This window comes from Anas acuta, chromosome 13 (assembly GCF_963932015.1).
Source record: "Anas acuta chromosome 13, bAnaAcu1.1, whole genome shotgun sequence".
NCBI classification, from domain to species: Eukaryota; Metazoa; Chordata; class Aves; order Anseriformes; family Anatidae; genus Anas; species Anas acuta.
Window position 1 is genome coordinate 19556460 of NC_088991.1, and position 140883 is coordinate 19697342.

The 140883-nt window shown below is 47.0% G+C and overlaps 6 protein-coding genes and 3 long non-coding RNA genes across 10 annotated transcripts in view; 3 read left to right on the forward strand and 6 right to left on the reverse strand.

The window, feature by feature from the left end:
- Nucleotides 1-4192: 4192 nt before the first annotated feature.
- LOC137863663 (transmembrane protein 182-like) lies at nucleotides 4193-18005 on the reverse strand. Its single transcript, XM_068697012.1, has 5 exons — nucleotides 17728-18005; nucleotides 16022-16139; nucleotides 14486-14584; nucleotides 12192-12329; nucleotides 4193-5499 (listed from the first exon to the last, which is right to left on the reverse strand). Exons 1-5 carry the CDS (start codon nucleotides 17878-17880, stop codon nucleotides 5270-5272), a joined length of 738 nt encoding a protein of 245 aa, XP_068553113.1. The 5' UTR covers nucleotides 17881-18005; the 3' UTR covers nucleotides 4193-5269.
- A 5520-nt stretch (nucleotides 18006-23525) lies between these two features.
- Nucleotides 23526-48524, reverse strand: LOC137863686 (sodium/hydrogen exchanger 2-like). Its single transcript, XM_068697052.1, has 13 exons — nucleotides 48439-48524; nucleotides 47955-48309; nucleotides 46138-46601; nucleotides 45658-45908; nucleotides 41926-42143; nucleotides 38612-38808; nucleotides 35083-35172; nucleotides 33266-33336; nucleotides 32048-32212; nucleotides 31662-31776; nucleotides 30936-31070; nucleotides 27161-27227; nucleotides 23526-25186 (listed from the first exon to the last, which is right to left on the reverse strand). Exons 1-13 carry the CDS (start codon nucleotides 48445-48447, stop codon nucleotides 25050-25052), a joined length of 2274 nt encoding a protein of 757 aa, XP_068553153.1. The 5' UTR covers nucleotides 48448-48524; the 3' UTR covers nucleotides 23526-25049.
- A 7837-nt stretch (nucleotides 48525-56361) lies between these two features.
- On the reverse strand, nucleotides 56362-58332 carry LOC137863688 (uncharacterized). Its single transcript, XR_011101038.1, has 3 exons — nucleotides 58216-58332; nucleotides 57984-58108; nucleotides 56362-57717 (listed from the first exon to the last, which is right to left on the reverse strand). It is a non-coding gene; the product is annotated as an uncharacterized lncRNA (long non-coding RNA).
- A 1918-nt stretch (nucleotides 58333-60250) lies between these two features.
- LOC137863687 (TLR adapter interacting with SLC15A4 on the lysosome-like) lies at nucleotides 60251-63909 on the reverse strand. The gene is made up of 2 exons (XM_068697053.1): nucleotides 63516-63909; nucleotides 60251-61946 (listed from the first exon to the last, which is right to left on the reverse strand). The coding sequence occupies exons 1-2, from the start codon at nucleotides 63646-63648 to the stop codon at nucleotides 60979-60981; spliced, it is 1101 nt and encodes a 366-aa protein (XP_068553154.1). The 5' UTR covers nucleotides 63649-63909; the 3' UTR covers nucleotides 60251-60978.
- LOC137863689 (uncharacterized) lies at nucleotides 61388-62727 on the forward strand. Its single transcript, XR_011101039.1, has 2 exons — nucleotides 61388-61523; nucleotides 61665-62727. It is a non-coding gene; the product is annotated as an uncharacterized lncRNA (long non-coding RNA).
- Nucleotides 63910-66797: 2888 nt separating the features above from the next.
- Nucleotides 66798-90229, reverse strand: SH3BGRL (SH3 domain binding glutamate rich protein like). 2 transcript variants are annotated; one of them, XM_068696673.1, is made up of 4 exons: nucleotides 89949-90229; nucleotides 75490-75675; nucleotides 73156-73236; nucleotides 66798-69635 (listed from the first exon to the last, which is right to left on the reverse strand). In XM_068696673.1, exons 1-4 carry the CDS (start codon nucleotides 89991-89993, stop codon nucleotides 69603-69605), a joined length of 345 nt encoding a protein of 114 aa, XP_068552774.1. In that variant the 5' UTR covers nucleotides 89994-90229; the 3' UTR covers nucleotides 66798-69602. The 2 variants fall into 2 exon arrangements, with proteins under 2 accessions (XP_068552774.1, XP_068552773.1); XM_068696672.1 differs by lacking the exon at nucleotides 89949-90229 and adding an exon at nucleotides 86684-86749.
- Nucleotides 90230-101977: 11748 nt separating this feature from the next.
- HMGN5 (high mobility group nucleosome binding domain 5) lies at nucleotides 101978-109567 on the forward strand. Its single transcript, XM_068697572.1, has 6 exons — nucleotides 101978-102390; nucleotides 103408-103437; nucleotides 103849-103878; nucleotides 104813-104863; nucleotides 107447-107590; nucleotides 108873-109567. The coding sequence occupies exons 1-6, from the start codon at nucleotides 102376-102378 to the stop codon at nucleotides 108918-108920; spliced, it is 318 nt and encodes a 105-aa protein (XP_068553673.1). The 5' UTR covers nucleotides 101978-102375; the 3' UTR covers nucleotides 108921-109567.
- A 9199-nt stretch (nucleotides 109568-118766) lies between these two features.
- Nucleotides 118767-122231, reverse strand: LOC137863940 (uncharacterized). Its single transcript, XR_011101232.1, has 2 exons — nucleotides 121360-122231; nucleotides 118767-121005 (listed from the first exon to the last, which is right to left on the reverse strand). It is a non-coding gene; the product is annotated as an uncharacterized lncRNA (long non-coding RNA).
- Nucleotides 122232-126849: 4618 nt separating this feature from the next.
- BRWD3 (bromodomain and WD repeat domain containing 3) overlaps nucleotides 126850-140883 on the forward strand; it is a 53263-nt gene continuing 39229 nt past the window's right edge. The window contains 6 exon segments of the mRNA XM_068697571.1: nucleotides 126850-127210; nucleotides 127315-127373; nucleotides 127545-127574; nucleotides 127792-127851; nucleotides 135036-135186; nucleotides 137133-137231. Coding sequence (XP_068553672.1) covers nucleotides 127174-127210; nucleotides 127315-127373; nucleotides 127545-127574; nucleotides 127792-127851; nucleotides 135036-135186; nucleotides 137133-137231 — 436 coding nt within the window. The 5' untranslated portion in view covers nucleotides 126850-127173.

The window sequence follows — 140883 nt, forward strand, 5'->3', positions numbered from 1 at the left end:
TGCTACCCGAGCAGCATTTCCAAGTGGTTTCATGAATGACTTCTCCCACAGAGCAGCTTTTAAACCAAAGAAAAATACAAAAGATTTCTAAAAGCATCTGAAATGGAGAAACAATTGCATTCTGTGACTCTGCAAAAATATTTCTGAGGAGACGTAATATATTTTGCCAGGGTAATGGCCTTTTTCAGGGGGTGGTTCTTTTTTCTCAGCATTTGTTGCTTTGTCAGTGCAAGCCACATAGGGAAATGTTGGAAAATGGGTAGGGAAAATATAATTAACCCTGTGTTTTTCACACAGTTGCCCTTTATGCTCTTTTATTTTTATTTTTTCCTTGCTTTTATGAAGCCATCATTAATCTAGTCAGTCAAGGTCAGGCAAGATTTTTTTTCTTCTTTGCAGACCTTAAAGCTTATAAAACTTCAATCTCCTCTCGCGTAACCGAATGTTTAGTACCTACCGTTTGGGTTAATTAGAGTGCATTCTTTACAGCTCTGATAATAATCACTATTACACCGTCAGAGCAGTGGTGGTAGAATATTTTTTCATTTGTAATTTCTTTTTCATAGCAAACATCTATGTACTCATACTGCTTAAACAACTGGTTCTTTTGGGTTCTGTCAAGGGTTCATGCCTGGAAATACCAAGCTCTAGAAGATAAGAACATTGCATACACTCATTAAAACTCCCAAACTAAAAGCAGCACCTTGAAAATACCCCAAAACTAGGTAATTCTTTTGAAGAATTCACAGGAAAGAGATGAGAATAAAGAGAGAAGATCCTCTGAATAGCCAGCATTAAGCAGGGTGAAAAGGAATCTTCTCCAATCTCTTCAGAGCATGGTTATTAGTACTGGTAACAGGGCTCTCTGTCCCAAGAGAAAGAGTGGAGAGTGAATGAGGAAACAAAAACATTTCTGTAAATAAAGGTGTTTTTTTTTTTTTCAATTCAGATGTTTTTCAGGAAGTCAGAAAAAAAAAATCTACTTCTCAAATGTCAAGTACTTGAAAGACTAAAAATAGATCACCAGAATAAATAAATTAACCCAGAAGACAGGACAGATGCTCTGCAGGCACCACGGATTAAATAAATTCACTAAATTCAAAGTGGTATTCCAGATAAGAGCTCTTTGTGCTGCAGCATGTACAGCTTATTGATTATAGGATTGAGGTGCTGTGCACTCTTGTAAAATGTACTGCGGCTGATACGACTTAATCCTGCAGTAATGTACAGCCCAGTGCACAAAGCATGGAGCTAGCTTATATTTTCTTGTTTATTTTAATTTCGTTTCTGCCTTAATTTGCTGCACCTCATCTGTGCCCTCTTCCACCTGCGCCATATCAACGCATCCCCGGGCAGCATGTGCTCAGGGCGAGAGACAAGAGGCCCTCCACACTGTGCTGACTCAGCAGGATGAAGCTGAAAACCTGTCCAGATAAGCTGGATTCTTCTGGATATACAGAAAAGTTTTTTAAGTCCTTCTGGGTGAAAGCAAGCCATCCAAGAGGTTGTACACTTAACTGGAGTTAATTCTGGTTGCCTTTCAGTTAACGGCCTCCATTTCCATCATTACTGCAGAGCAAAGCCAACTCCTGGCCTAAGTTAGTACATACAGGTAGGCCACAGGAATGATGAATGTCCATCCTCAGCCTCCTGCATGGGTGTCAAGGGACTCCGCTGGTCTCATCCTGCATGTGCTCAGCACCAGACGCCTTGCTGTGTCCACAAACCTCATCCTTGGCTGTTGGGCTAAGGCAGGGAGGGGAAGGAAGGAAGGATGCAACATGGCATCATCCATGATCGGCCCTGAGAATCAAAGGTCACCTCACAGCAGCACAGAAGAAAGTTTCTTTTCCTCCTTTGGAAGCTCTCTTCCCTGTGCTGCTAAACCCAGATTTCCTCTGCAGGTTGCTCTAACGATGCTAGCAGATCTAACGATCTAGCAGATGCCTCTAAATGTGGAGTTTTAGCACAAAATTTACCAAGAAAAATTAAATAGCACCAGTCTGCCAGCGCTGTGAGAAAGCAGCAGAGCACAGCAGTGTGCCCATCTCCTCTTCTACACTCTTCGGTGCTGCTGCCCAGCACCCAGCACTGCCCCAGGCCTTAGGGCATTCCAGGTGCTAGTTTGCCAAATCACCAGTAAAAGAGGTGAACAGACCAAGGGAAAAGGTTTTATCATTAATTTTTGCCTCCCTTTGAAGTAATTAATATGAAGGAACATACGAACAAAGAAGCTGCAGGGGCTTGATCCTTGGGTAACCTCCCCAAAGCTCTGTATCTCCCACCTATTTGACAAACCTCCTGATATCTTACTTCACCAAAATCAAGCCTCTTAATCTCAAGACATACAGTGTCTGCTATGTAACGTTGCCTCACGAGCATGATCCACAGGGCCTGTAGTTTAACACCCAAGATTCATTAATATTTCCTGCAGAGCGCTCAGTAAGTAGCAAATAAAGCAGGAAGTGTCCCAGATGTTGGAAAGAAAAAATGGAATTATTCATTGCTTACTAACGTCAAATGCTAATGTGAGAAAAGCATCCTTGAAGAAATCCTTGACTAAAATTCATCAGTGATGTGAAATCACAGTTTTAATTATGCATTTTTGAATGTATTTATTAGTCCCAGTTCTGATCTGACTTACAGATGTTTAACAGTGATAAGAGTCTACTGCAGTCTCTGGAATTACTCATGATTTATAATGACAAAACTTGGATCAGAATTAGGTCCTTGTCACTACTCTATAATATCCTTTCATCAGACTTCTTCACATTCAACAGATGAAAGAGTCCTTGGTTTTCACATTTTTAAACCTTACCACTGAGTCCATCAGCTTATTTTTTAATATTTTCAGAAACAATGATTTTCATACAAAATTTTATCCATGTAAGGTATAACTGCCACAGGAGGCCAAAGGAGTTGGACTCCTTAGTCTACCAACATAACATGTTTGGTTCACACTTGTGCTGACTATAAATGTTGCATTTTAATATAAGTGGTAATTAATTTAATTGTACTAGTCCATAATCGCATTTTCTATATACTTATTGCCATGATTATTAAAGTATGCCCAATGCCAAAGTTTAAAAATATATATATCCGTTCAAGAATGATTCAAAGTCATGTTTTTGAAAAGAATGATAGAGTTTTAAACGATTGCTCGTTCTAGAGCTGATCCAGAAGGAGCAAGTCTCCAGGGATGGTTTACTCCCTAAGGCATGAATGCATGATTAAGCTAAATGTATTCCATAAATGCCTTGATGACATTAAACTAAATTTTTTAAAGAACAGATGGAGAAAGTTAATAAATATTTCATTCTATAATATAAAACTCACTTCTATATTCACAACTTCAGGGATCCTCAGCTTCACAGATATCAATAAGTCTGATGGATTTCTTGCTGCATTCTCATACTTCTGCCCTGGTGTCTCTTATGGGATCATCATTTCTGCATGCTTGGATTGTTTTATGGGATCAGTGAAAGGCAAGTGACTGTAAATCTTGACCTCTTCTGCTCCTGGATTATATACTTTTATTCTTTGTGACCATAAGTGTTCATCTCTACACTGAATAGATAATTAAATGACAAAAATTATTCAAAGTGAATTTATAGTGAGAAATTATCACTTGAAGAACTGATGGGGCACAGGCATAATCCAAAGAGATATAATGGGAAAAAAAAAAAAAAAAAAGTTTAAATTTGCCAAATAAAACAATGCAATACCTGTGTGTTTGTAAATGTCATGAAACAGCTACTCACTGGGGAAAAATAAATAAATAAATAAATAAATAAAATAAAGCATGATTTTTACCTGTACATAGCAATTCTATTCAACCAACATTTCTATTAATGGAAATCAGTGTGAATTTTACTTAAGAACTGTAGACCAAGCCTGTTATTCATATGAAAGAACTGATCTTTACATGTGGGAATTACAATTTCTCACTCTATGTATGCCATGAATCTTGTAAAAGAGTAATTAGAACTTGCTCCATAAAGGAAAGAAATGCCAGACACGAATAGTATTTTAGGAAGAGCATTAACAAACATTTTTATACTGCCAACAATCTTCTCTGCTTTCTAGAAGAGATTTACATTACATTATTAATTAACTATATTGAGTCAATAGTATGACATTAAGCTTGGGAAATGTATGTTTAGCACAAACTATGACATCCATGAGAAAAGCATATATTTCTAGTAAGTTTTATTTACAATTTATGCAAATGAGTTCAGCAAGCAAGGGCCCAACAAACTACTTCAAAGCAGCAAGATCCAGCCTGAAAAACACAGCAAGATCAAATCTTTGACATTCCTTGAGTGTCTCTACAAACCTCCACATACACAGAATAAATGACTTCACCTTCCTTACCTAGATGGTTTTGTATAGAATTAGCATGCATTACTCTTAGTGGGACTACTGTAACCTGTCAGACAACGTACACTTGAGCAATTGCAAGAATTTTAATATATATAAATTGTATATTTGGAACTGACTTGTTCTATGCCGGCTGACAGGTTCTACCATAACAAACAAACAAAAATCATAGTATTATTGTTCCCATTCCCTTTCCCCCAAGTCCATCTTTCAGTTTTTGAATTGTGAATGCCCACAACCCTATGTCCAGGAAAATATTAAATGCACAGTAGCATGGTGCTGTAAAGAAAGACTAATTAATACATTTTGTGATGCCACAGAAATTGCTTTAGTCACTTATTGCAAGTTAGGTTAGGCCCAGTTACATTTGTATCTTCAGAATCAGGGCTTTTAACGAAAAACTTTCTCATGTTTCCTGACATTCCATTAAAACGGTTGTCCTTTGATGTCAATTAGAGCCAGCTAAAAAAAAAAATCGTCCTTAATTGCTTTTTCAGAAATAGACATTAGAGTGTACACCCTCACAGCCAGATTCGATTACCTCTTACAAGAAACAAGGATGCTGGGAACACCGTAAACCTCCGGCTCTGCTGAATACGGATGGGTCGTGGTAGCTGCCTAGCACAGCGAAGGCTGTTCCTCTGACCTAAAAGTGCTGCACAGTCCATGGATATGTCTACATTTCTCCAGAGTGTAATAGTGGTTTAGGACTGAGAGCAGCTGCGTGCTCAGTGCTCCACCCCTGCCTCCACGCACCAGTGACTTTAATCATGCACCTACGCCGACAATTAGAGCTACAAAAACGACCGAGTCCTCAAAACTTGTGTACATTTCATTACAAGGGGTATCACCAGCTTTCTCTGAGGCTTGCCCAGCATCACCCATTTTCTTACTCCAGGGATTTCATAATGTCTCTGCCGACGAGAAAGAAGAGGAGTCCGGAGAGCAGCACCAGGGGCACCCCTGCGGCAGCGAACATGAAGGACCAGCCGTAGTACACGCGCACAGGCGTTTCCTCCAGGCACATTTCACTCCTCTCCAGGAGGATGTACTTCTGAAAATCAGCCACAAACTCCTTCCACATCACGAAGAGGAAAATGAGCAGGAGAAATAAGCCTCCTGGAAAGAGAGACAAAGTTATTCTCTGATTACAACCAGCCTATAAGATACAGAAAAGTGAGGAAAGACTGCAACAGGTTCCCATCTATTCTTGCAGACCCTTTGCATTAAAGGTCCATGGTGCAGAATGCCATTCCTTGTTGAGTTTTTCCTTTAGAGAGGAAAAATCTGCCTTCCAATGTCAGATCCCTTTTCCACAAGAAACACAAAGCCACGGGGACTGGTCCTGCTGGCACTGAACATGCTGCACTCAGTGCTGCTGCCCCGACACGGGGACAAACAGAGCCCCATGGACACCCAGGGGGCTGGCCTGGCTTGCAGGAGTCCCCTTGCACATCCAAGTAGCCATGATAAATCAACCTCAGCTGGACTACTAAATAACAGTATCAAACAGCTCATACTGTGAGGTTGTATAAACTTTTATGGCCCAACACTGGCATGTGAGACCTTATTCGCCCTCCTTAGACCCAGGGTGAAGGACTGAGGACACTTGAGCTGTGACTTCAAAGTCAGCATCCCTCTTGGAGCTCATAAGGGGCCTCCCAGGTCTTGTGAGGTGCCTGTGACCCAACTAGCAGCTGTCCATCAGGCTGAGCATCTCGTGTTTCCGTACTCATCCACACAGAAGGCCTCACGAGGGCAGCCTTCACGGGGAGAGCGTGGCCACGTCTGAAGTGGAGTGCAGGCACCTCCCAGACCCGTGTGGGGTAAAGTGGATTCTTGTGTTGGGTGACCCTATAGGAACCTCCTTCCCCACAACTCAGAGTGGTAGGTCTTTGCACAAAACAGATGACAAAACCTAGGATGGTCCCAGTATTATTTACTGCATCACATTAAAGAATACATACAGTGCATTTAAAAGTCAGCATACATTAACACCAAATAGTGGCAGTGTGATGACAGGTCTGAAACTACTTCAGTAAAATCTGGTCTCGACACTTCACAGCTAGAAGCTTACTACGTTTAAATGGTTCTGTATAGATACAGACACACATGTGAGTACAGCTATGAAGGACATACATCACAGATTATGGTATTTTCGTAGTAGAAGTGAAGCAAACGGTTCAGAATCACTGCAGTTGACAAGTCACCACACAGTTCTGCTGATGCATTCTGGCTTCTGCTGGATTTCATTTCTCCCCTTGCAAATTTTAAACCAAAGGTAGCTTGCAGTATATTTAATTATTCTTCCTGGCAGCTTATGCACTACAAAATCCAGCTTCCATGCTAGGCACAGGCTGCGGGTATGGCTTGACATTGATCTATCTGCTTAGCAATGGAGCTTACCGAGCCCTCGCTCGGAGGACACACAGCAGCGTTGAGCTGTGTTCCTGCTCACAAGGGATATAAGCACATTTGCTGCTTTAAAACCCTGCTCCACGTCTTGTAGCCTAGAATGAGTCTCATGTGTAGGGTCCAAAATGTTTCTCAGTCCTCACTAGGTGTTATAGAGAAGTTGAAGCTACCCATCCCAAGCTGTCATGTTTATTAAACTGCCTTCTGCACCCAGGGACTGGGAATTGAACCTTAATAATGAGAAATGTGTGTAACTGTATGAACACACTCCTCATCACCACGTTGTGCTGCCTCAGACCGTTCTCCCTTCCACAGACGAGTCCGCGTGGTTGCTGGAAAGGCAGGCTAGGAGTTAAACAGCAGCTGCTGTAACATTTGCATGTTCATTGAGATTGTGATACCACTTGAAATTACGTGCACAAATAAATATTTTACACTTAGTATGATAGTTGTATGCTTAAAATACCAATTATTCTTCTATAAGAAAATGATTGAATGTTTAAATAGTCGCATGTTCTTTACAAAATACAATATATTGATAAGAAGGCAATTAAGTCTTTATTACTGATGTAATTTAAAATTAAATTAATTAGATAGCAACTGAACCTTGAAAAGTGCTCTTTTAAAGATCAATTTATATTTCATTAGCTTATAATACCTACCGTAAGAGACACAAATATAAAAGTAGTCCCAGAGGGGCAGAGGACATGGGTACAGTGGTGTTTTTTTCCAGAGCTTTCCTATTTTTCTTTAAATAAAAAGTGTTGTTTTTTTTCCTGTATGTTTGTTTGGGTTTTTTGTTTGTTTGTTTGTTTGTTGTCGAGTTGAATTGTCCCAGGACAATTCAGGTTGCCTGAGGCTCATTTACTGGGGAAAGCAGACCAAAACCTACCTGCCCCTGTGCTGCTCCTGGGGAGCCCGGGAGGAGCAGTGTGATTATCGATGAACAGGTGCTGGAGGTGATGGCACGGCCACAGCCTCCACACCTAAATTAAGAATGCTTTCACACTCCAGTAAAATGACAAGAAAATGCGAAGTAAGCAATTTCTTCCCTAAAATAATTACATTGGGGTGGCAAAGAGTCCCCGGGACACATTTACGCAGCCTCCACGGCGAGAAAAGGAAACCAAAAGCCACCTCCTTCTGGATGCTCTTTGTGCAGCCGTAGCAGAAAGGCATCTTCATATCCCACTGGCCCCAAGTGGCTTTGAATATACAGAGACAGAATTCTTGCAGCTTTGGTCAGCAAGCTGAAAAAAAAAGCTTTTTTCTGTACTGCTCTGCCAAGAAGTGAACCCAGCATCCCTCTTTGGCACTGTTCATTAGGCAGCAACAGAAAAAATTAACCCTGGAACTCAGTCTCCAAGCTGATGAGGTCAATGGCATCTTCTGGGGAGGAGCTAATTGTGGGAAAATTGAAGTGGGGTGTTAAATCTCCTCCATCCAGGGGCTAACCATGAGCACACAAACCCCCGGCACTCCCTGCACCTTAATTGTGGGTAAATTGGAGTCTGCCTTCTACTTTCACTCACTTTTTATCCCAGTGACACCTTTATAGCTGTTAATTGTAGGGACAGGTGAGTGAACTCAATCTTTAACTCTTATTCTGTGGAAGCTCCTGAACTTTCATGCAATCTGCTAATTACAAGAAAAATGAACTTTGACCGTCAGCAACTCGTTTGCCTTTCTTACCGGTCACCTCTTCGGGATGCTCATAATAAGGGAATGGAGGGGTGACCTTCAGCTGCCTTTCCCCAGCTGTCAGCTTCTGCTGTACATGCAGAGCCTGAGACTTGCCAAAATGATGTGGGAGAAGGAATTTTGGCATAAAATCCAACAGAGATGTGTGGAGATGTCCCACAGCCACAGCATCCCTCCAGTACAGGCAGTGATGGTGCCACATGGGTCAGGATATTCAAGAACCAGCATAGGGAGCACAGTGGCTGGAGGAAGTTAGTGCACATTTAACAAGGTATTTGTGCTGCCCAGTGCAAGGATAGCTGGTAATGACTCCTGTTTGTGTTGTTTAACATCATGTAGGATGCAGCAGGACAATTCCTCCCTCCAGAAGAGCCTCCTCAGTCCTGAGCAAGCCAATAGCTTGATCTTGTGTCATTGTCTTCACTTAAACCTGCTGCTATACCAGTCTGAACACCGCACAGCAGCACTGCAGGTTCAGAAGCAGCCCCAGGGCTGGATGAAGTGTTTTCTCACTTCTAAGCTTGGCTGCTAAAATGCCCAAAGGAAATAGAAATGAAGGAGCATGAGCGAAATCATCTCAGGAATTTCAACACAGCTTCCAGAAGGTGCGAGGCAGCCTTCACCCGGCTCGGTGACACCGTGATGATAATTAATCATATTGTCATCCGACTATCGAAACAAGTGGAAATTAGTCAGCAGACAGTGTCTGCCTTCCCCCTGCAAACACTGAGGCTGAGTTTGAGAAGGAAAAAAAAAGGCAGGAAAGCGACACGCTGGCTGCTTGCTCAGGCATCTCAGGCACTCCGGGGAGCAGGCTGGCAGGGACAAAGGCTCACCGAGGTACCAATGAAGGTAGCTGTGAATGTCAGAGGGACCTGGCTGTATTTCCTGATTTGTCCAGCAGAGGAACCCAGGGGGATGGCTCCAGTCTTCTGAACAACCTCTCAGAAACATCACCACCAAGCTGTCAGACTCTCTGGTTTGTCCTCTGAAAGCACAGGAAGCAGAAGGCCTCTTGGAGAGAAGACCCAAAGAACTTAACTGGACAATAAAAATCTTCACCTTAATCCGTTGACATCCTTCTGCCTGGAGGGGCACACTGGAGATGATGGAGAGGTTACCAGAACAGGTTGCAGCAGCTTTCACAGAGTCCCCAAATGGCCGAGGTGGGCAGGAACCTCTGGGTCCAACTCCAGGCCAAGCAGGAGCACCTAGAGCAGGTTGCCCCAGACCACGTCCAGGCAGCTTACAGAACCTTTAGAGCCCTTCAGGGTCCAACACCTCATTGCTTTACAACAATTCATGATGGTTTAAAGGCTGCCTGGGCAGAGGGAGGCTGAGGACAGGGCAGGGCTGGGCCACGGGACATCCCAAGGGGCCAGCACCGCATGGATTTGGTGCTGGTGTGGCTGTCCCAGGGCCAGAGCGTGTTCCTGCTCTGTGCATCACAGATTTTACACCTCCTCGAGGACAGATTGTTTCTGCAGGGGAGGTTAATTAGCACCGACCTGCAGGCCGTGATTAGAAGACAATATGCAATTTCTCCTGCATCATCGCTCGCATCCTGCTACCTGAAGGAAAGGCACGGCAAGGGAGTTGATGCTGTGTTAAATCCGCTGCTCCTACCACTGAGAGCAGTTACACAAAATAGCTTTAGAAGGGATGGCGAGAAAATAACCCCTGAGGGAGGCATCCTGTGTCCATCGGGATGCCAGCATCAAGCAGGATCCAGAAGTTTCAGGATCCAAAAACACAGCGATCAGCTGAAATTGTAAGCGAACTATGCTGAAAATGTTGAAATAATATTTCATTCCTCTTTTGTTTAAATTGAACATGTAACAGTAAGACTCTTTCAGCTGAGCTGGTTCCTTTTAACGACAGCTAATAATGATTGCTATTCAGGTTGAAACTGATACAAACTTCTATTTAAGCCACAGCATCTCTGTCTAACACCAAGAGGTTTAGGTGATAAATAATCAGCTTTTCTAAAAGCACCAAATTCTATGTCCTGGCCTTTTACACCAGGAGGAGTCAAATAAAGTGCAAAAACAATGAAAAAAATGGAATATGGTGATTCAGCTTTACTCAACACCCTTCTCTCCATGACATTACATTTATCTGGCTGTGTCAGAACGTGACCATCCCCCATTTTCCACCAAAAGCTGTGGGTTTTGGCAAACCAGGGCGTTAACTGAGGTAGGCAGTGTCTCCCTCGGAGAGAATTCAGGTGCTTGGCCCCAGTCTCAAGTCTCCAGCACTATGCAGTGGAAGGTGTCGGTACCCAACAGCTGTCTGAGAGCAAGACATCTTGCATTCCCGAATGAAATTCACATGTGCAAAACCACATAAAATTTACCTTTGGAAAAAAAATTAAACCCAACCAAGCATTTATTAAATCATATAAGAGAGAGATAAGCAGATACCCACAGGCTTGCTGGCCTTATTTCAATAACTGAAGTCCTGGAGGCAAATGGAAAATTGGACAAAATGCAGAGCGAATTAGCAGAGGCAGGTAGGGCCACGTTGATTTAGTGCCTTCCAGATTTTTTAGACAAATAGATAGATGTCATCTAGCTCCATTTTAACAAGCAGCTCAGCTGCTGTCACATGGTTAATTATTAGTACATCTGGAGAAGATGAAGATTAGGAAAGGACCTATGAAATGGGTAAGGAGGTAAATAACAGGGAAAAAAGAGCAAAAGGTAATAATAGGAGGGTATGACAAGATTGGGAGGAGTTCGGTTGGAGTTCCTCCAGGGTTAGTTTGGGACCTCTCTTGTTAAATAGTTTCATGAATGTTTTGGGACCCCAAAAGCTTAGGTACACACACTTATACACACAAAATGGAGCACAGACCCTAGCTTATGTTTGATTGATGCAGTGCTTGAGGAAGAAGGACCTAGTGCAGGGTCCATAATTAAGCATAATTAATTTCAGAGAAAGGCCTGACTTCATTATAGAGCTCTTCCCTTGGCATGACTTACCAGAGCTCCAAGCTTTAACTGCTTGCATTGCAAAAAAAAACTCTATTTCCAAGTTTGAGTCATAGTTATAAATCAAGTACTTCTCCTAGTTAAGCTAGTTATTCCCTCTCAAATACAGAAAAGAAAAAAACCCAAGTGATAATTCAGTGGAATAATTAATAATGGGAATAATGAATAAATTACTCTTTTTAATTCATTTTTCTGCTGTGACACTGCTTTATCTTTTCAGATTTTATTAAAGCAAGCCCTCCAGTTTTGTGGCGTGGGGGATGCCTGTCCCTGCGTGGTGGCTTTCCAGTTGTACCAGATGTAGAGCAAAGACAGGAGCCACTCACACTATATGAAGAAAGGCTGACAGGAGCAGAGCAGGGCTAATCAGTGCCCAGGGTTGGTGCAGCTCCAGGCTTTACTAAAACAAAAGGCTCTCTGGATTGCACAGAAGGCCGAAGAAGAAAAACTATGTTGCCCAATTCCCAGACTCCTCCCCAGACTAAGGACCTTCTTTGTAATGCTTGGCTAAGAACAGACGTTTATTTCCACATGAGGAAGGGGAGGACCATTTATTCCAAGTCACTGCTGCTTCCATCAGAGCCCCCATCCCTCCCCAGCACCACCCCACCCCTGGGTGCCTCCCCATCCCCTTGCACACTGTGGGCCACGGCCGCTGCATTCCTGCCCCGTGTATCCGATTCCTGCTGCTTGAGAGCTTACCCGAGGCCAGCAGGAACCCACCGCCGACTTTGTAGGACCTGGCGCTGACGAAGGGAACACCACACACCAGCAGCAGGCCTCCCACCAGGCCGCCAGCCACAGCCAGCATGATGAACGCTGTCCAGAAGCCTCTGTAGACTGCACAGCCAAAAAGAGGAGAGTCAGAGGAGACAGAGGAAAAGGTTTGCAATGAAACCATGTCATAGAGCTTGTGAGAGCATAGGACACAGTCCTTAGATGTACCTGTGGGGATGGAGGGGCTGGGCAAGAAAGGAAAGAAAATAGCAAAATTTGAAGAGATGGAATCTGATTATATCTATGTGCTGTTTTAACTTGCACTTACAGAAGGTACCAGGACCCTGGTTTAAAATAAAGTCAATTGTTATTGACTGCAGAGCAGGACTGCAGTGAAAACAGGAGCTTGTCATTTTCCCACTGTGGCCTTCCTTGACTCCAAGCCAGAGAACAGGGCAAGAGAGCAACTGCCTTTTTGTCCTTAGGATTTGGGGATTTTTGCTGTGACTTCACACAACCACGCCAGCCAGAGGCAAGCAAATTCGCATCCATCATGTCCCTGTCACTTTGGATGGGACAAGTGAGCAGCCAAAGGTGGGGGTCCTCTGGCAGAAACTCTCCAATACCCACTTCCAATTCCCCCAATTTATCTGGTCCTCTCAGACCACTGACTCTCACTGCTTTTTGTTTCTCAGAAGTATGAGTTAGAGAGATTTGAGCTGAGTGTGAACAAATGGGCAATGCTGAAATGACTCACACTTGAAAGAAAAATGATACAGAGAAGATGCGTTTTGCTCATTTTAAACCATTTTGTCAGGAGAGCCACTTAGGGAGAGATAAGTATCTTGAACTCTCCAAAACCACAGAATTCATTTTAATGTTTAACCTCCCGTCACCCGTTTCTCTCAGGGAGCCTAAGAGGATGCAGATAAGGCAAAATTATCTCTGGAGCAGGTAATAGCTGGAGGACCCTCTTCTTGGACGGCCTCCTGTTTTGTCATAATTTGCATCTGAGTGCAGACTGGTTGGAAATAAAATAAAATGTGCACGGCAGAAGTGCCTGCTCCCCTCAGATTTCCAGATGCTTTGCAGTGGGGTTGGTGCAGCTCCAGCTGTCCTAAACATGGGTACTGAGACATCCCCATCTCTGTGTCGCGATACCCCATTTTGTGCTGAGACATCCCCATCTCTATGTCACGATATCCCCATCTCTGTGCCGACACATCCCCGCCTCCCCAGGGATGACAGCACTGAGGCCAATTCGGCAGCGGGGCCACAGCAGCCTCGGCACTGAGCCCATCCCAGGGCCGTCCCCAAAAGGCATTTTGGGAGGCAGCTGCAGAGGGCTGCCGAGTGCAGGCTGACAGGCAGCGACAGATGGCTCAATGGCCCTTTATTTAGTATGGAAAAATCAGTGTGTTTATCATTGAGATCATTCAGAAGCTGGACGTCATACCACTCTCTCCTAAGCAGAAAAAATAAGCCAGCGATAACCTGCGTGCTTGCCATACACAGCCTGCACCGGGCTACTCCTTTCACCACTGCTCGCATCCGTTCTACATCGTGGCTTGCGCCCCGAGGCAGGGATCCGACACAGCACAGCAAAAGAAACTAGCTGCTCTCCTTCACATGCTCCTACTGACAAATATTATTTTTTTTAATTAATTCCTCGTAAAAAAAAAAATAAATAAAAAAATTAAAAAGGTACTGCTAAAGGCTAAGGAAAAGGTCAAGATGTTTGTTTGTGCAGTATGCCTGCCCCGGATCCCCAGAGGCAACGCAGAGTGATGCACACTATTTAAAGAAATCAATTCATTTCAAAAAAGATCATGGAATTAATTCTAGCTGCTGCCACCAATTTAGCAAATTAAAATTCCTAACAGCAGCTGATTCATTAAAGAACTCTGAAAATACAGAGAAACATAAATAAAAAGGGAACCAGTTGAAAGGAGAGCTCTCCAACTGTGTCGTATTCGGTGTATTAAAAATAAGCCAGCCACTTGCGTGGATCTTTTGACAATTTGGTCTTTAACTGATTTTTCCAGCGTTTGTTTATTTTGTCTTGCAATGAATCAACACGGGAGCTCCCCTGGGGAGCCAGGCCCTGGGAACGCCTCGGGGCCACACGAGGCCACTTTGTCAGGAGCTGCCCAAAAATCCTGGCTGTGCTCGGACCCGCAGCTCTGCAGGAGGGGACAGCATTACAGCACACCCCACACACCGTCCTTCCTGGCCCCGCTGCTGGGACAAGGAGCTGCTGGGAGCAGGGGGGAACCCACCTGCGGTCGTGTCGTAGGAGGGATGGGGAAAAGGTCCCAGAGTGACAGGCATGGGGAACAGGTAGCCGTGCATGCAGTGCTTGGGGTGTGCTTGGCTGGCTGCAAGAGAACAAGAAAAGGTTTGATTTTATGCAAAATCATAGTTATACCATATGCCATAATTTGGACGGCAATGCCCTGTTCTGGAAAACACGCATAACACTCATGAAGGCTGGGGAGTAAAGAAAGATGCAAAATTGTGGCTAGACAGAAGAAAACAGAAGAGTGATGAGAGAGGGGAGATGTAACAGGATCTGAGACTGCCGCCCCCACGACATCATATCTTCATAACATCAGTCTGAGGTGGACATAAATCACAAAAGATGGAGCAACTCAAATTAATGTCAATATTCCTCTTGCTATTTCTCTCCTGGAAGGGGCGAAGAGGTTTGGGTGCTAGAGCAAGCCCCCTTACGAGACCTCCAGTTGGTGAGAGAGGAAAGCACAATTAGAACGGACGTGCCCCATCAATATTAATACCACTGAGGCTTATCGTGATTAACAGTAATAGAATGAATGTTAAATGAATTAATTAATGGTTGGCCACTTATTTAAATATGTTCCCCAGCTCAAAGGAACACTTTATAATAGGTGGACATTAGTTCATGCTAAATTGACTATGGAATACCTATTGAATTAATTATTACATCCACGAGAGCAGCAAATTAATTTGCCATGATCAATCCTATTATAATAAATACCTAAAGAAGTAATACAAATTTGCCAGTTATCAGGAAGAGTCATTTTACTGCAGGTAACATTATATTATATAACGTATTTCTGTATAATGTAATTAGATAGCAAACTCCCTCTCACCAGCTTTTTTTTTTTTTTTTCATATCAAAAAATTTCTGTGAGAAAAATCCCACGTTGTTCTGGTGAACAGTGGCAGTAACTCTTCCTACAAGATTTTACAGGATTCGGAGATCAGGGTCTGAGGGACAGCAAAGTCATCTGAAACTAATCACCAGGGAATAACCTGATTGAGGGAACCGACCTTAAAAAGCAAAACAGGAGCTTAAAAAGCAAAATAGGCAAGATCTTCAAACAGAGGTCTTGTGTGCCCAAGAGCACCAGCCCATGGGCTAGGGTTTGGTCTGGACCCCACCGCTGGAGGCCCTGAGCACCCAGGAGGCCACGTGTGTGTGTGTGGAGGTGGAAATGCTCAGCACACGATGGCCAAAACATGGATTTTAGAGCAGCACTACGGGCCCGACAGGCACTGTCAGCAGGCCTGGGCTGGACACAGGCATTAAGGGGCATGGGGAGAGCTGTGCTTGCTGGTGGAGGACACAACCCCATAGGCTTCATAGGTGATATTTTAGTTGGCACCAAGGGGTTCCTAAGTGACTGCAAACAGCCCTCCAGCAGCAAAATCCAAGTCAAAAAAGAACCCAGAAAGAGTGACCCAAGTTAGCTCCTGACAGAGAGGAGACAAAAATGAAGAATGAAACCAAACACAGAGCGGTGGCGCCGGGGCAGGCCGCGGGTACTCACTGTACCAGAAGGTCCAGATGGTCTCCGGCTGGCCCTCGCCGAAGAACCAGCACCGCCAGAAGAAGCCCTCATGGTGGAAAGTGAGGATCTCCTTCCCGGCCTCGGTCAGCATTTCAGCCTGCAGGGAACGAAAGCCTGAGCTGATGTGGGGATCATCACAGCAAAGGTGGAAAGTGTGTGTTTAGCTGGATGGTTTGCTTCCATTGTTTGGTGGGGCTTTGATTCGCTATTGTTTGAGTTGGTTTCTCAAAACCAACTCAGGGAACACGTTGCCAGTTTGGGAAAGGGCAGGAAAGGTAAAAACACAGCCCATTTACACAACTGGTACCTGAACTAGAAATCATGAAAACAGGGTCTCAAATAGAAATCGACTAGCTCAGAGGAAAGAACAAGAGCAGTGCCTGTGTCTTCCAGGCACTTCTGCAGTCACCCAGCCTCAGTGACAGACAAACTAACATGTGGCCAGAGCGTAACTCACAGGTCTGGGATGGTTGGGCAGTGCACAGTGCCATCCCTGGCCTCTCTGCAGTACGAACAAAAATCCGAAACATTTAACGTTGCCTTTTCCCAAGCATGCAAAACCAGAGCTGCACTCCTTCAGCCCCTTCAGCCGTGTCCCTGTCTTCTTTGGGACTCCATCACGCTGCTTAAAACAAAGAAGACAGCATCTTCTGCTGGAAGTTTCTTCTATCAGATTTTTTTTTTTTCACTAGAGAAAGTCATTTGGAAACATGACTCAAGCAAACAGTGCCCTACGTTTGATTACAGGATTGTGAAATGAAAGGAAGTATTTCTTGCTGGCATCATGATGTTTACCCAGCGTGACTCACCACACCAGAAAAAAAATCAAACCTAATTGGATTGAACTTTGAAGTAACAAAAAGGCTGCACAAAACAAGGACCTTCCTGTCATTTTTTAATTGAAGCTACGCATTGATCAGCACAAAAATATTTTTGAAGAGTGGATGGCTGAGGGAACTGGGCTGGCTGTTACTTCCTCGAGCAGTCAGACAATAGAAAGTGCGGCTAAAATCCCACATTCAAAAGGATCCATGAACATACGATAACAGCACTTAGCACTAAAACACCTGTCATAAAAAAAAAGGAAACATTCAACATTGTCATCTAAAAACTGCATTTCCTGCTAACAAAAGTCCTATACAAATCTTAATTTTACACTAAAGAGGCCTCTTCGTGTTAGATGGGCAGGAATCCGTGTCTGCTCTGCGCTGCCCCTGATGCTCGCTGTTGTTTTCTGTCTGTGCAGCAGTCGTATCACTTCAGATGTAAATGATTGCCAAGTTCTACACTTTAAAATATGTACTGGTTTTAAATGAGCAAACTAGGGGTAGAAATCTTTCAATGGCAAATATCAGAAGAAATCTTTTGTCTTTTGAGGCAAATGCTGTCAACAAGTAAAGCTCTTACATTTTCGCCTTTCATTCCCTAACATCCGTATCTGTCAGAGTACAGAAGCGCCGTTTTAATGTTTCCTAGACATTTTTACTTCAGTCACAATTTTAAAGTTAGCTCAGGCTGACTTTTTACATGAACAGGTCACTTTAAATAAGCATAAATATTATCACATCTAAAACTGCCAGCGCCTGAATTGAAAGTAGCTCTGTCGCCTTTCAACATTTTCAGAGCATGTTATTTAAATGAGTCAGTTTTTCTCCTCCCCAGTAAGACACGGTTTCAGGCTTTACCTCGCCGGGCTGGAGCGTGCTGTTTCCATCGGGGACCATCCCGCAGGTGTCCGAAGCCAGCAGCCAGTAATCCGTCCCGAAGGCGACGAGGAAGAGCAGCACACCAGTGCCGCCCAGGATGCCCGCGGCCAGCCCCGCGATGCCAGCCTTCATGGCGGAGCAGAATTTGGGGGAAAAATAGGGAAATGCTGCAGTTTCCCGTTCCCTGAAAGAAGAGGACGGAGAGACGTGCTATTCTGGGACACAGATACGGATCTTCTGGTGGCCGGTGTGAGTTTCAGGGGGTGGTGGGAAAGGGGCTAATAAAAGCAGATGACCTGGCGTAGCCAAACAGCTGTGGCATTAAAGAAACATGACAAATAGCTATTGAGGCAGAGCAGGAAGATTTCCAAATAAACACATGGCTGTTCATTTCAACACGGTAGGCAGCGTCCAGAGGTCACAAGCACTTGTTATGCAGAAGTACCCAGGAAACTGGAGAGCTTCAGCCCGGCTTGTGCATGAACTTAGCAGGGAGGCCGTGCGCTGCTGCAGCAGATCTGAGCCCGCAGATTTTTATCATTCCTCTGTTCCCAAAGCCCTCACCACGAGGCGTCTTCAGGGGTGTCCCCAGAGCGCAGTACTGAAGTGCTCTCTTGCCTCTGAACTTAAAGCTGATGCCATTGTCGCACAAAATAACCCCAGGGTTAAAAGCGAGGGCATTAAAATATTGGTGCCTCTCTTGGTGCTCTGGGGAGTGGTGCAATCCTCCCCTGCACACACAGTTACATCAGACAGGTCCGCATCCAGCTAGACACGGAGCATTTAGCTCACGTGTAGCTGCCAGCATAGCTGAAGAGCCTTGCTACACGCTTGGAGCACGGGGATCTCTCTCCTGCCACGGGATATGGACATTGTGTGGTGTTTGTTCCCCTCCCTCTGCCCAGCCCCGCTCTGAAAGCAGTGTCTCACGGGGAATGAGGACAATCCTGCACGGAATTTCATTGCCATTTGGTCCCTAACGTTTTTGTCTTCTGCTGGAGCATCTGCTGTAGATCACTGCCAGGAACAGGATGCCAGACCAGGAAAATTGTAATTTCTGGAGGGCAATAACTATATTCGTGTGGCATGCCAGGAGTCTGGCGGAGGAAATCTAAATTACGCTGAAAATTTGGGTTCTGATTTTCTAACCTTAGCCTAAGTCGTGACCTGGTCTAAAAGGAGAATAAATGAAGATGTTGACTTCCTCGACCTAACAGATTTTGCATTGCCAAATTAATTTCCAAATCAATGCAATAGTTAAAGTTAGCTGCGCACATATGGGTATAGCAGGGAAACTGCCCACCGCTTAGGGAGACTGGAGAGAGTTGGATAAAATGTTGACTACACTTCTAGCCAACTGCTGGTGCATATGGACTGCTGAATATGCTCGCTCTTCAATGAGCACAATAGACTTTAAACTGTAATAATTGATTGCATCCTTTGCATTGTTCTTTCTTAAATATTGCAGGTTGGGCCAGTCTTAAATAATGCCACAGGTCTCTCTTCCTCTCAGTCCCAGTGGAAGAGCCATTCTTTGTTTAACCTCACCATGAGAGCACACAAGGCGGCTGATAGACTCCAGAAAAGAGGTGTCTGCCCAGAAGACAACCGAAGAAGGAAAGGGAGGGCCATGTATGGGCTTACCAAGGCAGATGTGCAAGACGGGCAGAAGGTGCTGCTGCTGGGCATGGTGGCGCAGACGGTGGGTGAGCAGGTCTGAGACAACCTGCAGGCCCTCTCACAGACTCAATTTATGTCTTGGTTGGTCGTTAAAATGGAAAAATGCTTTTTGGAAATGGAAAAATCCCCAGGGCAGGGCTGAATGCTGTTCTCAGCAGGGAAAGGGGTCATTGCGTGGCCTTCAAATGGATGGGAGAACTGCAGTTCAAGGGCCATCTTCAGGGATGTGAAACTGTATGGCATGTCTTGGCCCTTCTTAAGCTTTTTTTTTTTTCAAGCAAACTATTGAGTTTTTGGTTGAATTGGTTGCCGCCTATCCTTGAGGTCTGTAGCTCAAGGCTGGACGTGACCGGTGGGGAAGCTCTGGCAACACCTGGAGAGCTCGGTGCAGGCAAGGTTTGCACACCAGAAGTGAGGACTTTTTTGCATTTTGCAGTGCAATCTCATAAAATTAAAATGCAAAGTGGGCACTTGTGCATTTAAAAAAAGGGATTAATGCACACTTCTACATTTATGTGTGTGCTTTTTAGTCAGCTGTATTTGGCAGTGCTGCATTTATGCTAATGCCTATTTGCAAGTTAGCGCTGTTTGCCATTTGGAAGGTGTCCTTAGCAATTCTCAGTCCCATTGGCAGCAAAACCTTGTGTGGCTGAGGCAGAGCGTTGCTGCTGCCCAGCCTTGGCTCCTTCTGGGCCGTTTTGTGCCCAGCCAAACATTTCCCAAATTCTTAGGCTGTGGAATAGGAACTGAGTTTGCAAGGTCAGAACGCCCCTCCAGCGAGCTCCCCGTCCTGCTCAACTCCCCCACACACACGTGCTCCTCACCTCTGGGATCTGAAAAACTCCTGGACGTGGTGGACAACAAAACCCTGCCTGTGGCACGGGCAGGTACAGCCGGGGTACGAGCACAGGGATGGAGCAGCTGCTCCAGAGCACACAGTGGGGACACCCGGACTGGTCGCAGACCCCTAATGCAGCCCCCTGCCTGTATTCCTGGGTGCCGTGCAGTGCCAAGGGGGCTTTGTTCTCACAGCATTGCTTTCTGCTCAGCTCGATTTTTAGTTTTTGTTAGACATCAACACCATTGTGTCCAACCAGCCCAGGAGCTGCTGGCTCCTCACCCCTGCAGGGGCAACTGAAGAAGGAGACACTGTGCAATGACCACCCATTTGCATGTCTGTAGTAGTTTCTCTTGATATTAAAGACATTTCCTATAGCTAGTGAGCAGGAACAAAGCAGATAAAATTGAAATTCTTATAATAGGAATGCTTTTTCACAAGACTTTTTAGTCTTACGAACTAGACTAATAGAAAAAATGGTGCCTTCACTCTTCAGAAAAAAAAAAAAAAAACATCTTTATTAATTATAAGATTCAGGCCTATTCTGGTTTTGAAGGTTAAATTAGCTTTTTTGGTTTCCTTTTGTAGAAGCATTTTGTTCATATAGATTGTATACAATGCAAAAGACAGCCTCGTTAATAGACCGGACACACGTACACAAGGAAAGAGAAAGGGAGAAAAGAAAGAAGAAATGGCAAGAAAACCACCCATAAATCATTCCAGCCCCCCTCCTTTCCTCTGCAGTTAGAAAGGGCCAGGATTTTCTGATGAACTAATCAGAAAAAATGTGAGTTTTAAAACCAAACCAGTTTGAAATCAATTTTAAAACCAAATCAGAGGAAAATAAATGAATGTCTGGCCACGCTTTGCATGGCTGGGAAAACCGCAGCGATGCTGGCCGGCCTTCCTAGCTTGCCCTGGGGTCTCTGGAGGAGAAATGCTGCACCACAGCCATGGAAATGGGCTAACCAAGCATCACCACGTGTGCGAGCCAGCCACCATTACCTGCTCCAGGGAAAAGGATGCATCTCCTCAAACATCAGAGGAGCAGGAGCATCGACATCCAGCTACTGCCCGAGGCACGTGTGCCACCCACCACACACCATCAGGCACCCAGAGAATTAACGGGACTGGTCATGCTAAGAGCAGCCCCTGGTATGAGCTGTGAAGAAAGGGGGAGGAATAGAGGCTTACGTTGGCCCCTTTAATCCTGCACTGAGATTATAAGCAGCCTCCACCTCATGCTTCTTTTTCAGCTTTCCCATCTACATTTCTCTTGGAAGAAGCACGTAAGCCTGGACGTTGAAAGATCCGTAGTGTTGCTGGAGAGGCTGGATACCCGTGGTGCTTGATGGCAGGAGAGGAAAAAGCTCAGCTTGTCTCACCTGCTTCCCGAGAAGCACCAGCACTCTCCAGGATTAAGCCATTATAATCACCTTAAGCAGTCGTGAAATAAAATAAACACAGGTGTGATTTTCTGAGCCAAGTCAAAAATTTTAAAAAAAAGAAAGCACAAATTCCTCCTGGAGTTGAGTGCAAAGCAAATCTACAGCCTGATTTCTGGATGTGGCTCCTTGATCTCTGTGCCCAGACCTTCCTGATGCCAGTTTCAGCTCTCACTTTGCCATTGAGCTACTCTGCATCTTCAGCAACTTTTGTCTGTTTTAACCTTAACTTTCAAAAGGCTCCTGCAAACTTCCAAAGTAAGCGCAGAGCCCTAACTCTCTGAACCACTAAAGGAATCAAACTGATGCAATTTATTTCCACGGAAGCATGCAATATTCAATGATACAGCGAATCCATGTTTTAAACACTTTTTAAAGGAATAAAACCCTGCAAAGAATTAATTAGGCATGCTCCGAAGCCCGAGCATTTAACAGTTTTCCACTCAGTTGTAGAATTTTAAGACCACCAACACTGGATACTGGCACAGATTATCAAATGTATTCTAGGCTGAAATACATACTAGTCAGAGGGCTTGGCCACTAAGCAGCTGGAAAAGCTTCATGAAAGCTTTAGCTGTGCTATTATATTTTGTAAAGAAACTTAAAAAAAAAAATATCATAGCATCTAGGAGGTTAAATGTGGGGCATAGTGACTCATTGGGAAAGTATGTACTGCACAGAATATTGTCTTCTCTGCAGATCAAGCAAATTGTTAATACAGCAGAGAGGTATTTACGGTCCCAGCACCGCAAAGCAGGGTTGAAAGGGATTAAAGGGCTGGGATCTGTGCAGGATCAGGCCAGTGCACGTGTGAAGGCACGCGGGGCTGGCTGGAGCCAGGACCATGGCAGGAGCAGGCCCTGAACTCTGCTCTTCCCCCAGGCACAGAGCTCAGGAGATGGAAAGATTTTAGGGCCAGGGGGCATCTGACTGGGATGTGATGGGGATGGTTGGTCCTCAGCCTCCTTCCATGGGTGCAGTGTGTTTCAGCTGTTTGGGGAATGTTTGGCCAACACGCCAGCAGATACAGGCATCTTTGGTTCATCTGAATGAGACAAGACATTCACATCTTTGGGGGAAACAAAATGATGAAGACTATTTTTTTTTCTCCACATCATAGAATTTCAGTGTTGCAAAGAGCCCATTTTCTGGAAGAGTCCTGCTTTTCCAACTTTTTCTGTTGCCCATTACAGTATTACAAAGAAATCTACACCTGCCAAAGCAGCTACCGTTGGATAAGAGCCCTGGAAACCCATAACAGTGTTGCAGTGAACTCGTTTGATATGATGGGAAGCTCAAATGAAAAGAGATCATTAAGTGCCCAATGCCTGGAAGTACGATGGATGCTGTACAAGACAAAGATGGTACGGACATTTGTCCAGCTATTTTGGAGAAAAGACAGACAGCTTAAAAGCCAAAAAATAAAAATTGGACAAGAGATTCACAAAGTTTCTACCTTTGATTAAAAAAACTTGATTAAAAACTCTTTGGACCGACACTTGGTTTCTTTTCAGTTTTGCTCTATAGCTACAGACAAAAAAGGACCTTCGAGTTCAGTATTTTGTTCCTCTTCCTTGCAGGCAATTTCTTATGCCAATAACCAGGCCATTTTTTCCTTACTCTTGCTGGTTGTCCTGCGTTCACTTAACACAGGTGGCACAGGGCAGGGCTGAGCAGTTCGCTGTTCAAAGGGGGCCTGCCAGGTGTGCTGCATCCCTTGGACCGATGTCAGACGGAGCCTCAGAGACCCCGCCGGTGGCACGAGCTACTGCTGACCTCAGGGGGTTGGACACAAGGAGGTAACGACTCTGAGATGATCTCGTAACACAAGGTATTTAATTGAGATAGAAATGCAGTACATGTTGTATTTGCGTCATGCTGAAGGATGGTGTGGATTAGTTTCTAACTTAAGCGTAAACAAAGGCATGACTCCTATAAAAATATGGATTGAACTACAAATCAAACCAAAACTACCAATGAAGTTGTTGGTAGAATTATACTAAAATAGTAAATATGCACACACATGCACCTGCATGCACAAAATAGTATAAGGCTACAAGGTCTGATTTTCAGTGTTGGGGCAGCGAGGACTGGCCTTCACGTAAAACTGAAGTGTATCAGCTTATTCCAGGACATTGTAAAGGTAAAGGAGCTTGTCCAAATGATAACCGAGACCCTCATGTCTTTGTAAAGCAAACACACACAATTTTGTGTCTTTAATTTAAAATGAAAGCTGCAGCGTACCGGGCAGCGATCTCCTAATGGAGCATTTCTGCACACAGGAGATTGGCTCCTAAAGTCCAAGGATATCAAGGAGGAAAGTACACGAATTCCTATAACTTCTTTTATTTTTAATTCAGAAAGAGTCTCTTTGGCCACTTGTTCCAATTAGATGCTCTTGAATTCTTCAATGCAGAGGAAGGGGAAGAGAAAGAAAACTGCCAACGCTTGCAGTACTGGAACTGAGCCCTTGGGGTTCAGCTAAGGACAAGAATTCAGAGGCTTGAACACTTACCTGGAGTTTCAGACAAAATTACCCAGGCATGGAGCGTCTCATCCTCAGGTGCTGTCCTTGCAGTTCACCTCTTGCAAAATGGGACTGTGCCTTTCCTGACAGCAGAGGGGCTGGGGGCCCCCTCTCTATTTAATAGTGAGGAGACTGCCTCAAACCTCCTCCAATGCTGCAGTCTCAGTAGTGGCAGCAGAAATCCTGACACAGGATCAGACACACCACCTGATTCAACAACACGATTTAACCCCGGAATTCACAGGGTTAATGTTCATATTCAGGACCCACCAGTTTCTTAGATGCAGGAGAGACTTTTGGTGTTTCTGCTGCCTTTCCTGGTAGCATGCTCCATTGCCTAATAAAACTCTCCTTGAAATTGTAAAGTTTCTCTTAACATATAATCTAAATGCTCCCTGCTGTTTATTCTATCCCTGCTGACTAATGAGAAGACCCAATATCTCATCTTATTAAAACATCTTTTCTTGTACTTGCAGGCGGTTTCAGCAATTTTCCCAGAATGAGCAAACTAATTTTTCTTAGCTCCCCTCTCAGGCATTACCTTGCATTGCTGGTGCTTGTCTGTGCATCTTTTCCCTTTTTCTTGGTTCCCTTTAAAAGTACAGTGCTGTGCAATGAGAGCACATTTTGATGTCGATCACTCAGGATTTTTTTGCCCACTCCGTGCTGTCCTTTTCAATATGCATCTTATTTACATTACCATCATGTTGCTGGCCTCCATTACAGGAAAAAAAATAAAAAAGCAGATTGTATTGTAGACATCCATGAAACAGCCTTCCATGCTGGGAAGCCAGCAGCACCACTTGTGCTTTTACATATCCAAAGTTAGCTCTTTCTCTGCTTCTTCCTTCTCACCCCAGGCGGTGCCACCAGGCTGCGGCGGTGGGATGACACACACGGACTGCGATCGGTTCTGCTTCACGGCCTGAACCTTTTCTGCATTCCCAACTGCGAGAAGAGAAAAACACAGGCTGGTATGAGAGATGTTCTCCTTTGTGGGTCAGCAGTAATGAAGCAATAGCAAGAGCTATTGAGATGACCACTGGCTCATTGGGGATGAGCTATTCCACTGCAAAGATCACTTTTCAATTTTAAAGCAGAAGACAAAGATCAGTGCCTGGATGGAAAAAAATAAAATAAAAAGGTGATTTCAGCCCCGCTTTGTACTTTGAAATGTGTTATGTGTCTGGTTCAATATAACCATTCTTTTGTCAGTGCCCACCAGCCACTTTGCAGAACAAGTCACCTCAGTGACTACCTTAAACACGGCTTCTCGAGAAGCCGTGGCACCACCCAGGTGTCCTGGCGGAGCACCTGCAACTCCAGGAGGCCACAGGAGAGACTACCTGGGTGCACACAATCAAGACAGAGGAGCTGCAGCGCCTTCACCCAGTGCCCAGGTATGTAGGGGGCTGCTGTGCTCACATCTTCCCTGCAGCACAGCCTTAATGAGAGAGAACATTAAAAAAAAAAAAAAAGGAAAGGAAAGGAAAACCCAGAAATGCTGCTTTCTGTCACTTTGCTCTGGCTACACTCATGTTCTTCTTAAGGAACAACACAGTTTAAACATTTATAATAAAATGTGGATTAAAATAGCTACATCCACAGCAGACGTCCAATCTATGAACACACAGAATCCCTTTTACCTGCTCTTATAAGATGCCTTTCTACAGATAAAATGCCAGCTATTCTACAGCTCTCTTCTTAGTAAGTTTTTTGTTAATTTAAAAAAAAAAAAACTGCAAAGAAAGAAAACGTCAGATTTGGAAGGACACAAAAATAGTGAAAGGAAACAAAAATACTTTCTCACTTAAATATTTTTCCAGAATACACATAATAAAGAAATTCTCTGGATGCTAATGCTAGATCCAGCCTCTTAATCCAACTCAGCCTGTATTGGAGGCAATATTACTTGCAGGATCAACACTGAACCTTTTCAATCATCACTTTTACAGATGCAATTGTGCTAAAAGGCATTTGCCACGTACTGTAAAAACTCAGTGCTTGGTTTCCTACGTGCTGCATCTCCAGTATGGCTGGAGGCTGAACAACTCTTTGCAGTTCCAAGCTAAAACGAAACCATCCTCTGCATTTTGAAAGATGCATTTTAGAGTTTTGACAAGCTAAACTTTGTGTGAGGCTTCACTGGTGTTAAATTATTTTTTTTTAAGTGTGAAAACTAAGCTTTCAATCATCTAAAAACTGAGCTTGTTCTTATGAAAACACCTGAGGTTTTAAGCCACTGTAACAGATACTCAAAACAAACAGTGCTGGTACTGGCGCACTTCAATAACAGTCAAAAAACAACCAAACAAAAAAATCTTAATTTTTGGAAGGCATTTCTGCACAAACTTCATGTTTCAGAATACCAATCACTTCTATAAGGTTTTAGTTTATGCATTAGCTTCACCACAGGTAAAATGATCTGCAGTTACTATCAAATATCTTGGTGCTTGGTGGGATACAAAGAAAGGTACCAGCGTCAAATGCATGCCTGGCTGGACGTGCATGGACATCTCCGTGCAAATCGAAGCCACCCCTTGCAGCACACAAGTAGCAAGAAGGCCAAACATCTGGACAGGGATTCACATCCCACTGCTATCATTGCCAGCATCACTGCCCAGAGCCCCTTTGCTGCCAGCAGCGCATCCCAGCACGCGATGCATCCCCTCTGCTCCACACACCAGCAGTGGGGTGAGATGGGCTGCCCCCAGTATCTGCTCCTCTCCTGGGCTGCACAGCACGCTACGTGCCCACCTGGAGGGCTGGGACGGGACACCAGGGCTGGAAGGGCTGCCTCACAGATCCCAGCCATGCAGGCAACATGGAACAGACCCCCTGAACAACCTCCCCACCACCTTCTTGAATGTCCCCCCATGGTGGGGAGGGGGACTCGGTGCCCTCCAGGCCCCCCCAGCTTACCGGTGAGGGAGCGGCACAGCCTGGGCTGCACGTCGGGGCTGCCCTGCGCCGGGGAGGAGTCCTCCTTCTGTGATTAAGGAAGAAAAGTACTTTAATGTATTTATGAAGATTGCTAGCAAGTCTGTTAATGACACTCATGCTTCATAAACAAGCCATTTGCAATCCCCAAGGACTCCGTTTCCATTTGTTTTCCTTTTGCCAAGAAAAACAAAAAGAACTATTTCTAAAAATAGACCGAATACATGGCAGGCATCGCTGAGGGGAAATATTTACAGACGCCGATGTGGTTCAGGTTGGTGGGAGCGGCCTGAGCTCTCCAGGAGCACAATGCAGTGGGTGCCAGTGGAAAAAAGCCGACCTGGGGCAAGGGGGCTGCAGGCAAGGACAGGGAAATGTCCCTGCCCATGGCCAACCAGGGACATTTCCCACCCTGGCTGCAGAGCCAGGAGGCAGGTAGTGAGCTTGCCAATCCCCACCCTTCAGAAAAAAATCAGGTAGCACAATGCTGCCCAAATTCAGCCCTCCTCTAAACAGGGAGTAAGTCTCTTACGCAGCTGTGATTTGGCACCCAGGTCCAGAAAGCCAGACTGCCAAATAACTCTGGACACCTCCCAACCTGATTTTCTGTTTTGTTTCCTTTCGCTTTCCTCCCTCCCTTAACGAGGGACCCGATGCCCTCCATCCATTGTGTGCAGTTTTATTGACCATTTTAATAACAATGCCTCCCAGGCTCCGCAGCAGCAGCCTGGCTCCCTGGAAAGCCATTCCCAGGGGCATTTAATGCTTCTCAGAGCATGCTCCATGAAAGGGCTCCAACATAATTACCAAAGGCAGTATGTCATTTACGCACACGGCTCACGGGCAGCTCCAAATAAGCTCTTTCTGGGGGAGTGCACTTGCGTTTTGGCAGAAGAAAAGAGAGCGAAGTTGCCTGGCTACAGGTGCAAGGATTTTCTGGGTCCTCCGTGGTAAATAAAAGCTATCCTGGGTCTCAGAAACCACAGTGCCAGGGTACTTTGTGTTGGATCCTTGCCTAAAACAAGGCAAGCCCAAAATACACACAGCGTTTAGAGCCAACATGATGCACAGCCACAGGAAGCAGTAGCCTTCAGGAGGAATTTTGTCCTTAGGCAGAGGAAAGCGAACTTTCTGCTGGAAATAGATAGTCTTGGAGTTAATCCTCTGGGCTGCGATTCAGATCTGAAGTCACCTCTTAGCCTTGCCAACATTTTTGTGCCTGGTGTAAAGCATCTGATCTGCGCCCGTGGCCCAGGAGGGATACGGGCTGCGTGTTTCTGCTTTCTTTTCCCTGCCTAACCTATTATTCCCTGAGCAAACCCTCCTGGGCAGGGGTTCCTAACACAGCCCAGGGCCACCCCACACGCCTGTGGAACCGCAAGGCAGATGCCTACAGCACAGCAGCCACCCAGGCTACAAACAGAGGGGATTTAAGCTGGCTGCAGCCAGCACCGATGCTGGTGAGCCCCCCAAAACTGGGCATGAGACAGGATGGATGCCTCCTCTCCTCTGGTTCCTCCACGGTCTGGCAGAGCCACAGGCCTATGAAAGGATTCACTTCCATACACACCTTATTTTTGATGACTGGTACAGGAGGAAGACAAACCAGGATCTAATAAACTATGAGATTAATCTAATTGAGTTACAACAGCTTCATAATTTAATAGCAAAAGACCAATCAACTCCACTAAAAGAGGAAAAGCCCAACATGCTGACAGCCACCGAGCAGGAAAAGCAGTGCCTCTATTGAGCCAAAGGCATTTTTTAATTATTCACTCTGCTCGTGACATGCAACTGACTGAACACATCGCAAAAGCTTTTTATTTCGTGTAGGCAGGGAAGGAAAGACGGCTCCCACGTTTCACCAGCAGCGGAGGCTTGCAGTGGCCCTTTGCTTGAAGTTCGGTTCCTGATTTCCAGGTCGGTTTGCAAACACAGTTGTAATGCTCCCATCTTGTGGTCAAACGCAGAACAGAAAAACGCGTGGCGTGAGGGTGGGTATTTTTTCTTGCTGACTCAAAGCCTGTAAGGCCAAACCCTTCCCTCTGGGATTACAAAAGATGGAGCATGGGACAGAGCCTCTCAAACACTAAGCTCCTAGATTTTGCACTCACAGCTGTTTTAAACAGGGAAGTGCCACTTGGTCATCAGCTTGGCATGAAACACTAAATCTGAGTGGCTTCATTTTTTCCAATATAAAATGTAAAATACTTAGCTGCTTTTAATGGGCTAAAATTTACTTGTTATCATAGCGTTCCTTCATCCTGCTGGTGAAATCCAGCGTGGCAATCTCTTCTTCTGTAGTGGGAAGTAGCAGCATTCACACACCTCCCCGCTTCATGTTGATAATTCTGAGGCTCCAAATATTTTCCCTTAACTTTGGGGGACAGTCTTGCTTCTATCCACTTGCAAATTGCCCCGGGGAGCAGCCAGTGAAAGGCCAGTTCCAAGCATCCAGAGAAACAGGACAAAGTCTTCCCAGAGGTGCTGGATGTCCCACCAAATACACTGTGTTACTGCTGGGAGCAGCAGACAGCAGGAGTGCAGGAGCACAAGGGTTAACAATCAAATGTCCTTAAAGAATGAAACGTGCTCAAAATCAGCGCGAGTTTGATGTTGTTCTTTTGAAGTTTAATTATACCAAATGTTCTACAGGAACATGCCATGTTCTTCCCTATCTATTTTGAATTGTAAGTACCAATCAGCATGTAAATGATCAAATTAAATCTTTTAAGTTGTTTGCAAGAGCCGGAACACCTTTCTGTGAATGAAGGGCTGAGAAGCAGCAGCATTTGGTGCAGTACCGCAGCTCTCGGTGGGCTCCTCAGTCACTGGCATTTGAACAAAGAAATCAGAATGGAATAAAGCCCGCGGCAGCGCCGAGTTCTTGGGCTATCGTGGAAAATTACTATCTAAATAAAGAAAGATAAAGTACCTCTTTTTAAAAGGTCATTCTGCTCTCCTTAGTGACGGAGTCCCAGAGAAGTCAGTGAAATTTAGGGATGGCTCAGCAGCTACTGCTGCTGATCTGGGGAGCTGGGAGCAAGTTACAGGGGGCTCAGGTGTGCTTCCTCCAGAGTAAGAGTTGCAGAGGGATGGAGCAAGCCAGAGACTGAGTCTACACCTTGTGTGCCATTCCTGGACCATTCTGTCTTTCCACAGGGAAATCCTTGCCCAGTTTCTTCCACCAATTTCCAGAGAAACCAGCAGAGAAACCATGGGCAGCCCTCACCACTCACAGACATTGCATTTACCTCATTTCTCCATGAACTGACAGGGAGCTGTGCCAGTGAATTTGGACTGCAAATGGTTCTCCCAGGAATCCAGCATGCCACGCTTTCTTCTATTTTACTTTCTTCAAACCTGCCCAGAACCCAGAGCTGCTTTTAAAAACAAAAACCTCACCTCCAAAATAAATAAAAAAGCTCACAATAATGCTTCTGTCCTTTCAAAATAGTTGTGGGGGGAATAAAAACACCAAAGAGTTTCAAATGTTTGCAGAACATCTGGACCTCTGACAATGGGTGCTCCGAGCTGGAATTGGTATGTTTCTTTTTCCCTACTCACAGGAATTGAATTTAGGATTGAGATGAACTTTTTGGTATTTTTTAAAGACGGGATTTTTCTTGGAAAGGAAATATTTCCAGCAAGAAAGGGCGCTCTGTCTAGCGCTTGTGATACCTGCTGTCCACGTTCCCACTGGAGAGAACATCCCGTGCATTGCCCCACAGCCATGGGTGTCCTCGCTCTCTCTTACCTCCCTCCTGGAGCTGCCCCCATCACTTCCAACTGTGTCTGCCCGCAGGCTCCTGCGCTGCAGGATCAGGATCTCCTTGGCCTGCTCCGTGGGCTCTGTCTCTCCAGGCAGCCTGTGCCTGCTGTACGCCGGGCCCTGCATCACACCAGAGACCACCTGTGAGCACGGGATGCCCTGAAACAGCACCCAGCAGAGGCTGGCCATGCAGGAATAAGTGCAAACAGCGGGTGGGTGTTCATCTTTCATAAAATCATAGAATCATTAAGGCTGGAAATACCTCTAAGATCATCTATTTCAACCTACCACCAATATTGCCCACTAAACCATGTCCTAAGTGCCACATCTACCTTAAACACCCCTCCTCCAGGGGACTCCCAGCCTGTAGGGAGCCAGAAGCTGTTGAGGCAGCTGGATGTGCTAACCTGCTGCCTGAAGATCCCCATGCTCCTCCTTTCGTGCTTTTGGTGCTGGGTACTGATGCCTAAAATACTTCATGAAATTATAGGCTGACTGGGTGAACCTTTCAAGAGCTGTCATGCTGCAAACAGAAATGTGCCACTGACTTGGAAACTGGATCTGGCTTCATACAGCCAACTATTCTCTGCTCACAAAGACACATCATTAGTAATTATGTAAATATTCATAACATCTGCGCGGGCTGTTCGGATAACTGAGATAACTTTTGTTATTGGACATCTAAAATACAGATGGAGGGAAGAGTTATACCGTTCTCCTTATTCGGTACAGGTTCCTTGCCAATATCTCCTGTATATTTTCCAGGACATCCGGATTCAGGGTATCCTCTGACTTTTTGTCTGTTATGACAGTCCTGTCGCTGTTGCTGCAAAGAAACCCAGAGCACCTTATTTCAGAAGATGCACAGTGGTGCAGCCCCAAAGCCCAGCAGCTCTGTCAGAGCCCTCGCGAGAAAAAAAAAAAAAATAATAAGATTTCTTCTTTTGAGAAACCTCGATAATTCTCAGTCCCGATTTTTGCCCCAAGAGCCAGCATACGGCAGGAGGAGGATAAATCCTGCCTGCTGGCTTTCCCAAGCAGGGGCATGGCCTTACTGTAAACTTTGTGACTCGTGCAGCTGGCCAGGGAGCACTTACAGCAAGGACGGGTGAGACGGAGCGTGACCCAGCTGCCCGGCTTCTGCCAGCTCGATGGCATGCTTCCGCTCCAGCTTTTCGTAGAGAAGCACGATACTGGATTTTGGCTGGTCATACTCTCGAAGCAGGATCTTCTGCAGGTATTTGCTGTTGAGATACTCGAGCCTGTTTGAGGACAGAGCAAGACATTCTTAGCCTCATTCCCCCTACTCCCCAGAACTGCTATGCCTCTGAGCAAGCCAGCATGCTCATGGTCCCTGATTGCCCCATATTCTATTATATTTCATTACCTGCTTTCCAGAAACCAATGGCCCAAGAGGCCAGGCCCTATTTATTTCTGTACATGAGCTAAGATATTAAAACATCTTCAAATAATGTAAGAACTCCCCAAAGTGCCAAATTTATTATGAAGGCTAGTAAGTGCTGTAAGTACACGCAGCAGCCCCAAGGGATACAGCAGGACTTAGTGTTTTAAACACTTCCAGATTCCCTCTTGAGCTGTTTCCTCTCACTTTCTGCTCAAATGCAGCATGAGGTTTGGAAAAGACCTAGCTGTTATTAAACATGGTCTGGCTGCCGTCAGCTGCACACAAACCTATGTGCAAGGAGCCAGTACACTCAGCAGCAGCGCTTCCCATACCCTCTAGTGGCACTTCCAAGCACTGGCACTTCCAGGAAAATACCTGTCAGCTGCCTTGATCTGAACCCGTATCATGAAGTTTGCTGCATCTGTGTGTCTGCACAGCCAGGAGTTAAAGCAGGTAGATTGTTATTAGCATATTTTAAAGCTATTCATATTTTTATAAATAATAACAATTTGTCCTATGCAGACAATCTACAAGAACTCAATGAAAACTGCTACAGAAAGCAGCAGAGATGGTCTGTAATTTGTCAGCCTGCAACAAGCAGCTGCCTCTCCAAGTGCTGCAAGCTCCTACCCGTGTTGCTAAGTGTGCAGGCACTGGGCCGGCAGGAGTCTTTTCAGGGCAAAGAACAACGTGTGACCTGCAAGCAAGGGGAGAGGCTTTGCTCTGCTCAGCACTGGTGCCCTGACAGCCTGCTCTCACCTTGCTGCAGATGGAAAAGCTGCCCCCTTCCATCTGTGTTGTGCCACGAGGATGAACGAGGCTCAGCTGCCCACAGAGCAAACTTACGGAATGGGAACCAGACTCATTTTTTTCTACGCATGTACCCAGTTGTATTTTGGCAAATCCTTACTTGTCTTTCCAGTAATACTGTCCCCAGTGTCCAGATATATCTTCTATGCCAGCCAGCAAATGATCCAGGAACTAAACAGAAGAGAGGATTTTGCTGTACACTGGTTGCACGTGTTGCATACGTGATGAACTCAGTCAGCAAACATCAAAAGCCAGCAGACAAAACAGGGGACGGTTGCAGCTAGGTACACAGCTCTGGTAAACAAGAAGAGGGGCTGTCGGCTCAATTCCCCATTCAGCCCTACACGTGTATCCCTTGGTTCTGGAGTACAATGAGTAATTTGGCGGCTTTCTTTCAGGCCTGTGCAAGCAAAGACTAATCGCTGAGGGACATGGATCTGTTCTTTATGATACACACAGGTTGGCTAATGGCTGGCATGTCCCGCCTATTGGGCCTTGATAAGCAGGAGATGTTCATGCCGCATGTTTTGAGGACAATTTGTCTCAGGAGAACAGTGTCTTCAGGATATAGATGTAGATAACACACAAATGAATGCTCCACTTGAATAACAAACACTGCCTTCTCCCAAGCACTTCCCACTAAATAAAATCATTGACCACATCGTGCCTTACACAAAAACATTATTATTATTTTTTTAATTATATTAAAAATCCCAAGCAGGCTGATTTTCCACCTTGAAGTTAAATCTCTAACTTCTCAAATTGTCCTCCCTCCTACTGGCATCTGTAACCTGCAAGAGTTCACCACTGCTCAAAGACCCTTCACTTGGGTACCAATGCTCCCAGAGCTTCCTTCACCTCTAATTGTCAGAAATTGATTTTTTTGGGGGGGTTAGAGGCAGAACAGTTCTCTTGTCTGCTGTGGTAGAGTGCTGCACAGGTTTACGGCCCTCGCTATCAGTGGCTATACAGTTGGAGGAGTGATGGACAAATCCCCCACCCACCAGGGCTGCTGCCAGTGCTGGATGGTAGCTCCTGGGCAGGCTGGTGGGAAGGGGCCCTGAGTGTCCGGGCTGAGAAATTTGAGGACAAAAGCTGCTTCTGGCTCCCTGCATGCCTGCTTTCCAACTATCGGCATTGTTACCTTGTCTGCTTAGCTTAATTGGTACATAGCCATTTTCTGCTCACATTTCCCAATAAACACATTTTCAGAGATGATTTACTATTCAGTCACTAACAAAAGAAGAAAGTATTCTCTGTTCATTATAGGAAAAGCCTCTTCAGCCTATTGAACTATTCTGTTCACCTCAGACAAAGCCCTGTAATACAATCTAATTGTGATGATGGCAAACATTCTATAAATGTCCTCAGACCTAATATCTTTACTTCTAGCTACCCAAAAAAAGAAGACAAAAACATTCCTAAAGGAGCTGTGCTTATGGAAGTGTGACTGGGCATAAACAACCAGATTCAGAAGCTCTCTGTGACTAGAAAGGCCAATGCCTGGATGGCAAGAGCAAGGTGAACCAAACTGCACCTTTAGGCTTTGGTGACTTCAGATTTCAGCCCTGAAAGCACCCAAATCTCATTTTTCCTTTCCCCTTTTCTGAACAAGGTTAGAGCACAAGTTTTTGGCAAGTGATCATCTTTTCCTGTCAAGTTTGTGCATCACCTAGTACAATGCCTGACCGAGTCAGTCAGGGCTTGCTATTCCAATGCAAATAACAGCGACCCGTGGCTAGAAAGCTGCATAGGACTTCAAACCTGGAAAGGGACTGACCTGCAGAGGATTCAGGTAAAATCAACAGGAGTGTGCAGAGCTGTAGAGCCCCAGGAGCTGCATTTCAGAAGGACCACGTGCTGTCAGCAAAGCATGCAGGAAAGCCCTAGCCGTGTGCTGAGAGATGCCCCACTTACCCGGATATGGATCTGCTCTCCCACCGTGGGAGCACTCTCTCTTTTCCTCTTGACATGCAACAGGTCAACGAGAGGGCGGATGGTCATCCCCTGCAGCAAAACCACAAAACCCAAAATCAGGCTGTCTTCACACCAAGCATTCTCACAGTGCTTGCTCTGCTTCTTTTGGAGCAAATTCACAGGCATGGACGTGAACCACAGCTACCCCAGCCACTGCAGCAGGAATAACTTGGTTGTCAGACCAAGGCCAGCTGCTCGAGCTAGCACCTCTCCTCTGCTCTGCTTTACAGGCAGGATACAACCTGTGATACTTTGACAACACTGGAAACTCTTACCCCAACTGCAAGCCACGCAGCTGGCTTGCTTGCAGGGAGCTCTAGAGGTAGCTCATCAATGGGAATTCGTGTGCAGGCTTTGGGATGTGTAGGCAGAGAGGGGAAGCGCTCCCCACTCCTCATCTGGCCTCTGGCATCTCAAAGACACAAAGACTCGACCAGTAATTTCAAGGTCAAGCCTGCAGACTTCCAGATGGAAAGCCAGAAACGGTGATAGCCCTGGGTACCTCACAGCACACAGCCTCCACCAGCGTTTGCCCAGCCCGGAGGGGGTGATGTCTGCTAACTTTCTGAGCATTGCATGTCACAGATCGTTACTCCAATGATCTTTGATTGTCAGCCAGTGGCTAAGTCTACTAATCAAAGTATCCACCTGGTGGGAAGGGTCAAGGGAAGAGTCTTAATGTCCTTTCAGCCTCGTGAGAGAATTTCTAAAATGCTGCTGTGATGCATTTCTTAGTCTGGCTTCCATACGAAATTACTTTTCTAGGACGTGTTTACAGCAAAAATGATGGAGTGGTTGATGTTTATGACTTCTGAATGTCACAAATGTTGGCACAGAGGAGAGTTGAACACATTTTTAATTGCAAAAACAATTAATGTGTCATTTTAATAGCTAATAGCAATAAAAAATGCATAATTATTCAGAGTAAATAACATAAAACTCACAAATTCAGAAACAAAAGATATTAAAAAAATTAAGTAGAGACTATGCAGTTTGGTCTCTTGCCTTCAGTGGATAATTAGCTGCATTTGCATTCATCTTAAAGTAGCATTTCAGAGATTTATGCCCAGGACACACAGATTCAGAAACACCTACACACCTGCATTCCTTTGGCCCTTCCTCGCCTTGGCAGAATTACAAGAATCCCGCATGTCACTGCGGGCCACCAGACCATGACATGCCCATAGGTCCCCTGTGACCTCCTCCACCCACCAGGGGTAATTCGCCTAGAGTGCATCCCACGATGCTGACAGCTCTATCACAGCTCACACAAAGTTTTTCTATCAGCAGTGATTCAGTAGCTAATGGGTAAGCACAGTCAGAAAAAAAAAAGAAAAAAAAAAAAAAAACAGACTTCCCAGTTACCATATTTGCTAACAATTTCACCAAAGAGGTCAGAGGCCAATAGGCTGAGAGAGTGAGCACTGAGGAACTGACAACTCCTCAGTCAGCCTTCCCAAAATCATTAACCAGGCCTGTGGTGGGAAGAACCTCATGCAACTGAGCTAGAAAGACCAAAATAGCCATGTTTCCTGGGCTATATAAAGCACCGACAGACCCATGTATGGACAAACCCTACCGCTGGCTGTTAGTCTGCATGGCACAAGGCTTTTCAGACAGCATCGTCAACATTTCCAAGAAAATGAAGTGGCTTCTGAAGCTGCAGGACTCATTTATAAATCCGCCTTTCTGGTGGTTCACCTTAAAACCTGCATCTGTATTTTTCGCTTATGTTTTCTATGCTGGGCTGCAGCAATATCTTTCTGGCTCGGCTTTTGAGCAAGTTTACTCCCCTGTCCCATTGTTCTTGTGGTGGCCTCGGCGGCCCAACACTGCGGGTACCTGGAGCCCGCGCCGAGCCTGCCTTAGCAGGGGCTGTGCCCCCGCTGAATGGCTGCGGGTCAAGGGGTCGCCCCGCTGCCACGAACCCGCGGGGGGACCCTGTTTAACTCTCACCCTTTAGCACGGAGATGACATCACCAGCCGAGCTTTGAGGTTACACAAAGGCCCTTTCCCGGTCCTGGGAAGGATTTTCCGAGGGCTCTGCAGAATGGAGCTGCTGCCTTAGAACAACCTTTGTCTGAGGCTCAAGAGCGTCTCTGCATGAGCGGACGTGCCTAGTGACCGTATCTTTTCAATTTCTGACCCACATTTGCATCTTAAAACTTGTCACCCTCCACCTAACCGCGCTCCCCCCACCCCCTGGCCCTTGCTCTCCCCTTTCAGCCCGCAGCGGAGCCCTGCGAGCCGGGCCCAGTGCAGCTGCCCTGCGGCACCCCGCTCCCAGCCCATGGGCACCTCACACTTGTGAGGATTTTTTTGGCTCGTGATGTGGATTAGGAGGACGTGGGGAAGCCCTGAGTCGGCCCCAGCACAAACACGGCCCCACGGCCCCCTCTGCATTGCTCAGGAGCCCAACACCCACGCTCAGGGGGCCGAGCAGAAGGGGCTCGGTGCGGCGGGGCGATGCTCGGCAGCTGTCGCCCTGACCCGACACCTCCTGCAGGCCCAGCAGCTGCTCCAGGGCAGGCGAAGGGGCTCGGGGTGTGAGGGGGGCGGCAGGAGGGCAGCCCCGCTCAGCACCCTGCTCAGCATCACATGCCTGACCCCGCTCGCTTCGGGACCAGACGACCCCAATTTTTTCCGCTGCATCCTCATTTGGAAACGACTGCATTTAAGTGGTGAAGTGAAAGGAGGTATTTCAGGGAAACCTTTGCAGCAGCCTGGGAGTTGAATGCTTGCTCCTGGGCAGTGGGAGGCCCCGCGGAGCTGTGCCACCGCCAGGTGTCAGGGTGATGCCGAGCGCGGCCCTAAGGAGAGCACAGCACCCGCCACCCTGCACCGGGACCCAACGGGATCCACCAAACAAAGCCACCACAGCACTGCTGGCAGAGCCACAGAAATGCATGCACAGGGTAATCCCAGCACAGAGATAGGAACTTCTGCACGCTTGCGTTGGGACCCCGTTAGCAAGATGAGGTTCCCTCGTTAGCAAAACTTGCTCCCTCTTCGAGATCCAGCAGACCCAAAGCAGCAACTGCTGTGCAAAAATGTTGGTGCAAGAGGAAGGTTTCTGTGCAAGCATCACTGCTGTGATTCTGCAACATGACTGAAGAATTGCTACAGCCAAAAGAGAAAGCAGAAAGCAACAAGGCTTAATGTTAAAAAAAAAAAAAAAAAAAAAAAAAAAAAGAGAGAGGCAAATAAATCATATCTGTTATGACTTCATTTACTTTTGATTTTCCTGGCTTTTATAATAAGAAACACACCCAAATTTTTTTCCAGTGGAAGAGATAGCACAATCCCCTTCCTGCTGAATCATCATAAAATAACTACAGATTATCCATTAGCTTGTGCATCAGATCTAATAGCTTAGTACTGGTTATTCATCTGAAAAATATATATATATCATGCTCATTCTCTACATCTGCAAAGGAATCTCTCATTCCTTTGGACTGAGCATTTTTACCTGTACAAACACGGTGAAGAGGATGACAACAGTAGTTGCTGCAATGAAGAGCTTCTTTCTGTGAAAGTCAGGAAGCAAGAAAACCAAAGAGAAACAAATGGCTCCGCGGAGACCCCCATACGCTATAATGAACTGGTCTTTGCTGGTGACAGTGTTCACATGAAACCTGTTCACGAAGAAGGTCAGTACAAGAACCCCTGAAAAACAGGAAAGAAGACGGCAACACATCAAATGAAAAGAGCAAACAGATACATATCTCATAAATATATCTAATATATTGATTATCTCAAACTCAAAATTGTAAGATATATTCTGCAGTGCAACATCACTGAACTGGTAAACACTGATGACTGGGACTTGGCCAGGGCCAAGGGGGTGTATTCCCAAGAATTCCACAAAGCCCCTGGAGAAGGGCTTTTCTTCCAGCCCCAGACGTTTTTGATTTGGGGGAATACAACAGATACCAGTGACTGGCGACAGGTTGGGGGACTTTGTAGGACTATAAAATTTAATCAGGTCATCTTGTAGTAAATTTTCTTTTTTCCCCTCAGCCTCGTGCTTATCACAGTCCACCTGGAAAACTGGAGTTTCCTTCAGGAGGACTCTGAACTCTGCAAAGGATTTTTAGTATTATCCTAATGACTGCGGATGCCCAGAGCATACCATTTACCGATGAAAATAAAAAATACATATACAAAAAAAAAATTAAGCCTGCATTAATGTTCTTTCTTCACAAATTTTTCTCTCAAAGACTTATGCTGTTCAACTTTAGACTGTGTAAGGTGACAGCGATTGATGTAATTCAAAGTTGCTTGCAAATACACAAACAGATTCATAAAGGTACAAAAAGTCTGGCCTTAAATCTATAAGCCGTGATCTTAATACAAACTGGTATGACAAACATTTTATTTCCTGAAGATTAATAGCCATTTTGAGAACTGGTGACACAGACTGTCATTGCCTGTTGCTAGGAATTAGCAGGACCCACATCACTATTGCTCCTCTAGAGGGTGTTTGTAAAACATCCTTGAAGAAATAAACTTCAAAAGTAGCGTATGTGCAATGTACTAATCAAACATCTTCCCACACATGTTCAACTAAAAATAACCAACGTGATTGCAGAAGTAAACAAAAACCTGTGGATGATCAGAAATAGAGAGCTCAATGAAGTGAGCCTCACAGCACCTTCCCTGCACCCAGAGCACCGTGCTGTGGGTGCCCAAAGAGCTCCTGGGGAGGGATTTGCTTACAAGGGGCTTTGCAGCTTCTAGCTCAAGCAAATGCTCTACTCTGCACCAAAAGGCTCTGAACTAAATCCAGAAGGACGACAGCACAACTTACACCCTCAGCCCAGTACTGTCAACTCCAAAGTACCCGATTCCTGCAGGAGGAATCTGTAGGGTTTGGGCCTGCGCCATGAGCAAGTCCAGATCTGCTGCAGCCTGGATGGGCTGAGCAGGTCCCACCTCGGCCACCACCTCCAAGGCAGGTGCTTCAAGCCCAGCCCCAACCACTTCTGCCCAGCTCTCGCCCACCCCATGCACTGATGCCCTGCACACAGAGCATGACGGTGCTGCAGGGACCCACATTCAGGGTCAGATACGCAGGATGATTATGCAATGAGAAAAAAAAAAAATCAAAATAACTCAGAACTTCTTTTCATCTAAGCCATCTAGTTTAAAAAAAAAAATCATAAAAGATTTGAATGTATGCACATTTCCAAGTGCATTTACAGTGCACAGTTATTAAAACAAACCTTGGCATGTATTAACAGCCAGTAAAACACATTCTGCTGTGTCTTGCTAATCATGGTTTATCCTATTTAAGCAATTTCTTGAAGTGTCTATCAAATTTGAGTTCAAGTAAATTGCCATTCTGCTTGACTCAGTGGTTTGTAAACATAAATCCCATTGAATGCTTTGTAGATATCGAATTCTTTGCCAAAATTCTTTTGCTTTGTTGTATCTGCAGATATTGTTAATATATAAAAACATTCATAAATGAGAAGGATAGAAAAGGAAGAAGATGGCAACATATTGGTGTCATGGAGTTCATCTCTATCATCTTTTTCTTTCAAAAAAACATTTGTACAATATTAAACAGTATTATATTTGATTACGTTACATTATAAAATGAGATCCCAGAGTACTCTGGCACCAGGACTCATGTTTTCACTGTAACTGATCTCAAGAAGATATCTTTAGCCACAATTATCAGTGAAGTGGTATTTCCTTCTGTGGATATGTCCACACTCTTCCTTCTATTATCTGTTGGCTATCTATCTACTATTAAAAACCTGATGAGACACGGTCCTGGGCATCCTGCTCTAGCTGACCCTGATTGAGCAGGGGGAGGGACCAAAGAGGGACAATGGTAATTGCTGAGTCTGTAGCACACCTTGGAAAGCTCAGTTTAAATGCTTTGGAGCCCAGCTCCAAAACTGTTTCGCGGTATCATTTTCCTGCTAACATTTCAGTTTTTCCCACAGAGGAACAAACAGGCACTGAGGTGTTGGGTCTTGGCATTTTCTTCCCATGTCACAACATGCAGGTTTGTTCTTATAAGTAATCACCACCAGCACCACCCAAAAAAAAAAATAAATCTGGATAGGTGTTACGACAACTCACTATAGCTATTTATATTCCTAAACATGGCATCTAAAATTGTATTTACACAAGTATCCTCACGTTTTCTCCTATTACCTCCATTTTAGGTCCCAGCTCTTATCTACACAGAAATAAGCTATGTGAAGCAGAACAGCATCTCCAGGGACAGCTGTCTGATGGCTCCAACAGTTTTCCATTTAAGGACACTGCTGTACACAGAAGTTGTTATGAATTAAATCCCTTAAATCCCTGCAATTCAGAATATGCAGTCAGAGGCCCCAGGGTTTTACACAGCTCTTTGATCCCAGGCTCTGCACTTACACCCTTTCTCCTATTGTGAAGACACCAAGGGACTAAGCCACACTGAAATGGAAGAGGAGATCGTGGTAATCAAAGAAGGGTCTAGGACTGATGTATCAATAAACTAGATATGAGAATTTCTATTTAGCACCAGCGCTGTCTGTGGTGGTTGCACAGGATAGGAAATTGCTGTAAAGGGCATGGCTTGGTTTTGAGCCAGGCATCAGTTCTGGAGGAAGAGAAACATCAGCTGGGGCAGCCCTTTCCAGTCCTTGGATTCACATCTGTAATAACCACACACACAGGGAAACAGCAGAGGATGATGTTGGGAGCAGAAACACTCTCCCATTTCACAGAATTGTATGTTTCACTCAAACAACCACCAAAAAAAGCATGATTTCACCATACCTAGTGCTCTCCAAATGAGACAGAAAATGACAGTGAAGCAAATATATGGCCAGTTCCACTCGTGATTTTCTCCAATGGTGGAAACTCCAAGAAAGATGAAGATGAGGGTGTCACTAACGCTGCTCCACATCTTCATGAAGTACTTGACTGTGGTGTGGGACTTCAGAGAGATGTTGGCCTCCACGTAACGTTTCATGCCCATGGCGCAAGCAATGATGCTGAGAAAATGAAACAAATTTTTCTTCATCAGTGCAGAAAACTGACACATGGACATTTAAGAAAAAATAAAAATGGCTTATCCAGTGTCAGATGTTTGCATCAGTAGTGATCCACTTCCTACATCAGCCCACTGATGTCGGCAGGACCAGCAGGACAGCAGGATACTAGATGGGTTGACCAGACTGCCTGAACCTGGTTTTTAACAGATAAACAGCTCAATCTGCATTTATCATAGCCACACTGCAATACTTCCAGTTCAGTACACCCAACACTTCCCACCACCACACAGCTTTAGCGCTCTGACTGTGCCAGTCTCTCACCACCTGGGCCGAAGAGTTTCATTTGTAGGAGCTATTTCTCCTGGATGGGAAAAAGACATTTGAGAGGAAGAGAGTTTTTTCTCGGTATGAGAAATTCATAAATAGGACTCCTTTGAGTTTGTTTGCTGTCTGGTCACTACAGCAGACTCTTCTAGGATTCAGAATCACAGAGCAGCTCAAATGCTGCACTCCTGCACCCAGGGGAAAAAAAAATAGCCTAAAGCTGGAGAAACTCAAGCACAAGACATACCTCACGCTGTTTAATCCCAAGCCCATCCGGAGCTGCAATGCACATTCTATGGGCACAGCGAGGAAGCCATCCCCTCCATCCAAACAAAACCCAACAAAATGCTCAAGCAGTAAAAATAAAAATCTTAATGAACACTCATCAGGCTGCACAATGAGCCAAGAAAAGGCTTCCAAGAGCACTGCTGTGTTTCTGAGCAAATTAGAGAGTGTCGCTATAGTCGGAACATTCAACTTCCTCGTGTATCGCATAGCCAAGGTCACTTCAGAAGTGTGCTCCACCAATTAAAACTTCTGCCTTGCAATTTTTCATGGTTAATTGGTTCTTCAAGTTACAGGGTACATGTGGTTAGCCTAATTCATCAGCTTTTCAAATCAATACGTATTCAGGCCAGCAGTCTTGGAAGGTCAGAACAATTGAGTGCTGAGAGAGTCAAAGCTCCATTTTTTATATTTTAGCCCCGACAGAAACATTTTGTTTCAAATGTTGGACCGACAACGGCAAGATGGATTTACTTCTCTGAGATCTGATTTCTGCTGGTGTTTGGAAGGCCATCCACAGAGTTTTACTGACTGAAACCTCCTTTCACAGGGGATTTCATGGTAACTGCTGTCCTGCTTCAGCTCAAGTATCAAAATGAACTAATCAAAGTCTCCACGTCTTTGCGGATGAGGAGAGTTTTCATCTGGTTGTGGTTTTGTAACCTGCATGAAATCACAGACCCTGATTCCCTTCTCCACAGCTCTTTATTTCAGGAAGACAGAGCCGGCCACCATGTTGCTGCTCCCAATTTGCACGGCTGCTAACAAGAGCAGAATAAGGGCCACTTTCTTCTGGCTCATCGGTGAATCACTAATGCAGCACCACTGCCATAACCGCATATATTATTGGAGCAAGGCAAAGGGAATGAACAACAGCTACATTCATTTCTGCTCTACTTAAACCACTAAGAAAATCAGTGATAATATTATGGAAAAACACTTATCTGGTATTTGGTTGGAAAAACAAACAAGACATTACAATAAAAAAAAAAAAGACTTTTTCAAATGAAGATGGACTTCCACCCACTGTGAGTTACTGATTCCTTGGCTTGGCATTCAAACAAATGAAAACAACAAACACATAAACATTTCTGTTTACTCATCTTAAAATAATTATTTGTTTTTCCTCATTGCCATTAAAAAAAAAAAAAATACATTTTTCAAAGGAGAAAGAAACATTTGTTTTTGTCCACGAACAAAACTGGTGTTGATGGAAAGGACTTGCAGTAAAGACATAGGATACAAAAGGTCAGCTTCAGAAAAGCCACGATGTTTTTACTGGGGAAAAGATCCTATTTTACTCTGCAGCCTGACACAACGTTCAAATCCATTTTTCAACTAGTGTTTAAGTTCCTTCATCTATTAAGAAAATGCACCAATGCTTAAAAATATTCTGAAATCGGTCTTTTTGATTTCAGACTGACCCACTTTGCCTCAAGCACAAGTTAAATAAAAGAATTCTTCAGTTCCAGTAACTGCCTCAATAAATAGTGAATAAAATAGTTCCAACTAGGAACTAAGAAGTCCAACAAGTATTTATGGCCACTGACTTCCAGAGCTTGTTTTGAAAGTGTTTTATGGAGGAAAGATTAGCTTCACAAAGAAAGAAGAAATTTGACCTATTCTCTCACAGCTTCAAAGGTGGACACTGCCACTAGGATGAGGAGAAAAAATATATATATTTCAAACTAAAAAGCATTTGCAGAACTGCTTAGCAGATTGGGTTACATTCATTTTTCTTTTTTTTTTTTCTTTAGACTATGTAGAATTTATTATTTTTGGCAATCAAATTATTGTCAAAGAAACATTTGGTTTCTTTGAAAGGTCTGTTTCTTATAATACAGTATTCCCTGGTCAGAAATGAATGTATTGTTTAAAAATCAAGATATATAAAAGAGGCATTTATAATTTGCCAATTATAAGTGCAGTAGTGCAGGTATCGGCTGCCTTTGCAATTGCTTTGCTTTAGAAACAATACATTATTCAGAAGAATAGAAAATGGGTTCCATAATGGGTACAGAAGATTGTGATTGATAGGAGGAGACACCATTAGGATTGAATGTTTTCTGCTCCACGATGATTATGCAGCATTATATTTATTTCACTGTTCTGTCTTTTGCTCCTATAAATAGGCTTTCTCTTACCTATTCCCAGAGCTAGACTTGTTGTCAGTAATGCCAGAATATTGCTCACATCAACTATTCAAGGAAACAAAATCTGCAAGGTATAGGAATAGTTTAAATCCAAAGGAGCATCATTGGTTTTAAAATAGATCTCCCAGATACTCCTGTCTCTATTTTGTAGCCTTTTTTTTTTTTTTATCATCCGATTTACAGTTGTTTACAACGTAGCTATCAATGGAGTCTAAGTGCACTTTATACTCTTTAGGGAAATATTAAATGGTTGGTTGTGATCCTCAGCAGCAGCTAACTTAGTTTAGGCAGTAGAACCAAATGCAACAAATATCAGCCCACAGGTATCAGGACTGAATCACTTGTGCTGTGTTTTTCATCTGTCTCTGCTTTCCAAGGTGAGATTTCTTCAACCATTAGGACTAGTAGATCCATTTTTTCTCAGCACCAGCTCTGCAGGTGAAATTCACAACGAGACAGTAAGCACAGTGTTCAATTATCAGTGTATGGAACTGACTGTGCTATAATAAATTGCAAGCAATTTTGGTTTAGCACTTTTGAAACCCTGATCTCTGCCAAATTTGGCTGAAATTGGTCAGAGGATTTCAAACGTTACTAGAGACAGAGAGGTGATGGACAGGCCCACCCGAATTTTCTGTTCGCTGTCACAGACATTTCCAGCTAAGCAAACTTACTTTAAAAATTTCTGATGCTTTTCAGCAACTATAACCAAAAAGCTTCCCTGGAGAAACGAGGTGCTAGGACATACTTACGCCACGATTCCAGAGAGGTGAAACATTTCCGCAGTGAGATAGGACAGATAACTGTACAGGAAGACAAAGAGCGGCTCAATTACGCGGATGTCCTTGGTAAATCGCGTGGTAAAGGCGGCCGTCATCCCGAAGGTAAGGCCTACTAAAACTCCTCCAATCCCCACCACAAAGAATTTTCCAACTCCAGCAAAAACATCCACAGTCTTGATGGCTGGCATTTCACAGAACGAGCGAAATAACTTGTAGAGCACCTGGGTGAGAAAGGAAAGAGAAAAACAGCCATTAGCAAAGCGTTCAGCAGCCCGACAGGATGGTGCCGTAGCACTCGCATGCATTTCTGCCTGCAGACACGAGCCAGGTGCTCAGCTCTGCTGCACTGAAGGGTTGTCCACCCAAAAACCTGAGGCCAGAGAATAGGACCAGACGTCCTCTGCTAGAAGAGGTTGTTGAAGCCTTTTCCCCTCCTGGAGGAAGGCTTACCACGGTCACCGCGTCATTCAGGAGTGACTCGCCAAAGACCAAAATGTGCAGTTTTTCGTTGACGTGTATCTCCTCAAACACAGCCAGCACTGCCACTGGGTCCACCGCAGCGATCAGGCTGCCGAACAGGAGGTTATGGAGCAAGGAGACGTCCTGCAGGTGGAAGGCCCTCACTTGGCAGATGCCATAGAGCGAGAAGCCAATCCCAAACACGTTCCATATCGTCCCCACCACCGCGTACAGGAGGATGGTGCCGATGTTCTCAAAAAAGGGACGGCTGGGCATGAAGTACCCTGCGTCGAGGACGATGGGTGGCAGCAGGTAGAGGAAGAAGATGTCACTGTCCATAACGGGTGGCGACTTGTCATTTAAGCCGTAGATGATGCCTCCCATGATGAGTCCTACAAATATCAGTAAACAGCTCTCTGGGACGACGGAAGGCAGCTTGCTGTAGAGATGAAAGCCTGCAAGGGGATGAAGAGAAAAAATCCATATTATCTCAGCAGCCAAACTGGCCAAAGAGCACCAGCTCCTCAGTGGGGTGAGGAAGCTTCCTAACTTCCCTCCTTCTGCAGGCTGCACTTTGGAATCATAACAAAAGATGTGCATAATTACGGTAAAATTGCCCAATCAGAAACTGGCTCAAAAATCTGAAAGATTGCTGGAAATACTGAACTTTCTGAATTTATTATTGCTTCAGACTGCAGTTCAACATAGCATAACATTAGAGATGTATTTTTGGTAACACACAAACATTAAAAAAAATCTGCATAAAAAAAGTCTGAGATAATTTATGATGTAATCTAGCTAGCATGCCAACTAAGCACGAAGAACAGAAATAGTAACTGCTAATTTTAAACACAATACAGATCCCATACATCCAAAAAGATCAAAAAAAAGGAATCTCATAAATTATAAATAGTACCAGTTTTCACATTGCTTAATAAGTAGCACAAATCTAATGGTAACATTGGTTTATTATTATTATTATTTATTTTCTCCAATCGGGCCAGCCTTGTGCAACACCCAGTGTTAGAAATCCTGACAAACACCAGAAATACTCAAGGTGGGTTTATATTAAAAGAAAGAAATCAAACAAACCAAAATAGAATAGAAATAAATAAATAAATATATATCTGTGATTATTGCTATTTCTTCACATGTACTGATAGAATTGAAACCTCGTCACATAATATGCAGAATAGCAAAAGGAAGAGACCGTTTCCATCTGAAAGTAATTCTGATCAAAACAAGTCTCAGAGAGATTTTCTTTCTGATGAAAAAATAAAAGGAAAAGGTGGTAAAATAACCTATATACTGGTAATTTCACAGAAGCAATCACAATTTCTGTGGGAGGAGGGGAATAAAGAGTATATAAATTCCCCTTTCCTATGGCAAGTTCTGCAGATGAATGCAGGTCTGCTTGCATTATGCGTTTCATTTGACTTTATCTGGCTCATGGAAATATTACAGCAGCTAAAAGTGTTCCCTGAAGGGCACAATGGCTGCTTCCAAGTCAGATTATCACCACACACATAGGTACATTTGTACAACTTAGGTCTCAGCAAAAGTCTGACATACAAGGTGTGCCTCCTTAGGACTTGGCGTGTTACCTCCAGCTCCAAGATCACCTGCTTCTCTCCCATCCCAGACAGCTTTGAGCTCTGGAGATAAAGCACAGCTGGTCCCTTTTCCTCCTGGTCCTACTCACAAAGGGGATTTGAGGAAGGACCGACACCTCCCTGCCCCACTGCTGTCCCCAGGCCGCCCCGCAGAGCAGGTGAGGCACCGCTCCTCACCCTCCCGAGACGCCTTACCTATTTTGGCCAAGGATGCAAGCATGATCCAGAGCGTGATTTCAAAGGGGACTTGGACATGTTGGTAATCCAGAGAGAAGAAGGCGTGCTCCGAGGACTCATTGCCCTGGGCTTCCTCGGCAGCCCAGCTCCCATTCTCCGCTGCTAGAGAGCCCTGCTGGGCTCTGACCCGGGCGGCCTGCAGGAAGGAGGAGAGCAAGGGCCCGGCCAGGACAGCTGCTGCGGCTCTACACCCTGGCCTCTGCCTCTCCATTTGCCCTTGAAGCCGCCCGCTGCGTGGGTTTGGCCACAGACTGCTGCTCCCGGCCGCTCTCGATGCTGCATGCGTCCTGCCGGAGCCAGCCAGTGCGGGTGGCTGTGGAAAAGAGTGACGGCTCAGCCTCTCACCACCCCTCTGCCCTGCTGGGAGCCCCCCTGAGGATCGCACCCCCCGGTACCACGTGCCCACACGGGTAAAGGCTCCCCCTCCGGATGCCTCGCGTACCAGATGCATTCCTGCGCGTGTTTGAGGGGCGTCGCGTCGTAGTGCTAACCCCTGACGTGGTTTGGCTCCCCGTGCCTCAGATAACCACCCTGGAGGGGGGAAATAATAAAGTAAAACCAAAACTACCAACAGAACAGCCAAGCCTTGGCAGAAAAGGTCCCACGTAAAATGACCCCATCCAGAAAGGCGCCCACCTGACAGTGGATTTCACTGGGGACTTCTCATCCCTAGCCTGCTGCCCACAGTGCCCAAATGCTACCGATAATCAGTTCCCATTTGGTAAATCAAGCAACACAACTGGCTTTCCTGTGCTGAACACAGAGCTGCAAGCTGGGCTGGAGAAGGCCCCCTGAACAGAGGAATACATTTCAATAATTGCTTAAAGCTTCATCTTACAGTAAAAGAAAACAGGAAAAATTATCTTATTTCGCTGCTTGGAAATGGCACTGAAAACGGAGTGAGGTTGCTTGCAAAAGCTGGACAGATGGACAGACAGAGCCAACAGCAGGATCTGAGGGACTCCTTTCAGCTGGAGCGGCTGGGGACCGTGCCACGGGGCATGTGATGGCCTGGTCTGAGCGCTTCTTTGCAACCCCAACCTCCCATTTGTACAGAAACCCGAATGCCTGTTGTGGGAAAGATGTATTTTGAACAGAATTAGATGTACAAATACCACAGAGGGAAAAAAAAAAAAAAAAGAAAGAAAAAAAAAACATATTGGGTCAAATTCCTCTATTGTGGAGTTTCATTTAAGTTAATGATGTTTCAACAGGGATGAATTCAGACCAAAGAACAGATGTAATTAAAACACAGAGGCCCCAGGCTGTTGCTAGACTAATCGATGGCCTCTTTGTTTCTCTGCAGCTGCCTGAATGACACCAAAATCGAGCTGCCAATACCATGCTGGTGACCCACTTTTCTGCAATAAAGCCAGAACCCAACAACCAAGTGGTGCTAGACACAAACTTTCTTACAGCAGCTCTGAGCCTGGGCTCACATGCCCCACCATTGTATTCCCTCTCTCTGTGAAATGCTTGGTGCTGAACTTGGGAGTCTGAAGATTTGTTCAAAAATTTTGCCAGCCTCCTCTTCTGCCCCATCCCAGACAATCCAGTTTGTTTGTTTGTTTGTTTTTTTTTTTCCATTTCGAGGTAAAAAGCAAGAAATTTAACATTCACTTGCATTTTTCGTAAGCCAGAAATGAAGTGTTTGCACCTTAGAAGGGAAAAGGCCTGCAGCATTGAGCTGTGCTACTGGAAAATGTTTTTGTTTGTGGAATCGTTATCTGCTTGATAATGGAACCAGAAAAATTTACAAACTTAGGACCAAATCTAAGGAAGAGCGCAGCAAGGGTGAAATTAAAATATGCTCTCTTTTTCTGATAAGGAAAACTTCATAGATTAGGACCTTAAGAAGGAAGTGAACATGACGGGTGAAGTGACAAACAACATGTGCATACACGTATTTACCTTAACTGCTCACCAAAGCTCTGTCTGAACAGAGCAGAGCACACCCTGGTTCTATGAAAAAGATATAAAATACAAAAAATATAGGAAAGGAGCCTGTGCATGTGCTCTCTGCAGAGTTTCATTGAGCCTGCTTCACTTGTATTGCTCTCTGTGCCTTTCTGTGCTGCTGTCGCATCCCTGCAACCAGCTCCATGCAATGGATTTGTGTTCCTGCAGCCACGGAGCCTCCCTCTGCAACTGGCCTTCCTCCCTCGAAGACTCACACATCTGCCTCAAAGAGCCATTGTCCATCTCAGTCTAATTACTGCTTTCCGTACCCAGATCCATGCAGGAATAACCAACAGCTCTTAGCAAATATTTTGGACACCATATTTCATCACAGAGAGAACTTTCAGGTTTGCTCCTGGCACTTTAAAACTCCTCATATTTGTGTTTTGTATCATTTCACCCTCAAGTTCTGTATAAATAAACTCATTACTTCCCTTGCATTTTTACACTTTTCGTTACGTATGTTATGAATAAACCAAACGCAAACAACAAAATGTTTTTCCAAAGCGCTGAGAACACCATCCTTGTTGTTCCTCTCGTAATGGCTATTGATATTATTGAACCACTTTTTAATGTGAATACAATTTAATCATATGCTTATTGACATGCTTTCATTTTTTTCTAATGTACTGTGCTTTCCCACATTTTTAGGTTTCAGGGCTAGATTCGGATCCCCATAAATTTATCGACTGGCACCTCTTTCCTGATGAGCTGAATGGGATTATGAGAAGAACTCATAATGCTGTGTAGTACAGTAACAGCAATCAGAATTCAGGATCCTGTAATGAAAATACCATGTTAGATTAATTCTTGTAGCTGTTGCTATTATACTACTTAATCAGTGACAACAAATTTATTTTTCTTTTATTTACTTTGAGAGTGAAATTAAAGATGTGATTTTTTTTTTTTACCTTCCTGACTTGTAATTACTTCTAAGTATACTCTAACTTATGCCTCCTTTTTTTTTTATATATATATATATATATATATATATGAATGAATCATTTAATGAAATAAATGCAGTAAATTAAATCTCAATTTCCATCACTTCCTGAAATTCTTATTATCTACCACTGAAATTTATAAAAGAGAACTTTGAGTATGCTCATGCCCTACAGGGATGGGGGGAAGAAAAGTAATTTGTAACATACCTTTCAGCTATAGCACTGCAAAGACTTTCCATATCATTTGGGTCTCAAATGAGGAAATCGTTTAAGCATTTACTTAACTATAAGTACTCAAAAGTTCCATAGCTTATAGTTAATAACACGGGAAAATCCTATGTTGGACTGGGGCCTCCCAGAAACACCCAGCACAGCAGATCACATAATATAATCTTCTTAAGTAATTTGCCAGGCTCCGAACTCACTGGACGCCTTCCCCTCACCGCTGTGCGAAGGGTATTGCAGCATTTCCCACCGTCGGGAGTTCCACTAATTTCCAGTCTTTGGTGTAGTTCAGGTAATCCTGGTAGAATTATTCCTGCTTTTAAAAGCTCTCAGTTATTACTCTTTTGTAGTCTCTGTAGTGAGAACCGTTCTCACTTTTCCACAATGAAGTCCCATTTCCCAAAACCAAAGACTGACTTTTTTTTTCTTCCATGAAATAATTATTTTGATAGCGTACAGCACGCTACCCTACACACAACCAGGCTTTTTCTCCTTCCAAAGCAATTTTCTTAATTGAGTGAGTGAGGTCTGGTTGGAAGGAGAGCTTACACACACTCTTTCCCTTCGTGTGCTTCCCTCTCCACGTAGGATGCTGGCGTAGAGCTGAGCCTGCAGCATCCCACAGGAGCACAAACTGCAGGACAAGGCTACCCGTGGCCCCAGCAGTTCTACCCAGTAGTTCTACCTGCAGTCCTGTGATCCGTGGCAAGAAGAAAGATTTTACTAATAAATACTGGTGGTGGTTACTGACCTCAGGTAGCCCAGCTCCTGCAGGAACGGTGCCTGGCCAACAGAGGAGCTCTAATACCAAAGCTGTGGTACACACACAGTAAAGCTCCTAAGAATTTACCTGATCAGCTCACAGATAATACAAATATGTTACAGAAATCTTACTGATATTGACCCTGATATGCAAACACTGCTTTTCCCACAGACGTCAGAAAAATGGCCATTTGCTTACATGCACTGTCTAAAGTTTGAGGAAAGTCATTCCAATTCATGATCGTGCAAAATCTTTTCCACCATCAGAACAGAAACTGCTCGTATTTTCACAAGGTCTTTTTTTTTTTTTTTTTAGGAAAGAAGGAAAGAAGGAAAGAAGGAAAGAAGGAAAGAAGGAAAGAAGGAAAGAAGGAAAGAAGGAAAGAAGGAAAGAAGGAAAGAAGGAAAGAAAAAGCTTCTCCTCATTGCCTGCATTTTCCATTGCATTTTAATATGTGCAATGAAGACTATGCATAAAATACCGATCTTCTTCCTGAAGAAGCAGGGATGGGAGAGTACATATTTTCATACATATGCAAGCCTGCAAGCAAACACAGAAAATACATACAGCAGACAAGCAGTTTAACAGGATTTAATCAAAACTGAAATTAAGACCAAACCCCTCATCACACTTCCCTTGCTGGGAAGGATCACACTTGCAGCTTTTCTGAGAAGCAGAAGCATAAACCCCCTCAAAATGTAAAGTCATAACATGTGGTTTGTTTTTTTTGTTTTGTTTTGTTTTTCCCCTTGATGTACCACAGGCCACGAAGCTATTGGGAAACTGTGTTGCAGGGATCCAGATGAGCTGTGCTGCTGAATCTCACGGCACTCAAGGAAGAGCACGCACTTAACAAGTGGTTTCATTCAAAGAACTGGTTTTAAGGGAATTTGAACAAAACTACTCATTTGTAATAAACATTTAATTTGCTCAACGTAAAGAAGAATAAATTGAAAGAATGAAGATCTTTACCTGGTCTCCCTCTCGTGACTAGGAAGCTGTAGTGTACACAATGCCAGAGGTAAAACTTGTTGCTTATTCCTAAACATTTAACTGACTTGATGAACACAGATTTATCACTGAGAGTTTTACCTTGCCTAAAAGGAGAGAGTCCAACAAATAATTGCTCCCACATCAATATTAGGAAGGTCCAAAGGAGAAGGACTTACCTACTTGGATGTAATGTCCTTGCCCAGCCCCTGCTGCTTTTCCCCACAACAGGCTGACTGCAAGGTGGCCTCACGTTTAGCTACTGACTAATTAACGTGGCCTGAAACAATTCCTGCAGGGCAATTGCATGCTGAGTACACGTTAATCGTTTTGGTACTGACTTCTGTTTGGATTCCACTTCTGTCAATAACAGCTCAAGCATTTTGAGAAATTGCTTAAATGACTTGCAAACTAAAGAGCCTTTAATATCTTTATTCATCATCATAACTGGAAAAGTTTGTAACTCTGTTGAGCCTGGGGCCTCAATAAAATAAATAATACTTATCCTTTCCAGTTACTTGAAAACAATTCTTCTAATTTAAATTACAAAGTTTTAATTCCCTGAAACACATCCAGAATTCACACAATTGCAGATGAGATTCAGTTCCAAGGGACAGTATGATGTTTTTCCCATTAAATAATGCTTTCATTGCTCGTAATCTTTTGCACGATCAAGTTGGAGAGAAATTCTTAAACTTGTGCAAAAAAATCTCCAGTTGACATCTAATAAGACTGGAGACTGGTAAAAGTCCGCCTGAACCAGTCAAAAGCTAGCTGTGATTTCTCCTGGTAATTTGTTTTCTTTGCTATTTTTGCAAGAAAACCTGAAGAGCAGAAGATCACTGCTGCTTTAATACTGTAATCTTTGTTGTTGGGTAGGAAAATACACAAGTCTGGACAAACCCAACACTGAAAATCACTGTTGTCGTGGTTCATAGCCATGACATTTTGGTAACCACACAATGAAGAGCCAAAGAGGAAAACGAACTGTGGAAGTTAGCACAAGAGGTTACAGCAGGGAGCCGTGGTGTGAGGTGTAGTAAAGCTTAGGACAGTAAATGTCACGTAATGACGCAGCCCGTAGCTTCTTTGGGGGAATAAACATCAGCAGATGGCTACTTCCTAGGATCTATCTGTTATACAAAACCATTCGGTAAACCTGTTTGAAGGCTGTTTCAATGCTTTCAATGTGTTGCCTGTGATCGATGACCTGTACTATGCTTAATAGCTGAGTTTGAGTGGAGAACGGTTAGAAAAGGGAAACGGTGCTGTGTCAGCTTCCTTTCTGAGCAAGCACGACCACTGCAAATACTCAGGAACATTATTTTCCTGCCCAACTTGCACAGCTTTTGCGTATGTAACATTACAGCTTTCACTTTGCGTTCCAAGAAGAGTTATTTTTCTTTAATTCAACTAACACAAAAGAGGAATAAGAATGAACAAAATCTGTTCATTTAAAACTTGAGGCCAAGATTTTTTTGGAAGTTAGTTTGCAGTTCTGTTCATGGTTCCATTAAGTTTACAAATTTTATTCATTTGAAACAAAAGCAGTAATATGCAGCTCACACGTACAAAAAGGGTGCGAGTGGGCAAGTCTGGGCTTTCTCTCACTCTTCCCTTCCCACACGAGACAGAATCCAGGGTCTCTGCATAAAGAAAAGTTACTTCAGGATAAACGAACAATTCCAACAAAGAATGACAGTGAGCAAAGCACACAATAAAACAGAGAGCATCTGCCCGAGAAGCCCACGAACACACTCCTCCTACCAAGACTCAGCAGATTGTCAGGCAACCATTTGTCAGCCCTGTGTCTCCCTTACTGCTCGCCAGACAAGCAGTAATTGGTTACTCTTCTATAACTATGTGTGCAAGCCAAATAAAGAAACATTATATACATATATATATATATTATCTATGTAGTAGTATCTTAGTATCTTCATCAATCACCCATTTGGGGACACGGCATCATGTGCTTACCCACAGGGACACCCTTAATCTGACAAAATTTAACAATACATAATTACATAAATACATAATTACACAAAACCTTTCCTCTGATACTCTCAGCCTGCCTGCCCAGAGCTCTGTTAATTTTTGTATTAAGTAATAATTGAAACATCAATTTTACAGGTTTGAGCAACAGGCAGAGCCATTAAATAAACTGGTCAGCATCACAGCATGCATTAGAAATTTGGTGATGAAAAGCAGAAGTGTGTTGCCAGTACGGATGGGGAATGAGGAAAAACTAGCAGCACAGCATATTAAGAAATTACATTATTGCACAAAACAAGAAATTTTTCAGGACCGTCAAGGGTCCCTAAAATAAGTCAGAGCTTACACAGCAGCAAGGCTGCATGGGTGTATTTCCAAAGAATGAAGACATTTATCCTCTGACATCAAATATATTTGCATATGTAATATCATCAATATAACCAATACAACCAGTTTTCTATTAGAAAAATAAAGTAAAAAACTTCAGCTTCAGCTAATAAAACCTCACATTGACAGCAGAGCTAGTGTTTCCAGGCCCACGCAAACACCAGAGGGAAATTAAAGCCAGCAGCCTTCTCCGTGGTTAGTTGAACTACAGTGATATGACCGAACTAAACACACCAGGCAGCTTTGGTACCTCGCCAGCACCGCTGACTGCTGGAGCACACAGAGCTCTGCACAGCTCGGAGCGGCACAGCCAAAAATGCACCCTTGCCTTGCCCCAACAGCATCAGGCATTCCCCCAGTCTTGTTGCTGGGGTTTTTGCACCAGGCTTATGTTGTGAAGGGCAGAGAGCTTTTCTGTCACAGGGGTAATATCTGCCATCCTTTCAGGACACTGTGACGCTGGGAGAGTGTCAAGGAGAACGGTCTTCACCCCTTTAGGATTCATAGGTCAATACTAAACACTTTTGTTTGCCACTTCAAAGCTCGCTGGAAGCCAGGACCCTGTATGCAGCAGAGGCAGTGTGTCAGCAGCTGGGCACTCATTTATCAAGCAGCTGCTGAGCTACACAGTTGATTTATATACCCGGTAGATTGATGGGGTTATCACAAATAAATTAACTCAAAGGAGACAGGCAGGAATTAGCTGATGAGGTTCTTCTGGTAAAGAAAAATTAAAGGAGATAATTATAAACAAATATCTAAATTTTGGAAAACCGTATGTAAAATGAGAGCACCATGAAAAATAGATCAGAATTGCAAATTTGTGTAGAAACTAGTGGTGAGAAAACTGGATTACCACCTTTCTAGGTGTTAATCTGCAGAATATGAGAACTGACCCAAACCGTTACTCTGCTCACCTGGGCATCCTCTCTTCTGGGAAATAATCTTCCTTCTGTAGGGGCTCATTTCCCACCACGGGCAGCAGAGAACAGGCTGGGGAATAACACGCTAGCTGCATGTCTCAGGTAATCGGGTAGGTTTAACTCAAGGAACACAGCTTTCTTTGGGGTCCTGGTCCCAGGACTTGATGACCATTTCCCTGGGGGAACGCAGAATGAGAACTGGAAATAAGAGCAGAAAATTCCCTGCCAGTATTTCGCCTTCAATTTCAGGTTTTCTGGCATGTGTGTAAACAAAACTGCCAGCCAGAATTTGGCCCCATATGTGTGACCTCTAAAACATGGCACTGCTTTCATTTGTAATAAAATACATCTGCTGTCCTTCACCAATCTGGAAAAGCACACCTTTTAAGTGATTTTCCTATGTAATTTGAGTTCACTGACTCATTTTTCCTGCTAGTGAAAACAGGCACAGCTCCAGTGCAGCTGATGGAGTTTTCCTCAATTAAATCCAGAATGCGATTTGATATCTTTCAAACATAAAAAATCGAAGAAAAAAAAAATCAAAGCATGTCATGAATTGAAACATATCAATGAAAATAAAATGGAACTAAATATGGTACCTAAGTGAATAAATCTGTATTTGTCTCATTCTTCTAGAAATTACCAGATTTTGCTCCTAAATGTATTCTGCAGGAACACCACAGATATCTTTATTCCTACAGTGAGAGGTGAATTTTAAGAAGTGATTTAAATTTCTAAATCCAAGTAGCAAAAACTACATAGAGAACACTTTTCCATGGCCACAATTGCATAACATCAATAACAAAATATAGTCCCTGGTACTACACGTTAACAATGTGCATTTATCTACAACTTTACTTGTAATGCTAAAATGCGTTATTACGCTAACAAAAATTAGCTGAAAATGCAATTTCCCTTTCCCTCCTCTAAACTGTGTGTTTGAGTCTTAAAAAACAAGCCATCTTATATTTTTCTATTAGGAAAACAAAACCCCAAAGCATATATGTTATAAAGTCACGTATGCTACACATAACCTTAATTCCTCTGCATCCACAGTGGGGCCAGTTTCAGCGTAGCTGCTGCCATGAATTATAACAGGCTCCTCGCCCCCATCAGGTTATAATTAAGACTATAACTATAGTAAAGGCTACAGATAACAAGATTTTCTCTTAACATTGCTTGTTGTGTTGTGTTTTCTTTTCATTCAAACATTTACATTATAGATAAAATTGAAAAATAACTCAATAAAGGGTTCTGAAAACAGTCCTGAAAAGGTACGGGACTGACACAGCTTCACAGCAACCTTGGATTCTGCCAGATACAGAATATTCACTTCCATTTCTCTTCCATCTCTTTGTGATGATGGGAGGAGCGGGTCCATCACAGTGTCTCCCACTGAAGCAGTCCCAACACTCGGCAGCTCCTGCTGCATGCATTAACCTCGGCGATCAATCTGCGGCCAACTTTAAGATCTGGGGTTATGATTCTGGGGCTGGCAGGAGAGAAGTACACATTTCCTCTAACTTGTCTCTCTAAGGCTGGGAAGAAGGACAGAAAAAAAAAAAAAAAAAAAAAAAAACACCAGAATCTGGACCTTGGCTTTAAACTCTTGACTTCCAAATTTCCTGAGTAAAAACCTCGCGCAATTAACTTCTTTCAAGACGTTGGTTTGAACTATAAATACGTCCCAGGGGAAATAAAAGGCTAGGCCAAGGCAGCACAAATGCCACAGAGCACTATTTTTTCTACGGTTAATTGCAAACCCTTTGGTTACTGATGCCCTTCTGAATATTTTTCCTCTCACCTTCAGATAACTTATTCCCTGCACCTCTCCTGAGGAACAAGTTAGGGTGCTGCCCGTGCTGGACTCCTTCAGAATTTAATGAAGACATTTGGCCTCTTCCAAAGGACTTGACTTGATCCTGAGTGCTGTGAAGGTGATTAATGAGACACACAGAATTAGTGTGGTGCACAATAAAAGCAGAGCATCCTTTCCTATCATTGTGCAAAAAAACACGAACTAGTTTCAGTATTACTTATACTTCTTGCATTGCCTAAGGTCAATGAGAATTTTCAGTCGGGCAAGGAAAGGTAACAACATACATCTTCTCACATACAAATCTGATTGTATTTAATTATTTGCCACATACTGTGTAGGAATTGTCTTTACCTGTCACTTTCATTAGGAGAGCAAGGATCTTACTTTGGTCACCCAGATCACTTTTCCCACCGGAGCAAACCGTTCTCAATCTTGCCAGTTAGCCAACTACAGCAATCTCTCTGTTCCTTTACACCTGTGAAAATATTCACCCCGCCACAACACTGCTGTGGAAGAGTCTACCTCATATTGAAAACTGCCTGAAAAAGTGACATAAAAGACTAAAAGTAAAATAAAATAAAATAGGCATTCAAGATGAGAAACAAGGAGCAGGAAGGGGATTTTCAAATGAAACAAATGTCCAGCTTTGAAGGCAGTTCAAGAGAAGCAAAACATCAATTTTCCTGTAATTCCAGAGTTGAAATACCTTAAAACCACAGGGATTCATGCCACTCAGATCCCGGGCGGGCTTGATGCTTAGTCTTATTCAGACACTGATTGAGCAGCCGTGACTGCTGACAGTCATGTGTTTCGTTTTGCAGCTTTGAGGTCTGGTCTTAAATTTGAATGCACAAACCTTATTAAATCCACGTGTTTCCACCTGAATGTGTATTAGATATTACACCCATAAATTCACCAAGGCATACACTTCGGTTAAGTTCCACCAATCCTAAAACAGACTGAAAGGCATCAGAAAGGGTTAAAATCTCGAGACACATGAAAGTTTTGCAGTTCCCTTTCCATAACACAGCCTGCTATATTTAGCAGACTGTTTGACATCATATACAATGACTGCACAGAGTGGCATTTGCATCTTCCTCCTACAAAAGAAGCCCCGTGCCACGAAAGTGCAGTCTTTATTTAGGTAGTGCTTACTAAGAATCCAGTACATTTTTATTTTTTTTTCCCTGCAAATGTCCTTCTTTGTATAGGCCAAAACAGGTACAATTTTAACTCTAAGCCCCGTCACGCAGTTTCTATTACAGTAAATGCAAGCACTTGAGCTAAATTAGTTGAATTAAGAGCTTCAAGGTGAATCCCTTGTGAATTCAAATCTTCTCAATGTTCTGAGATGTTCTTTCAAGCCTACCGATACTTTTGTTATAAATTCCAGCGCTCTATGATGATTTTAAAGAAGCCCAACAACCGCAGATGCTGGATTAAAAACAACTTTGATGTCTTCAAAGGACTGATCAGATGTCAAGGGCCTTGATTTACAAGCATAAATATGTTTGCATTTGATGTATTATTACCTAGAGATCATAGATCCTTTGCATTCTCTCGGAGGGTTGACAAAGATTTAAAAAATGCATACTATGCATCAGAGTTTAAGAGGTGTGCCTCAAAGACAGAGGAGGTTTTGGTTTACATCCACGGTTTGATAGCAAGCTTCACTGAGAAGCTCTGCTTTATAACTCATCCCATAGCTGTCCACTGAGTGGCATCAGGATCTGGGTAAAGTGACTTAACTAGCACGTCAGCGTGCATTTTCAAAGCTTACAATTGTATAAATGTAGTTTGTTGGTGTATTTTGGAATTGGATTTCAGGATTGCAAATGCAGATGTGCAAAATCATACTTAGTCATTGTGCACGTAAAGAGGTTCCCTTATTAAAAGAAAATTTCCGCAGACAAGTTAATAGCCTAATTCATTTATCATTTTATAACGGCGACACAGTGATTAATTTCCAGTTGAAATACTTAGTGACAAGAAGTAATAAAAAAGGAAGAAAATAGGCTTGAAAGTTAAGCAGTGAAATTTCTGTATCAAAATCTGCGTTTAAATTTCCAAATGAAGATGAAGAAAGCTTGCACTATCATTTCAGGAATGCTGCAAGAGTCTTAGGTTGCTGAGGCTGCAGGAGCTTCATTTTCAAGGAAATAAAGCCCGAGTCTGCCCACTGAAAATGCAAATTGAACATATAATACAGTGGTAGAAAGCTAAGTGGATTTCATCATAGAGGTAAGGCTATATTTAAAAGGAAAACATTTTAATAGAAAATATTTTTACATTCGTGATCAACTATTTCACTTAGATTTTCATTGTAACATACTCTACCTACACAGTATAAACATATACATGCAATAAAAATGTGTCTGGATTGCTGTTTCACATTGATACACTTCCTGTGCTTGATACTATAATCAAAAGAACCCAGAGTCCTCGATGTCTCCGTCTGCCAATGAGGTTTTTCAAACCAAAGAAATATTTTCTTAGCCACTGTGATCAAGCTTTGCAGAAGCAAAATTTGAGCTTGAATGTCCAAAATTTAGGTTTCAACTATATAGCCTAATTCAAAGTTCAACAAAGACCATTTGATTTACTGGGTGGGTGCATCCATCTCTTAGATCAAACTTTTACCAGCAAATCTGCCTTGATTGATTATTCTTGCAGGAGTAAATCCAATGAAACACGAGTACAATTGCTCATACAGCCAGAGTCTTAGAAGAGGGACATATACCTTTTAAAAATAGGGTCACAGCATTTTAGAGATGAATTCATTTCAAATTCTGCATTGGAAAAAAGAAAACTGACCTTTACTTCCTATGTTAACGAGTACCATAGACAAAGTATGATTTAATCATTAAAATGTTTATTTGAAAAAGTCTGTGGTGTCTAAATGTTTTCCTTTCCCAATTTAATCCTCAGCGTGAAATATTCATATCTGAACTGTATTCACCTCCTCAGCTGAGCAGTTCAGTCATGACGTAAACTGTATCCTGCAGCTCTTTTTCACAAATGCTGGGTTTGAAATTTGTAAGTTTGGAGTACTGAACTCCAAGCTGCTTCTGTTGGTAGTATTGTGCAAACTAAACAAAGCTATAGACTGTAAGAGCACTTCTCTGGCTTTCGATGCTTCTATATTCTGCTCCTGGGATATCTGATAGCTGATCTGATTCAGGTTGTTCCTTATCAAACTGCAGGTGAGGAGGTTTCTTACAGAGCCACACCTGGTCAAGTTTTCTTCAAAAAACAGTTTGTAGAACTCTGCCACTTTCGTTTCCATGTAGTTGTTGAGCATGGAGTTTGAAAGAGGCTCCTCGCAGAGCATTATGCTCCTTTCTCCAGCATCGTCTCCAGGCAGGGACTGACTGCCTGACTTGTGAGGATGCTCACACAGAGGAGACTCGCCAAGAGGAATGTCTATGGACAGTATAACAGGGCCATCAGGAAGTTCGTCACACACGTGGTCCAAAACACAACCTGAATCACATGTATGGTCCCCCACATGGTTTCCTCCAATATGTAAGTCAGGATAGTTTTGATAAATGCTGTTGCATGACCAGGATCTATACAAATCCATCTGTTCGTTATATTGCTGTCTTCTGGGGATGTGTAAAGCTGGTGATACAGTTCCTTTAACAAGTGTTTTCTGATCTCTTGCAGGAAACCCTAGTATGGGTCTCTGCTGAGGATCTCTCTTGTGTTCCATGTCGCTTTTAGCAGAGATCCTATCCTGCGTCTCACATCCATCAGCAAGTCCTGTAATTTTGGGGTTGTCTACAAGTTTCTCTCTCCAGTTTCCCTCTTCATCCTGTTTTGCTGCATGAGACTTGTGAGGCTTATCTTGATGACAGCTTTCTTTATACACGAGACTAGTTAAGATGCCTTCTGCCAGCATGATGACAAGTGTGAGCAGCAGTCTAATCACCAGAGTTCCATTGAGATCTGTGAGGGAAAGAAAGATGAGCAGAAGACCTCAAGCGTGTTTGGAAAAAGAGGTATAACAATTAAAAAATATATATATGAACAGTGCATATTTCATAGAGACAGTCTGTGATTTTGCTTTTTCTTCAGAATATTTGTTTTTAGCCAAAAGCAAACTGTGTGCTTTTATACGAATTTAATCTCTATACCCAGGTCAACAAAATCATTCTGAAGATACGAAGGGGGCATTGAGAGGATTCTTCATCTCTAATGTCACATTTCCGTACCTAGGTGTCTCTTCTGCTTTGTGGCTAGTTGAGGTGGTTCATACTCGTGAGCTGCTACTCTGTAAGGATTTAAAAAAAAAAAAAAAAAAAAGTGATTTCACTTGATTTCCGTTTAGAGCTCAGACTGACCTAAATTCACTGAGGGAAAGATCATAACTACTCCTGTTGTGGAAGAATGAGAAAGATGAACACAAGAAAATCCCTCTGTGCTTCATGTATCTTTTTAATTTCTGCATATTTCAAGCATCTTCACACGTCTCTGGCACTCTCGTGTTTTGAAATAGTGAAGGCAGGCAAGGGATGAGGCAGTTTTACTGAAGAGCACATACTAAAACTCCTGAAGAACAAGACTTTCTGGCACGTCCTTTCCTACGCTTCCAAGAAATACACCAAACCCTCTATTTATATCATGGGCAATTAAAGCTCACTACTTCTCACAGCGCTGCCAATTTACACCAGTAGTGGTGCCACACAAGTCACCAGATAGCTCTCCACACAAATGAAACCTCTGCAAATTTAACATGATATTTGATACACAACCAGAAAGATCCCCTGCAACTCTACTCCTTTGCTATCAGCAGCCAAACCATACTCTAACTTATTTGTTCTGCACTGGAACTTGATAGGTAAAGTCTTTTTTGTTTGTTTGTTTTGAATCCCAGTACTCCTTCCAGAGAGCTATTCTAAAACTCCATTTCCTTGATAGATGGAAGTTTTCTACTCCCTCTGTAAATTTATGCATTGCTACAGTACAAGCATTTGCTTTTTCCTTTTTCAGGGCTGTTTTTTAGCTTCAATTGCACTGCTCCTTCCCAGAAGTTGAATGTAACGCTGGAATTTTGAAATGCCTGCAAGTCAGACCAAAGTAGGCAAGAAAGGCAGCACACCCTGCCTTCTCCCGGTTACATTAGCATAGCTGTTTACTTTATCTACTGAATCATTTACATATGCAAAAAGCAGGGCAACATTTTCTTCAGCACTTCTGGGACTTAGGAAACTAAGTGCTGTTTTAAAAAAAAAATAAGGGTACTTTGCAGTCTAAATCTCGCTGAATGTCAATGGCATTTGGAATCCTGCATGCCTCGTTTACTTCTGAAAAACAGGATGCAGGTACCCAGATCCTTACACGCCTGAAAATTTTGCTATATTGCTTTGAAAATGCTCACAGTGCTAATATAAAAGCTAAAATAAGGTAATTGCAGCAGAATCTCATTCTCTTTTAAATAAAGTAAATGGTGCCACCGTTCTGGCACAAAAAGGGGGTGGGGTATAAAAAAATAAAAGGACAAAAAGCCAGACTTACCAATTCTAGTAGGGTAAGGAAGGTAGATAATCACATAGCCCCAAAGCCTCCTACTTCGGCTGCTGTAAGAGAACAGACTCTCACATACTCTTCCTTCACTGCTGACTGTGTGGGCAATAACTGAAGCACACATGATTCAGTTCCCCATTTTGTTGTCCTTTTAAAACAGAAGTGATCCCGCTGGAAAAAGTGTGCAGTTTTTGAGTACGGAGTGACATCAAATCTAATGGAGGATGTTAAAAAATGAATTGCGATGTTTGTGACCGTGGTGCAATGCTGATGAGCTGGTAACTGCCAAAACACATCATTTAAAAACAACCAAGATTATTAAATGATCAGGGTGTCTGTGCTACCTCAGGCTGCTCAAAAATTGAAACTGGATTCTAAGAAACAATTCCATCTATGCAAGTTTAGTTATTTGGACAAAAGCTCTTAAATAGGTACTGCTAGTGTACGGATAGGAGTGAGACCAAAATGTAAAATAAAACTAGAGTGTAAAGATAACATTATAGCAACATGTTAACTGCAACCCATCATTCAACAAGTTTTGGCAGTAAAATAAGGATGTGCCTTAGAAATGAATGAATGAAAGGTTTGTAGTAACTATAAACCTCTATGTCAAATGGAGTCTCTTTCAAATTATTCCTTTTCCCTCATTTTCACCTCCATTTCAGCAGTCTTTTGTTTTTAAGGGAGCAGAATGCAAACTATTTTTATTCCCAGTGAATTTATATAAAAGTGGTTTCATATTTAAAGGCTGTTTTAAATGACTTTTTTTTTTTTTTTTTTTTAATCATCTTACATGACTAGTTTTTGCATGGTAGACCTGGCTGTGACTTCCACAGGGCATTCCTGCCCCCAGCCTTGGAGGGGATCAGGCCTCACAGGAAACTGGCTGCTTCCAATTCGGCGTGGTTTAAACCTCGCCTCCTTCACCGAGCTTGTAATTAGTGCCAGCTGCAGTCACGTTTTTTTGTGAAGCAGCTTCAACAAAACAGCAAAGTAATGGAAAGATGGAGAGAAAGAAATCAAGTTAGGCAAGTTAGGTGTAAGTTATTAAAAACAAGTCACCTTTTGTCTCAGTTCTACTGATGCAGATGCATCGATATCCAAAAAAAAAATGAATATCTTCATTGCTAAGATCTTAGGGAAAAAAAAAAAAAAAAGGAAAATAAAGAAGAAAAAAAAGAAAAAACTTGTATTTACAGACATGAAGTCAGCAGGAGACAGAATAACATTTATTTCAGAAGCTGAATACAGGTTGCAGTTGGAAGAAACAGCAACAAGATAAGTGTCTGAATCCTGAGGTTAAACTTAAATTAAAATGTATAAAGGACAGAGAAATTTAACTGTAGCATTCACTTATGGGAAGAAAAAAAAAAAATATTACAGTATTGCGCATTATCACACACAATTATATTACATTATCATTGTATGAACAATAAGGATCACAGCTTGTAAACAAAGTCCTTTATTTCAGCTCCAACCATGCCTTTTACGTGCACATAAATATGAAGTAGAAGCTAATTTTTCCCAAGTGCAGGTGGTTCGAGTCTTTTGTTTTCCACTGAAACCAGCAGTACTTTGTTTTAACAACCGCGCCTTTTTACAAGAGGGATGAAGGGAAGGGAATGGAAGGGAAGGGAAGGGAAAGGAAGGGAATGGAAGGGAAGGGAAGGAGGGCGGCCGCCATTTTCCCGAGCCCCCCGAGCCGCCATGGAGAGGGGGCGGGCCTCAGAGCTGATCGCCAAGAGGCGCGTCCAATGGGAAGGGCGGGGCGGGCTCGCCTAGCCCGCTGATTGGCGGTTGGTTGGGCGGCGGCGGCTGGGCGGGGCTCCATCCGGGTCTGTCACAGCCGCGTCACCGCCCTGAGGCAGGTACCGGCCCGGCCCTGAGGCAGGGGCGGGCGGAGCGAAGTCCCCAAGCTCCTGAAGATGTCCCCGACAGACGGACCGCCGAGGGAAGGAATTAGGGCATAAAGGACTGAGCTTCACACTTAATATTCCACGAATGCAGCTTACATGTATTAAATAAATGTATTTTGTATACTGGGAATGCCGAGGGTGCTTGGTACTCGGCGCTACACGGTGTCAGCCCCCCTCAGCTAATTCCTCCCCCTAAGGTGGCCTAAATATTTAATGAGAATTAAAGAGAATCCCACACGAGTTGGTAGAAAAGTTTATTACAGTGCACATTGCTGTAACCAGGAACGGCAAGTGAAGGAAACAATGCACCCTTGCAGTTAGTTTTCTGAACAGAATGTTGAAACTGGCTTTTATTGAGCTTTGCAAATTAGATTTATCCCGGTTATACAAGTGCATATACAAGTGTATATACAAATGGAAATCATTATATTGAGAAATGCCAGCAGAAGCCCTTTTCTCTACCTTACATTATGGAGCATTTTTTAAAATAAGGGCGAGTGGGGCAGACAAGCAGTGGACACTATCAAAACCATCAATATAACTTACGTCTTGGGTGTGCTTCAGTTTTTAGACAGAAGAAAAATGATCCTATAAATGGCAAGCAAGCAGCTTGCTCACAAGCCACTCTTGGAAGAATTAAGTCACTGGTTTCCTTCAGAGCATTTCACCTTTCCACGTGAATTGAAAGCTGGGATTTGGGCAAATCCTAATGCAGTTTAAGGGTTGAGAGGGCATCTTCTACAGCTCGACAGGTCTTTATCTTCTAGGTGGTACAACACTTCAATATGCAACACTTAAAATAATGCAATTGCTAGATCTGTGGGGACCACAGAAAAGGTAAAAATGAGTAATTTTAGTTTAAAAAATACATCCTATACTGCCCTCTCTGGCAACACAAATGTAAAATAACAGTTCCTCTGTTCTGACCAGCATAAAGCTAATCAATTACACATTGGGGGAAAGAAAAAAAAAAAATGAAGCTGTTTGGCAAGCTTTACAGGCATGGGGTGCAGCTGATTTGCCCTGTCCGCTTTCAGTTTGTAACTGCCTTAGGGAAAGAAGAGGAAAGCAGCTTAATTAAAGTGTATTCAGTGCTCTCCTAAAACCCCCCAAACCTCCAAAGACTTCCTTTTGTGTAGGTGTGTCCCAAGTAATTAAAACCCATTAGCCGCAAGAGGTGAGAGATCCAACAGATTGAACGTGCAGCAGTGGATGCTTAACGTTCAGTTTGTTGTGTAGATCCCCTACTTTGAAGTCAAATATTTTCATTCAAGGACTACACTTCTCTAAACTCACAGGACCACTTCAAACCACAAACAAAACATGAAAAAAAAAAAAAAAGACAAAAAGTCAATAGTGTGAGAAAGCATTTAAAACAATTTTATTGGAATGATACAGGAATGGTTAATATTACAAGTTAAATCCTCATTGCCGGCCATCTACATAGGAAAAAAAAATAGAAACGAACAAATTCAGTTCTTGCGTCCATCATTAACCTAAGACAGGTAAATGAACTAGAAAAATAGCAGGTAGGCAACACATTCCTAGCACTCCTAAACCCAAGCAAGGTATCCGCATCAAAGTTTACGCACGTTTTACACACAGCCCCACAACAAAGAAATATTTTAGGTATTTTTCAGTTTGTGTTGGTGCCTTGTTCCCCAGACAAAGAAATAATTCAGTCTTTCTCAACAGAGCTCTCTTAGGAATGCTGATACAGTTTGAACGCTACCATATGGCGAGGATGGGGGACCCGACGAGGGAAGTGACTTTGCTTTCTTAACTTGGCAGTTTTCTTGACCATCAGAAACAGAGGCTGACCTTGTTTCAGCATGTTTTGGGTCGCTGAGCTGACATGATTTGGCAGCGACTTTCAGTTACAGCTCCTTCAAAATAATGCCTTGTAGTTCACAAAACTTACTTTCTTTTCACAGGAAACACAGCAAATCAGCATGGGTGGATAAATGACTCGCGTGTCAAATTCCACTTTCTTCACGAGATTTCACAGAGTATTCTCAAATACTTTCTCAAAAACTTGACCACTGGGTTAGACAGAAAAAAAGATTACACCAGTGTTAAGAAAGAAAAATCACCTCAGTTTCAAAGGGTGAAATCACAGTGAACAACAAAAATCAGACACCGGGCTTAAAAAGCAACCCAACTTCCACAAGATCTTAAACAACTTTCACAAAAGTTCAGTAATCACCGATAAAGCCTGTTAAAGAAAAAGCACAAATGTGTGTGTAAATCTTGAAGGTAAGGCAACATTAATCTATCCATGTATATTTTGATGGCGTGCTTGCTTTTTTCAGCACAAGCTCCAAACCAACTCCCTGGCTCCCAAATCAGAAGAGATAAAATGTGAAATACATATGATTTTAACTAGCTTGGCTCTGCGCTTGATCCCGATCACTCTGACATCCGTGGGAGTTTCCTCACGAACCCTCTCGAAGCAGAGCTGTGCTCCAACCACAGCAAAAAGCTGCAGCTCTGTTTTAACAGATGTTGACAAAACAAGCACTTTCCCTGAATGAACAAAAGCCCCAAAGAAATGTGAAGGAAGTGTTTAATTACTGCACTTTAGACCATCTTTGTAAACCCAGGTTTTTACTTTTACCCTGCTCCTAATGTCAGACTTTCAAACCGTGAACCTTGAACCATTTCATAACGTCTTGAAGAAGCGCTGCGTCCATCGCACAGCATAAACATAAATTAACCGCGCTGCCACGATACGCTGCAGCCTTCTGCTGAACTGTGCCACCTGTTTCTCTTCCTTCATAAAGCAAAGAAAACCAAAATGTGTGTGCGCAGAGCAATTAGAAGGATCCTCTAATTACAGCAAGGCCTAATTACCTTTCTAACTGTATTTTGATGCGTTTGGGGGATAAGTACATTATGTGGTGCATAATGCATTTTAAATTACCCACACATTTTTAAAACCTGTTTCTTATCCTTTAGGGCACTTGTAATTATTTGTGTTTTTGCAGAACACGGCCAAGAAATCCAGGCTACCTCGCGAGCACTGGGAGGGCAGACAGGTTAATATTGCACGTGGTAAATTCACCAATACAAGACACTTGAATAGGTTCGCGGCTCCTGTAATAGCCTCATGATATGGCAATAGCAATGGAAATAAGTTGTTAAACCTTAAAAAAAAAACTTGGATAATTACAATAGCTCTCACTGTTCAACCATTTAACTTTGCTGATTTGAAAAAATACTATTTTAATCTACTGACTACTTGAGCATGCATTAAGATGCCTAATACTATAAGCAGTGTGAATTGGTATTTTTGTAGAGAAATACATTAAAGGCGTTCACCCTTACACAGGTAAGGAAATGCCATTTCTGGCCATTTTGGCTTATTTGCAACATTGCCTGGGAATTAGGACATACTTCTTCGATGTGCACTGACTCCTGCACACAGACACGCACTGAAGGCGTGCTCAGGCAGCTACCTGTCCTGATCAGCTTGCCAGTGGAAAGGCTGTCCAGTGCCCAAATCCCTTTTTCTTTGTCAAAAGAGCCCACATGGATCACTTAAATGAGAAATGGCATTTTTTTTTGTTATCATCTGTACAGCGTGTTACAATACAAATCTTAAATACCCATCCTACAAAAGAACAAACATAACTTGCAGAAGTGACTGCAATGGTTACACTACACAACACCACCTACAATTTCATCCGAAACCAGAATCTAAAGAGGCTGAAAATCACGGTGTATTTCCGTAATGTTTTTGAGGCAACTCAGGCACTAAGTTGGTATCTGACCAGGTGTGAGATACTGGTGCTTTTTTTTTTTTCCATATTTTAAATAGCTGGATCCCTAGGTATAACCACATCTGTGTTGTTAGTACAATAGTTTTTTGGAGTTTACACGAAATAGACGAATTGCCAAGACAATTTAAACTACGTGAAAGTCATTCGTGTCCAATTGCTTCAGTTTCCTATGCGTACAACTCGGTAATAACACCCCGTGCTTTCTACCTTTATGTTCACATTTTCGTATCGTGTTCAGATTTGCAGTATATACGGTGAATGCTGCAAGCACCAATCAAATGTTAGAAATCACATCTATATTTCTTGAAGCAGAGACAATTTTACTATTTTATAAAAAGCTGTGGAAATTCCCTTTACAGAACATTTAAGGCAGTCGAAATTCATGCTTGCTGCTTTGCCAGCGCTTCAGCTTCCTGAAACAGAACAGAAATACATAAATTAGTACTTTGTAAAGGATGGTAACTTACACATACCTGTGTTAGGCACCAGCACATGACAAGAAAGTTGCAGTAGTACATGATTAAGAGAACAGCACTGAACCCAACTCAAAGAGTCCCCACTGGCTACAATTACATTACAAACCATGTCCCATACCATACTGGCTTTACCTCCAATTCTGACCTAGCTCCAGCAGGACTTGCAAGAATGTGCTGGTTGTTCACATTCCCTCTGCCTCCTGGCATGCACACCCAGGGCCGGTTCTGACCATGAGAGTTTATAACAGGAGAGCAGATAAAATGAGTATGCCTCATTTTGTGTTACGACATGAGAACTATTTAGAGATCAAAGACCTTTGGAAGAACTAGGGATAGACAAGAATATTACATTCTATATATAAGAAAAGAGCCTCCACATCGGGAAAAAATAAGAAGAAGAGGTACGGGGAGAGAGATAATTTATTATTTATTTATTTTTAACTAAACACAACCAAACTACCAGAAGTAACCACTGAGCTTTTTGCCTTCCATGGGGCTGATAAGCAGGGATGCCTTCCTTGGGAAGGGCTGCTGCTTGCCACCTGCTCCTCGTGCCCAATGCCCAGCCTGCAGCTCTTTCAGGGACCTGGTACGGAGCTGGTGCCCTTCAGCTACATGAGAACACTCCTCTGAAGCCACTGAGATCCAGGAGCAGATGAAGCAGCTTAGCAGACACCAGAAGCCCCTAACATTTCTCAGTACATTTCAGAGCAATCCTTCAAAAACAACAGCCTGCGTTTTTCACTCTTTGGTTTTCGTGAGGTGGTCACACAAATGGGAAAATAACATCACAGAAGAAAGGTACAAGGAATTTCTTCTCCTGAAAATGGTTTTCACAAGCATCCTTCTGACTGGAGATTAATTTAATGACCTGTTAGCAGCAACGTGGCCTACAGAAGGATGAACAGAGTCACTGAGCTCTCGCTGTGGCCCTTCAGGGTGGAGAGTGTGGTTTATTTTAAAGGAAATCTGCTAAATCTAGCTTTTACGTAATGAAGCTGTTTGCTTTGGTGACTGCACAGAAATACTGAAGATAACGGATTAACAACATCATTATTAATGTGAGCCAGTATGGAAAACAAAAACAATAAAAAGAAAAAAAAAAGAGGGAGGACTAAGAAGGGAACTTCTGAGAGACTGAAAGACTGCTGGGAGAGGGGAGGCAGGCAGGGAGCCCAGCCTGCGGGGCAGGAAGCCCCAGGCCTATCTCTGTTATCTGTTCGCTGCTCGTGCCTGGGCACCCTGTCAGCTCCTGGCAGAAAAGGCAGGTGATAGGGGAGGAGAGATAAGAGAGGACAACAAAGCCCAGGAAAAAAAAATAAACAAGTGCTTCTTGAAATGGTAACAAAGAGGGGATGGTTCTCCTGGCTTCCTAACAACTCCATTAGCAGTCATAAGCAGTAGAGAAGTGACACCTAGCCTCTTTCTTTTTTTTCCTTTTTTGCTTAGAAAATGCAGGATCAAATAAATCTCTTCAAAACAGGCACTGCTGAGCTGAGAAGGATTCCTGGCATTTCTCTCATTCCCAGGAACAAACCACCCAGGCTCAAGAAATAGTGATTTGCATTTCCATGCTCGTTTTTGAGCCCTTCTCTTCATTTTCTTTAGCTTTAATGCTGGAACTTTGTATTCGCAATCACCTTTCCAAATCAGTGGGAACTGATGGAAAAGGACCTTTAGTGGAAGTTTGCTGCCGAGACAATCCTCTCGTGCAGGAGCACACAGCTTGGTCCTCCGCTCCTCTCCCTTCCCCTAGCAACACGCAGGATGGTGTTAACTGCACCAGCACAGCCCGGCGGCGCGCAGCTCTGCTCTAAATGCCAACTGCAGCATCTACAAATCAGTTCCTCCTCCTTGGCAGCGGGCAATCCGCTTGATTTGCCTTTTGCATCATGTAACTGTGGGATGGATACCGAAAGCCAGCACAACTGCAGAATGTGCTGGGCACGAAGGTGCTCCTGTAAAGGTTTCCCTCACTGGCTCCGAGCTGCAGCAGGGAGTGCGAAAACACAGCAGAGAACATCTGTGGTCATGTTCTTCCTCCTCAGAACTCCTCTTTTTCCCTTAGGACAAATCAGAGCAGCTAATAACCGAGCAGACTGTTCCTGCCAGAGCACCCACATAGCGGGTCAGGAAAGAATTGATGTTTATAAATGTTACAGAGACAGATGACCCCATTATGATACGGCACCAACTGCTCTCCAGGACCACTGCCCTTCCCAGACCTTGCATGTGATGGGAAATGTGAGGGCTTTCCTGTCTCCTGTACTCCCAGGGCTGCTTTCTCTCTCCTTGGCTCCATCCTGCTCTCTCTTTCATGTAACACTGTGCAGATATTCTGAGAAATTTAAACAGGATTTAAACAACTGTGTGCAGCTGGGGCACACATCCTAGGATTTGCTCTCTGCAGCCCCGTACAAGGCAGAGTATTTCCTCACTGCCCCACTCGTTAGTGGAGTTACCGCCAGAATTAGCTTGGCTCCCCAAACTGTCTGCTTCAGTCTGACCTGCAGCTTCTAATGCTTAATACTAACTGATCACCATCCACCTTTAAAATTAGGTCTCTGAGTGATGTGCACACTGTGACCTTCAACTCTTACATGACTAAAGTTGAAAGGAAACGGCGTGTTTATCCATTGGAACAAGAAAACCGAAGTGACCTGGAGGATCCTGCTGCCCTCAAGTGAAACGTATAAAGCAGGCTTGTCCTATCCTATCAAAATCAAAAGCAGAATTCCAGCCCACTGCCTCCGCAGAGCAGCAGCCCACTTTGTAATTGGCAAGGAAAACAAGGCTTCAGATAACAAGCTGGGGGAAAAAATTACTCTGAAGTAAGAGCAGATTATTTCAAAAACAGTGACTCTGGTTTCAAGGTATTTTCGAGTACAAAAGTCTCAGCAAAGCTTCACATTAATATTTTTTTCACTGAATTGAAGTAATTTGTTTTTTCGTGGCAATATCTTTTCATCCAAATTTCTTGTGCATTCATCAGTACAAATATGAACTACTCTTCTCTTGTTCCAGGACTGTGCAATTAAAAAAGAATAAAATCCAATGGTAAAACAGATAATTAATACTAGTGAAGAACTCAAACCAGCTCTTTTTTTTTTCTAAAGCGATGAAAGCTTTTCCATTAACTTGGAAAATTGCAGGGTGGCTCCACAGTGAGGACACCAAAAGAACATCAGTACTGAACACGGAGTTTTTCTGGTAGAAGGAGGGGGAGGAAGATACCTCCAGGGAACAGAGCATCCTCCAAACAAACCAGCACACAACAACAGCGTGTTGTTGCTGTGATGTAGAAGCCTAAAAGCTGGTCTCTGGAGACTGAGTATCAGGCCAGCAGGGAGATTCACTGGGACAACCACAGAAACATGTGAAATATCCTGCCAGGAGCAGAAAAGAACAAGGTGTAAAATACAGGTTGTGGTTTACTGTGACCAGTGTACACACCTACCTTTGAACCAGGTGGCGCAGTCAAGCCTAAAAACGCATATACCGCATTATTCTCTCGAGCTTCGAAGAAGGCTTCGTAATCCTGCATGATGGGGGTGAGGGACAGGGGGAGGAAACAAAAGATAGGAGTGTTAATTTTGAGAAATAATCAGAGCACAATTTGTTGTGGTACCCAACCTGCACTGAACAAACTGCCTCCTGTGGCCTGATGCGAAATCACTGATGCCGTAGGGTTTGGACTGTTTGAAAAGCAGTCACACTTTGCCCTGAATGATTAGCCTACACAAACAAACGAAATCAGGGCAGACTGCTTGTTGTCAAACCGTCCTACTCACGTGCTGAAGACATACCGTGGTTGCTGCAGCATCAGCCCCACAAAAAGGTGCAGGGCTCTGCCTCTCGCTGTCTGGCACTGGATTGACACAGGCACTGCGGCTGCTCTACATATGCACACAGCCACTTCCCAAGAAAATTAAGGTGAAAACAATGAAAGACTAAAGAGTACCCTTCTCTGACTTCTTAGTGTTTGAGGGAGAATGCAGTTGTGTGTGGTTTACAAACAGCACGGCTTAGCTGCCTGCTAACTGAGGAAATTGTGAGCCAAAAACCCCAGTGTGGCTCAGCAACAGCAGTTGCCAAATACTGACCAAATCAGCCCAAAACGTTTGTGCAAGTCGACTTACTGCCCGAGTTACCACATACTTCCCGAGCTCCAGTTTCCAAACTCAGCACATACCTGACCTATGTCTTCCCTTTTCTGCCTTACAGCTGGAGCAGCAGCTCGGGCTTTCTGCAGCTCTGCTGGGGAATGTTTTGCTGCAGGAGTCCTGGCAGAGAGATCCCCGGGGAGGCTGCAGCTCGGAGCAGGCTCAGTCAGGGGCTGAAGTCTGGGAGGGAGCTGCCATTGAGGGCAGGGCGCTCCACATGCCTGCTGCAAGCCTGAAACAGCAAGGGCTGCAGGAGCTGCGGCGTGCTCGGGGCAGGGGCGCCTCTCAGAAGGGGCTGGTGCAGCCAGAACAGAGGGAAGTTGAGAGAACTGAGCGCTGGAGCCTAAAGATCAGGGATGTCAACGTCCTGCTCCGTTTGCACACCAAGCATTCGGGTGCAGGTTTGATAGAAACTCGTGGGACTGTGCTAAATCCTCCCGAAGCCCCTCTGGGGGCAGTGCTTGCTATACGCTGGGGCTGCTGGATGACAAAGAGGTGTTTATCTGGCCGGTGCATAGTTCAGCAGGCGGCTTTGTGGCACCCAGCAGGAAAGGAATGCCCGTGCCGAAGGGGCAGGGTTTGTGCCAGCTCGCAGCCCAGTAACACTCAGCTGGCTCCCACCTCTGCCACTGACACCCCATCCGATGGGACAGACAAGGAAGTTCATGCTTGAGGAGAAGCAAATGAAGATATGAAGAGGTTCAAAATAACTTTTGCCTTTCGGAAAGCTGAACCTGGTAACTTGAACCCAGCTACATCAGTTCACCAAACTGCAAAAGTTGGAAGTGGCACCTGCCAAAATTGGGGGGGTGAAATAATCACAAGGCAGGGACTCTCCCCTTCTCTGTTTTTGGTTGCAGACGGCCATTAATCGCCACGTTTGTCCCTCTAAGCCGAGCTCTGTCCACGTCCAAGCCATCAGTATAATTTTGCAAGCCGAGAGGCACATGAACTCACTGTGGGAACTATTTCAAGTTCTGCTTTTCTTACAAGCACACAGAAAATGGCAGTGCATTGCAAATCATTTCTGCCACTGGCCTCAGCATCACCTCGCAAAGGTTCCGAGCTGGCAGATTCCAAATGACAGACCTGGAGCTCAGGACCAGACTTTGAAACGACTTAGAAACACAGCCACAGCACCAGAACAACGCCCGCTGTGAGCTCCCTCCAGAAGATATCAAGTTTTAAAAATAAAATTAACAGTTAATCTAATAATCATTCAAGCATGGCCTGCTGAGTACAAGTGCTGCAGGGCAGCATACTTTTGATCAAGCATTAAAATAATTACAGGCAGGAATTGGATTCGCGACATGATTTTTAATCTTTTCAAAGCACTGCAGCAAGCGGCCCGCAACGGGCTTTGTTCTGCCAGCACAACCCAAAAGCTCGTCCCAAGGATCAAAAAACTGATCTCTGCCATGGGAGGCACCGCTTCGTAGCAGCACAGCTTTTGGGAGATGAGCAGCAGACCGGAGCGATCCAAAATCCCCACGCAAAGCCCCGTGCGGGCAGAGCGGCTCTCTGAGCTGGCTACAGGTTGCTGCAACGCCACCAGATTCCTATAAAGTGCTGCAAAAAGGCAGCACGAGGACGGGGCCGAGGGGAGGTGACATTTATCCAAGCCTTACCCCGAGGTAGCGGCTGTCGTTGAAGAGCCGCGGTGGCAGCGGGTTGCCGCTGGCGGGCCGGCTGTCTTCTGGGACGTTCTCCCGCATCCATTTGCGGTTCTCCTCGTTGGCGGCGATGTCCTTTTCCTCAAATTCAATTTTGTTGGCCTCCAAGAACCCTAGAACATCTTGTTGCTGCTTTTTGATCTGTCGGAAAGATGGGAGGGAGGGAGAGAAACAACATCAGTCGCGCCACGCTGGTGGTTTTGCAATTCTGGGGGTCAGTGCAGAAATGGGGGGGGTACAAAACAGGCTGAAAATGAAAACTTGAGGAAAATTCTCACAAAAAAAATATAAGTATCTTCTAAAGAGCCCCATCTGAGGGGCTGTGGGTGACGTGCATTTTTCTTTTCACAAGAAATCCCCTAACTTGTCTTCAATAGGATCGAACGGGCTGGGGTAGGGGCACTGCCCCTGTACAGTGCTGTGAACTTGCAGGGTCTGCACAGCCAAACCCAGAGCTGCCCCACACAGACCACACCGAGCAGTCAGGTCCCAAAGCAATTCTGGGTCCTGGTTCTCTGGACAAGAACCCGGCGAGCTCTGCCTGCAGGAGAGCTCTGGGGTGAGACCCCACAGCCACACAGCTCATCCCCCGCGTGCTCCCACGGCACCCCAGCCAGAAGTGGGATCTGTGAAACAAAAACTGTGCTGGCCATGGACAGGAAAGGTGATTTTTATTACTGTCATAACGTGAGTTATTAACTTCCTGGGGCAGAGACGTTCTGCTTACGCTCTGCTCTTCCTCTGCACCACTTCAGCGCCGTAAGGGAAATTATAACCGTGTGCATCCAGGGAAATAAGGGAAAAATAGGACTTCATGGGAAATTTGTTCCCTTCAGAGAGGTCTGTTAGCAACCAGGACAGACAGATCCCCGTGTGTCTATCACAGCACGGCACAACGGGGCCTCCCTCCAGCTCCCTTGGCGCAGGAGCCATGGTGATGGATTCCTCCCGGTGTGCTTCTCTCAGCAGAAGGATCCCACGGGGTAACGTTGCCGTGCATTAGCAAATTTTTTTTATCAGGGCTGAAAATAAATAAATGGGCCAGGTTAATCTCGCCCCGAGGAGGTCGCTCATGTCACAGGCTGTGCACCAGAGCGTTTCTCAGCACGCTCGCACCCAGCGGTACGAGACTTCCTCGTTTGCCTTTAACAACAAGGGGCAGAGCAGGAGGGGAAAGTTTTTCTCCATCGTGTTATAAAGGTCAAAGAGAAAGGAGGCAGCACTTCCTCCAGCAGCTATTCCGTAGGACTGGAGTACGGGAAAGGTCCCTGCAGTTGTAAACTCCGGCAGCCAGCGCTCAAGGCCACGGACCCACCCGGGAATAAACGGAGGCTTCTTCCTCCCTACCTAATTACCCTTTAATTAACCGTTTCCCACCAGCTGTGAATTACGGATGAAGCCAGCTCCCATTAGTCTCAGTTCTTTAACTTACAAAAAACCTCCTGGCTTGCCAGAGCTGTTTGCTCAGCGACAGGTAGCACGACGGGGCCCCCGCTTCGTGACTGCAGCAGGGGCAGTGAAACCCTCTTGGCTTGCCTGTGAGCAGCTCCTGGAGAGGGCCTTGTGCTTATTCTGCTAGAAAAGGCACCGTCTGGAAGGCAAATGTGGCATTTGGGTTCCTGCTCCACCATCTGCCTGGGCAGGACAGTTACAGGGCTGCTTTACGTGGTTCTGTTTCGAAAAGCTGCATTTATCTCAGGCACGGGGAGGGAAGCGCCTAAAACAGAGCTGCAGGTGCCCCGGGGCACTTTGTCTCGCTGGACAGGGCAGGAGCTCCAAGGACAGGAGCCTGGGAGCTGATCCTGCTGCCCCTGCTTGGGATGGAGCACGGAGGGGGACAGGCACTGCCTTAATGGGGTGCTCCTCTACAGCTCCCTCCAGCTTCCTCCAAATTAATCTATTTTCACTCAGGTTTGGCTTCAGTGTCTGCTCCACGAAGAGAAATGGCTTTATGGAAAGTGACCGGAGGTTAAGCAAACTCCTACCACAAACCTGGAACCTTTTGCATACAAAACCTTCACAAGCAGACTGGAAGCTCATGGTTCCAGCAGTTTGTTTTTGAGAGAAATTCTCACATTTCAAGATTCTCTTCCTTTCCTGTTACAAGACAGCCATAAAAGATCAACCTTTCAACAGAGAATGTGCAGAAAATAACCCCATGAAAGTAGCTAGGATCAGGAACAACTATTGTCCCTCCTTGCAACCCACACCAGAAGTTAATTCTCTGTTCCAGGAGGTAGCTGCAGCCCTGGATGACGGCAGGAACGCAAGAAAAACCACATCAAAGCTGTCAGGAGCAGAGCTGGGTGATGTTGGGCAACAAATCGTGTCCATCAAAAATGGAAATTCAGCCCCAAAATGGGCAGAGCACCTCCCACAAAACGCTGTGGCACTCCCGCCTCAAAATGGTTTTTCTCCTTCAAATCTTTACTAATTAAAAAAAGAGTGCCAATATCTGGCATTCTCCCACCAAGGCTCACCTACACGTGCATCAATTTGCCATCCAAGGCTTTGTTTGTTTTAGCAAACACTTCCAACTATAGTAAAAGCCTGGCCCTGTCATTTGGGGTCACTTCCAAGGAAGCGATTCCACTCGCAGCAGCTTGCCCAGACCAGCAGGATTCTGACAGCGCGGGGTGAGCGACCGATGAGTCCTTGGACCAAAGCAATCCCAGCACCTGCAGCAGTGAAAGAAAATGATGTAAAGCTGCCAGGATTGCCAAAACTTTCCCCAGAGCAGGTCCCATAGGATCAGGTCCCATAGGGAGCTGGGCTGTGCAGGACTGGAGGGCTGGGGGTGATGCTCGGGGTCCTGCGAGCTGCCGGTGCCCCGCTGCCAGGAAAGCCTTGTTTAAATGCGTTGGTGAAAAGGGCTTCAAAGACGGTTCTTGTTTGGTGTACGTAGGCACAGGCGGGGAAAAGAATAGCTTAGTCTGCGCTGCTGGCCAAGCAGGGCTTTGTTTTTAAGCCTGGTTATTTCTTCAGTTTATAAATAAATTCCCCGTTGGCCCAGAGTCGTGTTTTGGAAGTCTATTTCTGGCCCCCGGAGCCCTCGGAGCCTTCGGCCCCAGCTCTGCGACTGCCTTCAGCCAGTGAGCAGCTCTGGCACACGGCGCGGGGCATTCCCGGGTCCTCACTTCCATGCAGGGAAAAAAACACTTTTTTTTTTTTTTTTTTTGCAAAGGTACAACTCATCCCTTACACCGAACGGGTGCCCCCTCCCAGAGCAGCCGAGAGCTTCCCCGTTGTTTTATTTCGCCCTGCCCATGCCCGGCGCAGACAGCAGGCTAAATATGTCCAGCAGCAGCTTCTCCCTCCTCACGTGCCTGCGGTAACACGACTGCTATTCACGGCTGCTTCTTGGAATTTAAAAAAAAAAAAAAGTTCATTCTTTGTTTTTTTGTGTGCTTGTTTTTTAACATTTCTGACGGTAACAGCTCTCCTCATGCAGGCTGCTGGGGCAGAAGCTGATGCTTGGAAATCAGCTGCAGGCAGAGTGGGGATTTCGGCTCCCGGTACCTTTTGGGCAGCTCCTCACAGCATTTCGAGGCTGGGGAATCCCGCTGTGCTTCCCTGGAAGCTCACACCCCACAGCCAAACCCCTGGAAGCTCACACCCTACAGCCAAGACACCACAGCACGCCCCCGAGCAGGCTCCTTCCCAGGCTCCATTAGAGTTTTCTGTGTTTCTGTTGTAACATTTCAGGATGCAGGTGTTTATACACAAGCTTCCTTGCTTCCATTCACACAAACAAAGCAGATTTTTTCCCTGTATCACCTTAAATTTCAGAGGTGCCAGCTCTGGTGGCCACCATCGCTGCAAGCTGCGGCCAAGGGGTGGAAAACTGGAGGGCACCCGCAGCACCGAAGGCCTGATGAGAGCTCTGCGGGATGCCTGCGGGTGTCTCTCTCACTTCCCCCTGCCTGGTAGAACATCCTCCTATTTTTAGGTCTGGGCAATTATCATCGCAGAGCCCACGCCACTTCTTTGTCTGCCTATTTTAAGCCACGCGCGACACGCAGCAAGGCCGGTGGCGGCTCTTCCAGCACTGGCCTGCTGCTCTGCAAGGAACGATGAGGACAAACACTGAAACCACCACGAACTTATGTGACCCAAACCAAACACAAGGGGCTGGAAAAGCTCATACTGTACTCGTGCTTCTTCTTTTTTTTTTTCCTCCAGAAATGAGGCCGTGTCTGGATGGGCTCTGTCTGCACTCGCTCTGCCCAAAACTGGCCCGCAATGAGCTCCAGAAGTAGGAAATTACAGAAAGGGAAAAGCCAAATCACGAGAGCAAAACTAAAAGCTTCTTTTATGGATTAGAACACCACCTTAAGTGCACTCATTCAATAACCCGAGGCCTGAAATTTTGCTAAATCCCCCAGCAAGAAGCTCCGAGTGGAGAGGCCGCGCTGCTCTGACACACGACGGCCGATGCCACCCAGCTCTGCTGCGGTCAGGCTGGAAAAGCAAAGGCACCAAAACGCCCTAAACGTGTCAGAACCGAGTGGCTGCCCCATATCAGAGGTCTGCTCGGCTGCTTTCCTCCCGCAGAGGCCAGAAGCAGATCCCTCTGCTATCAGTCAAGCGCGAGGACAAGGAGCGTTTCCTTATTTATATCCTCGCGGCTCCTGGCAAGCAGCTGCAGCCGCGCGGCCTAATGAAGGCCTGATGACTTTTTAATGGGTTTTAAGCTTACTTTCTGTGAAGGCACCTGAAGGATTAATTCTGCATTACATCTCGAGCCAAATTCTGCTCTGAACAAATAATATCCAGGCACCTGGGAGAGCAGAGTGAGAATCCATTCATCCCTTTACACCTGCTTCTCCAGGGGCTCTTGGGGTGCTCCTGCATCGCCGACACACCAAACACCTCACCACCAACAAGACCTGAAGATGATCTATAAAAGTCCCTTTTAATCAACGTAAGGTTTGCTCCAGGGCACGGAAATGATCTCTGTCAGGTGAAAACCCAGCTCTGTTCCTGCTGGAGCCACCAAAATAAGAAGCAAAGCTTTCTTCATTTCTTGGCCCCAATGAAAACCAGGGCAACATCGTGCGCGCTCCTTCAGCTCTGCCCCATACCTGCTGCCCCCCAGGTGGTTGTGGCTGCTTTTCTCACGTTCCTGGACAACCAAGGCCCATGTACCACAGCAGCAGCTCCCGGGTGGTCTTGCCTGCGGGTCCAGCTCACCACGAGCCCTCCGTCTCAACTCACAGAACAGCGGGCAGGCTGGGTGCAATGTGCCAACTCCAACCCTCTCTTTAGTCAGGATGTGTTTCCTCACCAAAAAAAGAAGCAGCATCCCTCCAGCGTTTGCTTTAGAGGCCTCTGTGAGTTCTGCAAAGTGCCAAATGGAAGCAGTGTGGAAGCCAGGATGCCAAATATCCCTCTCTGGGGCAGCCGCAGCCTGCTGAAGTACTCCAAGAATAGAGGTAACGCAAAACATGACTGTGAGGTTTCACCACAAATCTGAAAATACTCAAATATTTGCACAAGTATAGCTCATGGTGCCACAATTTGCACACATTTCTCTCACGTCTTTTGCTTTTTTGAAGAAGTTTTCCCTATTTCAAGGCCGTGCAGCCCCAGGTAGCCCATGCAGGGATCACCCTGGGGACAGGAGCTGCGGGGTTTGGAGCGGAGGGAGGATCACCCTGCCCCTACCCTACAGGCCTGAGCTCTGCTTCGGATGGGAGCCTGCTCCAAACCCAACAGCGAGCGAGCTTCAAGCTGCAGGAACACAGGCCCCATTACCCTGGCTGGCCATTAATGAGGCAGGAGCACATGAGGAGCCCCGTGGTTATGACGCGCCGTCGTTTCCTGCTGCAGACGTGGGATTTGGCAGGCCCCAAAGGCCCAAAGAGCCCCTGGAAACAGCATCCCAGCTCCAGGGGGGTAAAGAAGCAGAAGCAGAGGGGGAGGAAGGAGGCAGAAGCCCGCTCGTGGCACATCCTCAGGCAGGAGGAGGTCTGGCAGGGCGGAGGAGCAGTAAGGCCCTTCAGGGCAGGCCACCTCTGCCACAGACTCCTGGGGTGACTTTGGGTGTGCCTTTTGCCGCCCCTAAGCTGTCAGCAGTAATTTTATTTCTCCAAATCACTTGTTTGCTTTGGTATTTGGGTGAGGGATCGTTTCTGGCCGTTCCTGCAACCAGGACCAAACAAAGCCCAGCCCAGCCTCGCAGGCAGGCTTTAAACATGGACACACAAGGCTGATCTCCAGCCAGGCCATCACACTGAGCATTATGTGAGCAGCCAAAAACTCCCCAGAAGATGACAAACATTAACTGCCCAGACTGAAGGTTTACAGCACAAATTGCTGTTTCACTGACTCTGTACTGCCAGGCATTCATGGCCTTTAAATACAACTTGCTTTAAGAAGAAATATGGTACGACCCAGGGATCCTGCTCCACACCCAAGGTGCTTCTGCATCACTTTCTGCCCTCGAAGAACTCACACACCAGAGGCATCCTACAGCAGAAGTCTTTTGCATGACTGCTATGCGAATACTAAACCAAATCAATTCTTTGAAGATGATAAAGATCATTTTTTTTTAATCAAAAATAGCCACCTCTGCTGCCTCGGCCTGGAAAGCTGGCATCGGGGCTTAGCTCTGTGGGGCACCCTTCGGGAGACATCCTGGAGTGAAGAATTCCAGGAACAGCACATTTTTCCACCACAGTAAGGTCCTTCCCCCCAGCTCTTCCCACTCACAGCCACGGGGAGCTGCCACCGTCCATCCCACCCCAGGGGCAGGGCACGGCACTGCTCACACCACGACCGGGGCCACCCCACAGCCACCCACGATGTCCGGAACATTTTGGGGTCTCTCTTATCACCCTGCTTCTCTTGTTTTTCAAAAACCACAGGCTTCCTCTTGCAGGGAGGTGCAATCTAGCATTCGCATACCACGACCGAGCCCTGAGACAAACACAAACTGCGTTTCATTTTCGGAAAGGCCAAGCCCCCAGCTGCTGCGTGCTGGAGGACGGAGCTCTCCGGGCCTGGGCGAGCAGCCAGGCGAGCTGCATTCCCCTCGTGTTCCTCGGGCTCAGCCTCATGCTCGGCTGCTGGCAGCACCGTGGCTGTCCTAGCACCTTCAATGCTGCTAATCCTGCTCCCACAAAAGACCCAGCCGTGGATCCAGCTGCTCCTCAGTTGGTGCAGGTGTCAATTCCTACAGCGAGCATCCCCCGCAGAGCCTTCAGGACCTCCTTCGAGCGTCTCACAGCGTGTGCACCTCAAACCTGGGTCCCCTGCAGGAGAAGCGGAGCCCTTCGGCCACCTCCCGACACATTTTAATGCGGTGAAAGGAAACAAAATTTAGAGAAAGACTGCTCGGGTCCAAAGGTCTCGCGGAGTGAGCCAGCAGAACCACGAGACGTGCTTATCTGCGCTGCGGGAGGGCAAAGCATTGCAGTTCCTAACCAGGATTATCAGGTCGCTAGCAAGCAAGACTGCAAACCTGCCCCGTTTTATTTTGTGCCTCCTTTTTACTTATAAATACTGTATTTCCTGCCTAGGGAAAAAAAATCCTACATCTATTACCCATAAATCAGCTTCATTGCAACTTCACTTCCATCCGTGTCCCCCGAGAAAGCTTTGGGATGTATTTTGAGTTCCCGAGTTACCTGTTCCTGGCCCTCTCTGCCAGCTGCCTCGCACCACGCACACAGCAGCGATCTCAAATAAGCAGCATTAAGGATTTCCCCGGTAAAACCTTGCCCCGCTGGAGTCCGTGGCAAAGCTCCCAGTGACATTCCTGCTGCCAAAGGTTCATCCTGCGAGGTGCACACCGACGCGCTGTTTAAACCTGCCTGGAAACCACAACTCTCATAAAAACGTGGCTTTAAGTGCAAACCTGGGCTTTGCCAATTCCTTTTGACCTACGGCTGTAGGGGTTCTGATAAATCTGCCCTACTGTCTAGCCCTAAACGTGAGGTGTATCAGCATCTGCTGCTGGTGCTGCAAACCCACGACGTTTAGGAACCACCTGCCTGTAGCATCAAACCCTTCTGTTTGCTGCGTGCCAAACACCTCAGCCCCGACTTGGAGGATTTCATTCTGATGTTAAAAAGAAGACCTAACAACAAAGCTTCCCTGGGCAAAGTCTTTCAGTGCCCAAATGTTGAGGTTTCGGTGTCTGCCCGCTGCTACTGCATAGCCAGCAGCTTCCTACGGCATGTCTGACAGCCCTGCGCTGAACTGCAGCTGCTCAGAAGGAAAGCAAGGGGAGAATTATTATTAAACCGCTGCTATTTTCTTCTTGGTTTCTAAGATACAGGGCACAAATACGGTTAAAAGTTCCTCCCATGTCTGCAGCCTCTCAAAGCGTCTCGGAGTCTGTGAAGCAGAGGTAAGATCCTAATCGCATCGCTCTGTCTGCATGCAACGCAGTCACAGCCCGGTTACATTTTGAAGGAAACGTCCAGCTACAAAGCCTGCTAACAGTGCTAGACCTGCAGGTATTTGTAATAAACACCAAACTGGAAGCAAACCAAAAAATCCCAAACACAAACACACGTTTCTTCTCCGTCAAACATTTTTTTCCCCGGACAACACAGCCTCACATATTTTAAACGCACACTGCTAACATAATTTTGGGAGCAGAGCCAGTTTCATCCGAGCACAGAACAGCTTTGCTGGGTCAGATCCAGCTCTTGTCCACCCCGACATCCTGCCTCCGCCAGCCACAGGCTCCAGGGGAGAGCACCCCAAGGGACTGAGCACGCCGACTACCCCACGTTACCCTCTCCCAGCCTCAGTAACACGCAGTTTGAGTCAGAGGTGTAGTCATTCCCTTTAATAGCCCTAATAGCCCTTTGTAGATTTTCCCCCTTCATTTGTCTCGCTGCTTCCTGAACCTGGGCGATCTTTGCCACACACAACACCCTCTGGCACGGCGTTTCTCTGCCGAGCTGCACGTTGCCAAAGGAGGCACCCAGCTTCTCCCCGCTCTCCCCCCGTTGTTGTGCTGCAAGGAGTCACCAGCAACCACTTCCTCTTCATTCTCCCCCACTGGACGTGGTTTTTCTCTTTTTTTGTGCTTTTTCAGCCCTCTCTCTGCTACTGAACTCCACTTTATTTGGCTGTCCTCGTGCAGTGCTCACCTCACGCTCCCCAGCATCTTTTCTGGTGTTGTTCACTGCTTGTCCTGGCCTAACAAAGACACAGACCTGCCACAGATCCACGCAGTGCTACTGTTTTAACTTTGCTCTCTCTGGTCCTAAGAACTCCCAACATTTCACCTGCTGTTTATACCACTGATAGGGGATTTTTCAACCAGCTCAAACAGCAAATCCTCTGGCAGGTAATACTTCAAATGCTACGCTCGAGCGCCTTCAAAACTTCAGGCGTGGCGGTACTCACGTGTGCAAAAGGAGCCCAAATAAAATTAGCCTTCAGATAGCTAATGAAAGAAATCACATCCACTGCTCACAAGGAAAACCAAGCCCAACACCAAGCTGTAAGCCAGAACCCAAAGGCTGCCTCAGCTGCACTCAGACAGCATCAGCTCTGCCTCAGGCTGCAGCTTGATGTTGACCCTTTCTTTATGTTCTCTTCTGGCAGCCTGAACCTCCCCTGCCCACCTTCTGAAATCCAGGCTTGGCAGCCTCCTGCCGTGCTGCGCTCCTGGACAGAGGCTTTCTCTGGAACGAACAAGAGCAGCGTTACAATTAAAAATCTTTTGGGTTTGATGAAGTATCTGATGAGAAAGGTGCTTTACATTGAATCCCAGACCGAATACAGCTGGGCTTACAGAAATGTAGCTTTGCTGTGAGGGTGGGAGCACCGTGGGGCACACAAAGCCCCTTCAGATCAGTGATCAGGGCAGGAGCTGGGGCTGCTCCGAACTGCAGAGCCCCCATTCCTCTTGCTAAGATGGGAAGCCCGTCGTCCTCAGCCCTCCTCTCTATCACAGAGGGACTATTTTAGGGCTGTCTTGAGCCTGAACAGCTGATACCTATCAATGTGCGCCTGGTTCCGTTTGTCTCTTTCCCTGCTCCCTCTTTTTCTGGGAGGAATGAGCGGTAATAATAGCCTTGCAGAGGCTCTTGGTTTTGGCATCCTCTACTCGTTACACGCATGCCAATTCTGTAGGAATCTTCTGAGCATAACTTTAATGCCTCGAGACAAGGGGACTTCCTTGCTCAGCTCTGCAAATGCTGCAGAAGTGCTGAGCACGGACGCGCCTGGGGGGAGCCGGGCAAGCTGAGGGTGCTCAGCCTCTGTCCTGGGCCAGCTCTTCCTGCTCCAGCAGCACAAGGGGACAAATCCTGCCACCCTGCCTGGGGACAAGCACCGTGCTGGCTGCAGACACCGCCGGCAGGCAGTCTTCACAAAACCCCTTCCAGCCGCAGCTGTGGAGCATCATCCCAGGCACCGCTTGCAGTTAAGCACGGTAGAATGTTTTGTGTTTCGATCCATTACAACTTTGGCAACAACTGCAACCAATTTAATCTTTGGCTGAGTTAGGGATTTGAATGCCGCATTTGAAGAAAGACATTCGACTTATCTAGAGTTTGGAACAATGACATAAAAAAAAGGGACGGCCACCAGACAGATGGAAGGCACCCCGGCTGTCTCGCTGGATTCGTGTCATGCATCGTGTCTCCTACCCTGAGAGCTCGAATCCAGAACAAGACTTGTTCTGAAGAGTGAGAGAGGGGGAGATGAAGTCTGCTTATCACAGGATATCCCCAAGGCTGCTTGCACAGAGCCAGCTCCGCTTGTCACTTTTGGGGGATTGCTGCGGAAGCTGGGAGCAGCCTCGCCAGCCCTCGCGAAGCCCCGAGCTGCTGAAGATGAGCAGGGAGAGAGCAGGTGGGTACAGACAGCCCTGCTGTTCTGCCTCTGAGCTGTTCTGCCTCAGTTCCAGCCCAAAGCACCAGCTGTACATCCGTGGCACCACCAGAAGGTGCTTCTGGGGAGGAGAGAAGAAGAGTAGGCGGCATGGCTAGCACGCGTTGGCACGGCAGAGCACAGGCTGCTTTCCTCTGTGCTTCCTGGCGGGCGGGAAGGAGACCCGGACCCTTTCCCAAACAAGAGAACAGCACAAAAGAAACACCAAGCCGCAAACTCTCCCATCCCTGACTCTGCAAATGAAAAAATAAACTCAGACTTCCTCTCCTCTTTAAGCCACCCCTACCCAGCAGGAGCCTGAGATGTGCCGGGGGCCGGATCCGGAGCTGCACAGCATCCAAACAGGAGGAGGCTTCCCACACGCTGCCGCAGCTCACACCAGGGCACCGGTGCTCTCAAACGGTGCAGTTGCTGGCAACAAATGAGCCCGAGAAGAATTTAAGCAGCTGGCTCCTTTCCGCAGGAGGTGGACAGAAGCAGCAGTCCAGCTGCCTTCAGGAAGGCGTGCACGAGTTCTCCTGGTGCTGCAGGGAAGCTGCAGCAACGTCCTCCCCAAACAGAGCACAGTACCTAAATGCCAACGGGGTAAATCACAGACTAGAGCAATTCAGCCTCTTCAGTCCCCACATTCTTCTTCCCGCAGCAGAAGAGGCGATTACTCCCTGGCCTCTCCTCCTTTTGCCTCTTAAAGGATTTGAACAGAAGCCCGTAGCCAAATTCAGCCTCGCAGCCTGCTTGAGTCAACGCTTGGGCGCTCCTGAATGTGGCATTTGCGGCTGCCATTTCACGTTCGTGGCCTCCAGCACCGCCTCGCACTGAGGAACGCTGCTCGCTTGGGCTGTGTGTCCCTCGGAGAGCCTCCTGGAGGGCTCTGGACTCCTGCGGCCGGTGCCTGCAGCTCCTCGCCGTGCTTACAGCCACCCGTGCTGCTTCATTCCCGCCTGGGACTCACCGGCACAAAGTCCATCCTGAGCAAGAGCGAAGGAAAAGGGCATCTGCTGGTTCAGGACTTCCAAATTCAGCCTTCAAACTGAGCTGTAGCCACAATGCTCTGATTTCCCGGGTGAAATCCGAATAGCAGGCTGGACCAGGACTGCAGTTATAACAGCTTGCCAGAGTCCTTAATGATAAACTCTCGGTACATTCGGTTATCTCTGGCTCTGAGCAACAAACCACATCACACACAGTCACCTTTACCTTCACCACCTGGTGCATAAAGCAAAAGCCACGAGCAAAAAGCAAACACTGGGCTTTGCAACCAGCGCAGCACAACAGAGATAAGGCCGGGTACTTCCCAACTCCTGGCGTTGAAAGCTGGGCAGCTCTGTCACACTTTGCACAGTGCCACCCATGATGAGACACCGCACAACACGGGCACTGAGGAATTAACAGCAAGGCTTCAAGTACTTCCCCAGAAATCCCTTGAAACGCACTCTGAGGTGCCTCTGCTTAGACACCAACATCCCATAGCAATTCCTCCTCACAGATACACGCTATCGAATATAAACATTGTGGAGAACAGCGCCTCGGGGAAACACTTTATAAAATATGATATGGAAAATTATCCTGCAGAACAAAGTATTCCTTTGCCATAGAAGACCACAAAATTTGGGCACCCTCCAAGACTCACAGCCCGAGGCTGCAAGGTGCGAAGCAGCCGCCCGTCCCCTCCGGTGGGAGCTAACGCTTTCCAGAGCCCCACCAAAGCTCCGCCAGCTTGCAGAAACCAGGCAGTCATTTTCTAGGAAGGAGACGCCTTTCTACTTACTGCTGGTTTGCTTTTACTCAAGCAAATTTAGCTTTCAAAAAACCAAAGTAACCCCACCTCGGGTGCTGCTGGCGGTACCAAGCCATCGTAGCAGGAGTGCGAGCCACCTCTTTAAGGGACAGGAAAATGACTGATCCCATCGAGCGCCTTGCAGGCGAATGCTCAACCTTTCCCTTCAGCGAGGTGCCTCTCCGTTCTGCTTTAAGTTGAAGCATCAATTAAAATTCTTATAGCAGAAAGAAAACAGCCACCCGGTGAGGTAGGCTCGAGCCGTGCCAACAGAAACACCCTTGGTGTGCTGAGTAAACCGGGAACGTGCAAATCCTTCTCATTACCACGACACCACATCAGCTGTACTCGCTTTGGACCTGGGCTTGGGCATACATATGTAATAAAACTGGTGATTACGTGTTTGTTTTGCTTACATTTCATACAAACAGACCACGCCAATGCTAATAGCCAAATTCCACCAGCAAGGATGCACGAGGGGCCCTAAGAGGCAGGGAAGGGGATGTTCACACCACGTCTCGTGACACACACAATCCACACAGACAAAACGCCATCGCAGATACCACTTAGCAAATAATTAAAGGCCTCGTTTAAAACCAGGTAAATGTAGTCAAGATCAGTGGCTGTATCCCTGGAGCTTGGCGTCGCTACGCAAACCCAAAATCAATAACTGCCATTAAGGGGTCACCGATAAGAATCTACAGCAAGAGAGCCTGTCAACTGGAAACCTATTAACAGCTGTATTAGGAAGGCAGAATTACATCTCCACTTTGCTAATGACTGCTTCTTCCCTTCTCGCTGATAATTTTGCAACAAGCCAGCGGAAATCCTTTTGACCCCCCCTCATGAGCGAGCCACTCAGGATTTCAGGACACTTTCAAGACCAGCATCAGATAATCATCGGCTTTCTGACACCGGCATCAGTGTGTCGACGTCAGCAGCGGCACCGAGACCACAAAAAAGGACAGGGGGAGAGAAGCAGCGTGGGGATGCCCAAGGGATGAGTTTTTGCTCCTCTCCCCCAGCAGAGCCCAAGGCGGGCTTGCCCCCGCCAGCCCCCAGCCACACAGCTCACCCCTGGCTGCTTCTGCTGCTGAGGGCTGGAGACCAGCAGCTGTGCTAACCGGGGAAGGAGAATTCAGTGTAAAACGTGTCTTTTTTTTCCTCCTCCTGGCTGTCACCGGCCTCTGGAAGCTGGGTCCCTGCACCCCAGCACGCTGACACGGCCGGGCACCACGAAGCCGGCGGCTCAGCAGAAGTCTCCGATCTCTGACTGCATTCGTGGGCATCCTGCAAGTCTTCCACACTGACGCTGAATGCGACAACCCCCTGGATTTTAGGCTCGAAGCATCTTTCCTTGAGAAATCCGGCAATCTTCAGGGCGCTGCCGCTGAGCCGGGGCTGGCCCCGGGGGCAGAGCCGCACTTTTTGTGTTGGCTTTGCTGTGAGAGGGGACACACGGGGACACAAACGGACACGGGGACGGACACACGGCCACACACAGCCTGCTGGCCGAGCCCGCTGCCGCCCCACGGTGCCCAGCCCGGCTCCCGGCCGCGCTTCATCCCCCGCCAGGCGGCGGAGCAGCCCCCCAGCACCCAGCCGGGCGGCACAACCCGGCCCTCAACTTCATGGGCACGGCAGCAGGGGATCCGTGCTGCCGCCCTACACCCGCTACGAGGAGCAGGAGCCCCCCCGGGGGCCACGAGCACGGCTCCCCCCGTGCCCCCCTCTCCACTCCCAGCCCCCGCAAGTTTCCCGGCGAGCCCCTTACCGCCGTGGAGCCGGAGGAGGAGGCGATGTAGACCTTGATAACCATGCTGAGGGGGAGCCGGGAGGGCGGGTGGGTGTGTGAGGAGTGGAACCGAGCCGAGCTGAGCTGAGCCGAGCCGGGCAGAGCAGGCAGGGAGGGAGGGAGGCAGGGAAAGGGAGGGAGGAGGCTGCGCCTCGCCCCGCCTCGCCCCACCACACGCCGCGGCAGTCACAGCCAGCCGGCCCGGAAGAAGGGGGAGAATGGTTTCGAAAATGAGAAAATAAATAAATAAAGGCAAAAGGAAGGGGGGAGAGAGAGAGAGAAAGAAAGGGGCGAGGCGAGTTCCCGACGAACCACGCGAGACGTGCAGGGGATGGAGGGCGGGCAGGGAAGGGGCTGCGCTGAGGCGCTGGGCTCGGCCGTAGGGGCGGTGGCCCCGGGGCTCACAGCCTCGAAAAGCAGCGAGCCCTGCTGAAATGGGCGGTTTCCGAGGAAAATCTGCGTCAGGGATCCCTTCCCTCAGGGAGGGTGAAATCCAAGTGTGCGCGATGCGGGCACCCCGGTGCGCCGGGTGCTGCGCGGCTCCTCAGAGCTCCCACAAAAGGGCGAGCAAAACCCTCACAGACCGTGAGGGGTCTCAGACAAAGCTCCTGCCTCTGCCCCCTGAGGGCCATTTTCGGTTGAGTCAGAAGCAAAAATCTATCAATTCTACAAAGATTGGGCTCTCAGAGCACCCTACCGCACAAGGGGCAGGGAAGGCCTTCAGCAGCAGGTGACAGAGTTGTGCACCCGTATGCTGTAAAAGCAAAGGCAGACACTTAGATCTGATGCGGTCTAACTGGAAGGAATCAGGAGCTAAAGATAAGGCTGTGGAAAAGAAGAGGAGGCAGGAAGCTGCTGGTGTGGAGACTTTATCTTGGGGAGTGAGAGGGGAGAGAAGCGAGGGCAGGACAGGGGCAGCTCAGACATCAAGGAGTGGGTTAAGTTCCAGCTTTAGGTGGAGGCTCCTCTAAATGTTAGAAAGACTCTGTTGCAGTCATTCTTGCAGAAGATGCTTTTCATTCTGCCTTTGTGTTTCTCTCACTTGGTGTACGTGAATTAGGCAGCACCTTGGTGCCCAGGCGGGGCTGGAGCAGCCACGTTGCTTCCTGCCGATGGGCCCGATAAACGCGGCCTCGCTTGGATTGTCACTTGGAGAGGTGAGAAGAGACATGTGGGATGGGCAGGTGTTACTGCACAATAACAGTGCATTGACTTTTAAATATGTGTCATTGTGAAAGCCACTCTCCAAGTGACACAATGGCCCATGCCAAAATACAGACTGCTTGGGCATTTGGCGCTATTCAAAGGCTCTACCAGAATTACTGTAGTGTGTCTTCAATAAATCCTCAAAGAAACACATATCAGGACTGCTATCGCAGGTCCCGTTTGGGTCTGTGCGCTTCTGTACTGGCCCCTCTGCTTCCCATCTCTCGCCTGCTCTTTTTAAGTTGTCTGTGCCGTGGAAAAGGAATTACTGCTTGGGTAATGCAAGGTACTAGGGCTGTGCAAAAGGCCCATTGGGAAGCTGGGAGCCATAACGTACTGCAATTTCACTGCATGCTATTTTATCATTTTTATTAATCACGACTGCTTGATGAGACCTCAAAGAGTTGTTAATTATTACAGCCATAGTGACACTTTATTTAGGGAAATTTATATGCAGCACCTGTCTCCCACTTACCTCTGCAGAAACGTACTCCAGCTACTCCCTTACACGCTTTATTATATGTTCTGATATCAAAATCACAGAAAATGGAAAATACTTAAAATAGACACAGCAAGCTGAAATGTTACCATCTAACAGCTAAGATAAAAGTGTGGTTTTGTGCTCTTGGCAAAAAGGAGGAAGGTATTTCTGAAGTGTTTTTTCCAAACAAAGTAACACAACACAATTTTCTAAAAAAGGTCGTTGAATTAAAAAGTCTATTGAATTAAATCGCCCATATTTCTTTTATTAATTTCTCAATAGTAAGAGAGCTATTTTGAAGATGACATCCCTAATTCTGGTATTGCTTATGATGCTTATCTGAGTCTTTGAGAGTCTCATGAGATTTATGCATGTTCTGAAAACATAATGAGCCAAAATATTTATTTAGGATGATGGTACACCATAAAAGTTCCCCGGTTCAGGAAATTTCAAAATTTAATAGAAATAACTGGTGTGCTTCTAAAAACAAATAGATCTAAGTCCAGGAGATTAAAATTCTTCCAGGAATGTTTCTTCAGATGTGTTTGTACAGCTCCCTTCACGACCGTTTGAGAAGTACACTGGTAATTCCCATCTCCTCTGAAGCACGATTCTCGCTGTCAGGATGTAATCTGATAAATAGCAAGGAGCAGCAGAGGCAGAAACCGAAGCTTATCAGACAGAATGAAATAAACACAGGTGGAGAACTGGATAGACGCGTTCATTTGAACACGGTGTTTACCTGTCACTGTGCAGGCTGACTGCCTGCTTGCTGGCCAGCTCTCCTCCTCGCAACACCCCTCAGCTTCTCAGAGCTGAAATTCTTCAGGAGTGAGCTGTTCCCTGTCTGTTCTCCCTATGAAAAGCATGCCATAACCATTGCTCTCAACAGTGCACTTTAAAAGGCATTTTATCTTCATGAAAGAAGATTTATTACATTAAGAGCAATACATGAATTGGGTATTATTGAAACGACTACGTTTTCTTGACTCATAATAGTAAATTTCCTACTCTATTGGCAGAAAAGTGCCATGTTTTCTATTCCCAGGCTGCTCACGTAAAATCCATGGTATTATTTTTGTTTTCACTAACAGCTATGAAGTGTTTAATTATCCTTCTCAAGGTAGACTAAAACCTCAAACAAAATGGGTAAATTTGATATTATGCCTCTAAGAGGAAAACCTACGGTTCTTGTGCAGCCAACAAAACAGTATGTATATAATAGCAGTAACTGTTGTCTCCCCGATTCTTTTGTTCATTTGCTGTAGCATGTGGTTGTACAAGGCCATTTTGTCAGGTTACATCTTTTATTCCCATCTCCTTTGCTTAAAGGGAGATTTAACAGTTGAGTTTTGCTGTGGTTACTTGATATATTATGAAGCAGCTGTACTGAGTGAGCGGCAGCCCTCCGGCTGTATGGGGGGAAGCAGGAGCGTGAGGAATTGCTCCCCAATGCCTCGGCTGTGAGGCCAGATGCCCAAATGGATGGGCCATCCAGGAGACATGTGGGCATTTAGGATAAAAATGTTGCAGGTAACGGCAAAGACCTCACTCTTTTCTTAAACTGAAGACAAGGATGGGAGCTTTTGAGTGTTGGCAAAGTAAGCTGCCTTTAGAGAGACAAATGTAGTAGAATCTGGCAATGAAAGATATTACAGTAATCAGCTGCAAAATCCCGCTGGTGCAAAAGGTCAGGAAGCACGTGTGCTCCAAATGCTCCACAGCTTCTTTGCAACAACGGAGGGAAATAAATCCAGAATTCAGTTGCAAATCTTTGGCAAGTAACCTGAGAACGTGCCAGCTTTCCTGCTCTTCTTTTGCTTGTAATAGTGCCGGGGAAGATGCTCTCGGTTTGCCTGAACTCCTGAAATGGAGGAACGTGGGGTCAGTCAGGCCGAACCGTCAGCTCAGCGCTCTGGCTAGGCACTAAGCCATCTGCTCTTCGTTTCCCATCGCAGACAACCAGGCCAGCCAAAAAATGGAGCCAAAGGCAAGCCGTGACTCACTCACAGGACATCCCCTGACTTCACCTCAGCTCCACAGGAGCAATGTCCCCCTCTGGCACAACCAGCGTGCGCCTCATTTACTGGGACTGGAACCCCCCCGCTCCAGCACGCTGCTGGAAGGGACTGGGGTAGCCCCGGGGGGGGGGGCTGCTACTGCTCCTGCTTCTCTTTTGGGGAAGATTCCTTGTTTTTCGGGTCCCTCGGGCCCTCCCTGCAGCGGGCCGGGGCCGGGCCCCGTGAGGCGGCTCGCTGCCACAGCGCGCCCCCTGCTGCCCCGGGCTGAGGGAGGGGAAGGGGCCATTTTTTGAGTCGTGTTACATGGTCCTGATCGTTCAGCGTTTGTAGAGGCAAAGTCCATGTTTTAATTAACGTTATATTGCTCTGACGGTTCAGCACGCACGGAGCCACTCTCCGGGAGCCCTCCATTTTGGGGACCTGTGAACTGGAGCCAGGATTGGGATCTGCAGCGCGCTTTCGGAGCAACTCCCAACATTGTGTGCCGTGCTTGATGTGCTGGAGTCATGTTTGGTGATGTCTGCATGACCCCAAGCTGTCCCCAGGTATCACACATCGCCCTCCAGAGCCCTAAAATGCCATGGGGCCCTCAGCAGCAGCTCTTCCACCATCCTCCAGGTGTGTGCCCCTCACGCCACACTGCCTGACAGGGTGGGCATAACCAGAACCGCTGTGCTCAGGTGTGCCAAGCCTTAGCCATGACAAATGCTGACAGCCCTGGCAGATATTTTTGGCACACTACATCTCATATATGAGAAAAAAAAGCAGCCTGTGCTGCTGTGTGCACAGGCTGTGACATGACTGTGTGCAGCAGCAGGGCCAGGGCTCAGCAGCAGCTGCCTGCTGGGGATTCCCACTGCTGCCCCTGAAACCTCCTGTCCCGCAGCTGACCTCCATCCAGGGAGGGGCTGGCCAGTCACAACGCCTTGTTTAGAGTTTTGTCTCTCATTTTCCTCGTACTCAGGACTCCAAACCATCCCACCAGCTCCAAATGGCCACAGCAGCCCTAGCTCTGGCCAGCCCCGGCTGTTTTCTTCAAGTGCACTTAATTACTCTGAAGTACTTCAGGGAAACACATGGAAGGACATACCACAGCCACCCAGACTTCAGCCAGAGTAACAAGAATATGCACTCTTTGAATGGTGTTTTAGGCTGGTTTATCCAAATGGACATTCACAGGACGTAGCTTGCCCTGAAAGGCAAAAAAAAACAATCCAGAAGTCTGTCAACAGCCTCGCCTGGTGGCCGTCCCTGACTCAGGGATGGACTGCCCAGAACATGTTTTTGTACTCTGAACACTAAATCCTCCCTTCACTGCGCCTGTCCAGTGAGGAACCTGCAGTTCCTGCTTGCTGGGAGTTCGGAGCAAGCTGAAAGAAGAGGAAGTGGAGCTTCAAATCACTGCACGATGCCTGCCATACTAGTGGCTTACGTTGTTACAGACTTGGAGATAGCCTGTACATTCCCAGCTGCAGAGGGCTTGCAGTTTCCTAGGATCGAGTCTGTTTTGGCCAAAGGGTCCATTCACACCCTCCCCCTTCCCTCCTGAACGCCTTCCGTGTGTTCAGGGTGTGTAAAAATGGCTGCTGGAAAGGCTTGTGAAAAACAAGCGCTAAAGGTGGTGTGGCTCTGAAAACCTTCGCCCTGCTCACTTGGCCACAGCCCTCCCGGTTGCTGGGTCTCCCCAGGACCTGTTTATAAACACTTGGCACTGCATTCACCACCTCCTAAGGCTGTGTGTGGAAGCGGTTTTAAAGGAGGGCTTGCACACTTCTGCGTGTGCAGCGGGGACCATCTGGCAATGGTTAGTTTGTTATTATTCACTTTGTCGATTTATTCTAACCCTTACCGATGCTTTCAGCGTGAGACAGATCCTCAGACAAGCTTGTGAGTTCCTGTCTGGGAACTTCCCCAGCCTCCTCCACAATAAACACAGATGCAAAAAGCTCGTTTGGGGTTTCTGCTCCAATTTTGTCTTTTCTATATATTCCTTGTGTACCTTGATAGCAGATTGGTTCTAGACAGTGTTTCTCAGACTACAGACCTGATGAGACTGTAAAGCTTTTCAAGTCTTTTTGCAGGTTGTGTGTTAAACCCGGGTTTTTATGTAGCTATTTTTACATTTCACTCATGATCTTTTCTATTTTCCTCATTAGAACAGAAATAAAACTTTCTGCGGGATGCCTTCTTGCTCCCAGTAACCTCTCAGGTCCTGCCTTTTAGCCATGCTTCATTTTTTACCCATTTTTTCAGCCATGTTTGATCCTTCTGTGTGCTTTGTTGGCAAACAATACGTATTTGGTCAGAGCTTCCAGTGCAAAGTCTTTCAGTGGTCTCCACGTTGCGTGAAAATCTTTTACTCTTTTAGCTACCTCTTCTAGCTTTTTTCCAGAAAGCCTTCTCACTTCTACCATGCCCTCCTTTCTGAAACGAAGAACAACGGTGACTTCTTCGGCTTTTGTTACTCTGGTCAGAGTGGGGACTGGAGTATGCAACGGTCACTGTTTCAGAGAATGATGACTTAGGTCCTGTATGTACTCTGTCCTTGTCCAAACCCAGCATTGCTTCTCCTTTTGTGGTTGTTCTGAGCAGATGCTCTAGAAGAAGTCATTAATGGTGTCTGACCATTCACACTTAGACATAACAGCTACGTGGCCTACATACAGCCGTGGGAAATTTCCCACTGCAGCTGTTTCCCACCCTTGCTGCCTCCCTGGTCTTTATCACAGCTGGTAAGGTTGGTGATGGAGTTGATCCCATGCTATAAGGGTAGCAGACATTTCCACTTATTTATCTGTTGAGAAATCACCAAACTTGATAATCATTTTTCTTGTATTAGCTGAGGAAATTGGTTTTGAGGTTTATAATTCCACGTGATTCTTGCCACTCTTCAAAGCTGCCTTCATCTTCTCACATGCACCTTTGTATTTTTGGAGAGAATCGTTACTGCAATGGCAAGTGTCACGTGCCTCAGACCTGTCCAGCAGCGTACACCAGTGGGAACTGCGGAGGAAAAGGCAAATAAAAGACAGTGTTGGCAACCGATCAGCTGGTGACGCTGCTCATTTTTGCTTTGTGCTTTTTCTGGCTTCCTTTTAGTAGTAGTCTCAGTTTGGGCTGCTTTTTGCAAATTACATCTTCCTTTAAAGAAACAAAACGGGAAGAATGAAAGAAGTAAGAGACAAACTTGCTGCTGACAGTCAGCTTACCTGACTGCAGTGCATGGCGATTCCTTCCTCTCTGTAGTTTATGTTTAATAAAAGTCCGTGTTTGCTTTGGTGCTTGCGGTGGAGAGCTAGGCGGGAAGCTGTACCTAAGCCAAAAGGTTTCCCCTGAAGTAAAGGTGAACAAATAGACCAATGGGAATTCTAACCAACCAACAGAGTTAACACCCTCGCACTCCCAGATTAACAAGCACTAAATGTTTCATTGCAATCAATATCAAATTTGACACACAAGTCAATTTTTACCCAGGACAAGCCATAAAATTACCCAGGACAAACAATAAAATTAACCAAGCACAAACATCTCCTGTAGATCAATAAGCCACTCATCCCAAAAGTTACATACGCTGAGGCCAGCAGACACTTGAGATGCCAGGTACACAACATGAAAATGTGTCCTGTGGTATTTTGCCACAGAAGAGCATGGATTAACATCGACTCCTTACCATATGTGCCATAACTGCGAGCACAGAGAGAATCCCAATTTCCCCTGCCTCTGAATTCATGCTGATGGGGTTGTTCATAATTAGATGGAGGAGGCTGAGAGGTTTCTGTCCAGAGCCTGTGTTACGCTCGCTTCTGGGGTAACAGAATCTGTCAGGGCAGATTTCAGCCAGGCCGTGAAGGTGGCCTTGCTGTGCCATCAGCACACAGATGCATCTCCTCCACCTTTCTGCTTCCAGAGCTCCTGCTGCTGCACAATGGCATAATCACTGCACCTTCAGTAAGAGCAAGTCTTTGCACAAAGGAGGTGGAATAAAATGCCTCAGGTCTGAACAGCACGACCAAGAGAGCTGCAAGAATACTGAGATCCCATGGTGGGAATGAATCTCCTGGCATTCAAAACTCACATGGCGTGAGCTCAAAGGAGTGACAAAACAACGTATATCTAACTGCCTATTGGGGGAAGGCTGGAAATCAATCAACCAGGAGCTATGCTGGTGGATTTTGCCTCTGTTCAGAAATATCTTAATCTGCATCAATGCAAAAACATGACCTAGGAAAACATTCGTCAAGTATTAGAGGTCTCCTCTGGTATCAGGAAGAGGCTCTCCTCCTCTCTGCAGGAAATTCCTGCCTTGGGCAACAGCTGGGAAATATACATGAGATACTGTGAGCCAGCAAACAGCCTGAAAACTTTCACGAGTTGGTCAACAGCACCTTGGAGGATGTTGGAGAGATGTAGGTCCCCGAGATGATTGAGTAATAAATGCAACAAACAGCAGTCACACCACGCTGGCATCAAGTTGGGTTGCCTGATTTTGCAAAGATCAAGGGGCAAAAACTGGGCCGAGCTGTGATAGTTTCAGTCCGAAACTATTTTCTTGCACTTCGGTTTGTCTGTAATTTCCCAAAATTACAAACTCTAAAAATTAGTCAGCATTCGAGTACTGCTCTAGAAGTTTAGTGTGGGCAGCTGACTGCTTGTTCAGGGCGCTGGCAGTGTTGGGTAGTTTTGTTTTGACATAGGCATGGTATGTTTCTGTTTGCAGATGGAATGTTTTTACCTCTGTGAGTCAACAGCCTGGTTCAAATAGCTCTGCAGGATTCAAATTGTAGCATGAAGATTTCTCATGGAAGCAGTAGCAGATTAATTTCTGGTTTGTTGCTTTGATTTACTCTTGACATAGGCCAGTGATGTAACATAAATTCAGGCTCAGGCCTTTTTGCACCGAATCAAAACTACCAGTTGTAGCAAAAATGCCAGAAAGGGGTCACACGGTACAAGTCAATGATCCAGAGGAAATTACCCTCCTGGATCTAATTTGTCAGAAGGCTTTAACTGGCTGACTCTGTGCTGGCGACCTGTATGCCAGGTTAGCTGCATCACTGCATGGCTTTCTGACGTGTCTTATCAAATCCTTTTTGTCTTTCCAGAGCCAACATAAAGCTACTACACAGTCTTAAAGCCAACGTAAGCTCCGTGCTGTGTGCTGGGATTAATGCCAGGGAGCCTGTTCCCTGTCTGGTTCAGATCTCTGCTGCTGCATTCACGCCCGTGGAACCACGACCTGCTGTGAGGAAGGTGACCAGCACAGACTGAAGGTCCTCTGTGCGTGCCCGAGCACGCGAGCGCTTCTCTTACCTGCTGCTTGGTGATGATCACAGCTAAACACACAGCTACTGCTGCCACTTGGAAGAGAATTCAGCCAGCCATGGCCCATTTATTTGACAGGTGACTTCCTATTCTTTCCAGTTACATAAAGGAACATTTAATTACTCCTTCCACTTGGCCTGAAGGGAGGGTGTTTACAGTATCCGTAGGTATAGCCAGCTCTGTAATTTTCTATAGGCCTGCACAATAACAGCTATCTACACCCTCAGTGTCACAATATCTTGCCACGGTTTACCCTACCTGTTGAGAGGGAAGTGACCTTCTAACTGCTGATTTGTAGTTTACTCTTTGTAAAAATATAAAGGTGGAGAAGGCAAAGCACTATTTTATACCCGTGCTTACTCCCCAGCACCCACTTTGACCCGAGCTTTCAACCAAACTGCTGTCACACAAGTTGTTCTCCTCGGCTGACAGACTCTTCAGTGAATTCCTGCTCCTCTCCCACAATTGTACAAAGACATTTCACAGAATATGGAAAGAAGGAAATAATAGCTACAGGGAGCCAGGTGAAACTTCTCAAGGCAACTGACAAAAAGCAACTGAAGCATAAATCTTGTTAGCAGTGGAGAACTTCTATTACTGGACATGGATTCTTGAAAGAAGACCAAGGGCTCATGAAGTGCATTTTAGACAATTTTTAGCTCAGAGGATGGAGAAAACTAGTGGAAACACTATTTAAAATCTTGATTAATAAAAGAGAATGGCTGAAAATACAAAGTTGACACGATTGGAAAGAAGAGAGTGAGTAGTTACTGAAAGAAACACATCAGCAGAACAACAAACCATCCTCACGTGGAAGGCAGATAGGAGGTGTATTAAAAACCAACATAAAGATGAGCAGGAGAATAATGGAGCCCTAATGGCAGCTTTAAAGATAAATATTCAGTCTTTCTAAATTGTGCAAAAAGTGGAAAAAAAGCACACAATTCAGAACTGCTGTCATGGAATAGCACAGGCATGGGGGAACAAAAAGGGAGGCAAAGGTCCCAAATTAGTTACAGTGACGAAGAACAGAGAAGGATATAGGAACTTGCTCTATATATACACACTGAAAGTAGGAGCAAAACAAAAGAAAACCGCGCTTATTGCTGACAGAAGAGGAAGGCACCAAAAAAAAAGAAAAAAAAAAAAAGACCCCAAACCCCACACAACCAAAAAACTGTCTTAGTTGCTTCAGCCTTCAAGAGAACTGTAACCTGGTTCTCAAACCACCCTTTTTAGGAAGGGTGACAAGGAACACATAGCAGCAGGGAAGAATGTGCTAAATTGGATTTGGCTTTGTGGTTACACAAAAGTGTCTGTGTCTGGAAAATGCACTCCAGAGTGTTTAGGAGGCCAGCCAAATAAGTTTTTGAATAATCGGTGTGTATCTATAAAAACATCGTGGAGTTTGAAGGCTCTCCATTGACTGGAGGGAGAGGAAGGTGAACCTCAGTGGAAAATTGTTCAGCGTAACTCCAAGGTCCATGGAGAAAAACTCTGGACAGGTATGGACCTTGAGAATGAGGTGATTTAAAAAGTGACAGATCAGAAAGCCACTATGAATCTGTAAAGAAAAGGGGGCACAGCTTTTCAGACAGCAGTATCGCTGGGAGGGATCTGGGGATTACAGGTGATCGGAAAAAGGATCTGAACCAACGTTGTGATGCTATCGCAAAGTTGGCAAACACCATAGAGATAGCTTACCTAATTAACCTGATTATTGGATGTAAATGAAAGGAAAAGTCAAGGTTGGAAAGAATCTGGAGCAGACAAAGAATGATAAAAGGTTTAGAAAGTGCGAAATATGAGATTGTGAGACCTAGGACAACTTGCTTAGTGTAGAAAAATGAAGTTTAAACAAAGGACGTGGTAATTTTATGTGAAATGATAAAGTATCTAAAATGTTAACGTAAATTGATGCAGATTGTCTGTTCTGTACGTGTGCTAGGCACTGGGCAAAGAAAGTTTATGTAATTCACCACCAGCTTAGATGCTGGGGAAAAACTTTTTGTGGTGAGGACAGCCAAGTGCTGTAACCGGCTATCTGGGAGGATTGCAGAATCTGTGCTTTCTGAAGAGGTTCAACAGGTTTTCAGAAAGTTCAGCTGGCTACTGCCAGGAGCCAGGCCGTGCCTCAGCGCAGCAGCTCCCGCTTTAAGCCTTTGAGGTGAAGTTTGCAGTCCTAAAGGTGCTTTAAGTACACGCCTGGTGTTTTCACTGAACAAACGGATAATGTAAGCGTTAGAAACCCTGATGTTAGCGTTGTTATGTCAGAACCAAGGGCAAATCTCGCTCTGGCGCCACAGAAGCGCGGGGACTTCCCCTCAGGGCCTACCCCAAGGCCCGGCTCCCAACCCCCCCCCGGAGCGCCCTGCGGCTCCGCGACCCCCGGGGCCGGCCGAGGGAGCGCCGCCGCCGCCTTCCCGTCCCCCTGAGCCTCCCCGGGGCTGCGGGCAGCGCCCCGCGGGCCTCGTGAGGCCGGGACCGAGCGGACAAAGGCGGCGGCGGCGGCGGCTCCCGGGGCTGGCCCCTGAGGCGGCGGCGGGCGGGTGTGTGCGCGGGCAAAGAGGGGGGGGGGGGGGGGGAGTGTGTGTGAGGAAGGAGGGGGGCGGCCGCCATGTTGTCGTCCTGCGGCCTGCAACAACTTTCGGGGAAGTTTCTTCCCCAGCCCGCGGGGCGGCCGGAGGGCGGCGGGGGAGCGGCGGGGGGGAGCGGAGCGGCGGCGGGCGGCTGAGCGGGGGCAGCCCCGGCTCAGAGCTCCGCTCCCCTCAGGCGCGGCGCGGCCGCCGCCCGCCTTCCCCCGCGCGCCCGAGGGCGGCCGGGCCGCGCGCACTGCGTAGCGCCGCCGGCCCCCGGCTGCCAGCGCCTCTCGCGCTACGGCCGCGGCGCCGCCCCCCGCCCCCCGGCCCCGCCCCCTCGGCCCGCATCCCGCGCGCCCATTGGCCGGCGCGGCCGTCAGTCATCGGCTGGGCCCATCTGGCGCTCCCCATTCATGCAGTTTGGTTGCGTGTTGGTGGCTTTGACTGTTTGCAATAAAGAGGGGGGGATTTTTTTTTGTTCAGTTTCTGCTGCAATTAACTCTTGGGCCCTCGCGCGCCTTGCTTTTTTTTTTTTTTTTTTTTTCTTTCCCGTTTTTTTTTTTTTTTTGTGTGCGTTTTTTTTTTTTTATCATTATTTTTCTTCCTTCCTTCTTCTTCTTCTTCTTCCCGGAGGGGGCCAATTCCGCAGCGGTGCTCCCAATAGTTTATTTTTTTTTAATATAATTTTTTTTTACAGTTATTATTAATTTTTTTTTTTAATTATTTCCCACCGGGCGCGTTGCTTGCCCGCAGCCACCTCCGTCCTCCCGCTCCCCGCCAACTATTAAGGCGCAACTATGCCCAAAAGAAAGGTAAGTGCCCAAAGGGGGGGGGGGGGGGGGGAGCCGCGCCGGCCGGGGCACGGCCGTGCTGGGGGAGCGCTGCCGGGCCGCCCCCCACCGCCTCCCCGCCGCCGGCCTCGTCCCGGCTCGGGGCCGGGCCGGGAGCGGGGCCGGGGAGTGGGGGGGGGGGGGGGGAGCCCGGCGGGGGAGGGCAGCGCGGCGGCTCCATGCTGGATCGCGGCCGCCGCTGCCGTGTGGCGGAGGCAGAGGCGGGCGGGCGGCGGCGGGGCCGAGCGGCGGGGAGCGGAGCGGAGCCCCCCGGCGGGTGCCGAGCGGTGCCTGCGGGCGCTGCGTTTGCCTTTGTTCTCCTTCTTCTTCTTTTTTTTTTTTTTTTTTTTTTTTTTTCTCCCCTCTCTCTCCTCTCTCTCTTCCCTTCCCTCCTCCTCTCTCCCACTTCTTGTCATACCAGATGGTTGTGCAATGGTGATTTGGGGCCATTAGGCGGCGCAGAATTTGAAACCGGCCTCGGAGGGAAGCGCCGAGCGCGGCCGCCACCATCCCGGGGGGGCCGCCACCATCCCGGGGGGGCCGCCACCATCCCCGGGGGCCGCCTCAGCGCCCTCCCGCCGCGCTCCCCCCCCCCGACCCCTCGACCCCCAACCCCTCTGCTCCCCTCACGGCCCCGGGGGGGGTCCTCCCGTTGCCCCCGGGCCCCTCCAAGCCCCTCTGGGCTCCGTGAGGCGCGGCCGTGAGGAGAGCGCTGAGGAGAGGGGGGGGGCGCTGAGGGGAAGGGGGGGGGGGGAGGGGGGGGCATTGTCCTTGCGCGCGGCCGGCCCCGACCTTGCTGTGGCAGGTAATTTGGCGGGAACTTTTCAAACGCGCCACGCCGTGACGTCGGCTCGGCGGCCCCCCCGCGAGGCATGCTGGGAGTTGTAGGCAGGCGCCGCCCCCCTCGCTGTGGGGTCCCCAGCCCTCCTCACCCCCCCCCCCCCTCATAACCACCCCCCTTTTTTAACCACTCACCCCCTTCTCTCGCTTCCCTTGCAGGCTCCAGCTGAAGGCGAGGCAAAGGAGGAGGTAGGACCCGCTGCTGCGCTCCCAGGGCGTCCCACAGAAAGCACCAAGCCCCCAGCCCCCCCCCCCTATGGTCCCCCCCTCAGGGCTGTGGGGTCGGGGCCCTGGGCTGAGCCTGGCCCTGCCCGGTGCCCTCACACCCGTTAGAAACCCCCTCAGGGCTCCGTCTGTGGGGCCTCAGGGTGCTCCCGGAGCCAGGTGGGGTGGCAGAGCCCTAACAGCACCCTCTGGGGCAGGAGGGAGGCCTCATTTGGGAGGGTGTTGAAAAAAGCCGTGCTTTTAGGAAGCCCTCACCACCGTGGCCGTGGATTTATAAATCCCAGGGGTTGTAGGGGTCGATATGCTGGGTTATGGTGGGTTACTGTTGTGGTGGTACATGCGCTGAACTGCAGTGACACGTCTTTCTTTATGCAGCCAAAGAGAAGGTCAGCTAGACTATCCGCTGTGAGTATCTTTGTTTACCCTTAATACTACATTTCGTGGCATGTTAAGTTCTGGGGGACACTTACAGAGGAACTACCTTTATTCCAGTGGTACTGTGAGAGGCCTGGTTGGAGTATTGCAGTATATAAAAGTGAAATTTCTACTTTCCGTTTCCAAATCTTGAGCGCCACCACGTTACAGGCTCACTTTGAGGCACCTCATATGAGTTATACAAGGCGTTTCGTTCCCCTGTTAGTGAACACACAACGTGGACCCATGCGTTAGGCACCCAGAGTTGAGGAGTATTGGTTTCACGACACGTTTCTTCTCTGTGGGCCTTTTCCTTACAGGTGCCTTCTCGTAGCTGTATAAATTACCTGTGTTTCCCTTACACTTGCAAATTTTCCCATTGATTTTGATGGCCCAACTGTTGGGTCCTGAGACCTAGAGGGTGTAAATCTGTGTCACGCAGTAGGATTCAGCCCAGAGTTGCTCACAGACTTGCAGAGGCTCTTGGCACCCTTTTCTACAGACTGTTGGTGCACCCAATCTTTCCTAAGCTGTCTTGGAAATGCCAAAGAGATAACTGCTGCTATTTAAAAAAGAAACTATTTAATTTTAGTGAAAGCTAAGATGTGTGTTTGTTTATACAGTTGTGGCCAGATGTTAATACATTTAATTTTTGGCAGATGCTTGCCCTCACAGTACCATCAGACCGAGCAGTGATCCAGTTACTCCTCCTAGTCAGCATCTGTGCCATAGCCCCTGTAACATACACGAGGAAATGCGGCTTTGGACAGCAAAACAGACTGATCTGTCCCTGACGTTGCCTCCTAACTACCATTGACTGAGGCTGTCAGCTCAACATATTTGGAAGCTTTCAAAAGTTACCGATGTCGTGCTAAAACGTTTATGGGGTTCTTCTGACTCTGTTTCTTGCATGTGTTTTGTACAGAAACCTGCTCCGCCTAAACCGGAGCCAAAGCCCAAAAAGGCAGCACCTAAGGTAAGTGTTCCAGTGAACTCGAACTGAAGTCATGTTTCTCTTTTTTAAGGTGTTTATGCGGGAGAAAAGTCCACGGCTAATCATTTTGGGTTTTCATAGTTTCCTTTAAAGATTCGAGATTGGCTTATGTGAGTTAAAACAACGTGAAAGATGTAAAGATGAGGGTATGCAACTCCTACTGACACTCCCCGATCTTAAATCGGTTGTGGGGAGGCTTCACTGCTGCCTCGTAAAGCCTTTCAGACACTGTATTGTTGGGAAAACGATGCTTTGAGCAGAGATCAGAGGTGCAATTAGAGAAGGCATTGAAAATCATGCTTTTAATTAGTTTCTTAGCGTGTTTTCTTTCGAAGGCACTTCTCCCAGTTAGTTATCAGTTTATCGAATTTTAATCTCTGGAGGCAAAGTTCTGCACACTCGTTCCCTGAAGCTGGATATTTTGGGAAATGTCAAAAATATTGGCATGGCTGACAGGAGAGTTAAACAAAAAACTATTTAAAGTTCCCTTTGTGCTTAGGAGCAACAGCTTGAGGCATAAAAAGGGGCAGTTCTGCACTCCCTGAGGTGTTTCCCTGTGCCCCCTTCCTGACACAAACGTTCCCAGGGGTCACAGTTTGCGGTGGGTCTTGGTGTTTTGGTTTTTGATCCGTCTCTAAATACTCAGGTGGCGTCAGGAATTTGCTGCCGAGAAAGGAAACAAACCTTCCTTTTAACCTGTTCCCATTGTACGTTTTCAAGTTCTTCACCTCTGGCCGTGCAGCCCCAGCTCTAGACCCCATTCCGGAGCGGCAGGGAGGCGAGGAGCCCCAGTGCTCTGCATTTTTGTGGCCGAGCTGCTGGCAAGCTGGGGCCCGGCCTCCCTCTAGTGGCTGGTCCCCTGGAGGAGAGCCTGCTGCCAGGACTTGCTCCTGCAGCCCCAGGGCCACAGAGCTGCCCGTGGGCTCCCCAAGCCTTCAGCCTCTGCTGGTGACCACGCAGGGCTCCGTGCAGTTGCCCACGATGCAGGCTGTCAGTATTCTTTTCAAGCTTATTTTTTATATTTGAATGGAAGCTCTCTGAAGTTAGCTGACCTGGGATCAATACTGTGCAAAAGGGGATGCAAAAGGGGCTGTGCAGGATCCCAGGATCCTCAGTCTCAGCTGTGTTGTGCGAGATGCTTTGTCTTGGTGCAGAGCCCTCCCGTGGAAGCCAGTTTCTGAGGATTCTTCTCAAGTCGTTCCTTAAGAGAGAGGCTTTACCAACAAAAGGGTAAAAAAGTGGCGTTTTTGTTAATGGGTGAAGGAAAAGAGACCCTTCTACAAACAACCCCAAGCCCTTAAAAATCCTTCATGGCTTAAGTTGGGAGAGCAAGTGGCTTACACACGTGTACTCCTGGGTCTGGAGATGGTGGTGCTGCTAGCGGAGCCCTTCACAGCAGGCTGCTTCCGTGGGCTTCGGAGGAAGCTCTGCTGAGAAGGAGAGTGAGGCAGGCAGCTCCTTCCCCCTCTGTTTGGTGATGCTTTCCCTTCACTCTCACAAAGAGGCACTGCGTTTCTCTCCTAAGTCAGTCCCCAGGAAGGAGGAGAGGCTGGGGGAGAGCAGTCCCAGGGAAAGGGCTGAGTCCCTCGGGGAGGTCAGACTCATCAGCGTTACTGAATAACCGAGTGACTTTGCCCCTTGCTGTCTGTGTTTGCCCTGAGCAAACTCGTTTTTAATGCGAATTAATTTTGTGCTCCGGTAAGGTAGGGGCTGAAATAAGCAAGCGTGCTTCTTAGAACTGAGAGCCGCTGAGACAACCCCATCTGCTGAGCAGATGAACGTCTCTATTTAACAATTATCTGTTGATTTTTCACTTCAGGTGGTCGTTTTGCAGGTAGTCACTGTTCTGTTGCTGTAACCACGTTAACCAAGGAGCTGAGCTGCTTTGCTTAACGTGGTTACTGGCAGCAGGAGGCAGGTCCTTGCAAGCCAAACTCGTGAGAGTTTTGCTTGTCACTGGTCTGGGGTCAGGCTCTGACCTTGCTGTGTAGGAAACTGTTACTGCAGAAGCTGCAGCATCAAATTTTGCTTTGATTTACCCTGATCATCCTGACAAGAAGCTGCGGTTAATCAATAACTGCAAGGTGCCCGTTGTTCCTGAAGTGATGCTGGTGGGCCCCCAGCTTGAGCATCACACAAACGGTTCGTTACAGCAAAGAATATTTCGGGCAGGCAAGGGGGAAAGTGCTTTGACTGCAGCTTTGTTACAGTTTTCTAAATAGGCCTCAATGGCACATCTGAAGTATTCTGGCATTCCCACTAGTTGCACATGTTCTTTTTGTTCTTTGGTATGCCTTTCAGCAGCGCAGCAGAAGTACAGGCCAGTTCAACTCCAACATTTTTTAGCTAATTTAATTGAATGCCTATTTAAAATAGGAATTCTTTTAACCCCAGCCATGACTGCTTTTATGGTACGTGTTTCCCAGTAGCACGTTCGGGGCACAGCGGAAGGGAAACTCTTCTCCCTGGAAACTTTGATCTCATCTTTGGAGTTGAGAATGTGCGAACGCAGGCGTCTGGGGTGGAAATCAGCATTTACCATATCGTGGTCTGTTTTCTTAACAGAAAGAAAAGGCAGCAAATGATAAAAAGGAGGACAAAAAGGCAGCAACAAAAGGGAAGAAAGGAGCCAAAGGCAAAGATGAAACTAAACAAGAGGATGCTAAAGAAGAAAACCACTCTGAAAATGGAGATACCAAAACTAACGAGGTACCTTAGCTACAGTAAACATGGGAATAAACACAGATGTATTGCTAATACGTCTGCAGGAGCTAATGATTGGGGCCTCCCTGTCAAGGTGGCGTGTTTCACTGCCGTCCTGTTAAGACAGACCAGCTGCAGTGTCTGCACGGGGCGACTCCCAGGGAGAGCCTGAAAGAATAGCGTTCTCCTTCCACCTCAGTCCTGCTCTGGGGCAGAGCCCTTCCACAGGTGGTCTGTGCTTTCCTAGTGTCCCGCTCTGTGTTGGCACAAGAGCAATGCAGAATGGTTGGGGAACAATAGAGCTCAGAAGGATTGCGATCCAACCCTGAGCTGCCTTTGCCTATCCTCTCTGGACTGCTGGATTGCCTCTTCTGCTCAGCACGGGTTGGTACTGTGCCAGAAATCTGGTTTTAAGTTTTACACAATCCTTTAAAACAATTCTTCGCATCAGAACAATTCAGCAAGAGTTCTGCAAAGCAAAACGTGGTCTTGTCTCTTGATCTGCAAGCCTCTTTCTTACAGGTTCTTACTGTCTCAGCTACTTACCTAAGCTGCCGTTTGCTAGGACTAGCTGCAAGCTTCAGTCGGCTCCCGATGGCTTTTTCCTAGAAATTTTCTTGCTGATAGTAGAAGTGCAACATTTGCTACCTGTAGGCGTGGAATAGCCTCTTGTGTACTCTGTCGCTTTCGATTTGCAGTGATCTCTTCGTGTGTCTGTTGAGTATCGCTGTGCAGTCAATGGGTTGTTCAGTCTTTCCTTCTTCAAACTAACTCACAATCTTCTCTGCTCAAAATTAACGTGGGGCTGTTGTACTTGAAAAGATCTTTGGTAGGAGCTTTGCAATTTTCAAGTGTTGACTAAGAGCAGGCATTTTGATAGAAAACAGGGGAGCACCACCTTCCCTGCAGCTTGGACAAGTATCGTGATTTCATGTATGATTCTTACGCTTCCTTGTGACGTACGGAGATGAGGACGTGACCTTTCCCTAGCATACGATCGATCCTTATCTTAAATACATTCCAAATTCCTGCCTCTTTGGATTCACTTAACGCTCCAATATTAATTCCATCACCAAATAATGCCCTCCTGCGTTTCAATTTTTAGACTTACCATCAGCCAACGTGGTGTTGTGTTGGTGTTTTCGGTAGTAGCCGTGCATTCTTGTCTATCTACACCAAGTGTTGTCCGTGTGTGTACTAACAAACTAGTCTCTCTTTGATGCTTGTTAGAACGGAATCCGATTAGCGTTACAAATAATATTTTTATTCTTCCCAAACACTTTTATAGGCACCAGCTGCTGAAGCATCTGATGATAAGGAAGCCAAGTCCGAGTAATGTTAACCCTGCCCTATATCTCCATCATTTGGTATCCGTACCTCCATGCTGTATTGTTAACAGAGAGGAATATTTTTATCAACTATTTTATAAATGCAGGTTTTTTTAGCATGAATTTAATTATGGAACATCTTCATCTCGGTTACTTGGGAATTAAATCCCTAACAAACAAAGGAAAACAAAAAAAAAATCATTGTTTTTAAATTTTGTGATTGTAATAGTTTGTATGGTACATGGAAAGAATAAGTGGTGGTAGCTTTTGACTTCTGTCAGTGTGTCCCTTTTTGTGTAAGTCATGCTTACAGACTTCAGATTTTAATTTTACCCTTGTATGTGTTGTATGGTTTCTTAAAGTGGGGAGGTCTCAAAACAAATAACTGTGTTAAACATTCCAGTGGTTCTGTGGGTTGCTTTTATAAAGAAGGTGAGCTATTTTCATGAAAAAACCTAAGAGCTGGAAATCTGTTGTTTCCCAAATGTAATTTTATTTTGTCAGTTTTGAAAAAAAAAATAAAATAAATAAAAGTGTAATCATGTTTTTAAATGAAATACAAACATTTCTTTTAGAAGGGCAGGTTGGTTGTATGTACCCACTGTTAGGAATTTTGCTGGATTTATCTTAATAAAAAAGACTCCTCAAAAGCTGATTGTGGTTTGTTGCTTGTGCTGCTGGAGAGCCGCCAGCCTCCCGGAGAGGTGCAGGAGGAGAGGGCCTGAGGCTGAAGGAACCTCTGCAGCTAAAAGCGCTCCGTGCATGCGCCCCTGTGCAGGGGTGTAAACAGAAAGGAGTTCATGGGGCAGCCTCCCCGCAGCTGGGATGGGAACAGGCGATCCCATTTGAAGCACGCTGACTTAACGCCCCTTGGGAGCTGCAGGTGAAGGATTACCTTGTAAAACTGTTGCACACTCGAGTGAAAACGAGATATTGCTGTTGTCCCGTGTGCCTTAAGCTCTGTCAATGCTATAAATTCCGAAGGGTGTTGTCTCCTTTACATTCCCCTGCCTGTTGGTTAGGATTTTAGTGGGTTCCTGCCTCCTGGAAACAGTGCAGAAGAGCAGGGGCTGCTGCACAGCCAGCAAGCCCTTCATAGTATAAAATAATTTCGTGCTACGATGTTGAAACATTCACAGCACTTGTTCAAGTGCATACTTACATAACTTTTGTTTATAGTTCTCTTCTTTAAAAATGTATTACTTGCAAAATGTTCTCCTGGAATTGGTTAGCTTCCCCTAGCACGGTGGTGTGTGCGCAGAAAGTGGGTTCCATTGCCACGGGCTTGTTCTGGGAAACGGCAGCTGGACTGGGCAGCACAAACTGGGCTTTACTACGGGTTGTACCTAATCTTATTTCGGTTGCTGCAGCTATTCTCTGCAAGTTTTTCAAGGACACTTCACATTTTCCTCTCGAAGCCACCTTTTATATGAAGTCTCTCCACGTTGATGACCAACTGCAGCGTGTATTTAACAGGAAGAGAAACATCTGCAATGCAGAAACCTCGTGCTTTGCATGAGGCTGTTTTGCAGCTCAGAAATGTGAAATTCCAGGTGCCTGCATGTTTAATCTCACACGCAAAATCCAACTTGGTGGCCTGGTGTGATGTCTTATTAAATGTGTGTCCCCTGGTCAGTACCTGAGGGTGCTGCCTGCGACGTGATGTTTCAGCGTGCGTGGTTGTGGTGCTGGGAGCTCCTGGGTGTGTCCTGGACCTCCCCGTGCTTTGGACACAGGAGGTGTCTGACCAGATCTCAGGGACTGGCCAAATGCTGCTTGAAGGTGGCGAGAAATCCCAAAGAGAGCAAAATCCCAAAGGAGAAAATACATTTTGGAATGACGTGGTTTATAACTGCAATAACTCCCCCTCCAGATGGTTTCTCTAACAGGGCGTAAAACAGCAAATTGGGGACCGCGAGGAAGGTGAGCTCCAAACCTCAGCAGCACCAAACCATTGCAGTTCTGTCCCCCAGTCTCAGTGTCTCAGGCATTGTTATTTAAATAATAGCAGGCAGGGTGAATAGGGTCGGTATTTTCTTCTGAGCAAAGGGCTCGTCCGCGTGCCAAAGCGTCAGAGCCCGCCTGCACGAAGTGAGGTCACCCTGCGTGTCCCGTCGGGTCTCCGCTGTAACGGGGGCTGCTCCCCGGAGCCGTACAATTGAGTGTTTGGTTTTGGTTATTTCTCCCCCTGCCAGCGCCGGGGCCAAGTTGTTCTTAATTCTATAACTATTGTTATAATCAGATTCCTCTTTCAAATAAGCACAGCGAATTGCTCAAGAAGCCTTCAGCCAGACCTCTGCTCAAATCCCCAACTTGTCTGAGCGCTGGGGCGTTGGGGCGAGTTGCACAACTGGACGCGTCGCCTGCCCTCTGCCAGCTCCTCGTCTGTGGGTGCTGCACCAAGGGGAGCTCCGCGGCACAGAACAGCCCAAATTGCCTACGAGAGTTTGATTATCGTTGTTAATTATACAATTAGAGACCCAAGGACGGATGTGGCAGACGGATTGATAAGGTAGAGGTGGTTTGGAAGCGGCACGATGACGCTTTGTTGGGGGAGAAGAGGCACAGCTCCCACGAACAAGTGGAAAATGAGAATTGCCACGAGGTCCTTGTGTTTGGGGGAAAAAGGGGGTAAATGACGAGTTTAAAGTGGGAGGGAAGGAAAAATAACCCGCTCTGCCCAAAGCACGTTCTGGGAGAGCTGCAGGTACACCCTATGGCCACCTCTGTGCCTCTGATCCAAGGGGCTGCGCGCAGAAGCCGGGAGACCCAATGGCTCCGATTTTCAGCCGAAGAGCAACTCCCTGGTAGGTAATGGAGTTATGCTGGTGTTAATCTGATGAAGCAGAAAGCAAATTGGATCCCCTGAATAGAAACGGATGGCTCCTCTTCCTAATTGTCCCGGCGGTGATGTTCCTCCTCCAAGCAGCTGGCGCAGGAGCCCTGGCTCTGAAACCTGATTCCCGTGGCCGGGCTCCAGGGAGCTGAGAACACCCCTCGGGCTCTGGGATGCTGGAAGAACCTCCCCAGGTCCTCCCCAGCTCCCAAAACCAGCCCCGGGCTGGGGACAGGAGAGGGGCACAGTGATGTGGGGAGGGCAGCCTGTGGGCAGGGCCCCAGAGAAAGGCAATGCTGATTTTTCTTGAGGAAATGGCTCAAAACGCATCAAACAGCAACACCTGAGCGGTGTCCGAGGGCGTTAGGGTGAAATTGGGAGCGAGGCAGCACCTGAAGGCAGGGAAGGGAAGGGGATGCTTAAGGAGCAACGTCGCAAATGAGAAAGCTCCTAAAAGTGGAAATCAACCCGACACCACAGAGCTCTCGAAGGCATTTTAATACAATTGGACGCGTCTTAAACAATTCCAGACGCTCTTAAAAAAAAGGGGGGGGGGAGCACAAGTAAGGCAGAGAGCAACGTGGGATGGAAACCTAAGATTAGAGTGGCCTGGGCAGATCCAAACCAGGTTCATCCCGCTGGAAAGGACAAACAGGACCACATTGCTGCGGGGCTGCCGTCAGGGCACGGAAACGGGGCTGGGGGCAACTGGAGGCTGGGGGCGAGGGTTCTGATTTTGAGGCACTGCTGCGGTGCCCAGGAGAGGCTCCTCTGGAAGCTGCTCCTCTGCCCGTGCCCATGCCCATGCTGGAGGCGAGGCCGTGGTGGTTTTGCCCTCCTGAGGCACCTCCCTGCCAGCTGAGTGAGGAGCATTGCTCGCAGAGGGGATCGGGGCGAGCGCAAACCTGGAATCCACAGTGAAAGCTCCCTGTGAGTTATCTGGGCAATGAAATCCAGGAAAATCACCGGGGTTTCGTTTGTTTAACGTTAGCGGTGCAGGGGGGGGGGTGGAAGTGCATTTCTGGGAGCTGAAACCAGATGTGAGACGTCTTAGCCACAAGGCCTTCTGCTTCTCCTCCGCTTGCTTTCCCCTCCAGGAAGATAAAAGAGGCTGTGGAGAGTTAGATCGCAGCAACTCTGCTCTCACCCTCGCTCCGAGGATCCCGTCGGTGCCTCTGTGACCGCAGGTGCCGTGTTTGGGTTTGCTGGGCTGGGGCCACGGCTCCCCGAGGCACTGCTGCAGGTGGGCAGCAGAGCCTGGGACGGAGCTGGAGCACATTTCTTCCATCACAGAGCCCCGTCTGCCTTTCCCGGGGTGCCAGCCGTAGCTCCGTGCCACGTCCCCGCTCCGTTTTGCTCCAAAAGCAGCATTTTTGCCACCGAGGGGAAGGGCTGGGCTCCCCTCCCCACACCTCCGCTGCCAGGCCAAGGGAAGCCCTGCAGGAGCTGCCTTCCCCTAAGGCCTCTTCCCAGAAACCTTCCCGTGCTGCTTCCCATTACAGAAAATCACAAATCTCTCCAAAATTTTTTTCCCTGCTCCCGTTTTGCCCCCCGTGTTGTCCCAGGCTGGTTAATGTGAGGTACAGGAACGCAGCTCCTTGGGGTAAACCCAGACCTCTGCGCTCTGCCCGTGCCTGTGCAGCCCAGTGGGGTCCTCGTCTGTACCTGGACCATTACCCTGGGAGTAATTAAAATAATTAACAAGCGTAATTAACTGTTGAAGGGTAAAGGAGAGCCTTAGCACATTAGATCAGCAGCGATTAAATAAATTACCCTTTTTGTCTCGCGGAGAATTGACAGGGGAGGGGAAGAAAGGAGGAGGGAGCCGGATGGGCTCAGGCAGTGGCACGGGGGGGAAGTGAATAGGGGTCGGTGGCTCTTGTGTGGGAGACAAAGCGAACAAAGCCGGGCCACGAGAAATTACCCAGCGGCAGATGCAGAGCGGCCACACGGCACACACAATGCGCAATTAACGCCGGGGCGCTCGTTGCCCAAATGGAGCCCCCCCAAATGGCTCAGGCGGGACGGCGCAGGCGGAGACGCTCCCGAGGCGAGGCTGCAGCCCCCGAGGGGGCCCCGGCCCCGCTCTCCCACCCCCATCACCTCGTTTTATTAGATAACCAGCAGTGGGGATGCGCAGGGTGCAGCTGGAGCTCTGCCAGCTTGGAGGAAGGGGCCCAGGTCCCCAGCCCTCACCCCGGCTCCGTTCGGGCCAGCTCAGTGCCTCTGTGCCCCGTTTTGGCCAAGTGTCCCGTGGGACCTGTGCCCTTCCCCTCTGCCCAGCTGGCACGGAGGTGGCTTGTGTCCGTCCTGCAAGGCACGAGAAGCAAGAAAAGGCTCCATTCCACTTTGCACATCCTCCTAAAATCTGTGAGCTTGAAGGGAAAGAACCAGCGGGTCCATCGCAAACTCCACTGCAGGCCACAGGCGCTCCTCTGTCCGGCTGAATACGGTGAGGATTTCATTCCTAAACCTTTGTATGAGCTGCACTGGATGAACAGTGGTGGTTGCAAGTCAAAAGATGCTGCGCTCCTAAAAATAATTGGTGCTCCTCTCCTCTCTATAGCCTTCCAGCCCCACACCTGGAGCTTGCTGGATGTCCAAGTCCAGGCAGCCTTGTCCAGCACCATCCCGTATCAACCATTTCTGCTTCAAGTGTGCCAGTTTGGCTCAGCTGCCTTCTCTGATTGAAATCCAACACCTCTCACATGGTTCGCTTCTTGTAACTGACTCAGATTTGTTGTAACCTTCCTTGGGTGCAGAAGACGTGGCCCTGCCCTGCAGGTCCTGGGGCTGCAGAGCCTCCGGCTCCGTCCCTGTAACACAGCCCCTGGAGCACCTCCTGCTCCGTATTTATCGCTGTGCCTCTCTGCTGGGACTTGCACAAGCTTTAAAAGCACACACACAGACGGGTCCGGGGACATTTGGTGCCGGAGCTGGAGCCGTGCAGCCTGTCCGAGGGGGCAGCGAAGGACGCAGGAGCTGGGGCTTGCACCAAGAGCCCGACGCTCTGCGAAGTGGGCTGGAAACGCTCCGTGCTGAAACACCACGGGAAAAGGGCGAGAAGAGCCTAATGAAAGCCAGAGCAGGAAGCATGGGGACTTGTAGTGCTGTGAAAACCCAAACCAAAACACGTGCCTTTCTTTTTTAACTTCGGGTGGGCAGCTGGAGCTGGGGAGGGCTCCAGTGAGGGGCTCCAGGCGGGCATCCCCCTGGGATAAGCAGGTCTGGTGCCTTTGGTGGCACTGGGACACACGTGCTGATGCCTTCAGGTCTTTGCATTTGCACGTTTTATCGATGGGAAGCCTCGGTCCTAGCTCGGGGCACCAGATTTCCACGTTAGCTGCGTGGCTCATCCCAGAGGCTTCTCGCACCGGGGGTGTCCTGAGGCCGGCAGGCGAAGGGTGCGAGCCCCCCGCCCCTGCCCGGTGCCTGTTGGAGTGTTTTAATCGCCTTACCCCCAGATCTGCATGACAAAACCACCAGCTCGAGCTCATTTTGGTGATCGCTTGCACCAGAAACCTTCTGAGTTTCATCAAAAGCTTGGATGATTTTAGGGGCTAGGTTTTTATTCATTACAGCATTGGCTGACAAAACCCATTACATCATCCAGTTGGAAGAGAAATTCTCTGCAGCTGCTTGTGTGGCGCGGGGGGGGGGGGGGGGTTGTTTAAAAAAAAAAAATCAGACCGATTTTTGTTTCATTCTTTCAGGGCAATTTTCCTTCCAATTGCTGCAAAACTGTACGCTAAAAGGCTTCCAAAGTGGAAAGGAAAAGGGCAGCGCGCAGCAGTTTTAACCATTCTTTTTTTTTTTTTTTTTGATTTCCTTTCCAAAGACCTAGGGGGGGGAAAATAGCCCCATTAGGAGCCGGGAAGCCGAGCTCGTTGCGGCCCCGCAAGGAACTGTGAGGGCAGAGGCAGTGCCTGGAGCCTGCTGATGGCACCAGAACGTGACACTGCTCAATTATTTCGCGCTGCCACGGCGTCCAACCACTCCGTGCACCCTCTCGCCTGGTGCTAGAGCCCTGCCTGCTCCCTCTGCCTCATCGGTTGCTTCCCCTGTTTTGTAAGGTTAAACAATCTCGTGTCTTCTAACCCATTTAAGTTCTTCATCCGCTGTGACAGAGAGGGAAAAATCCGTCCCCACGTGGCTGCGTGTCCCAGCATCGCTGCTGCTTCTGCCCAGCGTCTCCAAACAGGGGGAAACCTGCCCGCTGCCTCCAGCTGGCCAATGCCATTGGTTTTGAGACATTTTACCTGTATCCCGGAAAAAAACGGGTCTTAACTTTAGGAGAAGGCAGCACTCAGCTGTAAAGGAGCCAGGAGAGAGGGGCCGGGGCTCGGCATCCTTGCTGCAGGGCAGCGGCATCTCCCCGTCCACCAGCACAGCGAGAAGCAGCCTCTGGGCAGTGAGGACAAGGCTCAGGTGTCGGGGTTATGAACTAGCCACCAGTTTGCCATGCCGGTGCCATCATCCAGGGAGTTTCTTTCAGTGGCAGAGATCTGGTTGGGTTTGGTTTATATTTTATCTCGGAGAGAAATCGGTATTTTTAATAGGTCAAGAGTTCGGGAAACCGAAATGAAGAGGACGGGCTCCGTCTCTCCCTGCTCCCTGAAGACGCAGGGCTGCTTCCCAATGCACATTAGATTTTAAGGTGAGTTACTTCGTTGCCATGGCAATATTATGCAGGTTTTGAAACGCCACAGTTTGGGTTTCTTCTAGGCCACCAAGCAGTCAGGATCCCGAGCCCCATCCCAGAGAGCTGCCCTACGTGTGGGAGCTCAGCTCGGATGCGCACGACAGAGCATCCCTCAGCCCTGCTAAAGCACCGAGACGCAGAGCACCTGGATGGACACACGGACAAGGGGAGAGCCACGGGGGCGAGGGCATTGGGGAGGGGGCAAAACGCAGCCTGAAAGCTGCTCCAAGCTCCGTTCTCCCCCTGCCTCCCCAGATTCCCCAATCAGGCTGTGAGACAGCGCAAGGTGGAAGAAAACCCAGCGGCTTTACTAATTAGCACTTATTAACGATGCTTATCTGGCCGTGTTGCGGTTGTGCTCCCTCCAGGTGCGCCACGCCGCCGGCACGCGCCCAGTGACAAAACCCACGTTTGCCCCAAAGAGCTTAAAATCGACTCAAACCCCATTTGGGGCCACACAGCTGTCCCATTTCCTTACTCCGTGGCTCCCAGGCCTCATGAATTTATTTTCTCACTATGAGAACTGCCCTAAAATAAAGGTTTGAGATACTTCAGGACTCCTTTTGGTGGGGATGCTGTGTCTTGCTGTTAAGAAATGCAGAGGGAAAAGGGATTCCCTGGTACGGAGACAGCTCTGTGGTCATTGGGTGAAACGTGCTCTGTGACTGTACCGGCGATTAATATTTAATGTTAAATATTTATATATTAAATATTTAAACCAGTTGCACCATGAAGATATTAAAATATTTGAAGTTAAATCCAAAATGCTTTTGACACGGGTGCCGTACCATGGATGTGTCCGACCGCCTGGGCAGCGGTTCCACTGCGCAGCCAAAAGCTCTTCGAGTAAATCAGTTCCAATTATTATTATTTTTTTTGCTATTTTGTTTGTCTGTTAAATTTCCAACAAACCACGCTCGGATGAAGGCACCGAGGCTGCGTGCACGCAGGAGAGCCGCCGGGAATCACCATGGCAGAGCCATTCCGGAGGCATCAGAGGCGCTGCTGCTGCTGCTGCTCGGCAGATTTACCCACGCACGGCTCTCCAGTTCCCCGACTGAGAACCCTATGCAGCGAAACGCTGCGCCCAAACACAATAGAAGTCTGGAAGAAAGCAGCAGCCTTAACAATGAGCTTCTCGGCTTTTATAGGTTTTAGCAAAGCCCATTGTGTTGTTTTAACGCTCGGTTTTGTATTTAGATTCCTAATATCTTCGACGGGGGGGGGGGAAGGGTGGAGGGGGCAACCAATTTAATTCGATAATCCCCCTAAGCCTTGCTTAATGCAGTCACTCTATTTTGTGCCTGTGAGTTTTATAGTGGTATTTTGGGTGGTTGCAGCGCTGCACTGGAAAACGTCCCATCATTTATTTTGCAGCCATCGGAGGGAAATGGCTCGCAGTGCCGAGCAGCCCATTCATTACGTTCACATTGTCAAACCCAACAAACCCCGTGCCCCCAGATGTGGCTCTGTGGATCTCGGGGCAATGATTCATGGAGAAGGTCGCTCAGAGTCTGGGTACAGATTACCAAAAGGAATATTAAAGCTTAAAAGGAGCATTAAACCTTAAACAGGAGCCTTTCTCGCTCTGCCAAAAACCTCGTTTGGAGCTGGATGGCCTTGGTGAGGCTGAAGGGCAGAAGGAAAGTTCCCTGCCAGGGAAGGGTTCTCCTCCCCCAGCTCCTGCATCCCCACGGGGATGGTGTGGATGCAGCCGGATGGGTCCCCGCAGCTCCCACGCCACGATTGTCTCGGGCTGAAGGGGGTGAAACTGCTGCAAGGCAAAAGTTCCAGCTGGGGCTTTTCTCCTCTTGCTTTCTTCTCCTGACAGGGAGGGAGTGTTGGTAAGAAACACAAGACCAGACTCCAAAAGCATCTCACGAGCCTCCGTGCTGCCTGAATTCCTTTGCTCTTGCTCAGCTCCCAGCACTCGGACGTTTGCTCCAGCTGCGCTCAGTGATGGGCGAATAAAGCCCCACCAGGAGGCCGGCACTGCCACCCATGGGATTTCTCAGTGCCCCTTTCAGGGGTGAGCTGTGTCTCATGAGATGTTCCTTGGCCATTCTGGAAGCAGCTCAGCAGCAGAGACACGCAGCACAAACACGAGGGGGAGAGTGGCCGGTACAGCTGATACGCAGCAGCACCAAAGCCAAGTGGGGAGGAGGATTTTTAGGAGAGGTCAAGGTCTGAAATTGCTGCTGGACTGCCAGAGGAACAGAAGAAGGCAGGGTGCCCACAGAGACATCCCAGCGAGCAGAGGAGACCCTCAACAGGAACGTGGCAGGACTCCTTTGGGCTTAAGGAACTGCCCAGGAATGTGGAAAACAAAAATATGTGTTTTTATTTTATTTTTTTGCCTACACAGTATGTGCAATTGTCTTCTCTGCTTATTATTATTCAGCAGCAAGGTTGCGACAACACCTTGTGAAAGTAAAGCCTGTTGGTTGCAATTCTGTATTAAAGCTGCCATTTGCCTTTTGCATCTTCACCTCCCAAACGCTGGTTTTCCAGGTTAGGCTTCATCTAGAACATCACTCAGCCGTACGGAACTCATGGGCTTCATAAACCCGAAAGAAAAGCTTTCTTTACTGGTGTAGAGGAGAGGGAAGGGAACAGCCAAAAGGGCATGTACTTGCAGGTGTTGAAAAACACTTAACAGAGATTAAATTAAATTAGTCTTTCTATCAAGAAAAGCTTTAAGGGACCTCCTGTAACTGTGAGTCATCTTCAAATGGAGATGGCAGAGAAAACGCAGATTCTAGCAAGCTGTATCTAATGCCCTAATTATTTAAGGCCAAAATAAAAATAAAAATAAAAATAAAAACATTCCCAAAGATCAGAAGCTGGGAGGCTGTTGGAGAATGTACACATCCACTAAACGATGGAAGTCCAAGATCTAAGTGAAACGTGTAGATCGCTGTTCTCTGCAGAGGAATTGATGGCGATTTCCATGGCAAAGCCTTTCTTTACAAGGGGTAAAATTGAGAAAATGTCCCAGACTGAAGATCTGGAGACAAGGCTTTAAGCCGAATAAATAAAATCAAGGGCTACAAAATTCCAGTATGGAATAGCACTGACCAGGAGCTCTAGAGAAGCACTCAAATACAGAGTTAGATCTGGCTGCTTAACTCTGGTTTGCAGCCCATTGTCTAGACCAGGCTTGATATTAAGGGAATAGAAGGAGAAATGAAACTGAGCTGTGATAAATGCAAAATTATGCCAATGGGAGGGAGGGACCCTTAACTACCGAGATGTGGAAACGGGCTCTGACCTAACACAACTCAGTGAGGAGATCCTGGCATCGCTGCGCTAACATTTTCATAGCGGTACACACAATGCTCAGAGGCAGTCAAAGGCAAACAGACCATCAAGAATTATTAGGGAGGAAATGGAGAACAAATAACAACAAGTGTTGTTGTGCCAGCAGACGGTCCCGCGGTGCACCCGCCTCGACACTCGGTGCAGCTTCAGACCTCCCATCTCCAAATGGAGGACAGCACTAGAAAGGTGGGGATAGAAAAGGTGGGGATAGCAGTGCTCTGTGAGAGCTGCCTTATAGGGTGGGCTTAAATAGGGTAGGACTTTCTTATTGGGAAGAGCCTGAAAGGGAATGTGGCCCTGAACAGCGTGGAGAAGGGGGAACAGCTGCTGCTGCTCCTGGCAGCACAGACCTGAGGAGGTGCTGAAGGAAGTTATGGGGTTCAGAGCTGAAGCACCCCAAGGAAGCACGTCCTGAAGCCAGACTCTGCTTTGGGAGCTTACCCTGGGCCCCTGGACCCCGCTGACACACAGCCAGGATGCAGGGTGCCGTGGATCCTCCCTGTTTTATTCACGAGTGGCTGGTGGTGAGTGGTTAGGAGAGCGGGTACACCCCTTGCCTTCCTGCCTCTGCACCTCCAAATTTTAATTCGGTTTGGGTTTCATCGTGGTGGTGCTATGAAGTGACTCACAGAACCCATTTCATTCTCCTCCTCATCAGACAGGAGCATTCGTTTTATTGGTGGCTCTGAAATTTTTTTGTAAACTCAGACTCCTGTGGGCAAACTTGTACAAGACGGTTTTCTAATTCGTCACCTCATGCGGTAATTTATATTTCATTTCTATTTGTTATAAGACCATTATAAAGGTATTAATGAGCTTCTTTACAATGTTTACATCTTATGGATATCAATAAACAGGTAAAAAACATTTTAAAGTATTTATACTTTTTTTTTTTTTCGATGTAAAACACCAGCACTTTTAAAAAATCTATGAAGTTTGGTGGCCCCTTCACAAAAATACCTATTACTTCTGTAAAACTGAGAAACAGAACTAAAACACACACCCCCTGACAACGTAGCAGAGAACGGGGACGGGGTACAGGGAGGCATCACTCTGTGTATGTTATCTGCCTGGCTGAGGCCGTGGCAGTGCCATTTGCATACCCAGCTACGCGGGGACAGCCGTGATGAATTCCCAGCCGTACAGGCAGGCGCCGTGTGCCCAGACTGCAAAGCTATGGAGAGCCTCCGCTGCTCGGCGCTTGCAGGAGGAGCCGAAAACGCAGGATCAGGCCCTGAAAAATAAAAGAAAAAAATATTTGTTTAAAAAATATCCAGCGGGACTTGGATGTGCTGAGTTAGGCAGGGAAAGCCGGGGTTTCTGGGGGGGAGCCCTTTGTGCAGCGCTGTCCCCCAGGAGCCCGAGCCAAAGCTGAGCTCCTGGCTTTGGAGGGTCAGAGTCGGGCCCTTCGCCACGGGCACAGACGACTGCAAATGCAAAACCAGCGATGACGAAAGCTGCGTTGTCGCCTACAGCTCTCAGGAATTTTCCTGCTACGAGATCTTGCCGAGTTGCTGGCACTTTCGGGTGTCGTGTGGAGATCCAGCGGTGCCGTGGCGGATTTGACTGGGGTGCTGGCATTATTTACCTGCCCTATTTACAGAGCTCAGAGCTACGCGGGCGGCTGTCGCCCCTTTTCACACGCGTTTCACCCATATCCGAAATCTGACATCCATGGGTATGTAAAATAGAGACGGGAACGTTTACACGACACTCAGAGAGGGTTCATTTTTTGGGAAAGTGCAAATCGAAGTCCCCCCAGGCGCAGCGGGGATGCACACAGGGAGCAGCCAAGGCCAGCTAATGGCTGCCGCCAGGCCGCCGAGCCAGGCCGTGCAGGCTGCCACAGCCCTCCAGCCAAGCGGCCTTTGGGATCTGGCGAAGGGGTTTCAGGTTTTCGGGTGGAAGAGGCATCACGGTGACACCGTGAGGAACGAGCAGCCCAACGAGGAATTGGTTTAAAGCAGAATTTGGAAACAAAGGCGATGTCGTCCCCTCCAAAGCCTTGCGCCTGCGATGGCGTTGGAGGCGCCTCTTGGTGCCGAGCACCATCTAGAGGGCTCGCTGGGGGGGTGCAGCAGTGAAATCAACCTGGAATATTTAAAAATAGACAAAAAAATAATCCGAGAGCAGACCTTATGTAATATCCAACAGGTATTTAGGTATTATTTAACAGCTGCAGACAGGAACATCCTGTAGGAAGGTGTGGAAATTTGGAGATTTCTCCAGCAAGGCAGGGTGGTGGCTGGCACAAGCACCTCTGTGCTCAAGCAAATGTGCCTATTTTGTTCATCATTTTGCACCTGTATTTCCTTAGAATAAACAAGCCATGATGCAAAATTTTAATTTTGAGGTTATCACATTTGGAGATCGTCTTAAAGTCTTGACTTTTCAATGCCTGTATTTCCTTACCACTGCAGTTCAAAGCACCGATTCTTAAATTGCTTCTAACCAGCACTTATTTTCCTATCAGTTACAGAAAACCTCAGATTTCATCGCTGGAACAATTGGTGTCCTTGTGTCCCACCTGGCTGCACATGAAAGGCCCTAGATGAGCAGAATGCATACAAAAAAGTTGGATTTAAAAATACTCAAAAAAAAAAAAAAAAAAAGCTTAACTTCCCGCAGTCCTTAAATCTGAAAGGGTTCAGACACACACATCCCCATCCACGTTTCCTGAAGAGGAAAGGTACAGTCTGGGTGCAATCCAGCACTCCTGCATGGCTCTGATCTCAGCTGCCCTCTGACTGCAGCCACGCTGCATTTCTGTCTGGTTTGGGCAAAACTGCATCATGTATGTTTTTACACCATGCTGAAGCTACAAAGCAGCGGGCTGGCTTTGACTCATCAGGCAAGTCTAACGATAAATAAAAGAGAGACTCACTCACTTGGTGCTACGAGCCGACCAAGGGGAAGATAATTTAATGTAGCGGTTAAATTAAAGAGAGCTAAACTCTGTTTACTTGCATTTACTCACAACTACAGCATTAAGATGAGAGGCAACAGGGCCAAGCTGGAGCATGGGAAATTCAGATAAGGAAACGATTTTGCAGCGTGAGGACGGCCAAAGACTGGGACTGGAACTGGCTGGGTTGCCCGGGCAGGTTGTGCAATCCTCCCTCCTTGGGTAAGGCCCTGAGCAGCCCGATAGCATCAGACCTGTTCTGCGCAGGAGGGCGAGTGGATGACCTTCGAGGTCTCCTCCATCCTAAATTACTCCGTAATTCCATGAAACAGCCCAGCCAAAAACCCAGCTCTAAACTCGTGTAATGGAGAGTGTTGGAAAATAAAGGGAGATGTCTCGTTTCTGGTAAATAAGGGTACATTAATCAAAAGGCATAAACAGCTTGAGTCTGTACCATTTATGCGGAGTAACACGCATATAGAGAGATGCTGTGCTGGGGAACCAGGGTCCTCACTAGTGACACGAAATATCAGCAAGAAGGCAGAAAGGCAGAGCTACGTGAGGCTGTGGAAGTATGCAATAGGCATCTGCATGCCTGAAATGAAAATCTCCCAAACCAACCTCACTTATGGCTCACACCTTGAACCTCAGCACAACCTCTTTCGCAGTGATATTCTCCGTGATACTCTCCCAGTACACCTCCAGCACTTGTTGTCCACCCTTCAGGCTTCCTACAGATATCAGTTTGTGATAATCTACACCCTGTCTTGCCAGGAGACATGGGGGAGAGGGAGCGAACCCTGCAACGTTTGACAAGTTTGGCCACGGCAGTGCAGGACTGCTTTTATTCTGTGGGACAGTGTCTGAACTGAGGATTTATCTAAAGGTTTCCACTCTCAAAAACCTTCAAAGGCTTTCATTATTATTATTTTTTTTTTCAGGAAAATAAATAAATAAAAAGAGGAAATTGTTACAATCCTGCTTCTTCCTTAAAGCAGCTCTGGTTTGGGATACCTCTGTCGTTGACCTGCAAGAGCATCGTGTCGGTGTGCTCCTCCCCAGCGCTCAGCGCTGCTGTTGGCATTCACGTACCAGAGTTCTGCTCCGGAGAAACATGAGTAAGCACTAGCATAAAGCCTGGCTTTCACCAGGAGATTTACTATCGCTCCCCAGCATGCTGCTTCTTGGCCGCAGCGGCTCCAGAAAGAGATGAGTCACGGAGCTGCAAGGCCTGCGGAGTGCTGTGGAGCTCCCAGGGAACGAAGGCTACGCTCGGAGGTGGGCACTGCTCACCAGAAAGGCGACTCCTGGAGGGAGGAACCCAGGAGAAGTGGGAAGAGTTATCTGTCGCAGTGCTCACAGCAACCCTAGGGAACAAGAAAGCAACTGGGAGAGCATTAAAACCACCAAGTTGTGGTGCCACAGGACCAGCACGGAGGCCGGGGGTCACTGCAGAGCCGTAAAACCCAGCCGGAGTCGCTGGGTAGGAGCCTGGCCAAAGGAGGAGTTGCACAACAGCTGCTGTGGGCATGACTAACGCGCTGTTGGGACTTGACCTGAATGCAGGCTGCTGCTCTGTGCGCCCGTACCCGGCTCCAAACACCTGCCTCATAGCTGCGGGGTGACTAACGTGAGCCTTTCCTGTTGCTGCACGAAGCGCAGCGCTTGCATCACGGAGCACCTCCGAGCGTACGAGCACCTCGGCCAACAGCACGACTCCTGGTCTGAAGTGTGGGAAGCACACAAGGGGCAGACAAGCTTATTTGGGGAACATTTTCTATCATAGGCTTTTGATTTGAGAGCCCGTTGTATTTATTACACAAATTCCCAACGACTCTAGACGGCCCTAAAAGAATAATCAGGCCCGTTGCGGTGGTACAGCTTTGCTTGCTGCTGCCTCCAAACTTAAATAACAGCAAATTGCGAGGAGAGGCTCAGTAAGACACCAACCAAAAGTTGCCAAAGAAATGCACCATGTTGAAAAAGAAATACCTTAGGTAAGTGTTACCACTGGAACACAGTAGGACGGGGTGCTATGGAGTATTCGTGGTTTTCTCTTGACATAGAACGACATTTAGCTCAGAAAGACTGCAATGTACTTTCAGGGCACATTACACCATGTTATCTGTGTTTTTCCTTCGCATTCCTGGCACGCATAACAAGATGAGCTTGCAATTATCAGATAGGAGGGAGAAACATTACCTCTACAGATAGGGAATATCAGAGGGTTCTTTTCCTCTCTGGCAATGTTTCCAGAACTGCTGCTTTACACTGTAACTCACTGCAGGGCACACTTCAAAGCCTCTGGTGTAGTGCTGGAAGAGTTGTTCCTACCGAAAAACCCCCAGAACTGAGGTTTGCAGCTCAGTGAGGTGGCACCTCATATCTCTTTAAGTGACAATAATGAATTTGCCTTGAAAAAGATTCCAAGAGCTACAATGATAAGCAGGGAGGCTTTTTTTTTTTTTTTACCTTTCTTCCTTTTCTTTCCTTTTCTTTCTTTTTTCCGGCTATTTAAACTCTATTTAGCAACTTGAGAACTTCAGAGGACGAAGAAAACAAGGTCTATGCATCACCCAGTTAATCTGAGCTCCTGCTGCAATTTCCAGACCTGTATTAAGGTGCAGGCAAATTATGCAGAGCAGCTGAATGTCAAACACCTGACTCGTTCTCGAGAGGGCTCCTGGCACTTGGTCTGGTGCCTTGAAACATCCTGAGCAGGCTGCCAGCAGGAAGGGCTGCATCCTCGAGGTAATAGCAGGAAGAACTCTGAAACAGCACTTCACAGAAAGCCTAGTCATGCATATAGGCTATAAATATATGCAAAAATGAATTTATTCTTAATGTTTCAACTGCATTGATTTGCTATGATTCAGCTGTTGGTATTCGAAGCACGAAGATGAGTTGTCTTTTTCATTTATTTTTCAGTTATGACAATGCTTGTTACACTGCCAAGGCTCAGGAAACTCTAACGTTGAATGCCAGGTCTTTATGGCAGCAAAAAGCAATTTGACATTAAGGAATGTTGTCCATTCACTCAGTGTTTTAGCAACTTATCTCTGAAGTGGGATAGATTTCTGAAGTTTTGACAGGACACTTCCTATGGAAAAGTGACTTGCTTCCCTTAGGAGTATCTACAGGGGTCAATATTGCGCCTTTTTTGCTTTGGCAAGAGCACATGCCTCACCGTCACGTCTTTATTTCCTGGACAGTGGGAGGAAACAATCAGGATTTGGCTCCTAAAGCCGCCCCACGTCCTGTAACCTTGGCAGGGCTGTGTCCTCTGGGCGTTCATCCCTGCCTTAAAGTGCTGAGGCGATGACACTCTGGTAACAGCGGGTGCCACGTACCGATGGCTAAAAGTTCCTATTTATGTTCCAGTCAAGCACAGAAAAGCAATTCCTGCATCAATTTGTTTCGAGCACCTTTATGTTTGTTGGGGGAGCTCCCGTTTGGTTCGTGCCAGCTTCACAGGAGCGCTTGTGGGCCCTGTCCCCCAACGTTTTGCCTCATGTATGGTGGATGAAATGGAGAATAAGAGAGAAAACGACTTTGTGAACCTAACTCGGGACAGTTATTTTCTTTATTTTCTTTCCTGGAGAAAAGGAGGCTCAGGGGCGACCTTATCGCTCTCTACAGATACCTTAAAGGAGGCTGTAGTGAGGTGGGGGTTGGCCTGTTCTCCCACGGGCCTGGTGACAGGACGAGGGGGAACGGGCTTAAGTTGTGCCAGGGGAGTTTTAGGCTGGATATTAGGAAGAACTTCTTTATTGAAAGGGTTGTTAGACATTGGAACAGGCTGCCCAGGGAAGTGGTGGAGTCACCATCCCTGGAGGTCTTTAAAAGACGTTTAGATGTAGAGCTTAGGGATATGGTTTAGTGGGGACTGTTAGTGTTAGGTCAGAGGTCGGACTCGATGATCTTGGGGTCTCTTCCAACCTAGAAATTCTGTGATTCTGTGATTTATTTTCTTTATTTTAAAACCTATATTTATTATTTTATTTATTTTCTTTTATTTTCGCCTCACACCAACAGCCGAGCTCGCACCCCGGCTACCCGCGGCCTTTCCGTTCCGGGGCACCCCGGAGGCCCTCGACCCGGGCCGGGACCGTGAGGGGAGGAGGAGGAGGAAACCGGGAGAGCAACCGAGGGAGGAACCGGGGGGGGGGAAGGAAGCGGGGCCATGCCCGGTCCTCCCCTGCCCGGTCCTTCCGCCTGGGCGCTCCCCGGCTGCGGGAGGCTCCCGGCAGCGCCCCCGTGCGGCGGGCGGGGCTCCCTGCGGGCCGCTGTGCGCTGCGGGCCGGGCAGAGCGGCGGGGCCGGCGGCGCTGCCATGAAGCCGGCGGGGAGCCGCGGCGGGGCGAGCGGCTCGGCCGCGCACCGGGGCTCGCCCGTAGGGGCTCGGCCGCTGTAGGAGGAGCGGCGACACCTCGGGGAGACACCCGCCGCTGCCCCTTCTCCCCCCCTTCCCCCGGGCCTCCTCCTCCTCCGTCGGAGGATGGCGGCAGCGGCCGCCCCGACGCAGCTGGAAGCCGGTGGGTAGCGCTGGAGGCTGGGGGGTGAGAGGGGGGGGCTCGGTGGCTGCACGGTTGCTTTGTAACCGCGTCCCCTTCTCCCTCCTTGTCCCTCCTTCCCTCAGAGCTCTACTACCTGATCGCCAGGTTCCTGCAGTCCGGGCCCTGCAAGAAATCCGCCCAGGTGAGCGCGGCCGGGCCGGGCGGGGACGGGACGGGACGGGACGGGACGGGGCAGGAGGGCAGCGGGAGGGCCGTGGGGAGGTGGGGAGGAGGTGGTGTGGGGGGGGGGGAGCCGGGGTGCTGCGGGTGTCCGGCCTCACGCCCTTTGTGTGCCGCTGCCCTGTCCCCGCAGGTGCTGGTGGAGGAGCTGGAGGAGCACCAGGTAAGGGGCAGCCGGGGGCTGAGCTGTCCCGGCACGGCACAGCCCCGGTGCCCAGGATGGGATGGGGGTGTGGGGGGCGAAGCACGGCCGGGAGGGCCGGGCTGAGCCTTTTGGGGGGCTGCCCCGAGCCGTATGGGGGGGGGCTCGGAGCTGCCCCCCCCCCCCCCCCCATCCCCCCAGGGAGGGGTCTGACCGCCGCCCCCGTCCCTCCCCGCAGCTGATCCCCCGGCGCCTGGACTGGCAGGGCAAGGAGCACCGGCGGAGCTTCGAGGACCTGGTGAGCCCACACCCCATAAACCCCCCCACACCCCAAAAAAAAGCCAAAAACCCTCCCGTACCGGCTCCGTGCCCACCCCCCCACCCCATGTCCTCAGCCCGGGACCCCCCCCACGCTGCTCTGCGCCCCACGGGGCCGTGGCTCGGAACGGCGCCAGGACGGGTGTGTGCGAGTGTAATGGGGGGGTAACGGGGGGGTAATGGGGGCAGCGGTGGGGTACCGGGGGTGCCCATTGTGGGGCCGGGCGGGTTATCTGAGGGCACGTACCGGAGCCCTGCCCGGCGAATGGCGCCGCGCCTTACAAGCTGGAGCGGGGCGGGCGGCGATGTAACGAGGCGGCTGATTGGCTGCGGGGCGGCGGAGGAACTGGTTGGGGGGGGGGGGGGGTGGAGGTGAGGCCGGGCCGGCGGCGGCGGGGCCGGGCCTGAGGGGGGCCGGGGGAGCCCCCCAGTGGGGGGGGGGGGCGCCGCCTTCAGCCGGGCCCTGAGGGCACTGAGGGGCTCGGCACGGCCACAGCCGCCGGTACCAGGCCCGTGGTCGCGGCCTGTGCCGGGCCCTGTGTGGAAAATGTGAGGAAAAAGCCTGGTGGAGCCGTGCCCGGCAGCGGGAGGTCAGCCTTGAGGCACGGTTTGGCCTCAGCGGTTGTGGTGCCGCCTGGGTTTGCTCCTCTCGGCCCCTGGGGTGTGGTAGGGAAGCCCTCAGAGCTCTCCTGGTGTGGTGGGTGTCCGTGCTGCGGCCACGTACATCTCGGTAAAATGTCCCAGATGGGAAACGCAGGCGTGAGGGGAGGCTTGGAATTGGTGGGGAGCTGCTTTGTGGTGTGCAGCGCTATCAAAGCTTGGTTTTTCTTCTACCTGAAGCTAATCGACAGCGATCCTTTCTGACGGCCTCTCTTCTAGTTCGGTTTAGCTGTGAACAAGACTTACAGCGAGGAACGGGACCGTTACGGGAATCCTTGCTGGCAGATGCTAGGTGGGGTGAGCTGAGCTTCCTTATGGATCCTCAGACCGAAGCTTTCACTGACAGGGATGTTGAAGGAAAGCCTTGTCCTCCCTTTCCTTTAGCTTTGATGTGTTTGGTTTTTGGCCCTTTGAATGCATATGATCCTATACTAACCCGAGCTGCTTGACTTCAGTGCTAGCCAGGTGGATGGATGTGATGTGTAGGACAAGGCCTGGGCTGTGGAGAATGAATAACTCTGAGCTTCGTTTTAATGATCTCGCTCACCTAGTGAACAAAAAAATGTAATTACTGACGCTAGCGTTTGGGGATGAAGCTTTTTTTCTACCCATTTCTCCTGTTTGACTGCTTAGAAGCAGGCAAACAAATTCAGTTCCAGTCTTTGCCGAGTGTTGCAACTGCGCTGGGCAGGCGGGCCCGAGATAATTGCATGGGAGTTTACAAACCCAGAGAAGTCAGATTTCTTGTTTGTTTGCCCGATATCCTGCTCCTGCGAATCTGACAGAGAATTTATTGTTCTAATTGCTGATGTTTCAACTTTGTTTTCCATTCTCAGTTCAGCTGTTGAGGCTGGCGTTGGTATTTCTGGGGCTGGTAGTCCTGTTGTTGAGGATGTTGGTGCTGCTCAGGGCTTTTGGAAATGATAAAGATGTAACAACCAAATCGCCTACCAGGCGGCTTTTGTCTAGGCAATGTTTACTCCCCCATCCCTCAAGCTTTTAGTAAAGAACTGAAATCTCCCAGTTGAGATTTTTTTTCTTTTTTATTTGAACTTGCTCACTTACTTTAAATGTCAGGTACTGCAAGCCAGATACAAGATACACTAATAGGAATTGTGTCCAGTGAGCAAAAGCGTGCAGAGAACCTGAGCTGGTTGTGTGTTTGGGTTCCCTTTGTCTTTCTGTTTATTTCCACCTTGGAGTGCTTTTATGTGCAACATGTGGCTGCCTGTCGAGGTAGGCGCCCAGGTGTACTCCAAAGGTCTGCGTGCTCAAAGCACTTTTCACTTTGTTGCTGGCTGCTGGTGGTCGTGGGACACGAAACGAGCTTGTAAAGGGGAGGGTCCTCGCCCTCATTAGGAAGGTCTTAGGTATGTCAGACTTGCACGCAATTAGTACTTCCATTTTAAATTAACCACAGCAGTTTAATGTGTAGCCAGCTGCTGGGCAGACAAGTCGAGCTGAGCTGCCTTAGATTATCACAACAGTCTCCCCTGGACTGCTGGTCGAAATTATCTTTGTTTATTCCCGATAAAAACGACTGACCCTCGTCTGGCTTTCAAGAACTTCTCGCAGGACCGTCTGTTCTGTCCAAGCCCGTTTTGTTCTCCGTGCTGAAGATAGGCCTGATTTCAGGGCACGCAGAAAATCAGCTGTTGTTGGACAGCGTATCTGAGCGGGGAATTTGCATCCATGAGAGGCTGGCGTGGAACAGCTTATGGGATTTGGCTTCGAGGTTCTGCCTCGTCCGTCTGCATTGATTTAAAGCGAGCTGTGAGGCCGAGGTGCTGTTATTTATAGATACTGCCAATCCCAGCATTAGCAGCAGAGAGATGTTACAGTTTTGTCACCTCAGGAAAATGTCATCTGGTGGCGGGGTGGCTCCAAGCCACCCTCTCCAGGGAAGCTGAGTGGGTAATGGCTTTTTAAATTTGTGTGTATTTGCATATTGTTGACATCTTGTGCAAGCCCGGTGTCGGAGCTTCCTTTTGCTGAGATTCCATATTTGAGGTCTTGAGTAATTTCCTGCTCGCTCAGCTGCCTCGGTCCTCTTGGTCTCCTCTGCTGCTTTTGGTACGTTTGTCAATTAGTTCCGAACTGATTGGTGTTTTGGCAAATGGGAGAACTGTCGGATGGTTGTCTGGAGGGTAGAGATCTGCTGTGGAACTGCCTGCCCACTGAGGCCCTGGTGTGAAGGAGCTCGTGCAGGTCCATGTTGCTCTCAGCGTTACTTCCATCAGGTTTTACATCCAAACAGCTTCTGCACCAGATGCAGTTCCATCAGATGGAGTTCCAGCTTCGCAGCAATGTTTCGTGGGGCTTCCTGGTGCCAGCCCCTGGGAACACGGGCATCTTCCTACCAGTAGTAATGGCAAAGAGTTGTGGTTTTGTTTGTTTGTTTCCTGTTTATTGAAATGTTCCTGGGAGGAGAAACTGTCAAGGCTAATACCAAGGGGATTTGGTTTGTTGATCCCTGTGACAAACAAGCCTCCTGCCTGTCTCAGCTGGCCAGTGTGGACCCTTTTCTTAGCAGCCTTTGAGATTACGTTGTAGTGGTGCCAACAGCAGGAGCACAGACAGGTTTAGGGCCATGACTTTCCCCTAACCCTGCCCTGACTTTAACCCCACCGTGCCTTATTTGCTGCTGCTTGGCACTGCAGCATCCTATTTGCATTCTGCTTCCACAAGGGCATATCCACTTTACCCCATTCTTGAAAACCTTTAGATCTGTAAGGTCTACGTCCTGTGCAGTTGCTCCCATGGTGCTGTGGTGTTCCTGTGCTCTGACATTTTAACCCATCTCTCCCAAAATAAGACAACAAAACATGGTTTTCTTTACAATTTATCCCGGTCTTCGGAACTGGCTCTCACTTAGCCTGTTCATCTCTTCCAAGTTATTTTAAAAGCTCTTTGTTTAACACATTTTTTGACTTGTATTACTTGTTTGTTTCTCTCTTTTTTTTTTCTCATTTTCTAATTTTTTTCTAAACCACTTTTTAATATTCTGGAGATACTTGCTAATACATTTGGGTAGGTGATAATGTCCTTACGGGTATTATATTTTGCCTCATGGGGTTTGGGCTACAAGGTGTGGCTGTAACTGATGTTAAGCTTTGCTTTTTTCTGTCCTTTTAACAAGAATCTGATCTGGGAAACTTCATTTTTCTTCCTCATACGTTTGCAGCTTTGTGTTTTGGAAAGATTCTTAAAACCCACTTAGGGCTACCTCATGCAGAGGTGAAGGGGGAATATTTGTTTCAAGTTCTTTCGGGAACCTGCAAACAGAATTGCTGGTTTGGCTCGGGGCTGCAGTTTAAGCATTTTATTTGGAAGTTACTATGGAAAAAAAATCTCCAGGAGAACGGACTTCTCGTGCTGCCTGCCTGTGTAGCTGCTTGGTAGCAACAGTGGTGGGAACGTACAGATCAGGGGCTGCCTCCTGGGGCTGCTCTGCCCCGTGCAAACATGTGAGTGATGGGGAGAAGAGCCCTACGGCCTTTCTTCTTCAGCCAGGTATGGTTGTGCTGGCGGGTGGCACGTCTGATGAGTAGGGCTCGTCAATAAGGCCAATGGTCACGTTGATAGGCGCTCGGTCTGGGCGATGTGCGCCCCGTGAGAAGTTGCTCAGAGAAGTTTCCAACGTTGTAAAACCGAGCGCTGAAATCTCGCTGCTTCAGCAGCTCCCTCGTGCTGCTTGAACTCTGGCTCCACGCTGGATTTGCCAACTCTCCTGGTCTGGGCAGCCAGCAGCCAGATGTCTGGGAGCCTGAGCTGCTTAGCGCCTGGGTCGCCCAGACAAATCAGCACCAGGCACCCGCAGACGACTGCCACATGCTCGGCGAGCCTGGAGCATCCATCTTCGACCTCTGAGCGCTGGCAGGCCTGCAGATGTGGCTGTGCTCGCCGTGATGAACTGCCTGAATGCAGAAATCTCCGTGTGTGAAGTGCCTTCCCGTTTCGGAGTAGGTGCACGGGGCTGGGCAGGGCTGCCTGTTGAACAACTCGTGCTTTTGTGTGAGGAGAGCCGTGCCCCGGCCCCACAGCAGGGTGTTTGCTGCCAGGTTTAGTTCAGCGCCTCTCACTGGGCACAGAACAGCGGCGATGCTTCAAAACCGGCGTGTTCCTGGGTGAACAGGGAGGTGTTTCCATCCAGCACACCGAGAGAATGCTGTGGGCTTTCTGAAATGGCATATTAGTGGTGGTTTCTTTCTACCCTAAAAGCAAAATGTAAGTTTTCCCTGCTTCTGGATTGCTTACTGTTTTTCTTCTTATCTTGTGAGCTTGAAGAATTGCAAGAACGGGCAGTTGTTGACTGAGAAACACCTTACTGATTATCAGCGATGTGAAGCAGCGTTTTGTACCCTGAAGCTGGCAAATTTCAGATTTTCTCTTCAGGACTGCCTTTGTTTCAGATCCTCCCCTTACATAGCGAAGGGAGGCTAGCACAGGATAACAAAGTTTTGTGTGTGTGTGTGTGTTTTTTTTTGTCATTAAGATATTTCTAGTATTTGAGCAATGGCTAAGAGTGATGGACAAATACAGAAGTCCAGCGAATCCTTTCATCTCATTTTGCCAACTATTGCATCATGTATGGCCTTTCTTCTCAACTCACCGTTTCACTGTGTGGAAATTCCTGGAATGGGACCGTGTTAGTGCAGCCCTCAGGTTTATTTCTCCTGCAGAAGTACGATTCTTCCCTTTCCAGCAGAGCCTGGAGCTTTGGAGCAGCTCAGCTCCCACGTGGATTGTTGTTGATGTGCAGACCTTTACGAGGCAGTGACCCAGAGGCAGCACAGCAGAGCCCGAGCCGCTGCTCAACGAGTTTCCATTTGGACTGGAGGAGTTCGCTTTGGTTTAGTTAAATGACAGCTTGTGTGTGCCATTAGGAAAGGCTTGGCTTTTTTGGTTAAAGTCTTCTTGGTGCTGCCGTGACTGCATCGTAACGCAGCTGACTCACCGCGCTGGGCTCCGTAGCACCACTGCTGCTGCCCAATTGGAGCGAGGGATTTCCCAACGACCTGCAGCAATCGTCTGCCTGATGCCATGGCTCAGCGAGCAGCATTTTGGCAGCACCCCTGAGCGAAGCAGTTTCCTTTTCCTCCTTCCTGCTGCGTGCTGTTTCCCTGGTGCGCCGGGGGCTGGCGTTCCCCAGGGGATGCAGATGACCAGGATGGCTGGGCCAGGCTGGGGGTGCTGTGTGGTTCAAAGCAGTGGTCCTCTTCCTTCCTTTCCACCAGCTCTGCCCCGTGTGAACCTGGAAGCTTTCCTGAACCTGGCAGAAATCCTTCCTCTTCTGTCGGGTGAGTGCCCTCTGAGCTGGGGAGCCAGAGAGCCTCGCTCTGTGCTAGGTGAGCGCCGGAGCTGGTGCTGAGGGAAACTTGTTTGAGGATTTAATCAGGCTGGGGGATGCTGCAGCTGGACAGAAGCTGGCCGTGCTGTGCCAGGAGGGAACTGACAGCCTGTCACCAGCACCGGCATGCGCCTGGATGCATCTGAAGTGGTCCTGTAGGAGAGAGGGGCGCTCATGGCCATGCGTCTGCTTTTTCTGTACAATAAACACAGCTCTGGCCCTGTCAGGTACTATTTAGTATTACCTGGCAGTGGCTTGTGGCTTGGGAAAACAGAAATCTGTGTTAGTATCATCATGTTCTTTGTAATGCTGCAACAGATACAGCAATTATATAGCTCAAATGAAACTTTTTTATCAGTCTCTACTCACGGGTACTTTTTTTGTTCCTGTTGGTCCTTGTGAAGGAGATGACCATGGCTCTGTGTCCTGCCTTGAAGGAGCTAAATGGGCTCTGATGCTGAGTTTTTGCTGCCAGCTAGTAAATGTAGCAGAAGTCGGGCAGATGCAGGGCGTTCTGGTTAACGAGGCACAGTTTATTTGCTGTTTGAACAGACTGGCAGGAAAAACTATTGTCTCTCTGTAGAAAGCAGCCTTTGTCTACAGGGGAAAAGGAAGAATGTTTTCTCAGGATGACAAAGTGGAAGCTGACACGTGTGGGTGTTAGAGGTGCCTATTCCTGCTTGCTAAAACTGTGGGCCGGGAGTTGCTGTAAGGATCCCATTTAGGGTGTTTAGGCTGTGCTACGGGTGCTGCTTACAGTGATGTGACTGGCAAGGGCGTCTCAGCTGAGCAAGACATACGGCATGTGAAAAGGAGTTAAAGGGTAAAACAGACTTCAGAAAAAGTCCCCAGGCAATCCTTTGTTTGATCAGAGTACTGCCCTGAGAATGCTGAGTTTTGGGGATTTTCTGTTTGGAATTGAAGGTTGTCCTAAATGACTCTGGCTGTTGTTACCTTGATTTTCTAGTCTGACTTTTTCAGCGCTCTGTGGCACTTTGAAAGACATCTGAGGTATAATTCATTCGGAGTTTTTTTTTTTTTTTCACCACTTTCATGCTAGACTTGATTTCAACAACTAACTTGAATATTAGAGTATGAGCTGGGAGAACAATACCGGCAGAAGCAAGAACAAAACAAATTTCTGTGTTGTTTAGGTGGCTGTCAATGCACACATCCCTCCGGATTATCTTCTTCGGATCTGCGAGAGGCTGGGACCGCTCTTAGACAAGGAGATCCCTCAGAGTGTCCTAGGTGTGCAGACCTTGCTAGGCGTTGGGCGGCAGTCTCTGTTACGGGCAGCAAAAGGTAAGATTTCCAATGCACGCGTGGCTGCCTTTGGTTTTGATGAGTAACCCCCTTTTGTTTCAATTCTTACTGCGCGATCTGTGCTTGTTTGCATGAGCCGTGGTTTATCTCATTTGCCTGTCAGCTCCTGCGTTCCTGTTGCAGTCCTGCTAAAACACAGCGGGTGCTGGTCCTGTTGCACATACCTGCTCTTGGCTGGCAACGCCACCCGAAGCAGCTCTTGGCTGTTGCTGCCTGATCTTGCTACTTGCTTCCCCTCCCCACCCTCCCCTGCACCTTGGGCCAAGGATTGTGTAAATGATGAGCTGGATTAGAGATTCGATCCGTCTGAAATAGCTGTTTTCTTCATACGCCCGAGCACGTGTGTGTCTGAAAGAAGCCAGCAGAATTTATGTTTTGCTGGGCTGTTTTTCACGCTGATAAGTTCCATTATTTGGCTCCCTGGCCATGCAGGTGGGGCCATCAGGTTGAAGGACAGGGTAGCATTTGGGGCAGCGTTTAGAGGGTGGGAGAATAGGTGAGACCGGTTCTCTGGTGATAATTCCTGCTTGTCCTTGCTTAAAGTTAATTTGACCAAAATACCCTGTTCCCTTCGTGAATAGAACACCAGGCCAGGCCTTTTGAAAAACCGCTCTGCTTGAGATAATGATCCTGAAAGCAGACTTTTGTGTTAGAACTGAGTGGATCTGAGAGCCATCTGCTGCTGAAAGGAGCAGTTCCACCCGTCCCTCCTCGCTACCTGCCCCTGCCACTTCTCCCCTGTAGGAGCCAGAACTTATCTGATCCTGTGACTGCTGATTCAGAGAGCTAAACTGTTGCAAAATTTATTACTGCTATTGTAGTGAATTAAATTAGCTCCTGGAAGGATCAGAGTGCCGGAGGTGACGAGAGGCAGCAGGAGCAGCGTCCTGGGAGCAGGGCAGGGATGGAGAGCAGGACCTTCCAGTCCAAGTCAATTGACACACGTGGATTTTTTTTTTTACCCCCAGTTCTGCTTCGGTATGAAGCTCCCATTTACCATTAGCAGTTAGTTATTTTGATCAATTTTAGGAAGTAAGTGGTGCTGTTAAGGTGCATCTTTGTAATACTCCGTGGTACGTTTCGGGTTGTAATCGGAAGGTGCTCTCAGGGGTCTCTGAGTCACGTAAACTTGCAGACATCACAGTCACAGATCTAAATGGTGATGCGCAGAGCCACCAATCTGTGGCACTATCCTTCTGTTTCAGTCCTTACTCGCTGTGGAAGCTCGTTTCTCTCCTTCCAGATGGCCAGAAATGGAAGAAGTCCAGGTCTAATTTCTGAGGCACTCTGAACAGTCTCAGAAAAATCACTATTGTTCTAGAAAGAAGGCTCTCTAAGGCCAGTTGGCAGCAGATAGCTGGAGAGCCTTTAAAGAAAACAGTCTTCATTTTAAAAACAGGGTTTTTGGGGGGTGCTGGGGTGCAGAGAAAACTCTGAAAGTAGGGCATATTGCCACCGACTGCAAAGAAACAGATGTATTGGAAAAAAAAATCCCTTCTCCCCTTTTCCAGGAGAAAACACATGTATATGTGTGTTTATTCTCAAATGTACAGCTCATAAAGAGAGATCCCGCATGTATTGGGATTGCAGAAGGACTAAAAACACATCAGAGCTCAGCTTCATACCAAGTGCACCTACTTCTTGCATTCTCTTTCCTTCCAGCATATCAGACTCTTACCAAAATGAAGCAAAACCAAGCTGAAGACACTTTCAGTCATATTGCTTCCTCTAACTGTTAAATTCTTGACAAACTATTTAAAAAGATCAATCTTATTCTTCCAAGAGAACGGTTGAACTTGGAGGCTGGGGCATGAACTTGGATGCTGGGAATGGTGCTTGATGCTGTTGGTTCTAGGGAAAATTGGGCAGTTGGGCCCAGCTGGGCTCTTCGTTTCACTTACCTGCTGTTAATTTTGCCTGTGCAGACTTCAGACACACGCTATGGAAAGGATCTGCATTTGCAGCTCTCCACAGAGGCCGGCCTCCCGAACTACCTGTAAATTATGGGAAACCACCAAACGTGGGTGAGTCTTGACACGCAAACAAGGTGTTTTTTCCTTCTCTGTAGTTTTATTAATATTCCAACTTAAAGTTACCGTATGAAATGCTAATAGGGGGTTTCCTAAATGGCTTTTTTGATATGTCACCATGAATTGCTCTAAAAAAGGGTTTTCACAATAGAATAACCTTTTTTGCACTATTCTGGCTTGATTCTTCTGTAACATATGCACACGTTAAAACGTCGTGGTCATGTTCAAAAGCTTTGCATGTCACCTTCCTGTTTGGAGGGGAAATAAGCTCGAATCTTTATGCTATGCCTACATAATATGTGCATATCCCTATGGGATTGAACAGGCATGGTTACAGGCGTGGAGGCAATCTTATTCGGGAACCTCAGCCAGAACAAAGCGCCTGGCTCCCAGAGAACTTTTTTGTCTCAAGAATTCAGTTCAGTTCAGTTGTGACAGAAAACAGACTGCTTGCAACATCCCTCTCCAAAGAGGAAATAATCACCAAACCAACATTTGTACTGCTTCAGCTTCAGTTGTCCACCCCACTAAAGAACTTGTATAAAACTCAGATGTGTGTTAGGCGTTCAGCTTATACATCACCAGAGAGCTCTACTTTGCTTAAACTGGAAGGTATTTTTCTTGCACAGTCTAAGCTTTCATTAACCGTTTTTATAGCAAAGAAATTTGATTCTTGCAGGCATAAATATAAGTGCTGTCTGTCATGATTTGTTTTCGTATTAGGGTATTTTATCTGTGTTTGCCATCTGAGTGTTTGTGCAGATGTATAGGCTTCTCCTGGTGTGTTAGGGGATCCGTTCACGTATGTTTCTCTTATCTGTTAAATGGAAATCTCTAAACGGAAGTCTTTCTATTGAACTTCATCCAACTATCACTATTACTTTAACTTAAAAATCAGAATATTGAAAGTACCTTGGGTAGTTTTCCTTCTGGTTACAATTCTTATTTTATCTCTGGAAACAATTTCTCTTTTTAAGGAGATTCCATCAGCAGTTCTTGCTTTGGAGACTCAGGGATCAGATTGAGTCTCTGCTTCTGCCACGTCTGTTCCTCTGTGCTTCTGCACTTTCTCCCTGCCTCTCATTACTAAAAATTAACCTTTGTCTGACACGAAAGGGACAATGTAGAGGCTGCTTATGGATGAAATTGATAGCGCAATTTGCATAGGGTCTGTGGTGTTTTGGCAGCAGTGACAGGATAGCAAAGTTAATATGGATCTTGTGGTCGAAAGAGAAATGGGTATTTGCCTAGAACTGGTTCATATTTAACTATTACATTAGTATTTTTCCTGCACTGTGAAACAATTTGGGTTATATCGTGGAAATTAAAAAATAAATAACTATTTCCATATATTAGTAAGGTTACTTCTGTGCATACCTCTATTTTTATCCTTTTAGACTGGTTCTGAAGTTACTGTATAATTAGCAGTTGGGTTGGTGGGTTGCTAATCAGCTGGATTTAGATTTACTGCACAAACTCAATTTCTGTAGAAGTTGTATTTCTGTAAGTACTCCTGCATCAACCCTTTCATAAGGGGAGAATCAGACCACGTGTTTTTGGAATATGCTTTGTTATTGATGATCAGCAGTGACGGGCTGGACGTCAGCATTGGCATGTTGTCATGACAAAGGTCTGTGCTGCTTGGTTGGTGGCTGTTTGGTGACTTCACAAACAGAATGTCTTGTTGGTTTTGATGTTTTTCCATGAATTGGTATTAAGAAACACAAAAGTGTTGTTTGGAAATCTTTCTTTCATAGCCTGAAATTCATTTTTGTAAACACTGGTTTCTAGAAGAATACAGTCCTCCTTGGTGTGGCTTTCTGCTGCTGACAGGGCAGCACGGTGAACGCAGTGAGGTTGGCCTTGCAGGCTGTTTCTTTGCAGGTTTTGCTGTAGCGCTGTGTTTGGGACTCCCGTTGTCTCTTCCAGTCAGAAAACAAAAAGACTGGTCACAGAGAAGCTCAGAAATGTAATTATTCATGGATGATAAACCTGGGTTTCAATACTGCGTAGGGTTTGTCGGAGGCTTTTTTTTGCAAGCTATGCAAAGCAGATCAGAAAGAAGGATGGTTGCCCTCTGTAGCTGATTACCAGAAGTATTTTAACCCGTGTATGAGCATGTTCACACGCGTATAGCTGTACTCAGTGAAAGCAGCACCCCCAAAATTCTGGCCCAGAAACTTCGTTGCATGATGGCTGTGCCCAAGAAATTGGGCTGTACGGAGATGGACGCGGGTGGCAGCGAGTTCTCAGTGAGCCCTGGCAGCATGAAACGTGGTGGCCATGTTGTGAGGTTGTGGTGCTTGTTCCAAAAGGCAAAATATAGCGATGTGGAATCATCACCCTTAATACTGGGGGGAAATTTCCGAACCTGATGTTTGTACCAATGTTCTGGTTTCAATTTTGGCTTGAAAAAATGGAGCGAGTCAAGGGTTTATGGAGAGAGGAGGGATTAAAGCAGCTGCAGTTAGGTGACTTTGTCCACACTGACGTGTTTTCGTTTTTTCTATAGTTGTGACTTAACTTTGAAACTTGTGATGTTTGTTTTCTGTATTTATTTTTTCCATGGCAGGGCTGTTGTGGGTTTTGTTTTATCCGCCCTGTGCTAGCGTTCCTGTAAGGGTTTTTACATTTGCGTTGTTACCTCTCCTAGCATGGATTGCAATTAAAGAATCACTAATTTATGCTGTATTTGCCTCCCCTACACCTCCTGCGATGCTGCTGCTGTAAGTCAGGGCTTTCCCCAGCCTGTCCCTACGGTGGGAGCTGGCCATGCTGCTGCAGGGCCAGGTGGCGTACACCAAATGCTGCGGCAGAAAAAGCCAGCTCCTGCCCGAGCCAGCGGGCTGCCTTCCCCAGCAGCCCCTTGCAGGACTTCCCCTGAGAAGCAGGCCTGGAAAAAAATTTGCTTCATTTCTTAAAAACAAGACTTTTAATGTCAAAATACAGTTTTGAAACGTTTTAATAAGTAGGGAGGGGAAGGGGGTAGACTTGGCAACTGTTACGCCCAGTATGGCCCGAAGTACAGCAGCTAATTAGATAGGTTGCTAAAAGATTTTAGGGCTATTTGGCTAATTCTGTGTGGGATTCAGTAGGATTTTTTAAAATGGTTTTAAGCTTTGAGTACAGTAATGTAATTGTATTAAAAAGGAAACTTTACAGGGCTTTTCATCATGTACATGCAATTCCCTATTTATATACTATGCCCGTTAATCTTCTACCAAAATGGTGAGACCTGGAAGCTGGATTTCTGTATTTTGTATGGTTTTGTTTTTTATTTGGTGGGGAAGGCAGCGGTACTTGCAGTTCCTTTGAAGGCAGTGATGATTCACCACATGTAGGAAGGAAAAGCTCTCAGTCGGAGCTTTGTGTGTGCTACACGTTGCTGGTACCCGAAGCACAGGGAGGATCAGATGCATTGAATACTTCCTACTTTTGTTCCAAGGTGCTCTTGCTTTGCTAAAGATGACAGCCCTTACAGCACAACTAGAAGTCTGTATTTCTGCGAAACAGTCAATTGAAGCATTTCATGAACAGTGTTTGTATTTTTTAGTTATCTATTGGAGACTGAGAAATGGGGAAATGGATGCACACAAAAGTGAAGTGGCTTTTACGTGCTCTGAGGCTGAACTGCCTGCAAGTCTAG

Coding starts and splice junctions, on each gene's coding strand:
- LOC137863687 (XM_068697053.1), bottom strand. CDS start 63,648: ATGTGTGCTTCAGTTATTGCCCACACAGTCAGCAGTGAAGGAAGAGTA. Junction 61,947..63,515: donor TCCTTACCCTACTAGAATTG/GTAAGTCTGGCT, acceptor TTTCCCTCACAG/ATCTCAATGGAACTCTGGTG.
- LOC137863686 (XM_068697052.1), bottom strand. Junction 31,071..31,661: donor TGTACCGAATAAGGAGAACG/GTATAACTCTTC, acceptor GGTGTGATGCAG/GGCCCGGCGTACAGCAGGCA. Junction 25,187..27,160: donor GCTGTGCCGCTCCCTCACCG/GTAAGCTGGGGG, acceptor CTCTTCTCGCAG/TTGGGAATGCAGAAAAGGTT.
- LOC137863663 (XM_068697012.1), bottom strand. CDS start 17,880: ATGAAGGCTGGCATCGCGGGGCTGGCCGCGGGCATCCTGGGCGGCACT. Junction 14,585..16,021: donor CATCTGGACCTTCTGGTACA/GTGAGTACCCGC, acceptor GTTCTCTTGCAG/CCAGCCAAGCACACCCCAAG. Junction 12,330..14,485: donor CTCCTACGACACGACCGCAG/GTGGGTTCCCCC, acceptor TTGGCTGTGCAG/TCTACAGAGGCTTCTGGACA.
- SH3BGRL (XM_068696672.1), bottom strand. CDS start 86,734: ATGCTGTGCAGCTCCGGATCCGGCCCCCGGCACATCTCAGGCTCCTGC. Junction 73,237..75,489: donor ACGACAGCCGCTACCTCGGG/GTAAGGCTTGGA, acceptor CCCATCATGCAG/GATTACGAAGCCTTCTTCGA. Junction 69,636..73,155: donor CTGCGCCACCTGGTTCAAAG/GTAGGTGTGTAC, acceptor GTTCTGTTTCAG/GAAGCTGAAGCGCTGGCAAA.
- HMGN5 (XM_068697572.1), top strand. Junction 103,879..104,812: donor GGTCAGCTAGACTATCCGCT/GTGAGTATCTTT, acceptor TGTTTTGTACAG/AAACCTGCTCCGCCTAAACC. Junction 107,591..108,872: donor GAGATACCAAAACTAACGAG/GTACCTTAGCTA, acceptor ACACTTTTATAG/GCACCAGCTGCTGAAGCATC.